The sequence below is a fragment of the Magallana gigas genome, chromosome 10 (assembly GCF_963853765.1).
Source record: "Magallana gigas chromosome 10, xbMagGiga1.1, whole genome shotgun sequence".
NCBI lineage: Eukaryota > Metazoa > Mollusca > Bivalvia > Ostreida > Ostreidae > Magallana > Magallana gigas.
The window spans coordinates 4,745,830-4,870,857 of record NC_088862.1 but is presented as its reverse complement, the minus strand read 5'-3'; the positions used below and the strand labels follow the sequence as shown (position 1 = coordinate 4,870,857).

The 125,028-nt window shown below is 33.0% G+C and overlaps 4 protein-coding genes and 2 long non-coding RNA genes across 8 annotated transcripts; 2 read left to right on the top strand and 4 right to left on the bottom strand.

Annotated features, from left to right (window-relative positions):
- Positions 1 to 7,326: 7,326 nt before the first annotated feature.
- LOC105322320 (protein disulfide-isomerase A4) lies at positions 7,327 to 15,369 on the bottom strand. Its single transcript, XM_034454297.2, has 11 exons — positions 15,216 to 15,369; positions 13,935 to 14,061; positions 13,569 to 13,691; positions 12,896 to 12,978; positions 11,273 to 11,408; positions 10,575 to 10,780; positions 10,138 to 10,293; positions 9,813 to 9,961; positions 9,380 to 9,539; positions 8,347 to 8,583; positions 7,327 to 7,878 (listed from the first exon to the last, which is right to left on the bottom strand). The coding sequence occupies exons 1-11, from the start codon at positions 15,292 to 15,294 to the stop codon at positions 7,469 to 7,471; spliced, it is 1,866 nt and encodes a 621-aa protein (XP_034310188.2). The 5' UTR covers positions 15,295 to 15,369; the 3' UTR covers positions 7,327 to 7,468.
- Positions 15,370 to 16,389: 1,020 nt separating this feature from the next.
- Positions 16,390 to 21,806, top strand: LOC105322319 (cation-dependent mannose-6-phosphate receptor). Its single transcript, XM_011420958.4, has 7 exons — positions 16,390 to 16,749; positions 17,076 to 17,175; positions 17,481 to 17,602; positions 18,481 to 18,562; positions 18,990 to 19,066; positions 19,415 to 19,541; positions 21,189 to 21,806. Exons 1-7 carry the CDS (start codon positions 16,583 to 16,585, stop codon positions 21,246 to 21,248), a joined length of 735 nt encoding a protein of 244 aa, XP_011419260.3. The 5' UTR covers positions 16,390 to 16,582; the 3' UTR covers positions 21,249 to 21,806.
- A 272-nt stretch (positions 21,807 to 22,078) lies between these two features.
- On the bottom strand, positions 22,079 to 25,432 carry LOC105322345 (uncharacterized). The gene is made up of 4 exons (XM_020064870.3): positions 25,260 to 25,432; positions 24,470 to 24,699; positions 23,353 to 23,907; positions 22,079 to 22,566 (listed from the first exon to the last, which is right to left on the bottom strand). The coding sequence occupies exons 2-4, from the start codon at positions 24,660 to 24,662 to the stop codon at positions 22,079 to 22,081; spliced, it is 1,236 nt and encodes a 411-aa protein (XP_019920429.3). The 5' UTR covers positions 24,663 to 24,699; positions 25,260 to 25,432.
- A 2,660-nt stretch (positions 25,433 to 28,092) lies between these two features.
- LOC136272078 (uncharacterized) lies at positions 28,093 to 30,955 on the bottom strand. Its single transcript, XR_010709969.1, has 4 exons — positions 30,781 to 30,955; positions 29,962 to 30,110; positions 28,954 to 29,007; positions 28,093 to 28,650 (listed from the first exon to the last, which is right to left on the bottom strand). It is a non-coding gene; the product is annotated as an uncharacterized lncRNA (long non-coding RNA).
- Positions 30,956 to 34,324: 3,369 nt separating this feature from the next.
- On the bottom strand, positions 34,325 to 40,723 carry LOC105322318 (uncharacterized). The gene is made up of 3 exons (XR_010709968.1): positions 40,427 to 40,723; positions 36,281 to 36,382; positions 34,325 to 34,977 (listed from the first exon to the last, which is right to left on the bottom strand). It is a non-coding gene; the product is annotated as an uncharacterized lncRNA (long non-coding RNA).
- Positions 34,848 to 121,112, top strand: LOC105322316 (uncharacterized). Of its 3 annotated transcripts, XM_066072989.1 has the most exons (6): positions 34,872 to 34,956; positions 115,397 to 115,457; positions 118,293 to 118,400; positions 118,564 to 118,701; positions 120,206 to 120,375; positions 120,519 to 121,112. In XM_066072989.1, exons 3-6 carry the CDS (start codon positions 118,295 to 118,297, stop codon positions 120,549 to 120,551), a joined length of 447 nt encoding a protein of 148 aa, XP_065929061.1. In that variant the 5' UTR covers positions 34,872 to 34,956; positions 115,397 to 115,457; positions 118,293 to 118,294; the 3' UTR covers positions 120,552 to 121,112. The 3 variants fall into 3 exon arrangements, with proteins under 3 accessions (XP_065929060.1, XP_065929061.1, XP_011419258.2); XM_066072988.1 differs by lacking the exon at positions 115,397 to 115,457 and having other exon boundaries at positions 34,848 to 34,956; XM_011420956.4 differs by lacking the exon at positions 34,872 to 34,956 and having other exon boundaries at positions 115,233 to 115,457.
- The last annotated feature ends 3,916 nt before the right edge of the window (positions 121,113 to 125,028 follow it).

Genomic DNA, 125,028 nt, shown 5'->3' with positions numbered 1-125,028 from the left:
TATATTTTATCGACTCTTATCGACCTAATGTTGAATTAAAACCAACGCCTTTTCAAAAAGAGACTCGATCATTTAACCCCCATCATCTAACATTGCTGGCAAAACCAGGAGCAATAAAATGAGATTATTTATAACATTGAATTTTCTTTACATTACAGCTGACTTAAGCCACAAAGATGTTGTCAAGTGATGTCTACACACAAAGCCCATGGACGGTATAAATCACAGTAATTAATAAAGCAGAGAAATTTCCCTCCTGATTTCGGATGTGGATACAGTTTTTATCAAAGTCGAAAGTTAGGATTCAACATTGTCTGTCAGAAGCGATACCAATGGGATCAAATTTCCCTTGCGTGAAGATAACGTACCAATGAAACTAAATATAAGTTTTCCGGCCTTAGTAACCACTACTACTGCTCGGGATCCATTGTCACCTACACAGTCATTGTACAGTTTGTTTCTCTGTGGAACCACGATAATGCAAAATATTTGTTCTATTTTAAAATGGCACAGTACATAGTAACAAGTAAATCGTCAAAAGAAGTACTACAAAAAGAGGTACATATACCTATCTCTGTAATTCGATCAACTGATGAACCTCCTTCTCTGAAACTATTATACTCTTCTCTTTATACATGAATTGTGATGAAGAAGATCACCACCCTTTGTTACTGTTATGTCCCATACTTGTCAGGATCGAATCCATTGTTTTTTTCCATAGATATTATAAAGTGTCATATTGGTCTGACCATCAGTCAATGTTTCCATATCACATACATCAGTTTTGTATAAAGGTTCATTAACTTTTTTATAAAGGTTCATTAACTGTGTTTAAAGCAGAGATAAGTTTTGTTGAATTAAGAATTTTTCTGTCTGGAGAGAAGGATTTCATTTGAAGAGACTCTTTTTTCTTGTTTGTGTTAAAAATTCATTTTGAAAGACTCTTTTTCTCTTCCTTTTTAATGGAATATTCTGATAACGTACCAAATTGTTTTCGGAATTGTTCTGTGTCAATCTTCTGCGAAGGGAAAGTTGATATCCTTATAATGACTTCGGGGGGAATTTTCTGAGCTCTGCATTCATAGATTTGTATGAAGAGATCATGTAGACATCGTTGTTGTTAAGTAATAACTCAAGATCTGACATGTGTTGTCTAATTTGAGAAAGCTGTTGGTTGATTTCACCTTCCTGTTTATCTAGGGCATGCATGCATTTAGTTTTCATGGTATTAACTTTTGTTTTTTCCCTCTTTGTTACTGTGTCTATTTCCTTGTGCCAGTCTTCTCCAAGTTTGCTGATTATTTTCAATAACTTATCAGATTTTTCATCAAGCGAAGTTTTCTGAGCTTTGATGCTATCTGCCATTTCCTGATATTTACAGAAAATGGATTTCTCTAATTCCTGGATATCACTTTGTAAAGTTTCTTTTTTGCTTTGGAACGTTTTCATTATATCTTCGGCCTTGTGTTCAGAATGTTCTTCCGAATATACACACCGTGTACAAATTGGAATGTCACATTTTTCACAGTGGATTTCACATTGTTTTGAGCTGTGTTTTGGACATGTGGGATAATGAAAAGTGGATCGTCGATGTTTGATTGGTATCACTGTGTGTATTTTCGATTCGTCCAAGAGATGTTCCCCAGCACAAGTTTTACATAGATCAATGTGGCAGAGAGCACAATACAGTTCCGGATTAGGATTCTCGCACAACTTACATCGTACGACATCCTGAGGATTGAGAAGATTCGCCATGATCAGAGGCCTTCTTCGTGAAACTGAAATAGATTGACAAATCATCTTAGGTTATCTTTCTTCAAACATCTTTCTATGCGCTCAATCAATTATTATCTTTAGAAATTATTTTAGGAAAACAAATGCATAATTAGCATACGAATGATTCTATATCAAACTAACCTTAACAATCCAATATTGCGATTCCAAATACTAGGTCCTTGTCTGTCATCTCGTGAGTTAACTTACTTTAAATATTAGGAATACTTGTGTTAATGTAAATAACTACTGCATATACATTAAAGTGACATGGATTAGATATAAAGAACTGGGTTTTTTTTTTTACCTTCTTAAAATTTACTTAACGAATTTTGTGTAAACGCTACCAAATTTTAAATGTTAGTCTAGACAAAGAGCTAATTTTTTCTATTCATATGTAAACCTGGTTTATGTCATTATTTAAAATGCATGGGTTGAATCAAATTATAAGATAAACTTCTGTTTCAAACACATCTTTCCTATTTTCTTATCTTATATTGCATATAGGGTACCCCTCTTGTATGGATAACTTCTACAGTTTTTAAGATATGAAGTTAAATAAATAAAAAATATATATAAGAAATGTTTACATTACCTGGATTTTGATTTTTGATAGTTCATGGGAAAATGCCAGCTGTTGAACTTGGTTATTTTTTCGCATACTATTTTATTTAGAATTCCCCTATTGTACGGATAAATCCTCATACAGTTTTCAATATATGGAGTTGTTGTTTTGCAAATTTATAGCACATACATAAGATATGTGCATATATCTTGGATTTTGATTTCAATAATTTAAGAAGAAAATACCAGCTGTTGAATTTACATTATGGGTACTGTTCACAAAAACGGTTTGTTGTCACAATGACAGCTTTTCTTTTGTTTTGCTTTAAACCCAGTAAACCCAGTAAAAAATAAACAACAACATAATATGAGGTTTATAAGTATCACAAGTAATTGTGAGCTCTGTAACTTTCACTCGATTGTTAACTATGGCTGACATTCAAATTCATGTTGACCATTGAAAATATCTTGGAGCTTTGTGACAGTGAAAAATTGAAAAAATAATATTTCAGAATTTTCAGACGAAAGCCTGATGTGCATGTCTCTTTACTTAATAATGGCGATATCAAACTACTTATTTTAGCATTGACAAAAGTTCATCGTAACTATGCATCTGTTTAATCATTTGAATTACTGTCGTTAGGAATCTAGACATTAAGTACACATAACTCAAGATTTCATTTCGCATTCAAAGTTCATATTTCAGATATTTGTTATGCAAAACTACTGACTACAGGTAAACTTAGCTGTGCAGAATTTTCCAACCCAGCTTATATTTGATAAACCATTTGTAGCTATCAAAACTACTCCCTAAAAATAACCGTTCTTAGTAAATACATCTAGAGATACGATAAAACAAGTTCATTACATTTAAATGTGCAAGTTATTTCCATTTACAAAAGATGAAATAATTCAAATATTAGTTTTATATCAGCTATGGAATAAAATATGCAAAAACCTTAAAAAGTACTTTGTATTTGTTATTGTAGTGAGTTAATATAATAGCAATTTCTGGAATTTTTATAATCGTATGTAATAAACAAAATCAGACTGTATTTACTAAACGCATGAAAATTAAGTGCGTGCGAGACAATTGAATGAACGTTCAACGATGCCTACATAATGTGTGTTACAAATTTGGAAGCTATACATGGCAATTTAAAGCAAGGAAAATAGTTACTGTATGATATACACTAGAGACGGAAAATAAGAGTTACATTTATATTGCAATAAATGATAAAACTTACAGGAGAGAGATAACTTTTTCCAGTGCTTTATTTTTTTTTTTATAAAATAACATATATATGTTCAAAACAAACAACCAACATTTTTATCAAAAGCAACCTACTTTATACATCTTCTGGCATTGTATTAATTACACTTTGTATTAATGACACCAGAGTGAGGTGCCCGTGATTTTATGCTATATCTTAAAATATCCCTTGCAAATATATACCTGTTGTCAATGAATAGCCTAGCATGAATTAACACTATTTAACTTCACCAATTCACTTGTCTCAGTTTATCAACATATTTTCCCTTATATGCAGTTTCTCTTGACTTGTGCATACGTATTACGTATTTGTTATCGTAAAATTCATTAGTCAGTCAAAGTACTGAAGTACTGACAGGAGTTGATTTTATCGATTATTATTAATTTTAAAATCAACGATTTATATTATTTTGCATGGCAAGTAGTTTTTAATCTGTATTTGAATTACCCACATTTTTATAATATAAATTCTTGAACTTTTCCGACAAGAATTTCGAGAAAACCCCATTTGAATCATGTTGTGTCAAATTTAAAGATAGAAATAATTCCATCAAACTATGTATCAGTAATCGAAATATTTCTAAAGATTGTACACATGTCTGGTTCCAAGCAATATTGAACTCAAGTCTCGTTCAACCAGACGCTCGACTGTTTCCGTTAATCTCCGACTACCAAGAGAGACTCTGTTTGTCTGAGATTTCCGGATACAGCCGAACGTCTGGTTGAACGAGACTAAATTGAAGTCTGGCGTAGGACTACATACGACTACAAAAACTATCTAAATTGTTCGTACTATTTAAAATCTGACTATTTTCAAGGTATTTATAAATACGTTTCCTTGAAAATTAATGGTTCAGCATACAGTAAACCGAATTTATCTGTTATTTTCAAGATCTTAGTCTTGTCAGCGGTAATGATTTGTGCTTAGGTCCAAACACTGTTTCACTTTCGGTTTGCCAGAGTAACTGCATAGGAGAGTTGATTAAAATCAACTCCCAGAAAAGGTTACCAATGGGTATTCTTTTAGGATGCATGAAACTTCTTTCTTCCTATAGATATTCATTGTTTACTACATGTTCTTCCTTTCAATGAAGTTGGATATCAACAAAATAACCATTAGATCTTTAAGCCATAACCTAATTAGCAAGAAAAATTCAAGATCATTTTAGCATATTGATTTAAAATGAGTTCCTATATCTTTTAAATTATGCAAAACTCTTTTTTAAGATACCAATATAGTATAGTCTGAAGATGACCACGAATATCCAGCCCACTTTAAGAATGAGAAAATGTTTTGATAGGGCAGGATAATAAAAATTTATTGACAAGATGGATCAAATCGTCCAAAATCTGAATAGTTGATTAAGTGTGTATGATTAAAAATTTACTTTAACATTAAATTAATTCAACTAATTCATGAATATGGTTATCATAAAGGATCTTATATGCAAAAAATGAAGCTTTTCTTACATAACTTCAAACAAACAAATTCTATTATACTTTTGATAGAATTTTTTTTTATTACAAATATATTCAATTCATATGATGAGTAAGCTTTATGATATTGCATACATTAAAACTTTTATCCACAGACATTTCATTTCAAATGAACAATTACACAATTGTACCCATGAATTTCTCCTTTATTTTATCAAAAAATGTTTCATCATAAAAAAAAGTAATCAAACAGAAAATATTGAGAAAGATTCCACCCTCTCTTCTTTCAGTGATATAAAGTTAACAATTCACAAAATATGTTATATGTCTACAACTCTGGCAAACATCTAAGTACAGCATAAGAGATATATGTTCACATTGCCATTTTCCTAGATTTTGTTGGTTACATATATCATGTATATCAACCCAATTAATTCATTTTAACAACTGGATCTTTTAAAAGTACAAACAAAAACATACATACGTTTGACTCCAATAAATGTGCAAAACATTTGCAAACCTAATAAGATTCTGGCAAATAAAACCTTGAATGTTACCACAAATGTTTGGTCAATTGCAATGGCCTTACGGTAAATAATGAAACATTAACAATAAAGAAAACCCTTACCAAGGATTTCAACACCCTTTTATCTACTGGATTTATAAACAACCAATGTAATATGTTTTACGGTGCGACCGTTGGGGCGAGCGCAGCAGGTGATCAAAAATGAATTATGAAAAATCAATAAAAATAAAAGTAGTGACGGAAAGTAAATGAATTTGAATGCAAAATAGAATAAATATACATATTTTTCCAGTAAATTTTCATTATGCATGTCATAATTCATAAGAACTTTTATTTATATATATACCAATCTGATTAAAATCAGATCTTTGTAACGCTCCGAAATTCTGATAGTCGCTGAACAAAGTGTAGCGACATCAGAATTAGTTGGAGCGGATCAAAGATCTGATTTTAACAGATTGTTTATATACCGTGGTACTGGTCGCACCCCATCGTCGGAACCCACGGGTTTTCTATCCGTTACACTCCTTAGCAGTGTAACGGATAGAAAACCTGTGGGTTCCGACGATGGTCGCACGCCAGTATAGAATTTATCTCAGAAAAATGTTGTTGAATGATAGAGATTTTAATATAATGTACATTGCAGTTTATTTCCTCTTTTCTTGCAGCAGACATTTTTCTAAAACTTACAAATAAAAATTGACTTATCACAGACCCCCCCCCCTCCCCCCCCCCCTGATGTGTTGCCACGCCCCATTTAAAAAACGTTCCTGGAAATTATCGTAAATATAGTGAATAAAATAAATGTGAGCATTCATCCAAATGAGAGCGAGTTCAAGTTGTTTCCTGTCTCTGAAGAAATGTCCCGATTCGTTAGCTCTGTAAGATTTTGAGAAGATTTTGGTAGGCTTATTTGTATTTCTGCAGATTTACAACAACTACTTAGAGTAATTTCCCCTTATTGTGACGTCAAAGTTCACGTCGGTCAAGTGTCGTCTGTCTCTTTGAAAACACACTAGAAATAAGTCCGCGAAATATACTGTTTTGTTTACTTAAAAGCATTATGTTCTTAAAATTACATAATTTATCTGTTTCTCAAAAGTTTTACTTTGATTCTCGCGAGATGGTATCCTTTCTAGTGAGATCGTCCGACATTGAGGAATTGCATTGTGGGTCGAAATTTACTGACTCCAAAAAATTCTGTCGAATCAATGGGTAAGAAATCCATTGTGACGTCACTCGAAAGGACGATAACTCCGTTAGTCTTATGAAATGGAATTTGCGTTGTGTCGGCAGTATATTTACAATATGCATGTACACAGTCTTTTATCTTGTTCTCGTGAGAGTGTGTAATGGGAAACCATAATTACAGGGAACTACTGGGACGATTAAAACAATGCATTACTGGTCCGATTTACCGACGCCAAAAAAATCCGTTGAATGAATGTGCAAATAGTCCGAATTTTCTATTCACACACGCCTTGCTGGTAGAGCTCGCTTCGCGCCGGCGCTGTGCGCCGGCGAGCTGCGCTCGCTATAAACAAATTTCAGATTGAAAGAAATCTCGTTTGATTAATTTTGTAAAGTAAACTACAAAAATTATAACAAAAGTCTAACAAAATCCCTTTATACGCTGTAAAAAAAAAAATCAACTTTTGAGCAATAGATTACATGTACCTTATATTTCATCCTGCAAAACTATAGTCTATTACCTATTGCATTTCATCCTTTCCCTTATCTTTGTATATTATTATATTTTTGCTAATATTGGTGTATATAAATAAAGGTTTTTTTCTAACAATTTGGTAAAGATTAGCTTTGCAAATTTCATTCTGTAACAAAAGTACCTCTACATAAACACATCCATTTACTCTATAACCTATCACACAACAGTATTATAACTCATCTTTTCCTTTAAAGGCTACAGTAGCATGCTCCTTCAGATATTTCATAAAATCGTCTACCGTCCTTCCACCGCTATATTTCACAGGATTTTCTTTATTGTCAGAAGGCGCAAAATATATCGTGGGGAATCCCTCAGCTTTAAACGCCTCAGGTACATCGTTAGCAGTGGCGTCCATTTTGGCTATCACTAGATTTTTCTCCTTTTTGACTTTGGTTGCCAGTTCTTTATAGATAGGCTCCAGTTGTTTGCAATGGCCACACCAAGGTGCATACAACTCAATTAATACGTCCTTTGACTTGTCTTTAACAATTTTGTCGAAAGATTTGCCGACCACGGTTTTCACTGGGCTGTCCTGTCGTTTTGGGATAGGCTGGGACTTCAGGTGAGGGGTCAGTTTACCTTAACAAACAAATAAAAAGAAATTATAAATAAATGTACAATTACAGTGGTGTGGAATTCTAATCCTAGGCATGATTTGAGCTCAAAATTTTTATAATTTATTTTTCAATTTTTCCATATTTAATGTCTAGATTGGTTTATATTGGTATTTTTTTTATTTCATAATTTTTATCACTTTTATCAGTAAACTTTTCTAAAACCAACCATAATGAATGTATCAGAGATCGCGTAATGGTGGACATCATACACTCTTTTTTCATTAACTCAGAATCTTTCAATTCTTTTGCATATCATACAAATGGAATACTGAAATTTATCTATATTTGATCTCAATGAATATCCTCATAATATACGTGTAATGTTCATTTTTATGCAAAGTATACCTTAGTCCAACTGTAGATCTACCTCACTAAAACATATAATGCATCAACATCCACATACAGACACCCTACTTCATCTCTTTACTACCTTTCTTCATTTTGGTGATGTATTCCTCCACCTCATCATCCTCCCATTCTTCCATAGGCTCCATTGGATATTTCTTTCCGTCAGGGCCATAACAGGCGATGTTGATTTCCTCTCCAGAATCGTCCAATCCAAACTCAGCTAACAAGTGACTGTGTTCATCTTCGTCGGCGATGGCAAATTTAACCTCTTTGTGATTGTTGGCAATTTTGGCAACCTTATTCCTCCATAACTGGGTAGCTGTAAAAAGAAAATAAACTTTTCATAACGCTTTCATTACATATTTTATTTTAAAAAGTTTTTGGATTGACCTTGACCTTGGCAAATAATTGTAAAGTAGAGAAGTAATTCTGCATTTAAAGAACTACTGCTTAAAACCTTTCTGATGGATATTAAACAGAGAGGGATAAATTGCTATGAACTACGCTGTCTAAACAATTAAATGTCTGTACATTATTTAAGTTAAATCAAATAAATGTCTATAAATTTGAGACATGATACATGTATGTTTCTTCTTTTTCAATGCCAAAATAAATATTGTGAAGAAAAGTTTACAAAGGATCAGTTGAATAACTTAAGTGACTGTAAAAAATCTGTATCTCTATCTAAAGTTTGAGTATAGGAAATACTTCTCTCAAGCTAAATGACTTAAATAAATTAGGGTATATATTAAAATAATTAAATGTAAGGCAACCTGTCAGCCCTTGAATAAATTGGTTAAAAATCAGAAGAGGAAAAAGTATGCACAAATTACATTTATATATTATCAAACTGGGTAACAAAGGAGGGGGTCTCCCTCGCTTTCTAACAAACAATATCTCTTCACTTTGATTTATACAGTATTTATCCCTCATTTTCTAAACTTACAAATCAAGCAGACCTACTCAATAATAAACATGTACAATACAGCAAGATAACTACCACAGTCCTTCATGTTGAATACCAGTAACACCCCTCCCCTCACCCATGATCCCTGCTCTACCCCCCCCCCCCCCCCCCCCCTCCCCAACTCCTCACCCCTAACACACAACCTTACCGTCTCTGTGGTCAAAGCTCCAGTCCACGGTGTAGAAGACGAAGCAGAGTGGGCGGTACTTCTGGTACAGCTTGATGTTGTTAGCCTTGTACTGACCGACCAATGGAACCTCTCGCTTACGGACAAACTCCACAATGTCTCCGTCATCTTTAATATCGTCCTGTAGATGATATTAAGATAGATGTAAAGATCCACTCAGAATTATTACTAACCAATCATAATCAATATCAGAAAAACCACCAGTTATATGGAATAAAGATTATCTGTTCAAAATTATTTTCATGTATTTTGAATTGTTTCAGCTCTAACCAATCAAAATCACTTAAAAATTAAATCTAATCTGAATTAGATGACAGTTCTTATTTTACAAAATACTGAATCAGGTTGGCATTTCAAAACCCTTTTTAATGATTACCTATTTCAATTCCCTTACCAGTTTCATAACATGCCACTTAGGTTCATATTTGGTATAATATCTCTCGGGTGTGAAAACTAGGAGGGTCTGGGGATTGGTTTTGTAGGCATCAAGGATCTTTGGATCCAAGGTGTGGCCAAAGGAAAACTCTTCACGCATTGCGTTTGCTGGGGGAAAAAAGCACCATTTAAACTTTGCTGCTCAAAGGACAAGAGTTTTTCTTCCCCTGTATTAACTCATCACAAAGAGGAGTTGATTTTTGAAACACTGCATAGATTAAGCGATTTATTCAAATTTTTTTCTGAATGAGGACAAAATTATCCACTTCCCACTCTCCACATACCTGCATCCATGTACATCCTGAGTTTGGGATCATTGAGGTTGTCAAAGAACCCCATGACATAGATTTCATCCTGTTTCATGGATGACTTCACATCCTTCACACTCAGTTTCAGTTTTGAGGCCTCTCCCTGTTGCATGATCATATAGTTCACAATACCTGAAAATGACAAAACAGTGAGCATATGGCATATATGTGTAATGCAACTGAAAATATTAGATTTTTAGTTTTAGGTTTTTTTTTTTTTAATTGATTTTAAGGATTATTTATGATTGAAATAAGAGTAAGTCAAAATTAAATGAAAAATGTTAGAGAACATAAAAAATATTCATAATTTTACATGCAGACCCCCCCCCCCCCAAAAAAATAAATAAATAAGAATATGCTGGTCCTTTGACCAGCCCTTCCCAGTAATTCATTGATTTTATTCCTTTAGTTACCAGTTTCATCCCTGGGTCCATTGTATTCATATTTCTTCCCTTTCCTGAACAGGAAGAGGGTGGGGTACCCCGAGACCTCATACTCTGAGGCTAGCTCCGTTTCCACCGTGGCATCTACTTTTCCCAGGGGTATAGGCTCTGACTGGATGTTCAGCTGTTTGGCTGCTTTCTCATAGGAAGGCGCCAGAGCCTTGCAGTGACCACACCTGTTTTATAAAACATGGAACTACAAGGTGAGCTAATTTTCAGACAATCAGTTTGTTTGAGAAAGTTATTTCCCTTTGGGAAACAATCTAGCAATATATGGAAACAATCTATTATGGCATTTCATCTCCAAATAAAATTGTGAAATACAAAGCTGACCAATTTTTCGACAAACTTTACGTTTACAAAGGTTATTTCCCTTTCTGAAACAATCTAGCTACAGATTCATATGGTGTTTTATCACATTTAAAAGTACAGAGTATATGCATAAAAATTCAAGACAGGAAGTGCTCATCAAATGTCTACACTGATAAACAATGTATTCTGTTATAATAAAATGGCATTTTAATATTCATATACATTTCATAGATTCATACTGGTATAATAATAATACATGTATATCTTTAAAAAAAAAATGAATTCTAAAAAAAGGGAGACAGTCATTAAAATACTGATTGGCTGTACCAAACATAAGTGATGAAGCCAATACTAACCATGGGGCATAGAACTCGACTAAGCTCAGGTCATTGTTGATAAAGTCCTTGAAGTTGTCCTTGGTCAAGGTCACAACGGCCTCTGGAGGGGGTTTCCAATCGGGGTCTGATCTTTCCTTGACATACCGTATCAGACCTAAAAAACATTTATAAAACTCAGGGTCACAAATAACTAGTCTAGGTCACCCTTAACTCTTCTCCCAAAATGGTGGCTTACAATAACCACAGTGCACACTATAGCGTATTATCTCAAGGCTGTATTCAATGTAAAATGACCATTTGCCATTTGAAATGAATAAACTTGTTTTGTTATTTGTATCTTGAAAATGGTTTACAATTGGTATTTGTTTTGAAGTTTGTTTTGAAGTTAAGAAATCAATGTTCTTTACAAAAATCTTCAATTAATTTTTCAACATTCCACACTTTACTCATTGTGAAAAGGTTATAAGAATTTTTATTTATCTGTTAAAGCAAAAAAAAATACATATTTTGAGGTTTCTTTACAGAATAACATATAAAATCTTGCAAGAAAAAAGGTTACTGGTATGTTTTATTACCACATATTTTTTTTACAAGCTATTTCACTCTTTAAAAAAAAATTACAAGCCATATATATAACTAACGCAATCCCTTAAAAAATGTTTTTTATCCGATTGGTACAGAAATATATCCCACAATATGTCATGCCTATACAAATAGTGTGTTAAAATTTCAAGCAACTGCGATAAATAGCTGCTGAGAAATCTTTCATGAAAATTTGTTTGAAAATTTTGGCTAAAAATAAACAATGTCATTATTTAACAGGAAGTTGACGTCCGATTGATACAAAAATATATCCCTCCATATGGCATGCCAAAGCAGATAGTGTGTTAAAATTGCAAGCACCTGCGATAAATAGTTGCTGAGAAATTTTTGACGGAAATTTGTTTGAAAATTTTGGCTAAAAATAAACAAAGTACTCATTAAACAGGAAGTTGACGTCCGATTGATACAAAAATACATCCAACGATATAGCATGCCTATACAAATACTGTGTAAAAATTTCAAGCATCTGCGATAAACAGTTGCTGAAAATTCTATGACTAAAATATGTTTGAAAATTTTGGCTAAAAATAAACAAAGTCGTCATTTAACAGGAAGTTGACGTCTGATTGGTACAAAAATATATCCCACGATATGGCATGCCTATACAAATATTGTGTAAAAATTTCAAGCATCTGCGATAAATAGTTGCTGAGAATTTTGTTTGAAAATTTGTTTGAAAATTTTGGTTAAAAATAAGCAAAGTTGTCATTTAACAGGAAGTTGACGTCCGATTGGTACAAAAATATATCCAACGATATGGCATGCCTTAACAAACACTGTGTAAAAATGTCAAGCATCTGTGATAAATAGTTGCTGAGATAAATGCGACAGAAATTTTTGTTATGGACGGACAGACAGACAGACACACAAGGGTAAAACAGTATACCCCCTCTCCTTCTGAGCAGGGGTATAATTCGGAGCGGGGTTATAACAATAATTTTATTTTACCAAACATTTTTACAGTATTTACCTCAAAACAAAAATCTATGGGTGGAAACTTGGTACTTCGGTAATAAGTACAAGATTATGATAATTTACCTTCAGTAGTTCTGGCATCATCATAATCATAAGGTACACCTTTCTTGAAGAACTTTAGAGTTGGGTAGCCACTCACATCAAATCTGAAACACAATAAAGTAGACCAATTTATAGCATGTAGGTCACTGAAAGTGATTTCATTTGACAGTGTTAACGATTAGATGGTACTATATACAGGGTTATTTTTGCCCCATCCTGAATTTACTCAGACATAGTTGCGTTTAAAGAAAGATAGTTTGAAAATTTAGAATTCATCCAGTCTTAAATTCAGCTGCTGACAATAAGGGCAATAGGAGTGATAATAAAACTAGGGCAAATATTTCTCTGTATAAAGTATATACACATGAGTTTATACAAAATGACTTTATGAAGGTATAAAATTTACTTCTCAAGACCCTATCGACACCCACTTATTTTATATTCAGTAACAATGATGTTAAAAAGGGAAATAAATCAAAATTTTAAGTTAACAAAGCATATGATACAAAAAATAACAAAAGTTTATCAACCTGGAAACCTTCAAAAGAAAGCATCAGACCATATCTTAGCAGATGAATGATTGAAAATAATTAATCTGGAAAATCATGTAATGTCATGTCAAATGAATCTCGGTCAACCAAATGCATTTTTAACATCTAATATAAGATAGCTAGGTTTTTACTCAACTACATACCTTGATGCCAAGTCAGATTCTATGGTAGCATCGACTTTAGCAAGGGGAACTGGGGGGTCCCAAGTCTTCAGGACCTGGGCTGCCTTGGCATAAAGTGGTTCTAAGGATTTACAATGTCCACACCTAAAATTAAAGATCATTCAGTAAATACATAAAAATCTTGATACCTGAGTAAAGCAAGAGCTTTAAAGAAATTCATTAAAAAAATAGCAAGAGCACATGATTGGGAGGAATCAGTTGATATTTATCATCATGTAAAATAGGATATAATCAGAGATTATGTGTGTTGAATTTTTCAAGCTTAATTAAAGGGTTGTAAGAATATTCAATCTGGTAATTGAACAATTCAAAATGTATTATCCTTACCAGGGGGCATAGAATTCCACCATTACATTGTCATTATCATTGATAACCTTGTCAAAGTTGTCTTTGGTTAAAACAAGAACGTCAGATTCCTCTTTCTCCTCATCTTTTTCCTCTACTGTATCGTCCTCTGAAAACATAGAAGGTCGGAGTGTTAGAATAAATAATCATCTCTACCACATGCATTTATTGATATACTGTAGATTCCTTATTATACGCGAGTACTTAATTCGACGATTCAACGATTTTCCATCAAATTGTGAGAACATAAAATCACGAAAACTGAAATTTTATCATATTTCATGTAGTTTACATGTGTCTGAAAATTAAAAGCAAGATTTTAGAATTTGCGAGACGGTCTTCTCACAATTTTATGCAGATAATAACTCCTCGTGTTTAATTAGGAATTTACAGTATGAAGTTCTCATATGATTTTACACTGAATGATGTTGTGTGAAAAGCTCTTTTCTTTTTACAATTAAGAAGTTACAGAAGTTCTTTGAAAAAAAAAGCACCGTGTCAGTGTGTTTTTTGTTTGTCTCGTTTAATCTGATGCTCAGCTGTCTTTGTAAATCTCTGACAAGCAAAGATCTCTGAACAGCTGAACAAGACTAGTTTCTGTCAACAGCTGACCTGGGTCCAGAATAAGAGAGTGAAGTTACTGTAATACTCCATTCTCTTCTCTAGCATGAATAAAGGGGACTTCTTACATTAGATGTACATATAACCTGAACCTTTACTATATTTATTTAACAATGATTGATAAACAAGTTCTAACATCTTGTATTAATATCTCTAATTTGCACAGATGTTAGCTGCAAGAGGGGGTCATTGATGTGGCAGGAAGCCAGAGTACCCAGAGAGAACCAGCATGTGTCCAAGCAGGCGACTGCCATACCCTTTCACAAACATCCACAGTCGATCATCGGAATTGAACTTGGGTAGTAGCGGTGATAAGCGGTACATCGAGGGCATTGTGATGTGCATTTATTACAAACCCGAACAGCAGAAAGAACAGATCGACAAATGCAAACTGGTAATTAACTTATCTCTTCAATCGTATGATTTGAGAAATATGAGTTAAACTTTTCACTTATTTATTCAATTATATGATTTTGGAAAATACGAGCAAATATAGATTAAGTGTCAGCGAAAGAATGTAAGAGGAAGACGTTATCAGTGTATCACTGCATCGGTGACCAAATCCTAACGAGGAAATTCGAACCGTCATGCACCGGATATTGATTTCATCCTATAAGTATGCATAAGTAAAAATATACCTACCATCATCCTCTGCTTTCACAGAACTGACTGTCAGCAGTGCAATAACTGTCAACAGCCAAAGATATTTCTTCCAGGCCATGGCTAGTCCTTGTTGTTTTCCTACTACTGCCTGTTCACCGCCTCGAGCAATGTGAAAGTGGAAATAAATGCACGACAAAATATAAATCAAGCACGAAATAGCATCTTAAACTTCAATTTCTGAAAAAGAAAAAATAATACTACGAATTTAAAAATTAAGTTGTAAAAATAGTCGGATTTTTAATTCATAAAATTACTTTATAAGAAAGATTACTAACAGAGCGTGGCATTATTTCTGCGTAGTAATACAAAACTTTTCTAAATAAAAACCAATCAGATTTTGACAAGTTCGACTTTACCAAATGTTACGTACGTGGCCCGGAGACTTTTTTCTTATCAAAAGAAAAGTACACCAAATTCATTAAAATCTATAGGGCCCATCGAACTGTATATAAATACACATATCAATTGAATATACAAATGTGTGAGTGAATATCATTTTGTCTACATTATATCAGTAAAAATGAATTCGAAATAAAATAAATAAATAAATTTTCTTACCCATAGTATAATATTTAATATTTTCCCCTAACGGAGAAGGATTATCAAGTGTACAACACCACCCCCCCCCCCCAAAAAAAAAGAAAAAAAATCAATAAATTTTATTTCAGTCTATTCGTGTGACCTGCGTTAATATGTACATTCCTATAATGTTCGACGTTAACTGAAAATTTAGGATGTAATACGGACACAAACATGTGCGGATCCATTTATTTATTTATTTATTTATTTTTTGTTGGGGGGGGGGTTGTCCGAGGGATAAATTCCTATTCCGGGAGGGGGGGGGGGCGTCGATGCCAATTTTCAATAATTCATCTATTTGATTTTGATAAGTTTGAATTTTCGGGGGGGGGGGGGGGGGGGGGGACTTCCAACCCCGACCCTTAAATAGATGACATGACAAGCTAGTGCAGTTGTTTTGTCGTTAAAATGAACGTTAACTCTAATTTATTTTCATTTGGTTTATTTGTTTTGTTTCTTTTCATTTTGTTAATTGTTTGTTTGTGATTTTTTTCCATTTTGTCTGTTTGTTTGCATGTATTCTTGGCATTTAATTTTGAAATCTTTAAAATAATATTCATACATATATCTACATATAATGAAGATAGATATATACGGTTATACCCATGACTTTATCAAGTAGATGTTATCAGTAATATATAAATACCCATTCACCTGCACACGGATTCACTCCATCTGTGAGGGTGATATATCATGTGCTATCATCTGAGCGAGTTAAAACTCCCCCCTCGATCGCCATCTCCATCGTATACTATAGACATCAAAGGATGTCGGGCCAGTGCAAGAATCTCGTCCATATTTCATTGATCGCGATGACCATTGTAAATTCTGTGACCGCCGAGTCATGTCAACAGCTGAGTCCATGTTCCTGTAAGATGTCCGACGGTTTCGTGGTGGATCTCTCTTCTATATCCAACACGGATCAGACACCATAGTAAGTCAAATCTCTCTCTCTCTCTCTCTCTCTCTCTCTCTCTCTCTCTCTCTCTCTCTCTCTCTCTCTCTCTCTCAGGCGTATTGTAAAAAAAACCCATCTTTGTAATAAAGTTATTCATAGCTTTTAATATTTTATATGTCTCTATATCTTCTCCAGACCCACACTCTGTCAAATAATTGTTTATTATGAAAGGGGAACATTTACACTAATTGCTAGTGATCCAATGATAAAACTTATAAATATATTGATTTTATTTTATTCTTACTTTATTGGTAATTAGTGTTTAATTAATGGCATTGTTGTTAAATGTGATCGTTTTTAAGTTTTCAGGATGTGCTAAGACAAGGTTCCAGTAATGAGCTGTATTCCTTCAATGCTTGTAGTGGATTTACAGAGGGAACAGGGTCATGTAGTAATGTGGCGGTAAGTTAGAAAACAAACAAACAAACAAAACAAAGACAGGGAAAAACAAACAGACAAACAGATTGAACGAAAGAATACTTAGTCTAGTAGACTGTATCACACTAAACCTCCAAAAACAAATTAAAGAAACATAGAATGAAACTAATAACTGAAAATACATTCAACATGTTCAAGATAGATAGATAGAAAGATAGATAGTCAGACAGACAGACAGACAGATAGATAGATAGATAGATAGATAGATAGATAGATAGATAGATAGATAGATAGATAGATAGATAGATATTATCGTTTTTATTTTACAGTTATGTATGGTATCCATCAGTGGGCCGATAGAGCAATATAAATCTCTGGGATCTCAGACATCAGCCTCGTTCTCGGTTAACGGTGACGTCATTGACCTACATTATGATGACGGTGACAGTGGGTGAGTACAAGGTCGACACCAATAGAGTGACGTAACATCCTTTGAATTTGATCGTTTTTAGTGTTAAAGGGGCATGGTCACAATTTTGGTCAAAAATTATTTCTCCGATTTCAATGTTTACAATGCTTCAGTAAGGCATTTTTAAAATGCAACCGAAAATTTAGGTGTCATTCGTTGAGTTATAAGCGAGTTACAGAGCTTACAATTCTGCGCTATGTAAAGAAAGCTATTGTTTACATTGTGAATGTTTTTAAAGTGACAATTCCAGTTTTAGACCAAAACAATGTGTTTAACGCTATAGTGAGGAACTGATTGTTTATGCTTACAATGAATAATAAGATAGACAAATCAGTTTGAAAAAGATTTTTTACAGGTATATTGAACCTAATATGTAAACAATAACAGGACACGAGCCTGTTTACATGACAAAATATCTTGCTTATAACTCTACGACTGACTCTCAATATTCATTTGATCATTATTAGAAATTCATTCATACAGCATTGTAAATAATAAAAACAGAAAAATTAGATTTGACTAAAATTGTGACCACGCCCCTTTAAAATCCTGAACATTGCATGTTACCTGTATATAACAAATATGTTGTACGAATAACTGAATGGTATATAAGAAATCTAAAGGGCTGCAAGCTATTAAGTAAACTATGTCCTGAATTAACTTGATAATGTTTAGTAATAATGATATATTTTCCGTATCCTAAATTTACTGTGTAGTTGATGTCAATTTAAAGGCGATTTTCTTTACTTTCTTTTTTTTTTCTCTCATAACATACATGTGTACTGCCTGCTGTTTAAATTATATAATCTTTTATGGGCGCATTGTTTAATTGATTTGTTGTTTTCTGATGTTTACAACAGGGCGATCTCCGTGGTACACCTGTCCTGTGACGAGGGCACTCTAGGAACCATGGACCCCAAAGGCAGTGCCGGGGGACCATACGTAAGTCATTAACGTCATTGGAAATGGCGCTTCATCTTTTTTTTTCCATGGAAAATAATTTATCAGATTTCTTTGTACGCAACGAGAAAATTTGTTTCTAACGATAAGCTATAACTTATTTGTGTAAATTCTAAAGGCTACCAAAAACTAGTGCTGTTGCTTTTAAAAAGTTTTGAAGTTGAACATTCCCGCCCCAAACTGCTCTGCTCCATATTTAAGCATAGTATCTTACGTTTCAAGAAATTGATGACTTAATTTGGCTTACATCAAAGGTCAATTTGCATGTGATGAAAAAGATATATACGGATATGAAGTTAATACATACAGTTTTTATTCAAGACGATACAAAATCATTTCCAAACAACAATTTTGATAAACTGTTAATAAGCCATGCAAATTTCACGACCGCTTATACTTCTTTTTTCAGGAGATAAATATTTCAACCAAACTAGTTTGCAGAAACAACAGTTCCAAAATATCTGCAGGATCAATAATTCTCATTGGGTAAGCCTGTTAAATATAAAAGTATAATTTGAGTAGATATTTTTCTAGTTTGCTCTTGATTTGAACCAAAGAATCAAATCGAAATCCATCAACCTAGCAATGAGATATTTTGCTATTGCTGTTGATATTCAGCACTGTGTTGACTTGACATAAAAAGCATGTAAAAGTATTGTTTTCCTGTACTTAGCAATCGGATTGTCTGAACTTATCTGCGTTTACAAAGCTTGCTCTCGTCCCTATGCACATTAAAGTCCTTATACACATTAAAACAATTTTAAAATATCTTTAATAAGCATCAAAACATGCAACACTTGAGAGTAATTACATCGATTTTCTTGACATTTTTAGATTTGCGTCCATTGTGTTCTTCTACATTGTGTTGGGTGTAGTTATACAGAAAGTAGTACGGAAGCAGAGCGGTGTTCACTTGATACCTAACTACGAACTCTGGAGCTCAGTACCGGGAAATATCAAGGTATTTCTTTGTGTCAATATTCATTGTTTTGAATTGGCTTTAGACATAAGATTTAAATATTGTGAATGAAGTCAGCGGAATGATAATTAATCAAGCCATCGTTTCCTTTAGAAAGGAAAAACTGAGAATACCCTTCAATCTTGCAATTTATAACGTATTTGTAAACTTTTCGGGTTTTATTCATAATCCTTTAAATAAGTAAACGAAATCCATATTTAGTGAGAAAAAGATAGAGATTTTTTTTATATATTGATGTTTTGTTTGCAATAAAGTGAAGATTTTACCCGACTTTGGAGAAATGAAGTAAATATATTTTTTACCAAAACCACCTTTATATACTCATATTGTTTAGCAAAAAAACTTTCGTTATCATATAATCCGAACATTTATATGTGCAGTATTAATGGTAACCACATTTTTAAAGGGGCATGGTGACAATTTTGGTAAAATTTTATTTAACTTTTTTCATTGTATAAAATGATTAAGTCACATAATTTTAATGATCAACCAAAATTTAAGTGTCTGTCTTAGTTATATAAAGCAAGATACAGAGTTCACAAATATTTTTTATGTAACAAGGATTATATCTTCTTCTTTTTTTTGTTTACAATGGTACAATATACCGGTAAAAGTTATTTTCAAGCTGATTTTTCTTTCTGCAAATTCGCTTTAAATATAAATAAAAGTTCCTTGTTTTTCCACATTCATTTAAGTCTAATCCAGAAATTTTCTTTAAAAAAAAAGGAAACATAGCATGAACTTTGTTTTTTAAGAATTGTGCTCTTTATAACTTGCTAACGCAGGACGACTTTAACTCCCAATTGTCGGTTGATTCTTTACTGAAGCATTGTAAACATTAATCAAAGTACTGAAGTACTGACGGGAGTTGATTTTATCGATTATCATTTATTTAGAAATCAACTTATCTTGCATGGAAATTAGTTTCTAGTCGGTATTTGAAATACGCACTTTTTTATAATATGAATTATTAAACTTTTCCGGCAAGAATTTCGAGAAACCTCATATGAATCATGTGTAATATTTAAGGATAGATTTCAAACTATGTATTAGTAATCGAAACAATTCTAAAAATTGTATAGATCTAAACACTATTGACATCAAACTCTAAATATAGTCTCGTTTAACTATACGTTCGGCTGTCTCCGTTAATCTCAGACAAGCAAGAGAGCCTTTCTGCTTGTCGGAGATTTACGAAGACAGCCGAGCGTTTGGTTGAACGAGACTGTATTAAACTCTGGCGTAGGGATACATGAGACTACAAAAATATCTAAATTGTTCGTATTATATAAAATCTGACTATTTTTAAAGTGTTTATAGATAAGTTTCCTTGAAGAACAATGCTCCAGCATACATTACATCGAATTTTTCTATTATTTTCAAGAACTACGTCTTGTCAGCGGTGATGTTTTGTGCTTAGGTCCAAACACTGTTTCACTTTCGGTTTGCCAGAGTAACTGCATAGGAGAGTTGATTAAAATCAACTCCCAAAAACGGAAAAATAGATTTTAACCAAAATCGTAGCCATGCCACTTTGAAACACTTAGAAGATTAAATGGAATAGTTGGAATAAAACATTTAATGCTAAAAATCATTTATTTAACGTAAGCGTTATCATTGTCATTTCAGGTCGGCATAATGTACACAGTGAAATGCGGAAAAACTGGACACCATTTTGATAAAATATGAACAATGAACAATGAAAGTATGATTCGAAATATTTATCATGCTTGTATATCATTTCAAATATATGTTATATATAAGGAGAGAAATGGCAAACAAAGCACAATCTTATTTAGATTAGACTATAGTATAGTATAGAGGAGCGGTTTAACAAGTCTAATTTTAATTAATAACGTAGCATAGTTACAGTCTTGAAAACCATGATACGTTAAATTCATATAGGAGACATTGACCCATCATCAAAATATATGTATTCGGAGACGGTGATATATTAAAATTCTATTTCAAACATCGCACGTAAATATGATAGACAAAGTTAAACCTTTTGAATGTACATTACATACCTGTCCGTATTGTATTACGTTGCTGCATCATGCTATTTCATACATTAAGACAACAAAGTGAAAATAATTAATGCTTTTCTCATTTGAAGATTTTGTTTATGTGATGTACATGTAGATTTGTAAAAACATAATACGTGTTTTATGTCTAGTAATGTTTTCCTTCTGGTTAGAGTGGTGAGAGAAAAATTCAATGAGAAATAAATACATTGAAAGATACAAAGCTTTATTTTTAAACAAAGAACAAGAAAACGTCTACAATATTTCTTGTAATTTATAAATTCATTATGTACTAGTAAATAGCTCTATATTTGAAATGAAATTCCTATATTTTATTTTTACACACACTGTGATGTATATGGAGAAAATAACGAGAACAATGGGGGGGGGGGGGGGGGGAGGGGGGGGGGGGGGTTGCATAAATGTTAGAAACATCAAATTCTAAATCTCGCAGACAGAACTATATAATTCATAAGTTGAAAATAATGCAAAGTTTCACTTGTTACAGAAGACAAAGCTTTTGATACTCGTGTAATCGTGCCGAGGAATTTTTGGTCCACTCCTCTTGTCAAAAGCCAGGTGTTTTCGGTCAGGTCCGCTGTTTTCTGGGGAGCGGGTTTGACCGGAAAAGTCTTGACTAGCAAAGATGGTTCTGTTTTTAACATTGCCCACGTGATTTTTGAGGAACAACAATGCTCGTCGAGTATTTATTAATCCATGCCGAATGTCCGTGACAAGGTGATGAAAATCGCTCACAAAAATCAAAACCAACACCAGCGTTAGCAAGGAGATCCCTAAAGTGGAACCAATCACAATGGAGGAAGGTCGCGAGTCCGAGACCGAAATCTTTCTTCGAATGGAGCTGGACAGTAGTGGCTTATTCACAGCAAGGTCTTTTCTCATCATGTCTATTTTTGCTTTTAACTGCGCTTCGTTTTTAATGATAAGTAGGTTCTTGGTACGTTCACAAGGACAGAAACAGTCTAAAACAACCAAAATGTTTTTTTTAATTTTTAATAGGCAACCAAAATTTGAGTGTTATTCGTTGAGTTATAAGCAAGTTACAGAGCTTGCAATTCTTTGCTATGAAAACAAAGCCTCTGTTTACATTTTAAATGTTGAAGTGAAAATTCCAATTTAAGACCTAAAATGTATGTGTTAAACGTAAGAAACTATTTATTTATGCTTAAAATGGATAAGAAGGTAAACAAATCAGCTTGAAAAAGATTTTTTACTGGTATATTGAACCTATGTAAACAAAAAAGAGCACGAGCGTTGTTTACATGACAAAGAATTGTGAGCCCTGTGTCTTGCTTATAACTTTACGACTGACTCTCAAATTTCATTTGATCATTAGAAATGCTTCCCTAAAGCATTTTAAATAATGAAAACAGAAAAATAGAATTTGACCGAAATCGTGACCATGCCACTTTAATAGGGTCAGTTTAGATTATCCAGTCAGTTGTAGTTTATATACATGTATTGTCATGTTGTAAACTTTGAATTTACCGGGTGACAGTAATACAATATTTATAATTGTGTTGTAAATTTTGTATTTACTGCCACCCGGTAAATTCAAAATTTACAGCATGACAATATTGTAACATGAAATTCAAAATTTGCAAAAGACGCAAAACAACGTATATATCGGTACTTGTTAAAGGATCTTTGCGTTTAGACATGGTGGAATGGTAAAACATGGAAATGATTTCATAAAAAATAAAATCGTACATGTAAGGTAGAAAGAAGAGTTCAGACAGAATACAGACCTCTTGTAGGTTTTGTTGATGGCGTTGTTTGGGATTCAGTTGACGATTTCGATGTCGTTGATTGCTCATCTGAATTTGTCATTGATTGTGAGGTGTGAGTGAGTTCTGAGTGTGTGGCTGAAGAATATGGTTCTGTTGTCTTCGTTATTTGTGGAGAAGATGGGAGTTCTGAGGTCGGACCTGTAGAGTCCAAAGTTACAGATGCTGATTCAACCGTTTGTGATGATTGCTGCGTCGCATTTGTAACCGTTGATAATTGTGACCCTGAAGTCAGAATATCGTCTGCTGTCGAACTTCCATCAGCCAGCGTAGTTGATATTTGTACTGTTAAAGATGATGCTAAATTTAAGTTTGATTTCGTTGATTGTGACGTAGTTTGTTGTTCTGTCCATTGTGTTGGTTGTGATGCAGTTTGTTGTTCAGTCGGTTTTGTTGAATATTGACCCATAGTTGTCCACTGTGTTGATTGTGACATAGTTTGTTGCTTTGTCAATTGTGTTGATTGTGATGCCGATGTTTGTTTAGATATTTTCGTAACATCTGACGTATTGAATTCTGAAAAAAAGCACTGCGACTGTTTTAAACGCGGATCGAGATTATCAAAACCTTAATACATGTATCATAAACAACAAGTAAACAATCTTACTTTTCTCATTAAATTACCAGTATTTGCTAACTAGATTTATTTAATTTTTCATCTTCAAGTTTATTAGATATTAATTCAGTATATTGAAGCTCAACCTCCGCCCCGACCGGCACTTAATCTCAAGACCTATGGAACCTCTTCAAGCCCGCTCTGCCATCTAAGCAAGACAAAAATCTTGCTTTCGATGACGACCGGACCCTATAGAGCGCTGGTGGCGCACTATACACGGTCGTTTGAGATACAGATGGAATACAGTTAAACGTCAATTCGAAAGGATCGGAACGATGCACACTGCATAGATATATACATATATAATAAGCAAATAGAAATATTTTTAAATAATGATAATGATAAGATTCTAGAAAATGCTTTTTTTTTAACTTTTCAGAACGGAAATATGAAATTTTGATCAAAACATTATCATAGAGCATTCCTGCGTATGTACTTGTACATATATTTGTAGAAACTTACGTAATAATTGTTTGGAACAAATTGCAGGAAGACTGTTTGAACAACAAACATCCATCCATTTGCCGACCGTGTCCATCTGAACACATTCAACTTTGATGCATTGTTTGTCCTTTTCGTCTAGTTCAATATCCGTCCAGTTTGAAAACTGAATTGTCTGATTAAACATATTTGTATATCGAGATGTTTCCGTCATGTCATGTACTCCTATCCATGCCCCATGATTAAAATTTCTAAAATATAGAATGAATCATTTAGTTTTGGTGAGATCACTGAACATTTTTGCGCAAATTCTTTGCTAACATTCACAAAAAAAAATTAGCGTCGCCATGAAAATTAATACATGTAAAATATCTAACTAATTCTAAATCTTGATTTCACATTATTAAGAAGCAGCATAAACAAACGAAACACATATATTTGTAAAACAACAAAGTTTATCCGTGAATTAAGTAAAACTGGAACAAATATTCATAGGTTCAAACCCGACCAACCCGTATTTAATCTTGCTGACTGATATAATTATGTTTTCCAAAGTGTATCGAATTTTTTATCTTTTCTTATTTTTTCTGAATTCATCTAGCCTAGCGTTTACAATATCTAACTAACTCTACAATATCTTACTTAATCTGTATTTTTTTAATTACGTCGGCTTTTAGTTCAACTCTGATTTCCGGTTGGAAATAAAACTTACTTAAACCAGACTCCATGTACGTACCAAGCTATAAAATAGATTCGCAATTTTGGAAACGCAAAGGTAATTTTATGATAATATAAAATATATTGATTTTACTTCTCCTTGATGATGCTTTTGACAGCTTCATTTGTTTCTTGGTCCTGAACATCGACCAGTACCCCACCAGATAAGCCACACTCCTCCTGCGCTGCGGAGAAGTTTTCTCTGTTGTTTACAGGCCATAGACACTTGCCAGCAATGTAAAACTCAGTGCCTGCTGGACAGCTTTCAGGAATAGCTAAACGAAATCGATTCTACTGACATGAGTTTCGGAATCAGACGCCAATATGCATTATATATATATATATATATATATATATATATATATATATATATATATATATATATATATATATATATATATATATATATCTCGTTTTACCCAAATAACCATGCTGACTTAATTTAAGTGTGATGAGATCTGTAGGTGATTCCGAGGTACTGTGTATTTTTCCAGACTTATTTTAGCGCGCGCCATGCATTTTTTTCCCATGCATCTTCACTTACAAACAGTTTTGTTCCAACATGAATTCACCCAGACACAGTTATGAATTAATACTTTTTTTTTCAAATTAATCTTCAGTCTTAAAAGTGCCCCTTGGAAACGAGAGCGAAAGAATCGAAGAAAACAGGTACAAATATTTCTATGTTTACGGTATAAACGATACTAACTGTTTCTACAAAGTTGTCGTTTATTTCGAAGAGAACATTTTACTTGAAATTGGAGCTAACAGCATTATAAATAAACAAATACAACATTTAAATAAAACAATGTATTTAAAGAATTATCACATACCTGAATAAAGTATCACAATGCGCATACATGTATTCTTATTTCGGATGATGGCAATTCTTATGAAACAACTTTCAAATTTTTCTACTGTGCAGAATATTACAACAAATTATCACAGATTAAGGTGATTGTGTTATATGTACATTATTAAAACGAATATTTAATTTATACCTTGATCGATCGAAGCATTATGCTCAATGACAATTGTAACTCATATATGTTAGTATGAAACCATAGAACGTTCCAAAACCTGTGTTTATCCTCATATATTTTATTCTATATTATATATTCATATCGAAGCAATGTGGTTTTGTAATACTAGGACCAAAAGCACATTAGGCACACATAATTCTATAAAATATAATTAAAAGAAAAAAAAACTATGGTTTATATTGAGAAATATTTGCATTCTACATATTTTTGCATGTATCATGTCTGGAAAGCTGCTGTAGTTATAGCAACATAATACAGACAGGGTGCTTAAAGATAAAAATGACGAATTTTGTTATTGGGTCACAAATCTTGAACGTTGTAAAATTCAATGTCACAAGCTTAAATCAAAGTTTACGCTATTGGCTGTTAAAGTGGCTCTTCTATTAATGTGAACCTACTCTTAAGATAATATAGGATTTTAAAGGTTTAAATTACATTGCAGGTAAGGAAAGAAGTTAAAAATGTAATAAAATGTAAGCATTAAATCATTTGTTTTTAAAGATATTGTCTCATAACTGCAAACATGTTTGCATATTTCTTTTCATAATGCAGGCCAGAGGTTTACTGAATTTGTATGTGCACATTGCTGCAGTTATGAGACTTAAAATAATTAGTGATTCAATGCTTAAGGTCAAGATCTAGTATATGATTCCAGAGTGTCTTTTTGGTGCTTGAACCATTACCATGTCATAATTGATTTGAAGAATCTTTTTCCCGTACTTTACGTCATTAATGTAGAAAATTAAAGAATTTCTTGGCATACGTTAAATCATGGTAATGAAAAGTAATCCCGGTACCGATATTCAATTTGACACCATTTTAAAGAGGAGGTCAAGAGTTTGTTTTATGTCGTCATTTTTGGAGAGACTGTAGGCATTCTAGATATATTTTATTAGTCAAAAAATGGACAAAAACTCCAAGATTTGTTACCTTTATCCTTCCCATTTCATAGAAAATGATTGTTTAAATCATGATTTTTCATTGTGTTTAGCAAAAATTAGGACCCGGTACATCCTATGAACAAACAAAGTTATTATTATAAAGCATCATTGAAAGAATTCATATCTTGAATTTCATAAACACGAAGGCACCTTTCATTTACTAGATCTTGACCTTAAATGTATACTGACATTGCAATACAATAAGCTGTTATTTCATATAAATTTCACGTTAAGATACAAATTCAAACTTGAATGATATGAATAACAAATAAATGAACACATTACCATCGTATTCTGAAGATAGGAAGTACGGTAAATCGCAAACAATAATCAGAATTAGGACATTCATATTAACATCAGTTGTTCTTCTTCCATTAGGATTTATAAATTCTGAGAAAAACTGAAGACTAAAGTTGTATGCCATACAGTCTGAGAAAGACAATGATTTAAAAAGCTACATAAAACATCAAAGCAAAGCATTTATCAATTTTATATTCAATATTTATGTTGAAAGGAAAAAATGATGAATGTTTTTTGTGAGAAAGGATTTATGTCCATAAAATCAATGAAGACTTATTGCCATTCAAATCTGTTTAGCCAAAAACATATGCAATTAGAAACAATTAACATTTGTTGTTGATAAATGCTTTAAACTAATTATTTTGAAAAACAATAAATTGTTTTCCTCACATTTTTTTTAAAACGACTTATGCATAATTAACAACTTACAATTACTCACAAACAGAGAGAGAGAGAGAGAGAGAGAGAGAGAGAGAGAGAGAGTTTATTAAGATATAAAATTGAAATGAAAACATTAAAAAGAATTGTAATTGATTTTAACAGGAGTACATAACAATAATTAAATATTACATAAAAAGATATTCAACTCCACAGCTCTATTTTGTATCAACAGTGTAGCATTTTATTATATACATGTACCAGATATATATAGTGCAACTATTAAATGAATGCAAGAAAACAGAAAAAGAGATTTTGTGTGGGTTCAAAAAACTGTTCCTAAAGATGCGTATGCCCCTTTAAAAGGTGTTTTAAAATCCCTGATTCAGCTTACAAATTTTGAATAATTTTAAAATATAAAGACTAAGAATGACTCAAATGAAAGGAATTTTAATTTTCATATAAAATGATGAAAAGAAATTCATTTCTATTGAAACAGCACAAGATCTATCAAACCCAAACCGCTCTTATATTCATATCTAAAATTAGTGTAATGCACAGTTGACACAGCGCCAGTTTTTCTGACACATATCAAAAAGAATCGCCAGACTCAGAATGGCTGTGAACAATATCAAACCGGAGGATGATCCGATTAAAACGGAGGAAATTCGGGCGTCGGTGGCGGAAGTCTTTTTACGTAACGTTCTGGATAGTTTTCTTGTTTTGACGCTAAGATCCTGTTTCATGGCTTTAATCTTTGCTTGCAACACAGAATTGTTGACCACGACTTGGTCTCTGGTTCTTTCACAGGGGCACGTACATACTGCAAATAATAACGATAGCCATTAAGTTTTAATTTTCAAGTAACTGTCTTTCTTGTATATTCACATTGATTACGTAATATTACCCATTAAGTTTTATTTACATGTAGAATGATAATTTTAAAAGAAAAACAAAACCCAAAACGTTTTTAATAAAATGGAAATAAAAAAACTAAAACCCTTGAAGACATTCCTTTTTAAGAACGGTCTTACTAATAAAATAAGAAATATCATCAAGCTACATGTAGAATGATTCTACACTTTTAAGTGTAAAAACGTTGAGAAAAATCCTTGAAAACATATACCTTTTTTAGAACAGACTGCTTTTGCCACAAAGTTTTTCGGTATCAGTCGCCAACCTGCTTATATAAATCAAAAGTATCAGAGAAAATTGCTATAACATTCAAAAAATTAACAATCAATCTTATCGATTGCTTTATGCAGCCTATCACAACTGCCTGTTGGAATTTGTTGCATTCAACTAAAAAGATCAACTTCAATGGATTAAAATCAAGTTGTAGATTATCAATTGTTTCTTCTTTAAACCTTTACAATCTTACAATCTTAATATCTTTAGTGTAGGCATTTCCTTAATTGCAAGCAACTGCTTAAAAGCATGGGGGTTGGCATCTTAAACTTTATAATGTAAAAATATATTTAAAAAACAAATGAGTAGAGTTTACTTATATATTAAATTACATGTATTTATTTAAATATTTATATACATTCCAAAGTCTTCTTCGGTGGTAAAAGAACAAATTAAATTTCGATCGTTTCGAAATACATGTATGTTCACCCTTATTCAAGTTATTGTATATTGCTTTCAGTGTAAAAAGAAAAACCCGGTTTTGGGGTGATGCATGCATGATATGTATGAGTAAAATGCACGAAACGTTTAATTAGCTAATTTCAAGCTTTAAGTAGTATGATAAAATGTTCGACCATTATTGTATTTTTCTGAATGTCGAAGAGCAGTTCTTATTCTGGCCAATATGTATCTGTTTTAAAAATCAGAAGGTGCATTTAATGTAGAGTTAGCGAGATAATCAGAAGGTGCATTTAATGTAGAGTTAGCGAGATAATCAGAAGGTGCATTTAATGTAGAGTTAGCGAGATAATCAGAAGGTGCATTGAATGTAGAGTTAGCGAGATAATCAGAAGGTGCATTTAATGTAGAGTTAGCGAGATTATCAGAAGGTGCATTGAATGTAGAGTTAGCGAGATAATCAGAAGGTGCATTTAATGTAGAGTTAGCGAGAAAATAACTGTAATAGTTTTTAAGATACAACAGATCATTTACGCCGGAACATTACCTTGCTTCGTGAGTACAACACTGTCCTCATAGACATAAGTACTTGGCTGCCCGACCTCCCAATGAGTGTATACTTGGGTCTTATTCAGCATATTTATCAATGTGTTATTATTCTTAGTCCTATAAACTCCAATCCGTCGCCAGCTATCTCTGAATATGAAATTATGTTTAGTATACAAGTATTCTTCCAAGTTATTAACGCTTTATTATTAAAAACTGTTTGAAGAGACATATGTTTTCTGTTGGACATTTTTAGTATTTTCTTGCAATTAGCAGTATCAGGTAGGGTAAGTTTGTTCATATATGCTCGCATTTATCATTTGAAGCGTATGAATATATACATTTTTTTTAATACTTTCCTCTAAAATATGGCTAGATTTTCAGTATATCAAATTGGATATTTAATAAAGTAAAACAAATCCGACAGAAATTAATAATACAAAAATATTTGCAAAAATTTTGAAGTCTTAGCACCATACTGTGTCCATCATGTAAATTCACGGAAAGGTGCATTCAAAGATCCTTCAGTAAATTCCAGAATAAATGTTTGAAGTTGGCAAATGTTTCTGTGCAATGAGCGGCACACATGGAGGATTAACATAATTAGAACTTACTTTTACGAAACAAAAAGGAACACACACATTGTTTATGCAATGTAACATGTACTTATTGAATACATAGTCATTTATCTGAACTTACCTTTATTGAATTAAAACTTAATATGTTTTCTATAACATTTTCATCAACGAAATCCTTTGAAATGAGTATTGGTATGTATAATTTTAAGATATCTAAATATTATTTTAAAAGAAGCACCTACCCAAACTTTTTGATAACTACATCCTCTACTGACCGATCGGGAATTTCTGCTAGCCCCCCTCCATTCTGGCGACAGACTGCATGCGAGTCCTCAAAAATAAGTGTTTCATTCAACACCCAGTAACACCTATTTCTAATGTATAACGTAGTAACACTCGGACAAGCAAGGGGAATGTCTTCTGCAATAGATAGAATCTAATGTGAACCATTATGCATTAAGTAATATGTCTATTAAAACATTTTTTTTCTGTACCTGTTTTGATAAATGTTTGGTCATATTTGACCAACAAAAATAGAATATTTAATTATACATCAATATGATTATTCTTAAAAATGCGATATCTGATTAGTTCTAGAAAGTCACGTGTCATGGCCAAAACACTTTATATTTTCATGTCATCGTTATATTTTCCATCATATCCTACCCTTTCGAATATTCATTCCATGCTTATGAAAGATTCCGAGGATAAGCATACGATGTAATTTCTACTAATACTAAAATCGTTTCAAATCCTTTTTATATATAAAAATAACTGATACAGAAAGAAACTGGTAAACATTCACTATATAAAATATTGATTTACTAGTATTGAAAAACAATTAGAACAAACTGTATTCTTAACATCACATATCGCTCGCTATAATAAATAATTAATTGCATGGTTGTGAGGGAAATACCCCGGGGAATATTACGATTTTTCTGGGAGAATAAATCTTCATATTTCCCCCACAATCTTACAATGATTATATAATATTACCATTTTTGTTTTCGGTATAATACAAATTCATGAGAAAGAATATACTAAGGGAGATAAATAAGTTTTTAATCGTGGTAGAGATTCGCCTTGGCCTGATATTTGAACAGAAGACTTTGCAGAATCTCGGGACAGTCTTCAGATTGCCGTTCAAAATTTCTATACCATTTTCGGTCGCTTGTTGCATTTAAAACCTGGATATTCAAAATCGCTCGTTTTGCAAATAAAACACCCTACTTATTATTTATCCAAGCGTTTCTTAGGCTAGCTGGTATTTTTTTATATTGATTTATCGCTAATCATTCAAGGGAAGCTTAATGCTTGTGCGCAGAAATGCTCGTTGATTAGAACTAATAAAGGACTATTAGGAGAGCCTTTTTGTTTTATAAGATATTAAGAACGAAGGTACATTATATAAATAGAAACAAACAAATAAGCTTGATAATAAGTTATAACCTAATGTCAAAGAGGGAAATGCATCTGAAATCGTAATTACTTACCGTATTAGAAGTGTGTTTATATATTTATATCTATTTGATAGTGCCATTAGCAACTTTAGTAATGAATGTGATATATATATGCATCTGTTTTAAATATGTGCCCTTTTAATATGCTTTGTATTATGTTTGTTAATAGTTTTGTAGGGAGAGGGCTTAATAAATTATTGAACTTGTGCCCAATCCCATTGTGTAGATATACAATAAAATATGTTCAAACCAGAATTGTGTTTAAGCTTCAAAATAAAAGCGGGCGCGACACACACAACCGAGACCAAATAGTTTGTGTATTACGATTTATTCATGATGTTCTAAAATATAATATTTAAACAATATTTTGATAAACCTATCAATATATTTTGGCATATTTAGCTTATATATCATAGAAGTTAAGATAAATAAACTCCAATTTTGGCCTAAAATTAGCTTATTTCACGCTATATCTCAAATTTTTGAAATGTGACCCCTTATTGTTTTAGTTTTAAATGAGACATTAAATTTATGTATTTTTGTACATGCATGCAAAATTTTGGAAAGATGACATTGATACAATTTTTATAATTTGCGTTTTAATTTGATTATTCCAAAAGTTTGTAACATCTGTTGTTGTGTTCATTATGTACTGGCTTTGAAGCAACCAGTAAAGCAAGAATTTTTAAACTTAGACTTAGATTTTACTTTGATAGTCACTACATGTGTTCAACTTCATACTTTATTTAAATCATAACTATATAATAGTTCAAACTTTAAATATGTGTTTGATTTCTTCAAATTATCAATTTCCATGCGTGTCAAATTTTAGCAAAAATTTCAGGAAAATTATCATTTCTGTTTGGGGCCCTATATTTAAAAATAATTGCATGTAACATGGGTCACAAATAAAATAAATGAACATTTTAGGTTCCCATCTTTGTATCCAAGTTGTTTTCGGATGATTGACATTACTATTATTTCAGTTGCTGACCTCTTTAACCAAGAAAAGATAACAAAATTTGGATAGAACGCCCAGGTGTGAATTCTTAACAGTGTACCGAGGTTCAATAAAAGCGTCAGTCAAAACATGAAACTGAACCGAGCCAAATATTAACACCATCATCATCATCATCGTCATCATCATCATCATCATCATCACCTGCTTATGGGATTGATGTCTCTCAGCTTATTCGTTATGCCGGAGAACGCTTTACATACGGACAATTCCTTATACGAGGCAAGCTACTAACAAACATGTTGGAACAAGAATATCAAGAACCTCGATTAAAATCATCTCTACGCAAGTTCTATGGTCGATATCAGACCTTGAAAGCAAGTACAATGTTTCATTAAGACACACGCTGATATTGACAACGAACACACGGCGGGTGTGACCGGTCGGCAGGGGATGCTTATCTTCCTGGGTACCTGATCCCACTTCTATTTTTAGAGGTCCATGTTGCTTTGTATTTTGCTTAATGTATTTTTTTAATGGTTGACAGTTTGTTCTGCATATATCTGTATTTTTAATTATTAGCACCGATACAGTTAAAAAACAACAACAGTGATGACCACCGTAATGTTAATGACATTTAACTCATATTCGATTTTTATGTAACTCTTTCATCAGTGCATGTGCAATTTAAGTTTTGTAGAACAGTCAATATCGCTCTTTAAACTGCAAATAAATACTATACACAGGGATATTTTGCCCCGTGTTCTTTTCGCACTTCTTTCCTTGCAAACGGTTTTGCCCAAACTTGAATTTTCCCGGACATAGTTGTTTTTTAAAAGAAATAATTTGAGACGCCCATTCTTAAATTTGCTCGCTGACAGTGAGGGCAAAAGGGGCGAAAACTGGGACGAATATTTCCCTGTATACAGTAGCAATCATTGACTGCGAGGAACAAATTAAGGTGGCTCATTACACCTTGAAATATTTTCTAAAATCAACAGAGAATTACTTGATTATGAGAGATATTATGATGGATAGGAAGTATATAAGTTAAATGCGTGCATAATACAAGCAAACAATATAATTTTTTAGAAGAAAAAAAAAATACCAATATTTGAATTACAAAGAAAATAATACAATTTTTTAGGAAATAAAAAATGTTACGAGAAGGTATTCTAACGACTTAAAACACATTTATTTTAAGCTCTCCCCTAAAAAAAACCCCTTAAAACACAACTGAAAACCAAATCAAAATATATCTGAACAAATTAATACATGTTCCCGAAGAAAAGCTTACCTGAATGTATTTGAATTATTTGTACTAATTGAATAACAAACATGCACTGAAGAAAAACACGAATCCGCTTGAGCAAAAACATTGTTTTAATGTCTGAAATTCAGTATAATGCCATTTCAGCAAAGTTATTCCTCCATTAAGCCCATTTAAGATTAAGCAACAGTTATGTCAATTCAATTTGAACTATTCAACTCTTAACTTAACATAATGCTGTCGATATCAATTTTGACATCCGTGTTATGAGTCTAATCGAATTAAAATTGTTGTTATAATCATTTATTGCTTTCATTAAAGCAAACACGGGCCTGGGTTACAGATTTAGTATGTTTCCGTTTCCGTAAAGCCCGTCGATTTTCCCTCCTAATATTGAAATCTATAAAAATAAGCTACTGATAAAACCTGGTCTAAGGCCAAACGGTATAGAGGTTATCAAAATTCTCAATTTGATAAAAAGTATTCATTTATCGTTTTTCTTGAATAAAAAAAAAAACAAATAAAAATTATAAATACAAAGCCATCAAAACGTTTCATGACTGGAATCTATGCGCTTTGTTTTTGAATATTTCAGACTTTCTTTACGAATTCTATTTCAGTATTGATCCCTGGATGTTGAATGCTCTTTTGTCGACTGCCACATCTAATTGTCGTGTGACGTCGTATTCCCTTGGTCGAAGGACTTTTTCTATAACAAACAAAGCAGGTTGGTCTTTTTGTTTCATATCTGCAAAGAAAATTATTTCGATCATTCAATTGTCTACAATTAAGTTATCTTTTAAAGGAGAAGCATCACCAGGTATTCTCATGTACTATCTTTTGATAATCATTGTTATTTCATTATCAATTAATGATTTAATTAAGACTAAATTAATTTAAATGAATAAAGAGGTTGATATATAAGTTAATCATAATTTTCAAAAAAATGAAAAATAACTGATTTTTTTTAAATTTTCACATTTAGACCTGCTAGAAAAGACATGTTCTCTGTAGAAAAATCAGACAGAGCAAAAACAAAGAATAAAAATTCAATATTGCGGAGCTTGGTGGCGAATTTAAGACCAGGTATATTTCATTTGCTCAAATCATCTCTAATGAAAAACAACTTTGCAAGTGAAGAAGGGTGAAAATAACACTTGGCGAAATTAACCATGTGTACAGTGTCGTTTAATAATAAATATTTCACATATTTTAGCTGTAAAATGGAAATATTTTTCTACATTTTTAAGACGGATCTCTTCTTTTTCAGTGGATTAGGAAGGCTAGATGGTAAAAAATTAACCACAATGTCTTCCTTTATTTTTTTTATATATGATATCTCTAAATTATAAACCATCATAAATAATAAACTTTTTATATATTTCAGCTTTGAAATTTGAATAGTTCGCTACATATTAGTGTATTATATAAAGCTCTGATGAAGGAGAATATTTGAGCATACAATGGTCACAATCATCTAGCCCTCTTCTTAAGGATCATTGACACACTCGGACTTCTACTTTTTATGACGTACGTCACAACATGGCGATTTCAGAGCATTGTAAAACAGTTTATAACGCTAAATTTTGTTGTTTATCTCTTGGTGCAATGGGTGTTGCTTTGGTCTACCAACCCGCAGATCCAAAGTTCGAATACTGCAGGGACTTTTATTTTCATGAAAATCGGTAAAATTAAAAGGAAACATATTCCCCCAAATTGATGGGTAATTTTCAAGTCGAACACATGCTAAAAATCTATACTTTTAAGTAATTTAGAGGTTCAGGCTTGTATGCAGAACTTTTTCCAGGTGTGTGGAGGACCGTTTAAGTTATTATGCCAACGACTATCCCCTTTAACTTTAAGTATTGAATTTGTGGAACATTTTTTCCTAAGCAATAGCTTTTAGCTCTTATTTTCGTATTTCAAATCTTTTAGTACTACTTTTTTGCAAACTACCAGAAAGCCTCCTTAGTTTACTGCAATGATTAGTAAATTATTATAGCAGCACTGTATCTTTGACAGTATTAGAGAATTGAAAGAATCTAAAATACCATTTGAATATTCGTACGGTATATCCTCTTCATTGGTTTGGAATCTCCTTAAAATATAGTCCTTCAGAAACATTTTCTGTGAATCGTCTATTGATCCAGACACTGCAAAAAGGCATAATTATGTTACATAGCAACGATTACAAATGTGTATCCAAACTAATCGTGCATTTGAATTTGTGCGTCATCGAGTGTGCATATATATAGTGCATTGTTTGATGAATTCCAATGTTATTATTCAGACAATAATAAACCTGTAATGAAATTCACTTAATATCATTATAGTTTCAATGATATTTAATGAAATCTTAAATTTTGATTATACCTATTTATTTAGTTGACCCCTCTTTTTAGAAAGTATATATTTCACCTTCCCGTTAAAAAAGCTTGGGTACCCAATGTACGAATTAAGCAAAATAGCTGGTTAAGTTTCAGTATATTTTAGAAACTAAACTCAATCTTAATCTGAGAACAAAAAATAGATCCAATCAGCTTAATCTGTTTTTGAGACAGTTTGTAATTCCCATGACTACTCGTACACTGCCATGCTCTGCATCATGCTTTCAACTTGTTAAAAAGCAATCCTAAAATCTTTTTTCTAATTTTGGAATTTTTTTTCTAGGCGATAATGTTCATATACCCAAACGGTTCCTCTCTATTAGGAGGAATCCCAAATGATACACACATGAAATATTGGTGATTTTAAGTTTATAAACTATTGGAAGTTGTACTACAGAGATTTTAAATCAATCAAAGTAATATCTATAATTTTCATTCTCATATAGTTTCAAGATTAAGAAAAACTACTTACAATTTCTATTGATCATCATTAATACTATCATTTCGTATAAAGGAATGAGTTATTAATTCATCATCAGTCCCTATGAGGCAAAAATGGTCATGTTATTCTTTTAAAAAGTAAAATAAAGTTAAAAATTAAAAAAAAAGATAGTAGTTTTATCGAGTGGCGACTTCCAGATTTGCACGTGGCGTTCGAATATTCTGAAACAAAGAATGCATTTAAGGAGGGTTTTTAAGAAATTATAGGAGTCTTATTCAGACTCTCATAAAGAAATGTTCAAAGAAGTAAGTGTTATTATAAATTGAACGATAAACATTATTTTTTCATGTCAGCATCATAAGTTACGTAAAAATCACAATTAAATAAACAAAATAAACCACCATTTCGGATTTTCCCACCACAGGATTAAAGAAGATTTCTAATCAAACACGTTAAATATTATCTCACTTTTTTTGACAGATTTTAACTAAATGAAACTTCGAACTTTTGCTTGGCGAAAGCCTTGTTTAAGGATTGTGTCCCTTGTCTCTCGGGGACGTTGACAAAGACGGGTTGCGTCTGAATTTCCTCGAATGACATACTGACATTCGAAACGATATGATATGATTAGGCATAAAACATTATTGTTCAAATATCACCCACATATGTTGTTACTTGAAATAACTTAAAAATTGGAGATTTTTTTTTAAAAATCTGCGTTCTGTACGTGATATTCCCTCGATGAGATGCAAAACGGTTGAATTGCGATACTAAGTACTTGCAAAAAGTAAAGAATCTATAGTAGTTTATGAAAGAGAAGCAAATTGTTTTAAAACTCGATCAAATGAATAACAGCATTATTGCATACACCTTAAAGGGACATGGTCACGATTTTGGTCAAAAATTATTTTTACGATTTTAATGTTTGTATAAACAATGCTTAAGTAAAGCATTTTTAATAAGCAACCAAACTTTGACTGTCATTCGTTGAGTTATAAGCAAGTTACAGAGCTTACAGTTCTTTGCTATGTAAACAAAGCTTTTGTTTAGATTTTGATAGTTAAAGTGAAAATTTCCGTTTTAGAATTGTATGTATGCTTAAATTGAATAAGAAGATACAAAATCAGCATGAAAAGGATTTTTACAGGTATAATGAACCTATTTTAACAAAAACAGGGCACGAACCTTGTTTACATTTCAAAGAATTGTGAGCTCTGTATCTTGCTTATAACTCTACGACTGACTCTCAAATGCCATTTAACTATTAAAAATGCACTCCTAAAGCATTGTAAATAATAAAAACAGAAAAAATGACCAAAATTATAACCATGCCCCTTTAAAACAAATTCCAATATTTGAGAATATAAACAATTGTCCACTGTCTTTTCGTTCAAGATCACGTTTGATTTTCAAAAATCATACATAAATACTTCAATAATGAATAAATCAGCATATCTTCCTTTAAAAAATAATATACGATCGCGATTTGTCGCTTTAATTTCGTCAATATCTTTTTTTGAATGTATATATCGGTCTATCGACCAACAATCAACAACATCATCCCTTATTGATCACTAGACTTTCATCAGTACATATAATCCATTTGTTTAAGGAGAAATATTTCACTGACTTGCTTCATTTTTCAACTTTTGAACATTTTAAATTGCCACTTTTCTGGAGGTTTTCTCCAGCAACTATAAAAAGGCATTTTAAGCAAGTTGCTCTATGGAATCAAGTTTTACATTCAGAGAAAACGATTCAATTTGCTATGTCGTTGTGCGGTACCGCACAACGAATTCTAAGTAAATATCATCAAAACAGTTATCAACCTATGATATTCTAAAGTTATCTTTAGCACAGAAAGAGAAACCAATATAGATGCGAATTTTGAGCTTGTAAAAGATTAAGGAGAGAAACCGTGTCAGACTATGGGTAAACGTTTAATCGGTTAGCAAACCATGCTTTTCCAAATTCTGTAAACGTATTATATTTGGCGTGTATGATATCTGGCGGAAATTAGTTTTTGAACAAGTTGTCGTGGATTTGAATTAGTGTATTCCTGAATTTGTCTATTCTTATACATATATGCATGGCATTTAGCGATGTACTTGAATTTGCGGAAGCCATATTTCGCCAAAAGCGCTAAATAGAATACAGCAAAATATTTTACGTTTACAGTATACCAACCATGTCATGAAATCAGAAGCAGCCCTGTATAACGATATCCCGAAGTATATAAGAGAAGAACGGGTTTCTTTGGTTAACTTATCCCTTTAAAGCGTTATGTGTATACAATTGTTTTTATTTTCTGTTTTTGTTTATATCCTAGTGCAATTTTAATGATTACCATTCTGTACCCTTGTAAATAATTAGATAATGAAATATAGTGAGTCATAATAAATTATGTTGGACATGTACATGAATCTCTCTATTCTAAAACGTGAAATCCGGGTTAAGTTGGGAATTTATAATTCTGATATGTGACGGTTTGGCACGATTTCCTATTTCAAGTAAGAAGGTTGTCCCAATTTAACATCAAGGGGTAATGACAGATTAACTGCTGCTTCAATTTCTTTTTATGATTTTCATAGGTCAACATAATATACTGCATCATACACATGTAGTGCAATTTGTTCATTGTAGTCTATGAGTCAAGAATTCGTTGTTTCGCCTTCACTACTAATATATGCCTAAAGGCAGAATATTGATAAATCATCACAATAGAACCTTGCTAAATCCAATGGTTGTGCAAATATGAAATGAGAAAAAATGACGTCTTTCTTTAACCCCCCCCCCCCCAATCAACATACTAAATAATCTTTTATATATATATATATATATATATATATATATATATATATATATATATATATATATATATATATATATATATATATATATATATATATATATATTAATTTCAATTTACCAACCTCAAAAAACTCAAACAATATATGTTTTAAAAAGAGTTATAGTTATACATCAGAATTTTGGCATAGGGACAACAATACGGGATAAAACAATAACCCTCTCATCTTATTCACCTATCCGTAGTTTTGTTCTTAAATGCATTACAGCATTACATTGATAAGTGTAATGGTAAATGTATTTTTTTCGGAGAGAGGGGTCATTTTTGTTTTGATTTACCTATGTATTTTGAAAACTGTTCCATACTATATTTAATGAAGTGTTCATGCAAAGTTTTAAGCTTTAAAATTTAAATATTTCCCTATATCTTTTTAATAAAGCTCCCTTTTTTGAAGAGATTAAAAACGCCCGAAGAAAAAGGCCACAATTATCCAACTCTCTGCATTTTAAATATCATTTATCACTTTGTAAAATATATAGATAAAAAAATACTATCTTACCTTGAATAAAATTTGTTAAAACCATTACTATTATACATTTAACGATGGTGAAGGAACTCATTTCCCTGTAATGTCGGTCCATCATTGAAAGTGTCGTCTTGATCACTATTATAGTCCATCAAATTCATTAATTCCCTCTTTCAATTCTTCAGGTGCACGATAGCTTCGTAATTTATCCTGAGTGTTTCTTTCCACTAGGAATTCAAATTCAATATCATAGTTTGTTCGTTGATTAGTCTAATCCCAAAAGGTTCTCCTAATTAACAGAATAAGATGCCCAGAGCTATATATTCCTAAAAACGTGTATTCTTTTTTATGATAATAATAATGCCAACTTCAAGCAAAATTAAAAAAAAATGGAATTGCACAATATAATAGATACGCTGAGAAAACTAAGAGAATTGGAGACAAACCATTTTCATTTGACATGTGTCAATGCAAAAAAGTGGGAGAAGAGTGAAATTAGAATAAAATGTATTGAGAATACTTGTCAGTTCTGTGTTAGGCGAGGATGGTGACTGTTAATGTATACGAAACTCTGTGGTAACCCACACCCACTGGGTAAACAATCCAAATTACGAATGTGAAGATAATTGTATTCACACTATAATTCCTTGTCAGAAATGACAATGTGATTACTAGAAACAACAAAGGATCGGAATCAGAATTCTTGCGTCATGGTTTATGATAGATTTAATTTCAACACGCCATTTATTCAAACATAGTAAAAGTCTTTTGAAACAACGTTATTGATATACACTTTTTATTAAATCAAAATTATAACACAAGTCTTGGCTACTTCTATGCTGCTTTTATTCTGGGTTTATTTTTTCTCAGAAGGACAAAACAGCATTGTAAATTCAAGCTAGGATAAAAAGAGTCAAGAAAAAAAAACAACAACAACACCTATGAATTAAGAAAATAAAACACCCACAAATTTACTTGATATTATGCCTTACCTAAAATGTTACTTTTTATTTGGTTTGGTTGCTAAGACGAGTCGATGAATTTCTCTTGGGAATGAACATGGCTTGTTCCTAATACCGTCTAAGAAAAAAGCTGGACGTTAACCGGAAATTAAGTTATATCTGGGATTTGTCTTAAACCATTATTTACTGCACCACAAATTAAATTAACGCCATCTTTCTCTTGCTATGGAAATTACATGTCGCTGCAGATCATTTTCAAATTAAAATTGGAATACATTTATTTTACCAAGAATCTGCTATAACATATGATAAACCGTCATGCAAAATATGTTGCGTATCAAAAAGCAACACTGTTGTGGTAGAAATTAATGTATGTCATTACGACTATTGAATTTTATAAAATTAATGTCTATACACCTGAATGTAATTTTTCAGTGGCATTCTTTTTTAGATACTACTTGTCAACATATCAATTTAAAATCTGATGAAATTAAATTTCTTGGTAAGTATGAATGATTAATATTTTTTAAAACAACGAGTACTGGGCAAAGGGTTCTATTTTGGTATTTAGCACTATTAATTAAGGTCTTCCGTTTCCAACGGAAGACCTTATTGTTTTTCTTAGGTTTCTTTTTCCCTATTATTAAGGTCTTCCGTTTCCAACGGAAGACCTTATTGTTATTGCTTTGTTTCTTTTTCCCTATTCTTATTAAGGTCTTCCGTTTTCCAACGGAAGACCTTATTGTTTTCGTACGGTTTCTTTTTAGGGTCTTCCGTTTCCAACGGAAGACCCTCTTGTTATTCTACGGTTTCTTTTTCTTTATTAGGGTCTTCCGTTTCCAACGGAAGACCCTCTTGTTATTCTTCGGTTTCTTTTTATTATTATTTTTTTTCTTTTTCTTTTTTTTCTGACTCCTTTTCGGCTTCATAACTCAAAAAGTTTTTAACTTATCTAAAAGAAACTTTCAGGGATTATGTGCAATTATAATGCCTCAAAGATGTTAAAGTTTCCATCACAACGTCACTTCCGTTTTGACGTTACGTCATTTTTAAACTTTAAAAAAAGTCATTTTGTCCGCGACATTTCTCAAAAACGCTTTAAGATAGAGTCTTGAAATTTTCTGTGGTTATGAATTTTGCAATTTACATGTGCAATAAGGCTGGAAATAAAAATCCGTCACTTTCGGTCGAAACCGGAAGTGAAACAAATTTTTCGAAAAAATGAATTTTCTGATCAAATCAAAAATGAATATGTGTTTTATAAAGCTTATCAAGCTGAATCTAACACTGAAATCCGTTTTAAAATCGGACAATGCATTAAAGAGATATCGGGGTTTAAAAATTGATTTTTCCGGAAATTTTGATTCCGCGTCCTTGGTTTAAAAAATAGTGTAATGTTCAAAGTAAAGTTAACTCGTACCAAAAAAAATTGTTAAGTCGTACTTGAACACATTCAGATTTTTTTTTGTTATGTCGTTCTTAAAATCAGGAAGGTTTTTGTTAAGTCGTACTTAAAATCATTCGGATTATGTTAAGTCGTACCAGGAATAATTCGATTGTTTCATCTTTTTATTTTAGTTACTCTTGTTATTGGTTCAAGAGCTCTGCTTCTTACAGGAACTTCCAGCTTTACTTCCGACATTAACGGAAGACCCACTCGTTGCTTTGCAACGAGCTTTGCTCTAGTTCTTATTATTCTTTTTTTTCTTTTTCTGACTTTTTTGGAGCGTTATTTCTCAAAAACTACCCAACCGATTTGCACGAAATTTTGTGGAGTGATAGAACAACACCGTCGCTACATATTTTTAAATTTTTGCATGATGACGTCACTTCCGGTTTCAGATATAGACGATTTTGTAAATTTTTAAGGGTCATTTTGTCCACGCATCTCCTCCGAAATTATTGAAGATAGAAGCTTGAAATTTTCAGGGGTTGTAGATGAATGTATGTAGATGTACCCCCATGCTTCCAATTATGAAAATTGCTCAAGGCCTCGAAGCTCGCCTGAACCTGAAAATTAGCACCAAATTTTTCCACGAAATTTTTGCACGTTTTCTGTAATACCTTTTGATGTGCACATAATTTGTTAAAACATGTAATGCAAAAGATGTTTTAATTTTCACGGGCTTTCCTTTGGTATCAAGAAAAAGGGGCTGACCCCTCAAATTAGGGGCCAAGGGGGCTCTAAAGTCTTCTTACAATAACTCTTTACTGAACAATAATTTGTAATTAATTATATAAGCAAAAATGTTCATTGTACAGCTGTTTATCAATACAGTATCATACTTAAGTCATATGTTACGTAATTAGGGGTTTCAAGGGACCAGAAGTTCAAAACTTTGATCATTAATATCTGAAAAAGGAGAAATATTTTTTAAAGCAATGTAGAACAAAAGTTGCTTAAAATGGTGTTCTTGTCAATATGCTACCTTGAATGTTTTTGTTTATGACCCCATTTAGGAGTTAGAGGGTCGGCCCCTAAAACACATTCGTACAGATATCTCAAGAACGGTTAACATTTCATGAACACTTGTTGAACAAAATATGTTTATATTAGCGAGACCTTTTATTTGATATCAAGAAAAAAAGGCTGGCCCCACACATTAGGGGCCAAAAGGGCTCTAATGTCTTTTTACAATAACTCTTTATTGAACAATATTTTGTTATTAATTATAGAAGCAAAAATGTTCATTGTTCAGCTGTTTATCTATACAGTACCATACCTAAGTCATATATTACGTAATTAGGGGTTCCAAGGGGCCAGAACTCAAAACTATGATCATTAATATCTGAAAAAGGATGAATATTTTAAAAAGCAATGTAGAACAAAAGTTGTTCAAAATAATGTTCTGAACAATATTAAACCAAAGATTTTGTTGTTAGTGGCCCCGGTAAGGGGTTAAAGGATCGGCCCCTAAAACACATTTGTACAGATATCTCGAGAACGGTTAACAATTCATGAACACTTGTAGAACAAAATACGTTTATATTAGCGAGACCTTTTATTTGATATCAAGAAAAAGGGGCTGGCCCCACAAATTAGGGGGTACAAGGGCTACTAAGTCTTTTTATGATAACTGTTTTCTGACCAATAATTTGATATTTATTATTAAGCAACAAAGCAGCCTTTATTAAGCTTAATTAAAAACTGAAATCCGTTTTAAAATCAGACAATGCATTACAGAGATATCGGGGTTTAAAAATTGATTTTTCCGGAAATTTAGTTTCCGCGTCCTTGGTTTAAAAAATAGCGTAATGTTTATAGTAAAATTAACTCGTACCAAAAATAATTGTTAAGTCGTACTTAAACACATTCGGATTTTTTTTTTGTTAAGTCGTTCTTGAAATCAAAAAGGTTTTTGTTAAATCATACTTAAAATCATTCGGGTTTTGTTAGGTCGTACCAGGAATAATTCGATTTTTTTCATCTTTTTATTTTAGTTACTCTTGTTATTGGTTTAAGAGCTCTGCTTCTTACAGGAACTTCGAGCTTTACTTCCGACATTAACGGAAGACCCACTCGTTGCTTTGCAACGAGCTTTGCTCTAGTTCCCTATTATTATTTTTTTTTTCTTACAAAATTTGTGCAGGCGATTTCTCAGAAATGGCTCAGCCGATTTTCGTGAAACTTTCAGATCTAATAGATATTAATCCGAACTTAATATACATTTTTTTATTTTGATGACGTCATTTCCGTTCTTGAGAAAATGACGTTTTAACGATTTTCAGAGGGTCGGCTTGTCCAGGGATCTCCTCCTAAACGGTAAAAGATATTGAGTTCAAACTTTCAGGGATTGTAGACAAGAGATTGTAGATGTGCTATTTGGCATTCATATTTGTCATGCTCAAAAGGCGTTTAAGCTCGTCTGGTCCCGAAAATTGAGACTAAAAAAACGTCGTTATTTTTAACGGTTTTCTTAGTTTATCTCTTTTCTGAAAAATATTTTGTTAACACATGTATTGCAAAAAAAGTTCATATTTACAAGACTTTTCATTTGATATCAAGAAAAAGGGGCTGGCCCCTCAAATTAAGGGACCAAAGGGCTCTAAAGTCTTTCATCTGTAGCCCTTTACTGAGGGATATTTTGTGAAACGTTATAGAAGCAAATATGTTTATCTTACAGTTATTTATCCAAGCAATGTAATGATTTTATCATGTGTTACGTAATTAGTGGTTTTTAGGGGCCAAAAGTCTAGAATTTTGACCACCCATATCTCAGAAAGAAAAAATATTTTGACATGCAGTATAGAAGTAAAAATAGTCAAAATGATGTACTAAATAATATGCAATTTTCAAAATTTCGTTAAATAGCCCCTATAAGGAGTTAAGGGATCGGCCCCTAAAACGTTCTTTCCCATATATCTCAAGAACGGTAACGAATCTCTTAACACGTATTGAACAAAATGTGTTGAAATTTAGATGACCTTTAATTTAATATCAACAAAACGGGGTTGACCCCTAAAATTTCGGGGCCAAAGGGCTCTAAAGTCTTTCATCTGTATGCCTTTACTGAGGGATATTTTGTGAAAGGTTATAGAAGCAAATATGTTAATCTTATAGTTATGTATCCAAGCAACGTAATGATTTTATCATGTGTTACGTAATTAGGGGTTTTTAGGGGCCAAAAGTTCAAAATTTTGACCACCCATATCTCAGAAAGGAAAAATATTTTGAAATGCATTGTAGAAGAAAAGATGCTCAAAATGATGTACTTAACAATATGCAGTATTCAAATTTTCCTAAAACGGTCCCTATAAGGAGATAAGGGATCGGCCCCTAAAACGTTCTTTCCCATACATCTCAAGAACAATAACGAATTTTTAACACCCGTTGAACAATGTGTTTTTAGAATTAAATGACCCTCAAACAATGTAATGATTTTATCATGTGTTACGTAATAAGGGTTTTTTAGGGGTCACAATATCAAAAAGTTATATCACTTGTATCTTGTAAAGGTGGCAGGGGATAGTTTTTTGGTCGAGGAAATTTGAGACAGATAGTGCTCATATATGTGATTTAATTTTTCAGTGGATTTTTAAATTTGCCAAAATTGATTTGCATGCAGGGGCCACATGGTCCCGAATCTTGAGAATTTTTAAACATTTCAGAATAAAACAAGTACAACTTACATATAGCACTATATAGAATAGCCGGGGACGGTCTCAAAATCTTCTGAAAAATTGTTCTTTCTTCACATTTTCACGGGTCCAGCACCACCCTCCAGTCCCGAGCACCTGCCATAAACTACCATAGGATTGGTAGCTCAATGTACTATGTATACCCATGCAAATAATCACCAATTGATGGGGGGTCAATCACCTTCTTTTCGAGTTACATTTCGTGTTCTGAACCTACCCTACTTTTCAAGCACTAAACCGAAAGTAAAAATTTTGGCCACAGTATCGCATTTTCATTCCATATCTGACCAGTATTAAAGTGTCATATATCAATGAAATTGAAATGAGCTCCTCTATCCACAACATGAATGCAATAAATATTCTAGCAATTTAAACCTCTCATACATGTATAACCAGCGAAACCTCAAAAAAAATATTTTGACAAGTAATATACAGAAGAAAATATGCTCATAATGATATGTATAAATTAATAATAGTTTTTTTAATTGATTTGTCAGTGTCTAGGCAGATTACATCTGAAAATACATCAAAAAGAAAAAAATCACGGAACACACAAACCGAAATAGTATCGAGTGGTTTAATTTGATGGATTAAATTTTTCGTAAGAGTTATCTAATAAAGTTGATGTCATATTCGAATACACTTGGCGTCGTCTGAGAAGAAACTGCGCAAATACAAGATATTGTGGGACATCGTTGAAATTTGAAGACATTGATCAAGATACATATATCATTAGATATTTAACAGCACAGGAAATATAAGCATTGATCTGAAGTGTGTGTAGTCGATTATTTGACCGATTATTTGATCAGTGCATTGAGCATCGTAAGTATTTATGCCCGAATTATTGTCGAACAAAGTAATCTTTGACAGTTTGTAGTTATACCATTGACGGAATGAAAATTTACTTCGCTCGACGATTGAGTTTATTTAACACGTTACCGTTTATGTGTTTGTATACTGTGATAGATAGAACTGCCAAGTTCAAACTCCTATGACAAAACAGCTGTTTAACAGGTCCAGCACAATCTCTTGATTAACTATACATGTATAGCTTGGACAAAAAACAAACTATATAACTTATTAAGCTATTCAGAGTATCTTGATTTATCAATTTTGTCATACATTTTTCTTAAAATGTTTATATTTTAAGCATGTATAAAAATTCGCACTTTGGTGCAGTGATAGTTTTCAACTTTGAACTGTTCTGTAAATGAAATTGTATCTCCTTTTGGGGTAATTGATTCATGACCACACGTTACTTCTTGAATGAAATATAAAGGAAGTCAGTTATGGTAAACAAGACAACTGATTGGCATAGTAATTCAGCACATCAGAAGAATTCTTATCCACACCTCAATGTACAAAAAGTGGAGGACAGGGAGTCAAGTGAAGTTGTACCCAAAGCGACTCATACCCAAACAAACTAAGTATCGATTGGTTTGGTGGTAAACATGTTTAATTGGGTTGTAAATGTAAAATATATAATCTGTTAAGGTTAGGTTTTTATATAATTGCAATACTAAATTTAGAAATAAATGTAGAATTTTTTATAATATAATGTCATGTCCTTTAAGTAGTGCTGAAACGAATACCATAAATCAGTATTCGAATATTCGTGAGTGCTATTCAATTCATATTCAAATATTTGTAGATGTCAAAGACAAGGTATTAAGTTTGTATTACTAAGTGGGTGTATGTGTAGACTGCTTAAACACGTCAGTTCGAAGTTGACACTTAACGCATGAGTATTCATTGAATTGGGTGTACATTTATCTTTTAAGCAAATAATATACTGATAATTTTTTAAAAATGTCCTTTAAATAGAATCACAAGTTTGATTACTTCTTTAATAATATACTACAGTCCAAACTCCTGTGTGAGACCGATACGTAGCTTCGTAAGTCATTCCAAATATTTCCGCCATGTTTGATATAGTATTAAAAAGAAAACTGATAGCGCTCATAGTTCTAGAAATGTTCTGTTTATTTGAGAGAGAAAAAACAAATTATATCAAGGTATCTTTTTAAAAAAAACTTTCGATGTACCTTTCGATATTAACTCTCCGTAGCTCGCACTCGATCAAACATTTAAGCAAATTATTTCTTCAGGGTCTATTATGAATTGATAAATCCAGAATGTTTGTCTCCGTTCGATGTCAACCATGCTTTTACTTTCAAGGTAAACAAGCATGGCAGAAGAGTCTATATTACTGGGTTAAGTAATAGATTCTACCAAGCATGGCATTCATAGATGGCTTGTCTTTTCTTTCGTTCAAAGTAAAATTGTCCAGCTTCTCCTTTCCATTGTAACGAAATAACATGATGCTGCTTAGTTTACAATGCTTAATATGGGTGTTAGACATGTGATCGAATATTCGAATGCTAAATATACATTCGAATATTAGAAATTTGCTATTCATTCGCGAATATTCATACATTCGTTTCAGCACTACCTTTAAGTTAGCCTAAGATTGAGGTTCTTATATCAACATTTGATAGAAAATTCTGTTTAAATACAATCTTTTCTTTAAAATACTGATTAATTAGATTCACAAATTTAAAAATTCTTCACACTCTTTGAAGGCAGACATAGCATTATAATTAATGTCATTTTTTACTCGACAATTTGATTACAAGTCTGTTTGGGTATGAGTCAGTTTAGTTAAGAGTTGACTGTAATTCATGGACAGTTACCAAAACAATGGAATATATTTTAAACCTAAAATTGTTCAAAAGCTGCAATGTTAAAACTCTCTAATAAGGGTTACTTTTTTAATGGTCAATGATGCAAATATGAGTAGTTAGTTAATTGGGATTTTTCGTTTATTACTTAAAATAAATGAAAAAAATGCTTATATATAGCTTTATCAAGCTATTTTGAATACCTTAATGAAGAAATTGTGGTGGACCTGTCTAACAAAAAGTAGGATACATTGAATACGTTATACGATAATTTAAAGTGTGGATGCTGCATCTTACATTTAGGAAATAGGCTTGCTGATATTGCACGAGAAATCTAGAGAATTACCCCAGTGTGCTAAGATGTTTTTAAATATGGCTAAGTCACAGACCTCTTAATATCTGTGTAGGTAATAGAAGTACATGAACTTTCTTTTTATAAATTATGTATACTTTGATTGTCAGACCGGATCAAATATCGGTGCCAAATAACTCAGTTGGTAGAGCACCGGACTGGAGATTTAGGGGGCCCAGGTTCAAATCCTTGACTGTTCCGTCATTATTTCTCCCATCCTGTCACAATACTATAGTTTGTTTAAAAATATTTATGCAGCATGTTAGGACGACTTTTAATAAAAATAGACATACCTGCGAAAGAACTGCAATTGAAATAGATGTCAAAGGGAAATTTTTCAAGATACTTTCATTTACACAGTCATTATCATTTTTCCCTTGAAAAATATCTTGCGGAAATTTATCATGCAGAATTTTGACATATTTTCTCCATTTGAAAGTCAGTCTGAATAGCTTGCACAGTTTCTCAACATAATCATCCAGGTCTGTTGCTATACAAAATCCTCAAACGTAAGATTTTTTAGCCATGTATAAAACCTGATAAGCTTTGAGTGGCTTTTCACGGGAGAAATCTTAAAAAATGTTCATACTCTTGAATGAACAATGAAGTCTGAGGTATTTATAAATATCCATTGATAAAGCAAAATGTGAATGATAAGAAGTCACTGTAATGAGTTGAAGTCGACTTGAAGATACTTCCTGTCCAAGACTGACCAAAAGTGATATTTTCGATGTATTTACAGAATTGAAAAATCCACCCACTCTTTCCAATTGTCTCATTTAACATTACATATCGTTAATGTTCATTTGACCTTGAAATAACATCTGTTATGATAATTGCTCTGAAAATGAAAAAGAATCAACATATTTTTACCCTATTATTGTAAATATGCATCATAAATGTAGAAAACATGTAGAATTTGAACATTTTTCGTGGATTAATCATGCGTCCCCAGCTACCTGGTTGTGTTTGAATTTCATTTTAATTAAAAGCAGGTATCACACTTGTAGGTCTTACCAGCAAAGTTAAAAGGAGACTAGAAACCAGAATAAATGAAATATACACAAAATATGATAAATATAAGCTTACTTTCTATGAAAACAAGAAATCACATTAAGGGTGGCATGTCTTTTTGTGAATAAAAATGCTACAGATCATCCATTTACCAAAAAAAAAGATCAATTAATATCAGTGATGGTTGTTTTCAAATATGTGTGAGAAATGACTCAAGGAAATTTCTTCAAGTTTCATAATATTAGGTTAAAGTGTTTAAACTAATGCTTCTTATGAAAATCAAAAGATAGGGGGAGGGTATACATATAAGGGCATTTCTAAGTGATGTGATGCTTTTATCATAATACTATCATGTAGGTGTATATAGAATTGAATAAGGTTTCTTATTTAAGGAGGTTGAACAACAATTGACCTCTAAAAGATTAGGTATAGATGCTTTACTTATGAAGAACCCTATGAATCTGTGTTAAATAGTTGAAAGTGGAAATGGTGGGTTCACTTAAATGGCCATAATTTTCTAAATCTTCTATGGAATTGGCAAAATGTGGTATACTCTTTCTCAGAATAGCATAAGCTTTTTATTTTCTAAGACAAAATTACTTTTCAGAGAATGTTAGTGTAAGTTAAAAGTAGCAAGGGACAGTTTCTGATAAAGTACCTGTCAATATTTTTGAGAATTGCTGTACTTAAAGGATTATGAGTGTTGCTAAAATTCATGAAATGATTTTTAATGATTATCATTAGTTAGAGGGATGTCTCTTGTTGAAATTAATATGCAATATGTAGGCCCCATATGTTAGGTACATGGAAATTAGAAGTAAATTGCAAAACCTGCGGCTATGACTGTTGTGTTGACTTTCCACAGTGAAATTGCAAGTTACAGACGGGAGGTAAAATAACACGAAAAGTAGGTGGATGGGACATTGTGAACTTTACACCCATAAGTTTAGGACATGTGATGGTGCAACATGCACACAGTACGAAAGGTCAACCCTTTGCAAGGAATTAGCTGGGGAAGGTCTATAAAGCTGAAAAATCATGAAAAATTAGCAAAATATGAAAGGGTCAAAATCTCATAAAAACCAGTATGTAGAAAATTTTACAGGTTATAACTTTCTTCAGAAATTGGTGATTGGTTTAAAAAGTATGATTTAAGGGATTTATGCTAAATGGGAACTGAGGAAATTCTATTTACAGAGTTCCAAAGACACACATCCCTTGGCTACAGTAAATTGTATAAAAAAAAAACTATCCTGTGCCACCTTAAAAGCTGTTTAAAAGAGTATCATTTTGATGTTAAGAGGTAAATAAAAATTGATGAAATAACCATATCACTGCATATCATGCATATAGAGTATTAAGAGGGAGTGATAGTTGTCACCATATTTAGACTGTATCAGTCTCCTTATAAAGAAGTGTTTATGTAAAAATAAAGGAAAGTCCCCAATTTTTAAATATTAAATGTATGACATTTTTAATCGAGTGTTCCAAAGCAAACATCTTGTTATTGGAAAAGTGAGCGGGCGGCTGCCAAAACGATACCCTTTTAATACAGATAACTCTTCCAAAAGATAGGAAGTTGTTGTTTTGCAGATCAAATGTACATACTGTAGACGTACTTTTGTCCGCGTGGTATAAATTTACGCTATGATCGCGGCCACAAATTTTCCGCGGAATTTTTTCCCAGTGTACTTAAAGTGCATTTTGGAATGAAATTTTGAAATTGCATTACATGAATAAGGATAATCGGAAGTTACTTCGTTATATTAAACTTGCATATACGTGTACCCAATGTATATCATTTTTATCTATGCAAGCTGTCAAACAAATTTGTATTGAGAATTCACATAATAAATAATTTAATCTCCTAAAGATTTGAATTTTCTGTAAATTTACTTGCATGAAATTTAAACTTTTACCAGCTTGAGATAACGGCACGTGTCAGACGACAAATAGCCTCAAGCGGTTCTGTCTTTCAATGACCCAATTAACTAAACGCTAGACCCGTGTTTTTAATGCAATTTTTAGATCCCTTTGTGCTCTGACTTATAATTGATAAAACTGATCAACTCATAATTTAAACGACATGTGAACCACTAAATTGACAGTTAATAAAGATAACGAGACGATTTTAGCCAGCGTCGGAACATCTTGACGGCTAACTAATGACTACCGACCAGTGCACAACCGATAATTACTGTTCTCTGTGAACAGTTCTTACAATTTAAGTCCAAAGTTGGACAAATTCTAGGTAATGAAAATCGCTCAGAACTAAATTTAATAATAATTATTCAAATGATTTTTTTTTCATTCAAAGAATCCGCGTAAATTTTTACCCGCGGATTAAATTGATATTGTGATTCCGCGGAATTATGACCCCGTGGAAAAAAATACGTCTACAGTATATCAGAGCTGTGCTTTTTACTTGAAATTTTATTTATGATATTTTTGTTATAAAAATACCAGCTGCTGAACTTGGGTAATTCTCTCACAGAATATTGCATGTAGGGTACCCCATTTCTCTGGATGTGTTGTGTTTTATCAATTCAGGGTTAACATACTGTTCACACAAAAGAAAAACCCGGTTTGCTGTAACATTAACAGCTTTTCTCTTGTTACTAAATTATAGTATATAGTTAAACAAAATCATATCTTAAAATTTAATGGTATATCTGATGTTTACATTGTTGCCCACCCAGCCCCCTTACTGTAAATGAAATCCTCATTAAAGAAAATTTTAGTCCTATGGGATCAATTTTTAAACGGGTTTTTAAAAAAATAATTGAAAACAATGATTGAAATAGTAAAAAATTGGTAGGCAGACAGCTGCCAAATGGTTACCCTACCCCTATGGTACAAATAACACTTTCAGCTGTTGAACTTTTTAGTTCAATTTAAAGTTCTTTATTCCAAGAGATAACTATTTTATTATTAGATAGATATTATATAAATAGTGCCTGTTTAAGAGGGCAACAGTTGAAATTGACACCCCGATAAAACTATTTTCAACCGACGGGAAGAGGAGGTTGACAATGGTTTTGGAGGGGTGTCAATTTCAACTGTTATCCTCCCAAACAGGCACTATTTATTTTATTATACTGAATGTCTTATTATTAAAGAAAATTTTACTGCTTTGACATAGAAATGACGTGAATTCTATGGCGAACCGAACAGGTTTTATACAGAGAGGAGCTTTATCTGGCTATTTTTATTTGATGCAAAGGGAGCTATGTTTAATTTCACTATGTGGTTATTTCTCTATAACAAATGAAAAAAGGGATACACAAATTTCTTTACGCATTACGTTTACTGTAAGTTACATTAATGAGCTTAAATCTGACATCTTTGATTTTTAGCTCACCGAGACGAAGTAAAGGGGAGCTCATGCTATAACCCCGGCGTCAACGTCGGCATCCGGACCTGGTTAAAGTTTTTGTTGCAGGTCCTGTATCTAAGATATTACTTGTCCTATCTTCACCAAACTTGCATGGATCATGCATCTGGGCCTACTTGTGTGGAGGCATCCTTAGATAGTGTAGATTCAAATTGGCTCGAATCATGGTCCCTTGGGGTAAGGTGGAGCCACAATCAGGAGTCAAATTTTTGCACAGGAATATAAAGAGAAATTTTATTTTAAATCTTTTACTTCGAACACGACTGGCCAGAAAAGCTCTAACTTGTGTGAAGTATCATCAGGTAGGGTAGATTCATATTGGTCAAATTATGATCCCCGGGGGTAGGGTAGGGGCACAATTGGGACTGGTTAAATCTTTACAAAGGAATATATTAAGAAAAATCTTTTTCTTTAAAAAAAAATTCTTAGAAAAGGTGCAACATTAGTGAAAGCAACCTTGGAATAGTGTAGACTCAAATTTGACAAAATCATATTTTTCAGGAGTAGGATGGAGCCACATGGGGTGGGAGTCCAATTTTACAAAAGAAAACAGTTTAAATTCAGCAAAATTCAAATGTTATAATATATGGTTTAACTTATATGCAAGCATTTTGACATATTTTTTAATCTTTAAAATTGTTTAGAGGTTGGCCTCTGGACAATTCTTGGGGTTCACATGTTTGATGTAGGTTTATATCCCATTTGATTTAGATCTTCTTGAGAATTGTAATGTTCAATATGTGAAATTACTATACTGTGACAAAAAGGGATCTATGATAAACAGAATATCCAGGGATATTTTTATATACAGGATCTGTTGAATAACATTGTCCATATTTTTTTTGGGTATATTGCTCCGTAAAGCTGATTTTATAATGTCTATTGTTGCTCAGGTGAGCAACGTGGCCTGTGGGTCTCTTGTTAGAGCTGGTTAAAGTTTTGTTGCAGGTGCCCTCTGATGATTATATCTTAGTTACTACTGGTTTTAACTTCACTAAACTTGCATGAATGGTGCGTCTTATGATACTGATGCTCCAGACAGGCTTGACTGCTGAATCTTAGCCATAGGTTTCAGATGCTGGAGAAAGTTTAGGTTTTTAGAGCTGTTTAAAATTTTTGTTGCAGGTGCTCTCTGATGATTATATCTTAGTTACTTCTGGTCCTAACTTCATCAAACTTGCACGGATGGTGTGTCTTATGATACTGATGCATCTGACAGGCAATAATGCTGAATCTGAGCCATAGCTTGCAGATGCTGGATGAGGTTAAGGTTTTTAGAGCTCGTTAAAGTTTTTGAAACAGGTGCCCTCCGATGGTGATATCTTAGTTATTACTTGTCTTAACTTCACCAAACTTGCATGGATGATGCGTCTTATGATACTGATGCACCTGACAGGCTTGAATGCTGAATCTGCATTGATGCTTGATAAAGTAAAGTTTTTTGGAACAGATCACATGTTTAATAGATAATAGTACATGTACTATTTCAAACTTGCATAGTTGATTAAACTCTAATATGAATGAATCGCAGAGGTAGCTTCAGATGCAGTGCTTGTTATCCATAATCAAGGATGCTAAAAAATATATCATAGTTATTACTTGTCTTAACTTCACCAAACTTGAATGGATGGTGTGTCTTAAGATACTGATGATGTTGGAGGAGGTTAAGATTTTAATAGCTCGTTAAAGTTTTGAAACAGGTGCCATCTGATAATGATATCTTAGTTATTACTGGTCCTAACTTTACCAAACTTGCATGGATAATGTGTCTTATGATACTGATGCACCTAACAGGCTTGAATGCTGAATCTGAGCCATAGGTTTCAGATGCTGGATGAGGTTTAGTTTTTTGGAACAGGTCACGTGTTTAATAGATAAAAGCATGCATAGTTGATATAACTATATTATAAATGAGGTAGCTTCAGATGCAGAGCCTGATCTCAATAATCAAGGATGCTTAAAAAATCTCCTACCTCACTCAAACCTGGTTGATAGATAGATGTGTTTGTTGTGTAATGATATAACATGATTTCTATGATAAAGTATTGTAAAATATGATACACAGTTGTTTAATATGATACAATATAATATCATATGTTATATTGTAAAAAGTTAAAAGATACGAGATGATATTGTATCAATTTTTTTTATATTTTATAATATGATATTGTATCATGATATTGTTATGAATAGTATTGTATATTATGATACAGTATAATATAATGATTGTATTAATGATATTGTATTATTTATTATGCCCCCCTTCGAAGAAGAGAGGGCATATTGCTTTGCTGCTGTCTGTTGGTCGGTCGGTCCACCAAAAGTTTCCGTTCATTTTCTTTGCAATGGATGAATATATTGAAATGAAATTTGGTAAACAGGTTTATCATGATAATATCTAGGTTAATTTCGATATTGGTTATGATAGAGTAATTTTCGACAGAGTTATGGCCCTTTGACTTAGAAAAATTCAACTTATTTGCAGCTTCCGCTCATTTTCTTCGCATAGGATGAACATATTGAAATAAAATTTGGTATACAGGTTTATCATGATAATGTTTCCAAGGTGGGGAGGGGCATAAGTGTTTCACAAACATCTCTTGTTTATTATATTATCACATGATACTGTTACATATGATATTGCTATATATGATATTGTATGATATAATATTGTTTATTATAGAATATTGTATCATACAATATTGTATTTTGTTTTCCCTTGCACTGAAATGTCACATTTCCATTGGATTTAACATGGCACGTGATTACCTCATATATCTCTATGTAGGTTGTTTGAGGATTACTGACTCACTACGGAAATAAATTGGGTTGATCAATCTCATAGACGGCTCGGCTTCGCCTAGCCATCTATGAGATTGATCAACCCAATATATATCCGTAGCGAGTCAGTAACTAATATGATATTTATTCTATAATATTGTATTATAAGATATTGTTATGTTATATTATATCATATCATACGATATTGTATAACATGATATTGTTTTATATTATATATGATTACATCACATGATATTGTATTTTATGATATTGTAATATATATTTTTGTATTATATGATACAATATGTATAATATTGTATTATATTTTATTTTATTATATCAAATGATATTGTACCAATTCATATGATACACTTTTGTATCAAATTATATTGCATCATATGATACATCATATTATGTATCAAATATGATACAGTATCATACAATTCAATATCATACTATATTATACTATATAATACCATATGTTGCAATATTATGATGTATTATGTGATATGATATTGTATTATGTAATAAAATACAAATATTTATAACACAATACAATATCATATCATTTGTTAAAATATCATATCTCATTATTGTTTATTACAGTATTTAATATATTATATGATATATATTGTAAGTATGATAGGATGCAATATTGTATATTATATTATGATGATGATAATAAACATTGTATCATATAAAACGGTATGAAATGAACATATGATTATCATACAACTTTTTAACAGATGAAATACCATATTGTGTCAAAACAGTGTCCATGAATATCCAACTTCATAAAGTATGATTTTCATATAATATGAAAAGGGTGGTCTCATAAAGGTGATGCCTCATTAAGGTTTTGCCTCGTCTCGGTGAGCTAAGTAATCTTTGATTACCTTTGTTTATCTCAAGTGAGCTTTCTGATAAAAATTTGTCCACTGTCTGTCGTATTTGATGTCAGGTTTTCACATTTTTATCTTCTACTCCAAAACAACCAGGCAAATAAAACTATTCTATTAAGAGATAAAACATGTGTGCAAGCATCCTTAAGTAGTGTAAATTCAAGTTTGTCCAAATGATGATCCCTAGATGCAGCTACTCATAGGTGATTCAATGTTTATGAAGGAATATTTTTTAGAAATCTTTATAGAACTTCTTCTCAAAATCCTTGTGGTCAGAAAAGCTGTTACTTATATAGAAACATATTCATGTTGTGTGTATTCAAATCATTGTCCACCGGAGATAGAGTTGGGCAACATTAAGGAGTCAAATTAATCTTACACAGGAACTCAAAATATAGAGGAGAAAATTTTTTAAGATTGTCTTCACAAAAACCATTTTGCAGGAAATACTGTAGCTTGAATGGGAGCACAGTCAGGTAGTGTTTATTCAAGTTTGCTAATGAAATCACATCTCGGGGTAGAAAAAGGCCACAAAATATGTTGGGATCAAATTTTTACAAAAGAAAACATCAAGAAAATATTTAAGAGTGTTCTTCTCAAAGACCATTTTGCCAGAAGAGTTTAAACGTATGAAAGCATCGTAGGTTAATGTTTGTCAAGTTTGATTAAATAATAGTTTTTTAAATTAGGAGAGTACAATAGAGGTGGGGGTTTAAAGTTTTCATTCAAATATAGAGAAAATATTTGAAAATTATATTCTTAAATAACCATTTGGTAAGGAAATATCTCCAGAGAACAATAGGACATAGCTGTCAAGAGTCAATTTGTTGAAACAACATGTGATTGCTTGACTGTTGAATTTAACACCTACAATAATTAAAACAGGATTTAGTTTATTTTGTCTTTTGAATGATTATAAATATCTTGGGGTGGAAAAAGCAACATAGACTGAAACTTGTATTTTTATAAAATGTGATGGGGGAATGAAGTATCTTAATGATACTGACATTGAAATGGCTAAACATGTAGAATTGTGTTTTTATGTTGTTATCTTATTTCCTTAACTTATGATTTACATTGAATAAAGCAAACAAATACAAAAAAATTGTACTTCCCAGTATATCTGAGTTGAATGAAAATAAATAGTATTTACCGGGACGGGTATTGCCGTTATTTACCACTTGTATTTCCCAGCAAATCTTGCCCCTGGGGTCATCCCCAGTCACCACGAATTAGAAATTACCATGTATCTCAAATGCGGTTAGGATCATGAACCCTGAATTATATATATTCTTGTTCCTAATGACAAAGGCCATCAAATAGTGTGAAGGTCATGTGCCCCAGGGGTGGTCCTGACCTCCCTTGATCAGGAAGTGCCCAATTATTGTGAAAACACTTTGGATCCTGAACCCTATACCAGATATATTTTTGTTCATTGTGTAAAGGAGCATCAAATGGTATTTAGGTGAGAGGCCCTTGGATTGGTCATTACCTCCTTTGAACAAAAAATCAACCAAATATATTCTAAGTGGTTGAGATCCCCACCCCTGAACCATATATTCTTTTTTTTTTTGTCAACGGGTATCAATTGGTATCTAAGTCATAGGCCCCACAGTTGATCCTGACGCCCCCACCCCAAAGAACAGGAAGTGCCTGTTATCTTGAAAATATCTTGAAAAGGCTTAATATTTCTTCCCCTAATCCGAAACCATATATAGCCTTGTTCCTTGTTTAAAGGTGCATCAAATGGTATGTAGGCCATAGGGCCTGGGGATATTACTGACCCACCTTGAAAAGAAAATGTTAAAATATCTTCAAAATGGTTTTAATCCTACCCCTAAATCCCAATATTTACTTGTTTTTTTAAGTCATAGGCCCCATGGTTGATCCAGAACCCCCCCCCCCCCCCCCCCCCCAAAAAAAAAAAAAAAAACCACAAAAAAACAGGAAGTGCCTGTTATCTTGAAAATATCTTGAAAATGCTTAATATTCCTACCTCTAATCCTAAACTATATATATCCTTGTTCCTTGTTTAAAGGGATATCAAATGGTATGAAGGCCATAGGCCCTGGGCACAATACCTTGAACAGAAAGTGCTTAAATATCTTCAAAATGGTTTCAATTCTACCCTTAAATCCATATATGTTTCCTTGTTTTTTGTGTCAAGGAGCATCAAATCGTATCTACATGTAGGTCATAGGCCCCAAGGTTGGTTCTTAGCCTTCTAGAACAGGAAGTGGCCAACTATCTTTGGGCACTTTACAAACAATTGAGATCCCCCTAAACTACTGTAGAAACAGAAATATTCGATAAGGATTTAATTTCGTTATATTCGATGGCAGTAAAAATCAACGAAATTAAATTAATAACGAGTTTTTCACCAAATTATTAATGAATACAAAGAGATTATGATATGAGGAAATTAAATGCCAACAGAATTTTATTTGGTTAAAAAACACCGAAAGTTTGACCCAACGAAAATATGTGCTTCTACAGTGTGCGTATATATATATATATATATATATATATAGCATTGAATACTTTTTTTGACGTCATCGTCTCAATCACTGACGTCAAGTGAGCAGACAAATTAAATAATGCGCATTAGCGCATTATGATAATTTGTCTGCTCATCTGACGGCAGTTATTGACACCGCGACGTCAAAAATAAATCATTTAATGCTTATGTTTACATTCCCTGACTGATGAAATCAATTAATTACTTAAATAAATCGATATAAATTGCAGATCACGGAGGGAGTAAATTAATAACAGCAAAAACAGCTGTTTTATAAAACTGGTTTAAACTGGTTATCACATAGAATGTTGAGTTGAGATCGACGAGCATGAAAATATAATCCATGAAAAATGACTCTTGAAATTTTGCTTTTAACAATAAAGTCAACTTTTTTGTTGAATAATTTTTAAACATGGCGTTTTGACAACATTTATGAAATTTTTTTTTTACCGATAACATAGAAATCACCGTTTGAGAACTACTTATGTAAATCACATGTAAATTCTTACGCAGTGATTAGGTGTTGCATTTAGAGGCATTTAAAGATCACATATTTGAATGGAAAATAATAGTAGAATGTAAATATATATATATTTGTTGTGCTAAGGGGTATTGAATGGTATGTAGCTCATGAGACTCGGGAGTGGTCATGGCCCCCCATTGAACAGGAAGTGCCCAAATAACTTGAAAATGATTGAGATCCTAACCTATAAACCATATATTTTCTTGTTCTTTGTGTAAAGGGGCATCAAATGTATGAAGGTCACAAGAATTGGGGGTGGTTATGATCCTTCTTGAACAAGAAGTGCCCAAATCTTCGTGAGCTCATGTTGGTTATGCTGATGCACAGTAAATGACCCCTGCTGAACGTCATGAATCTCTTAAAAAAGAAATAATCAAGAATTAAATCTCATTGTCTGTAAAGTTTGACCATTGTGTGTTTTCCTGACCCCTCACATTCTTGGGAGATTATCTTCGACCTAATTATATTTTGCATCTGTTAATAACAAAGTATATCCCTGTATTAAAAAATATAAAATTAATTTATAAAAAAAAAAAGTACATAAAAATGCCTTTTTTCCAACCAACTTAAATTGACGAGTTGTTTTTCAGATGCCAAAAAGAAAAAGAGCTGTTAACAGTAGACAAAAGCGAGAGAATGACAAAAAGAGAAAAAGGCAGCAGAGACAAAAAACTGCACCTGGAGATGTCCCAGCAGATCAGACTCTAACAGACTCTTCTGTTCCTTGTCGGACAGAGGAGGAAGCTGTTTCAGCTTCTCCCGGTAATTTTCCGGGGCTTGGTTTTATGGGGTTCCCACCTAAAGAGGAAAAACCCCTGGCCAGGGTGCAGGCCTCGCCTCGAGTGAAAATGCATTCACCTGCCCCGAGGTTGCCATCTCCTCGGGGAAGTCTGTTTGTCCGTGAACAGGACAAGGCACCGTCCCCTGACTCCCTAGAAAGGGTTTGTGCTCCACCGAGGGCATCTGGACCGGACACCGTGCACGTGTCTGGACCAGCAGGTCAGGCGCAGTTGGAAACCTCCATGTATGGAGGGACCAGCAGGAAAATAAAAGATGAGGGCAACTTGACGGTAAACAAAAAGGAAACTAAAAGGAAATCAAATAGAAATGAGAACGGAAACAATGAGAAACATACTTTTTCAGATAGATATAATGATGGAAAGACTGAGAAAACTAGTGCAGATTTGTGGCGGCAGAAATCATCTAAAGAAGGTAATTTTGAAATATCAGTGCAGGGTTCATTTCATCAAGCTGACCCTTTCTTTGAAGATAATGCTGGAACACAATGTGTAGCAATTTGTTTATCAGGATTGGCTTATCACAAACTTAAAAGTGCATTAAACTGGACAACATCGGATATAGACCAAGTTTTAATGACAGGCGATGAGTTGTACACGTATTTGCAAAGGAGCTCCTCAATTAATGATAGGTACCTGCTGGTTGAAGAATTACCACAACTCTTTGAATGTTATAATCAATCATATACATTTCATGCAAACGAATCACTAGCAAGTGTTATTTTGGCTAATGATAGCTTAAATTATGCTGAATTTAATGCATTGCCACTAGATGAAGCATTTCAAGTTGCTCTAGCAGACAATGATGGGTGTTTTGTTTGCTTTGGAGGAAACACTTTTTTGATAGGAAAAACAGAATGTGGTTTCTTTGCCTTCGATTCGCATTCTAGGTCCTCTGATGGAATGTTAAGTATGTATGGAAAAAGCACAAGAGTTTTATTTCGAAATGTCTATGAAATATATTCACATATTCAAAATCTAGCTCTGTCAATGGGATATTCAAAAAGCACTGAGTGTAATTTGACAGGTGTGACCTGCTCAATGAATTGCATTGAAAATGACAGGAACAAAGATGAGGAAGAACAAGATGCTGTTGTGCTATTTGAAAAGTCTGTGTTATCAGAAGAAAGAATTGACAAAACATGTGATCAAAATGATGATGTAATATTTATTAGTCAAGAGCAATTTCAGTTTAGTTTTTGTCCATTGAATTCGGAAATTAAACAGAATCTTTGTCAATTATTGAATGTTCCTTACATATGCAATGAAAATTCTGCGTACATGCAACATTCGGAAACAAATATGACAACACCAAGATTAGAAAAAGAAATTGTAGCAGACGGAAACTGCTTCTTCAGAGCTGTTTCATTCAGTCTTACAAACTCAGAAGATTTTCACAATGTTATGCGCAATGCTGTCTGTGAGCATATGATAGAACACAAGGAATTATTTCAACCATTATTGAACAATGAGCCATCTGTTGACAGTCACATTTCATCTACACAAATGTACCAAGATGGTAAATGGGCTACTGATGTTGAAATATTTGCTACAGCCCACTTACTGCACACTGATATCTATACATTTTCAAGAGGATGCTGGCTAAGATTTTCAATTAAAGATGTTGAACCTTCTGAACGAAACAGAACTGAAGCAATTTATTTAAATCATCAACATCAAAATCACTACAATGTAGTTCTGTCTGTGAATGCAGATCACACAGACTTGACTCAAATTCCAAATGAATATGAGAAGCGATGCCGAAATCGAAAACGAATGCAAGAAATAAGACAAACACCATCAGGTAATGCAAAGAAACAGTGTTATGCAGAGAAAAGAAGACAGTCTTTAAGAAAAAGATACAAGTCTGATTTACAATTTAGGGAAAAGAAACTGAAAGCCGCTTCTAAGAGATATTTATGCGATGAAGAATTTCAAGCAAATGTAAAAAATATTAGGAAGCAAAGGTATCATGCTGATGTTGAGTACAGCACCAAAACAAAAGAAAGAAGCAAAATTAAGTACGCAACTGACCCAGAACATAGACAGAAAGTAAAAGAAAGAATTGTTGTAAAGTATGCAACAGACCAAGATCATAAAAACGCTTTGAAACAAAGAAGTATTGAAAAATATGAATTAAATGCTGAACACAGAGAAACTGTAAAGGCAAGGAGCAAACTGAAGTACAAGTTTGATGAAGCACACAGGATACAAGTCAATGAAGCAAGTACAAAACGATACAGGGAAAATAAAACCTACCGGGATGCAAAACTTAATGCAGCGGCTGAGAAATACGAGTCTGATGTTTCGTTCAGGTCAAAAAGAAAAGCCTCGAGTAAAAATCAGTATGATTCCAGTCCAGCTAAAAAAGCACGAATCAAGGAGAGAATAACAAATCAGAAATCTGTTAAGCGAGCTAAACTTGAAAACCAGGATGAGATAGTGAAATTATTTAAAGAGAAAGCTGTGCAGGGCATAGATTATTCATGTTGCTGCGTGATCGACTCTTGTTCAAAAATCAAGTTCAGAAGTGTGAACAACACAACTATGCTAAAAATGAGCATGCAGCAAATGTTGCAGACTTGTGCATTCAAGACAAGTATTGCCACCATTGTTCAAAAGCATGTCCAAAAAATTGTGTTAAGTCCAACTTATGGATTTGTTTTACATGTCATAGAAAAATCTTGAGTGGAAATATTCCAGCAGAAGCCGCAGCTAACAAAATGACACTTGAAGATATTCCAAAGGAATTCCAAGAATTAAACAGTCTTGAAAAACACTTGATTGCAATACACATTCCATTCATGAAAGTTATGGCACTTCCACACGGTGGTCAGCAAAATATTCATGGACCAGTTGTGTGTGTCCCATCTGATCTGAAGAAAGTAACAAGTTTACCAATGAAAACTGATGAAGACCTGTTACTTAGAGTAAAACTTAAGAGAAAGCTAAATTATAAAGGTTATATCGAATACCAGTTCGTGAACCCCAAGCATATATTTGAGGCATTAGAATATTTGAAACAAAACAATCAATGGTATCAAGATGTAACAATAGATACAAACTGGAAACCAACTGTCGAAAGCTGCCAAATAACTGAGCATAATGAACAATTACCAAACGATGATGATCAACAGCAGATAGCGACTGATACTTGTTTACAACCAGTTGATATTGCTCAAGACGTTCTCGACCATTACTTTGATGATATTTACGATATTGCTCCTGGTGAAGGAAATAATCCGATAAGAATGTTACAGGAACCAGGCAACGAGGCAAAATCATTTCCGTACCTCTTTCCTACTGGAAAATTTTCATGGAATGAGAAGAGAGAAACACGAATTACGTTGTCAAGATACTTCAACAACCGTCTTATGAATACTGATAACAGATTCGCAAAAGACAGCAACTATGTTTTCTTCAGCCAGTTCATGTCTGATTTAAATCAAGTTATAGAAAAGACACAGATATCCATCAGAAAATCGGTTAGAAGAATAGAAGGGGAGCGTAAAATGACTGCTAATATGGTACAAAACCCAGAAATTTTATCAAAGATGATGAAAAATGACGAGGCTTTGCGATTCATGCAACCCATACGTGGAACACCAGCATATTGGTCAGCCGCACAAAAAGATCTGTTTGCTATGCTTCGTCAATTAGGAATTCCTACATGGTGTTGCTCATTCTCTGCTGCAGAACATAGATGGAGTGATGCAATTGCAACAATACTAAGACAGCAAAATGATAGCAGAGATCCAAGTAAGATGGACTGGGCTGAAAAAAATGAAGTCCTCAGAAGTAATCCTGTCACAGTTGCTAGAATGTTTGAACACAGATTTCATGTTTTTCAGACGGAAGTTATATTTTCACCATCACAACCGATTGGAAAAGTTTCAGATTATTTCCAGAGAGTCGAATTTCAGCAAAGAGGATCACCCCACATGCATTGTTTATATTGGATAGAAAATGCACCAAAACTTGATGAAAACGGAGAGGAGGAAGTATGCAATTTTATTGACAAGTATGTAAGTTGTGCAATACCATCTGACAATGAAGACTTGGAGCTCAAGAATATTATTTTGTCTGTACAACAACACAGCAAAAAACATTCGAAGTCATGTAGAAAAAAGGGCACAGAATGTAGGTTTAATTTTCCTAGACCACCATCTACTTGTACGTTTATAAACTCTCCAAACGAGCAGGACACACTTGAAGATGATGCTGATGCAATTCAGTTAAAAGTGGAACATGCAAAAGCTAAACAAATCCTATTACAAGTTTGGAATGAAGTACAAGATGAAGAAAATGGACTGGAAAACACAGAACAGATTTTCGAAAAATTGGGCTTGACACAGTCTCAGTACATAGAAGCACACAGAAGATTAGCAAAGAAAACATCAGTAGTTCTAAGAAGAAACCCATCAGAACTGTGGACCAATCAATATAATCCGTGTCTTTTGAAATGCTGGGATGCTAATATGGATATTCAGTTTGTTTTGGATCCATTCAGTTGTATTGTCTACATAATTTCTTACATTTCAAAGTCTGAGAGAGAAATGGGAATGGTGTTAAAGCAAACGAAAATAGAGGCAGAAGAGGGTAATGAGAGTGCCCGTACAACCTTAAAGAAAATCGGTTCTGCATATTTAAATCATAGGGAAGTGAGTGCTCAAGAAGCTGTCTATCGTGTATGTAACCTGAAAATGAAGGAATGTTCAAGAAAGGTTGTATTTGTACCAGTGGGTGAAAATCCGACAAGACTGACAAAACCGTTGTCCCAAATCAAAAGAAAACGCACAACAAAAGACGATGACGAAGATGAAGAAGACGATGAAGACATTTGGATGACAAACATAGTAGAAAGATACGAAAATCGGCCAAACGAACCATTTTTTCAAAATATGTGTCTTGCAGAGTTTTGCTCAGAATTTAGAGTGCTTGCTAAATCACAGGTTCCCAAGACTCATAATGAAAATGTGTATGAACTGCAAAACTCAAAGGGATTCATTCAAAAGAGAACACGCACACAACCAGCAATTATACGATACCCAAGATTTGATGCTGAGAAAATGTCAGAGAAGTATTACCAAAGCCTGTTACAACTATTTTTGCCTTACTGGGGAATTAATCAGTTAAAACCACCAGGTTTTGATCAATATGATACATTTTACGAAAACGGATACATACGAATCACAGCAAAGCAGAAGTTGAAATCAGTCAAATCAATTGTGGACGAAAACAAAGCAAGGTATTCTCAAAATGAAGATGTAATCGCACAGGCACAGGAAAACTTTGAAAACATCGGGGTACCAGAAGATGCTTGGGCAAATCTCTGTCCAGAGACAGAATTAATGAGACATGAATTGTCTGCAGAAAGAAATGTTGATCTTGATTTGAATGCTACTGAAGAATTGCCAGATATGCAGTCACAAAAGACTAATAGTGATGTTCTTTACAAGGTTCAACAAAATACACAGTCAAAAGAAGAAATAACAATTGTTCTTCAAAATTTGAATGAGACTCAAATGAAAGTATTTTATATGGTGCGGGAGTGGTGTTTGAAAAAAAGTTTTGGCGAAAAACTTGAACCAATGCACATATTCATAACTGGTGGAGCAGGAACAGGCAAAAGTCATCTTATTAAAGCCATACATTATGAAGCTTCACGTTTACTTGGAAAACAATTGACAACTCCCGACAGTGTTTCAGTACTACTTACTGCTTTCACTGGAACAGCCGCATTTAACATCGGAGGAAATACTATTCACCATTTATTTTCGCTGCCGAAACATATGCCTTTACCATATGAACCATTGCGAGAACAGAGTCTAAGTGAAATGAGAGTTCAACTTGCAGATCTGCATATTCTCGTTATCGATGAAATTTCAATGGTGTATAAAAGATTATTATACTATATCCATGAAAGACTAGTACAGATTAAGAAATGTAAAGAACCTTTTGGAGGAGTCTCGGTAATTGCCGTGGGAGATTTCTACCAGCTTCCTCCTGTTAAACAGCGCAAAGATGAACGTCTCTATAAAGAAAATCCACTTTATCCTTTTGATTATTGGGTAGATCTATTCAAAGAAGTGGAATTAACAGAAATTATGAGACAACGGGAAGATATCCCATTTGCAGAGGCACTGAATACACTTCGGACTAGAGAAATAAAACAATCACTGGAAGAACAAACCAACTCCATCCTAAGAGAATGTATACGAGAGGGGCCAGACGATGTCCTTCATGTTTATGCAACAAACGATGAGGTCAATGCCTATAATTTGACAATGCTCAAGAAGAAATGTGAAGAATTTGTTGAAATTAATGCTCAAGACTTCACAAAAGATAAAAGTACGGGAAAACTCAACATGAGAAGCAAGCCTTTCACAAGGTCTAAAACAGACAGTCTTCCAAGCTCTTTGTTATTGGGACTTGGTGCAAAAGTTATGCTCACTAGAAACTGCAATGTAGGTGATGGTCTTGTTAATGGAGTTATGGGAGTTGTATCAAAATTTGTATATGGCCAGAGACATGCAGAAAAAAGTGTTGTTGCAGTAGAAGTACTATTTCATAATATGAATGTTGGGAAGAAAACCGGAAAGAGAAGTAGAAATGGAAATCTCGTTATGATAGAAAGAATTCAAGAGGATATGAAAGATCAGAAAACAAACAATGTTGTTCGGCATCAGTTTCCATTACGATTGTCATGGGCCTGCACAGCGCACAAAGTACAGGGACTGACAGTTGACAAAGTAGTTGTTAATTTGGACCGATCATTTTCACCTGGACAAGGTTATGTTGCGTTGAGCAGAGTTACATCAAAAGAAGGTTTATTCATTGACTCAGACAAACCTGAATTGATACAGAAAAAGATATACGCAGACCCAGAAGTCAATTCAGCTTTGCAGAACATGCCGAAAATAACATTTCCAAACTCCCAAACATCAGAGAATGGTATCAAGATTTATCTTCATAATATTCAAAGTCTCGGTAAACATTTCAATGATCTGCTGAAAGATATTCGATGTAAGAATGCAGACATTATCTGCTTGACAGAAACTTGGCTGACATCTCGACAAAATGTCAATTTATTTGAAATGAATGGTTTCAAATTTCATCAAATAAGTAGGGAAGATTCATATGATTGCACCAATCCTCAAGTTTCACAATTACGAGCCTCAAAAGGTGGTGGTGTAGCTGTTTATATTAAAGAAACTGCATTAAACAAAATTGTCAGCTCACTTCCTGTAACGAATGTGGAAGGAATCTCTGTATATTGTTTGCAAGAAGATATAGTAGTTGTCACTGTATATCGCCCAAATTCTCAGAATGTTACACAGTTTTTAATGCAACTCGAAAAGCTGATTAAAAATTACAGATCTCAAAATAAATTCCTTGTTTTTCTTGGAGACTTCAATGAAGATGCAACATCTGCAGGTCCTATTCAGACTTTTATGATTGATCAAGGTTTTAAGCAGATTGTTGATTTCAAAACAACAGAAGGAGCCACTATTCTAGACCATGTTTATTTGTCAAAATCTTTAAAAGGAAAAGTGGAAAAACTTTCAACCTACTACAGTTACCACGATGCGTTAATTTTGACCATTATATCAAGCACGTAGATGTTTTTGAAGTATTCATTCTGATCCTGGCCATATAAATACATGACTGTTATCTTGGCTTCTTTGATAGTAAGTATTCTCAATACGCAATATATTTATAAATATCTTTTATTGTCTGAACAAGATTAAAAAATATTTACTTTTATGGTAATGATGAATACTTATGAGGTAGATCAGTTTCGACGGTGATCATGGGTAGAGTTTACCCGAGTAGTATTCATTCTGATGATTCCGAGTCTTCCATTGCCGATGTCATCACGGAATTTACAACTCAGAACGAATACATGAAACTAGGAGTATTAAATAACAAATAATCTACCATAAGACAAAAAATTGAAGTTAGTTTAGAATTCAAGAAATTCAAGGACAAGAGGGAAATTACTTCGAAATCTCAGAGAAACTGTAAATCAATATGTTTCAAACACAATCGGAATTGATTCGGAAAATGAAAGTAAAAACTACAAAGTGGAACGTTATGCCATTTAGAAAAGAAAGATGTCGATTAAAACGAGAGAAAACCGGGACCAAGAGAAAAACTAGCCTTCTTCTGCCGCACCAAATCCGTTCCAAATGTGCCTTATCCTACTCGTGTTTTGCACAGCAAAATTTTTATGCATAAACAGCAGTTTGGAACTACGCTTTTTCATGTCGGTGGGAGACTTCACTTATTTTCAAAGATACTTCTTGTCTATAGCAGACCGCATGGGATAAATCAAGACAAAGAACAGAGCACACCCTAAGGCATCCGAGTTTGTGAAGTAATTATTTGAACACTTCAAACATTATGAATATTAGATTTAAAATTCTTGTTCTGTTACTGTAAAATCTATATTAAAATCACATTAACAACTTTGCGAAACGTGTGTACATGTATATGATAACATTTTAGAAATAATTATGAATGTGTATAAAATCCCTTTGTGTTGAGATTTAAATGACCTTTTATTTGATATCAAGAAAAAGGGGCTGACCCTGCAAATTAGGGAACTAAATTGCACTAAAATCTTTCATATGTAGCTCTTTGCTGAGGGAAATTTAATGAAAGGCTATAGAAGCATATATGTTTATCTTATAGTTATGTATCCAAGTAATGTAATTACTTATTCATGTGTTATGTAATAAGGATTTTTTAGGGGTCAAGAGTCCATAAACTATGACCACCTATATCTCAAAAAGAAAAATATTTTGAAATGCAGTATAAAAGAAAAGATGATGAAAATGATGTACTTTACAAAATGCAACCCTCAAAATTTGGTTCAGCGGCTCCAATAACGAGATAAGGGACTGGCCCCTAAAACGTTTTTTTTCCTCAGATATCTCAAGAACGATGACGAATTTCTAAACACTTGTTGAACAAAGCTCTTATCCCTGAAACAAAATAGTATCCGGCGCTTAGAATGTAGACCCTGTTTTTTTCTATTTTAAATCATGTTTAGCTGTTAAATAGCATAATCAAGATCGAACATATATATCAAATTCTAAAATCAGACGGAAGACCTCCTCGTTGCTCGCAACGAGATCGTGTCTAGTTATTATTATTTTTTTTCTTCCTATTTTTGTGCACGCGATTTCTCAGAAACGGCTCAGCCGATCTCAATGAAAGTTTTAGATATGATAGATATTGGTCTGAACCTGATTAAAAAAAATTTGTGTTGATGACGTCACATCCGTTTTTGAGATATTGAGATTTTTTTAATTTTTATATGGGTATTTTGTCTTCTGTTGTTCTCCTAAACTATAAGAGATATTAAGCTCAAATTTCTACGGTAGGTAAAGGAAAGATTAAAGTTTTGCATGATTGTTGTTTTGTATGTTTAGCACTACTGGCGCCAAAGCTCGCTACGGCTCGAAAATTGACATTAAAAAAGCGTCGTGAATTTTTGTGCTTTTTCCTCTTTATCTCTTTTCTGAAAAATATTTTGTTAAAACATGTAATGTAAAAAAAGTTTATATTTACAAGACCTTTCAGCTGATATCAAGAAAATGGGGCTGGCCCCTCCAATAAGGGACCTAGAGGGCTCTAAAGTCTTTTAACCATAACTCTTTACCGAGGGATATTTTGTAATAAATTATAGAAGCAAATATGTTTATTATACAGTTATGAAGCCAAGCAGTATAAGGATTTTCTCATATGTTACGTAATTAGGGGTTTTTAGGGGCCAAAAGTCCAAAATTTCGATCACCCATGTCTCACAAAGGAAAAATATTTTGTAATGCAGTACAGAAGAAAAGTTGTTCAAAATTATGTTCCTAACAAAATGCAACCGTCAAAATTTCGTTAAACGGCCCCTAAAAGGAGAAAAGGGACCGGCCCCTAAAACTTTCTTTCTCATATATCTCCAAAACGGTAACGAAATTCTAAACACTTGTTGAACAAAATTTGTGTAGAATTAAATGACCTTTTAATTGAAATCAAGAAAAAGGGGCTGGTCCCTCAAATTAGGGGACCAAAGGGCTCTAAAATCTTTAATCTGTAGTCCTTTACTGAGAGATATTTTGTGAAATATTATAGAAGCAAATGTATTTATCTTATAGTTCTGTATTCAAGCAATGTAATCATTTATCATGTGTAACGTAATTAAGGGTTTTTAGGGGCCAAAAGTCAAAATATTTGATCACCCTTATCTCAGAAAGGAAAAATATTTTGTAATGCAGTATAAAAGAAAAGTTGTTCAAAATGATGTTCTCAACAAATTGCAACCGTCAAAATTTCGTTGAACGGCCCGAAAAGGAGATAAGGGACCGGCCCCTAAAACCTTCTTTCTCATCTATCTCCAAAACGGTAACGAATTACTAAACATGTGTTGAACAAAATTTGTTTAGAATTTAATGACCTCTCATTCCATGTCAAGAAAAAGGGGCTGGCCCCTAATAAAAGGGGACCAAAGGGCTCTAAAGTCTTTAATCTGTAGCCCTTTACTGAGAAATATTTTGTGAAATGTTATAGAAGCAAATGTGTTTATCTTATAGTTATATATTCAAGCAATGTAATGATTTTATCATGTGTTACGTAATTAAGGGTTTTTAGGGGCCAACAATTTTCTAAACACTTGCTGACAAAATGTGTTCAGAATTAAATGTCCTTTCATTTGAATCCAAGAAAAAGGGACTTGCCCCTTAAATTAGGGGATCAAAGAGCTCTAAAATCTTTTATCTATAGCCCTATAATGAGAGCCTTTTTGTGAAAGGTTATTAAAGCTAGATTTGGTTAAAAAAGCAAGAGAACTTATACAAAAACAATACAATAAAGCATTAGTTCTTCACTCCTTTTCCATAACATGTTTGCTGTCGAAAATCAAACTCGATGTTGTCATATTTCATTCTAAAAATCGAACGGAAGACCTCCTCGTTGCTCGCACCGAGATCGTGTCTAGTTATTAAGGTCTTCCGTTTCCAGCGGAAGACCTTATTGTTTTCGTACTGTTTCTTATTATTAAGGTCTTCCGTTTCCAACGGAAGACCTTATAGTTTTCGTACTGTTTCTTATTAAGGTCTTCCGTTTCCAACGGAAGACCTTATAGTTTTCGTACTGTTTCTTATTATTATTATTATTTTTTTTTTTTCCAAATTTTGTGCACGCGATTTCTCGAAAACTATTCAGCCGATTTCAGTTATTTTTTCAGAGATGATGAGTCATGATCTAAATTTTATATGTTTTTGAAATTTTTGTTGTCGTCACTTCCGGTACTGATTTATCGGCCATTTTGTAGTTTTTTACGACCTATTTTGTGCAGAGCTGATCTCAGAAACTATCAGAGATATGACTATGAAATTTTCAGGATAGGTAGTCTATAGTCTGAAGTTGTGCACTATTATTTTGTTTTACGCCAGTGGCGCCATTTCTTGGAGCTCGCCTGGGCACGAAAATTGAATACGAATTTTTATCCAAAATTTTTATACGTTTTGATCTGTATCTTTTTATCAGTTGGTATTTTGTTAAGACATATATAACAAAAGTGGTAGAAAATCAAAAGTTCTTTTCAAAGAAATCAAGAAAAAGGGGCTGGCTCCTTCAATTAGGGGCCAAGACACTCGTAAACTCTATTAGAAATAACTTAGAAATGATAAAGATTTTGTAATGCATTATAGAAGCAAAGTTGTTGATCGTTACAATATCTATCAGAAAAAATCATTGCCACGCCCATTTATGACGTAATTAGGGTTTTTTAGGGGACAGAGTACTTAAACTTTGTCACGATATATCTAGAGAAGGAGACATATTTTCTTAAGTATTGTAGAAGAGAAAATGTCTGTCTTAATAATAATAATCAATTCCACTAATCAAAACACCAATCTCTGTCCCCATTAAGGATCTATAGGGCTGGCCCCTAAAATATTCAGTCATTTGTATCTCAAAAATGAAAAACAATTTTAGATAGGTGTTAGAACAAAAATGTTATTATTCGTGAGACCTTGCGAATGAACTTAAGAAAAAGGGGCTGGCCCCTTAAATTAGGGGCCAAGAAACTCGTAAACTCTATCACAGATAACGAAAAAACGATAAAGATTTTGTAATGCATTATAGAAGCAAAGTTGTTGATCGTTACAATATATATCAGAAAAAATCATTACCACGTCCATTTATTACGTAATTAGGGATTTTTAGGGGCCAAAGTGCTAAAGCTTTGACGCAATATATCTAGAGAAGAAGACATATTTTGTTAAGCATTGTAGAAGAGAAAATATCTGTATTGATGATTCTAATCGATTCCATTAATCAAAACACCAATGTCTGTCCCCATTAAGGATCTAGAGGACTGGCCCCTAAAATATTCTATCATTTGTAATTATAAAATGAACAACAATTCTAGATAAGTGTAAGAACAAAAAATGTTATAATTCGTGAGACCTTTCGAATGAACTCAAGAAAAAGGGGCTGGCCCCTTTATTTAGGGGCCAAGACTGTCGTAAACTCTATTACAGATAACTTAAAAACGATACAGATTTTGTAATGCATTGTAGGAACAAAGTTATTGATCGTAACAATATCAGTTTGTAGAACTCCTTTCCAAAGCCATTGATGACGTAATTAGGGATTTTAGGGGACAAAAATCTTACATCTTTAATGTTCTGTATGAGAAAAAGCAAAACTTTTTGTTAAGCATTTTAAAGGATAATGACAATCGTTTACATTTTCTGAAAGGGAGTGGTTGAGGGGAATTCTGAAATTTCATTGATATTTTAATGCTATCGTTTAAAAATTGAACGGAAGACCTACTCGTTACTCGTAACGAGATCGTATCTAGTTATTATTATTTTTTTTCTCCAAATTTTGTGCACGCGATTTCTCGAAAACTATTCGGCCGATTTCAGCCATTTTTTCACAGATGATGAGTCATGATCTGAATTTTATATGTTTTTGAAATTTTTGTTGTCGTCACTTCCGGTACCGATTTATCGGCCATTTTGTAGTTTTTTTACAACCTATTTTGTGCAGAGCTGATCTCAGAAACTATCAGAGATATGACTATGAAATTTTCAGGATAGGTAGTCTATAGTCTGAAGTTGTGCACTATTATTTTGTTTTACGCCAGCGGCGCCATTTCTTGGAGCTCGCTTAGGCACGAAAATTGGGTACGAATTTTTATCCCAAATTTTCATACGTTTTGATCTGTATCTTTTTATCAGTTGATATTTTGATAAGACATATATAACACAAGTGGTAGAGAATCAAAAGTTCTTTTCAGCGAAATCAAGAAAAAGGGGCTGGCCCTTTAAATAAGGGGCCAATACACTCGTGAACTCTATTACAAATAACTTAAAAATGATAAAGATTTTGTAATGCATTATAGAAGCAAAGTTGTTGATCGTAACAATATCTATAAGAAAAAATTATTGCCACCCCCATTTATGACAAAATGAGGGTTTTTTAGGGGCCAAAGAACTTAAACTTTGATACGATATATCTAAAGAAGGAGACATATTTTCTTAAGTATTGTAGAAGAGAAAATGTCTGTATTAATGATTATAATCAATTCCACTAATTTAAACACGAATGTCTGTCCCCATTAAGGATTTAGAGGGCTGGCCCCTAAACTATTCAATCAATTGTATCTAAAAAATGAACAACAATTTAAGATAGGTGTAAGAACAAAAAATGTTAGTATTTGTAAGACCTTTCGAATGAACTCAAGAAATAAGGGCTGGCCCCTTTTTTTGGTGGCCAAGACACTCGTAAACTCTATTACAGATAACTTTAAAATGATAAAGATTTTGTAATGCAATATAGAAGCAAAGTTGTTGATCGTAACAATATCAGATTGTAAAACTCATTGCCACGCTCATTATTACGTTATAATGGATTTTTGTGGGCCAAAGTCTTATACTTTAACGCAATATACCTAGAGAGGGAAACCTATTTTGTTAGCATTTTTTAAGAGAAAATGTCTGTATTGATGATACTAGTCGATTCCATTAATCAAAACACAAATGTATGAATTCTAGAAGGCTGGCCCCTAAATTATTCAATCATTTGTATGTCAAAAGATGATCAACAGTTTTAGACGGTTGTAAGAACAAAAAATGTTAGCATTTGTGAGACCTTTCGAATGAACTCAAGAAAAAGGGGCTGGCCCCTGTATTTAGGGACAAATACACTCGTGAATCCATAATAAATAACTTAAAAAAACGATCAAGATGATGACAAACTCTTTTAGTGAATGCGTGAAAGCTTATTTCTTCATAAAATACATAAAATATGCGTATGTGACGTCTCGCAAAGGATATTTAATCCTGTTTTACCTTAATTTACATGAGTTAGAGTTACTAAAGGTATATCAAAATCAATGAACAGATGATATCAAAATCAAATTGGATTTTAAGTTGGGACATTTAAAAAAATGTTTGTATTATTTTTCTTCTTCAATTAAAAATGATGGGGAAAAGCGATCTTGAGAGAAGAAAATTGTTTTGAATATTCCTGCAATAGCTTTTCTAAATAAATTGAAAACCTCACTATATGATGAATTTGAATTGATATCTTATAAAAAAAAAACCAACAATTATCTATACCGGAGCAAATGCCATAGCGTGGCATGTCGTTATTTTTCTTTAATTTTTTTATTAAAAGTACAGCGCAAACTGTAATAAAAGGTTTGTACATCATTTCGAAGTTGATGATTTCGATGATCAAATAAATCAAAACTTATAGCTGATATAAATTCATTAAAGCATTTGGTCGCCATATTAGTTTCGATCGTTCTTCAACTGTCACTAGGATATATATACCGTCGAGAAAGTTACAGTTGGTTACTTTTCGATCGAGGCATTTAGGTTGCACGGACTTGTAAGTGCATGATCTACACATTGTAGTATAATGTTTGTAAAAAAGAATTTAAAGAACTACAATCAATAAACATAAAATATGATATAGATTATTCTTTGAAAGAATTTTCAAGGTATCCTTATTATTTTACACTGATTGTGGTGCCCTATTCTCATGCACATCAAACAAGAGTGTCGTTCAGAGTGCATAACGTCACAATGATTTTAAAGACCCCATCGGTACTACATTCATCACACTAGACAAAGGATAGTAAATCCAAGAAAGTAACAACGTAACATTGTTTTCATCAGTCTCTACAAAAATACTCCGTTTTTTACATTCAGGCGGTCATTCAGCATTGCCACGATTTGCCACAGTGTGTGGCTTGCGCATTTGCGATGTTATAATAAACACAGAGAAAACGTTCTACAATTATCAAGGATTATTGAAATATATGTGCCTGGATTTCAGTCCGTTTTGTTTTGTCGTTTTATGGATATTCCTTACCAGTGTATTGGTTGTTATATATGTCATAAAATTATGTAAAGAAATTTTGTTTTTTAATCTGATCAAATAAAATTGGAAAAAAATTTGAATGTAAAAAAAATATCTTCTTCATTATATAGAGCAACAATTGACTGTTCTTTTACTTAGTCTTTATTTAGTCGATTACCGCTGAATATTTTGCAAGTACACCTTGATAGCATCGTGATAACTGAAGTAAACAGGAACTTTCACAACCTTAACGGACAATCCTTCAGTAACATAAATATGATCTAGGATAGTTCCACTTTCAGTTGTCGAAAAGTCAACTCTTTGATTAAACCCCATTGACTGAAGAAAACTCGTAATTGGTCCATTCGTCCTTGCATCTTCGTTGAAATCTCCAATTACAACACACTGAAATCCACGTTCTTGGTAAACTATTACAACTTTCTGAAGGACATCTAGAAAAAAACTGACGTTAATGATGCCTGGTCGGTAGATCACTATTATGATGATGTTCTCTTTGCAAAGCTCTAACGTCATTCCTTCAATATTCTTAAGAGGAAGTTCATGAACTCTGATATTTTCCTCTTTCCTTTGAAACACACCTACTCCCCCGCCTCTGGCTTGGCTTAATTTACAAAAAGTGTTTGATGAATCATCATAACACATTCCTCTTGAAATGCTGTAAAAATTAAAGCCCGGAATTTCATATTCTGACAAATCATCCTGGTCTTTGAGCCACGTCTCTGTTAAACATATAAAATCTGCTTTGCTGAGTCTGTTGTCTGATTTGATGTCCTGTATATGTGCCCTTAGACTTTGTACATTTAGAAGAATAATTGTCTTGCATTCCTCAGTCTGTATTTGTCCAATTTCACCTACTGCGTTTGGTACAAATTTTTCCATGATGCTCAATGATGCTTTAACATCTGGATCAGCGTAGATTTTCTTCTTAAGTTTATCCTCATCTGCTGTCTCTATAAATAACCCATCCTTTGAGGTTACTCTACTAATAGCTACATAAGCCTGACCAGCAGCAAAAGTACGATCCAAATTGACCACTACCTTTTCTGTCGTCATTCCTTGCACTTTGTGTGCTGTGCATGCCCAAGATAGTTTAAGAGGAAATTGCTGTCGAACTACATTTTTAGTATTCTTTTCCTTGATTTCTTCCTGCATTCTTTGAATCACGATCTGATTTCCGTATAATGTCGTTGTTCCATGTAGTTTACCGATTTGTTTACTGTCAAATATTACTCCAACTCCTTGAATGCTTTTTCTCTGATGATCTCTTGCAAACTCAAAATGAGATATGTAACCCATTGCACCATTCACAAGTCCATCTTCGACATTAACATTTCTTGTAAGCATAACCCTTGCATTCACGGCTAAAAGCAGTGAAGATGACAGTCCATCTGTTTTGGCTGTAATCAGTGGTTTCTCACGTAATTTTAACCTTCCTGTTGTCTTGTCTTTCTGGTAATCCTCTGCATCTACCTCTATCAAATCTGCACAGCATGTTTGCAACTTTACAAGATTGAAATCGTTCACCTCTTCGTTTGTAGAATAAACGTGCAACACGTCATCTGGGCCTTCTCTGATGCAATCTCTCAGTAACGTCAAAGCTTCATTCGATATTTGTTCATCAATTGTTCTAACACGCAAAGAATTCAAAACGGCAGCAAATTCAACATCCTCCTTCTGACGCATTATTTCGTCTAGCTCGATAATTTTGAAGAAATCTAACCAATAGTCAACAGGGTATGCGTCATTTACCTTATACAACCTCTCGTCTTTTCGTTGTTTTACAGGCGGAAGTTGGTAGAAATCACCTACAGCAATGACTGAGATACCACCAAATGGTTCCTTGCATTTTTTAATTTGGACGAGTCGTTCATGTATGTAATACATCAGACGTTTAAAGACCATTGATACTTCATCTATGATCAAGATTTGCACGTTTTCTAATTTGGACCTAATTGCATTTAAAGTTTGCTCCTTCAAAGGCTCATATGGAATGGGAAGTGCTTTTGTCAATGAGAAGACATGGTGTATTGTGCTTCCTCCAATGTTAAAGGCAGCCGTTCCCGTGAAAGCAGTTAGCAGAATTGATATGGCGTTGGGTGTGGGCAAAGTCTTTCCAAGAAGTCTTGAGGCTTCGAAATGAATGGCTTTGATCAAGTGACTTTTTCCTGTTCCTGCTCCGCCCGTAATAAAAATATGAAAAGGTTCTGGTTTTCCTTGTGATATTTTCTTCAGACACCATTCGCGCACTGAATAAAAGACCTCTTTCTGTTTATCGTTTAAGCTTTGCAGTAAAGGTAGAATCTCTTGCCTTGAATTCGAAGCTTCCCTGATATGATATATAAAATCTGAAGGAGTTTCTTCTTCAACTTCTTCAGTTACTTCCTTTATTGTATTGTCTTCTGTGTCTAATTTTGATTTCTGAATTAAACACTCTTCCCGCTTCATTTCGGTATCGGGACAAAGACTTGCCCATGCATCTTCAGGGTCGCCGATCATATCAAAAATCTCTACGGCATTTTCAATTGCTTCCTCGTCTTTTGAAAATTGATTTCGATGCTCATTGACTACATTCTTCACTGCTTGCAAATCGCCACCTACTCTGACAAACCCATTGCTATAGAATGACTCATAGAGATCAAAACCTGGTGGTTTTAGTTGATTTTGATTAATATAGGGCAGAAACAGCTGAAGTATTGATTGAAAATACTTCTCTGGTGCACTTTCAGCATTGAATCTTGGGTATCTTATGACAGCTGGTTTACCCCTTGTTCTTTTCTGGATGTAACCTTTTCCATTTCGCAATTCGTATACTCCTTCCTTTTCATTCTGTGGAATTTGAGATTTTGCAAGTACCCTAAACTCGGAGCAGAACTCTGCAAGGCACATCTGAATGAAATAGTCAGTCTGTGGGCGATTTTCATATCTTTCTACAATATTAGTCATCCAAATGTCTTCCTCGTCTTCATCGCCTTCACATTCGTCCGACTGTGATCTTCGTTTTCTTTTCAACTGTGAAAGAGGTTTGCTTAAACGTGTTGGATTTTCCCCAACAGGAATAAACATTACTTTCCTTGAGCACTCTTTCATTTTTAAATTGCATACTCTGTACACTGCCTCTTGTGCACTGACTTCTCTATGGTTTAAATACGCCGATCCTATTTTCTTAATAGTTTGTTTAGCACTAAGATTCCCTTCAGTTGCCTCGATTTTTGTTTGTTTTAATAACATGCCCATTTCCCGTTCTGATTTTGAGATGTACGAAATAATGTACACAATGCAGCTAAATGGGTCAAGAACATACTGAATGTCCATGTTGGCATCCCAGCATTTGAGGAGACATTCGTTGTATTGATTTGTCCACATTTCCTCTGGGTCCCTCTTCAAAATTGTTGTTGTTCTTGATGCCAGTGCTCTATGTGCGATCTCGTACTCTTCTTGCGACAGAGATAAATTTGTGAATATCTCCTCAGTTGTCTGATTTTCGCTGTTATCGTCAAGAACTTTATTCCAAACTTTCAGTAAAGTATCCTTAGCTTGTGATGTATTCATTTGCGTGTTGGTGTGAAGATTCTCTGGATCTTCCTCACGTCGTTCAGCGATAAAAGTTCTTTCTGATGGCGGTCTTGGGAAGTTGAACCTGCATTCTGTTCCCTTTTTTCTACACGATTTAGAGTGAGTTTTGCTATGTTGTTGTACACTTAACACAGACTGTCTTAAGTCTTTTTCATCATATTCGGATGGTACGGAACATGTCACATACTTGTCAATGAATTCACATACACGTTCGTCACTATCTTTCCCAAATTTTGGTGCGTCATCAACCCAATATAAGCAATGCATATGTGGGGAACCTCTTTGTTGGAATTCAACTCTTACAAAGTAGTCAACAACATTACCTATAGGATTAGCTGGTGCCATAATGACTTCTTTTTGGAATACATGAAATCTGTGTTCAAACATTCTGGCAACAGTGACTGGATTTCTTCTAAGAATATCACTTTTTTCAGACCAGTCTAATTCAGAAGGATTTCTATTGTCATCCTCATGATGCAAAATGCAACCCACTATTTCATTCCATCTGAATTCCGCAGCCGAAAACGAACAAAACCAAGTAGGGATCCCTAATTGTCGGAGCATTGCAAAAAGATCTTTCTGTGTTGTAGACCAATACGCAGGTGTTCCTCTTATTGGTTGCATGAATCGCAAAGCTTCATCATTTCTGAGAAGTTTTGAGAGTACGTCTGGGTCTTGTAGCATTTCTGATGTCACCACCTTTCCATCGTTAGTTTTAGACAAAGACTTCCGAATTGAGATCTGTGTTTTATCTATCACCTGTTTCAATTCTGACATAAATTGCGCAAAAAATATGTAATTTGTATCCTTTGCGAATCTATTGTCTGTATTCATAAGTCTGTTGTTGAAATATCTGGAAAGTGTGATCCTTTCATCCCTCTCCTCATTCCATGAGAATCTGCCAGATGGGAATAAATGTGGGAATGACTTCGCTTCATTTCCTTCATCTTGTAACATTCTAACAGGATTTTTTCCTTCACCTGGTGCAATGTTATAGACGTCGTCAAAGTAATGATCAAGGACTTCTTGCGCTATGTCGACAGGTTGTAGACATGTATCTGTTGCGACTTCCTGGTCATGATTTTTCTCCATTTCTGACTTTTCTTGATTGCTTTCACTAATTTCAATAGTATCGGTTAACAAACAATGATCGTCATTGTCAGTCCAATTACTGTTAATAGAAACGTCTTGGTACCATTTATTGTTATCTTTCAAAAAGTCAAGAGCAGCCTTAATGTGTCGTGGAGTTACGAATTGGTATTCGAAGTATCCTTTGTATGATAGCTTGCGTTTGAGTTTCACCCTCAGTAAAAGATTGTCATCAACATTCAGTGGTAAACTGGTTGTTTTCTTTAAGTTTGACGGCACGCAAACTACAGGTCCGTGTACATTTCTTTGTCCGCCTTGTGGAAGAGCCATGACTTTCATAAAAGGAATGTGTAGAGCAATGAGGTGTTGTTCTAAGGAATTCAAATCACTGAGCTCTGGTGGAATTTCCTCAAGTGACATTTTATTAATTGCAGCTTCTTGTGGGATTTTTCCACTCATGATTTTTCTGTGACATGTAAAACATACCCACATAGAAGATCTGGGACAATAGGTTGTACACGACACGCCACACTGGTGAACATATTTGTCATTTATACACTGATCAGCCACATCTTTTGCTTGCTGGTTTATTGTATACATTTCATGTGTACATCCACGAACTTGGTTTTCGAAAAGCAAACGATGACAACAACAACATGTGTACTCTGGTCCTTGTTTTACGATATCTTTAAACAAGTTCACTACTTCACGTTCACCTTTCAATTTCTCTATCCGTTCTTGTCTTTTTTTCAAAACGTTTTCTTTTTTTTTTCTTTTTGCCTCTGAACTCAAATGATAGCTCGCTTTGCTTGCAGATTTCACTTTTTCTCTATGGTTTTCATCCAATTTGTACTTTTCTGTACTTCTTCTTTTAACCTTTTCTTTGTGCATGTCATCTAATTTGTATTTCTGTGTACTCATACGTTTCACGTTCTCTTTGTGTACGATATCTGTTTTATACTTAATTTTGCTTCTGCTTATCACGTCCTGTCTGTGTGACTCATCTGTCTTGTACTTCGTAATGCTTTTTTGCTTCATCGTCACTCTATGTTCAGCATCCAGTGCATATTTCTGCACACCTTTCTCTATCAAATTTTCCCTGTAATGTTCGTCACTCAGATACTTTTCTTTAATCCTTGACCTAAACGCCTCGTCATTCATGTACCGCATTTTTTTCTTAGCAAGTAAATCTCCACTTTGCATTTTAAAGAACTGTTTGCGCTTCGATCTCATTCTTTCTCGATTGTTTAATCTTTTGTTATATTCAGTCATGCCCTCACCACTTGCAACTGGTTGGTGTTGTGAAATGGTTGACCTACTCGACACCATTGTAACAACATCATAATGAGTCTGATCTTTATGGTGCAAATAAATTGACCCTGATTGATCAATAGCTAAATCTGGATCTACCATTCGACCAGAAAAAAGAACCCATCGATTGTCTGAATATGTATAGATATCGGTCTTAAGCAAATGAGAAAGTCCCAAAATTTCTATTTCAGTTGCCCATGTTCCATTTTCAACCATACGAGTGTTTGAAATATGGTTCTCAACTGAGTCTTCTCCATGTCTTAAAAAACGTTTAAAACGCAATTGGTTCTGAAGTAAATGATGACAAACCGCTAAACGAATTTTCTCATGAAAGTCTTGTGCTTCCGTCAAACTAAATGAAATTGCCTTAAATAAACAATTTCCATCCTGATCTATGCGTTTTATCCCAACTGGCTTTTCCATGTTTGATATCTTGTCTTTTGAATTGTCAACACATAAACAAAAAATTCCAAATGACTCACACAACTGTCGTTTCTTCACACCTGATAATGGCATAAAATCAAAACCAACATTTTCACTGCAAACATACTCAACGTCATCATGTCTAAATGAGGGACTGTTTGATGTGTCATTGCAACTTTCTTCCACATGTCCTTCTGTGATATTTTCATTTTCCACAACATTTACTGACTCTGTGCTTTGCTGTATTTGAACAGATATTTCCCTACACTGAAATTGCTTTAATGAGCAGTGCACTCCAGTAATTTCACATTGTACAGTATCAGAATACCCCATTGACCTGGCTAAAGTCACAATATGATTGAATAATTCATGGATTGTAATGTACAGAACCCGTGTACTCTTTCCACTTTCACTCAGAAACCCCTCCATAGATCTAGAATGGGAATCAAAAGTAAAATACCCTTTCATTCTTCTTCCTATCAAAAACGTATTTCCACCAAAGCAAACAAAGCATCCATCTGTGTCATCAAGAGCAATCTGAAGAGCCTCTAGAAGTGGAAATGCATTAAAGTCCTCATATTGAAGTTCAACTCCAGATAGATTGATTAAACTTGGTAACGATTCATTTGCTTTGAACTCAAATGTCTGACTGAAACACTCAAAAAACTGAGGCAATTCATGTACCAACAGATATCTATTAGCAATTGTTGAACTGTGTTGCAAGTAAGTATAGAGCTCATTTCCTGTAAACAAAACAGTGTTCATGTCTCTTCTATCCCATTGACTAGCATTCTTGATCCTTTGAAATGCTACTGCAGCAAGACAGTTTGCTACACATTGTGTTCCTGCATTATCACCAAAAATGATGTCAGCTTGATGATATGATCCTTGAACAGAAAAACATACCTTATCTGTTGTAAATTTGCTATCGTCATTGGTTTCATCATGATCATCACCACCATTTTCATCATCATCAATATAATCTCTAACATCATCAATATCATCATCATCATTCTTCATATATACAGTGTTTTCATATGATTTCCTTTCAGTATACTTTTTAGTTCTTGTCAAGTTTCTGGGTGCATCAATTGATATCCTGCTGGACTCATCCCCACTACAGGAGGATGACATATCCAGCTGCGCCTGTCCTGCTGAGCCAGACACGTGCACGGTGTCCGGCTCAGGTACCCTCGGTGAGGTACAAACCCACGGTGGGGAGTCAGGGGACGGTGCCATGCCGCCGTTTTGGGCACACAGACGACTTCCCTGAGAAGATGCAGAACTCAGGGCATTTGGATGCATTTTCTCACGAAGAGAGGCCTGCATCCTGGCCAGGGGTTTTTCTTCCTTCAGAGGAAACCCCATGGAAACCTGCCCCAGAACACAACCGAGGGGAGCTGAAACAGCTCCTTCTACTTCCCGGCGTGAGGTAGCAGAATTTTCAAAACGCTGATCTGATTCATCTGAAGAGATCTGCTCCTGCTGCCTTGTGTTTCTCATTCTCTGCCTGTTCTTAAGGCGTCTGACCCTTTCACTCATGCCCTTACGTTTTCTTTTAGGCATCTAAAAAACACAAACAATAAACATTTTCATACCCTGCAATAGCTAATGAAATGTTTATTTTTGTACACAATTTTAAACATAACATTATTGAGATATTACAATCTGAAAAGGCCCATTCTAACAATGAACAATAGGATGAAAAGAATTTCAGAAAAATGTTCCTTTACCTTAACGAACATCATTACCATACTAATTTAGCTTTTAAAAAAATAGATATCGGAGTAGAGAAGAAGATCTAATTTATTTTTAATTTACTATATGGACATCTTGGTTCCATCCTAAGGCCTGAACCCCTGTCCATGGGGTCATGAATTAAACAATCTAGATAGAAGGCTTCATGGACATCATAACCATGCATATAGCTTTTCTCAAATTAATATGGGAGTAGAAAAGAAGATTTTTTAAAATCAAAAACACTTTTACAAGGCCCCAACCAATAGCTTGAATCTCTGACCCAAGGGCCATGAATTTCACAATTTTAGAAGAGGAGATCGTTACAATGCATTTTGTTTTTTTCAAAACGTGTCTTGGAGTAGAGAAAAAGAGCTTTTTTTTGTATATTTGGACCATCTATGGCACCGCGGGGGTGATAGAGCCATAATTTTCACAATTTTATTCCTTAAAATACCATTGAGATGCTTCATAACAAAAATGGTAACGATGGGCCTTGAAGTTTTTAAGGAGAAGTTAACAAGAAGCCAATAGGCCTTAACAGTCCATGAGTACCATAGCCCATACACAAACTTGTCGAGCACTCTCATATATGCATTTAATGAAATTTCATTCTGGAGATTAAAAAATTATAATATTGTTATGACAACCACCTTCCTGCCTGAAATCTTTCAAAAAGGACTATGAAACCTATAATTTTAGCGAAAAGCTTATAAAGATCATTATAGAGTGCATGACCTGATATTGAAAAGGTACAAGAAAATTGTCAAAAATGATTTTCCCATATTTGTTAATTTTCAAGATAGGTTTAATGTGAACATGTTTTTTTTTTGATAAACTAAAACAAAGTGGCAAGTAGAAGATTTTTTAACATTATATACATTAACACTATATGGCCAAATTGCCCATCCCCTATAGCCTGAACCCCTGATCCAGGGGCCATGAATTTCACAACTTAGGTAGAAGAGTTTGTGGACATCATAACCATGCATTCAGTTTTTTTCCCAAATGTGTAGAAGTAAAGAAGATTATCTAAAATTTAATAAATTTCACCATATGGGTATATTATCCCTGCCCTGAGCCAAAACCCCTGCCCCAGAGGTAATGATTTCACAATTTAGATAGAAGACTTCATGGACATCAAAACCATGCATTTTGTTTTTAACAAATATATATGAGAGTAGAGAAGAGGATTTTCTAACAAAAAAAAACTCCATAGGCAAAATTGTCGAAGCGCAGGTTGAGCATTGCCCCATTTGTGGCATAACCTTACCTCCATTGAACTCTGATTTGAACAAACTTGAATCCACACTACCTAAGAATGCGTCCACACAAATTAAGCTTTTTTGGCCAAATATTTTTTAGCAAAATTTTAAAAATGTCTCCTAATATTTCCTCGATATATTACTATGTTAAAATTTGTACCCCCATTGTGGTCCCTCTGTACCCCTGGGGTTTATTATTTGAACAAAATTTATTCTAAACTACCTATAAATGCTTACACATAAATTTGACCATTATGAGCAACATTGATTTTGAGTCAGAGATGAAGAGTTTTAAAGATTTCCTTCAATAAATTTCTCTGTACACAATCGTACACTATTGTAAACCCCCCCCCCCCCCTCCATCAAGGGACCATGATTTAAACAAACTTATATCTAAAATACCTGAGGATGCTTCCTCATTAGTTTGAGAATTTCTGGCTGAATGGATTTTGAGAACATTTTTAAAGATTTATTTTCTCTATATTTTCCTTTGTAAAACTGCATTCCCCCCTCTCCATTGCAACCCCACCCTTATCCTGGGGACCATGATTTAGACAATCTTGAATCTACACTACTTGACATTCCTTCCACACAAATTTGAGCTTTTCCAGCCAAATGGGTTTTGAGACTTCATAAAAAAAACAAATTTTCAACAATTCTAAATTATCTATCCTTTAAAGTGGGCGTGGCCCTTCATTTAAATGAACTTGAATCCTCCCCATCCAGTGATGCTTAATACAAAGTTTGATTAAAACTGGCCCTGTGGTTTTGGAGAAGATGAAAATGTGAAAAGTTTATGACAACTACAACAGCAACAACAATGACAGACAAGATCAAAAAGCTCACTTGCGCCCTTGGCTCAGGTGAGTTAATAAGCAACAAGAGATGTTTGAAAAACAGTTACAGTGGTAACAATGTTATTGTTGACAAGCCAATCATGTTAAATAGTTCGTGTAACGTGGGTGATCGTTCGTGTAACGTGCGGGATCGTGCGTGTTTCAGGAAAATTGGTTTGCGTTATCTACATTTTCATGCGTGATCGTGCGTTTTTTTGGTTTTGTTACTTTTTTCACAGAATGCCAGGATTAATTCTTAAAACAACTACAAAAAGTTTTTGTAAAACAATGTGAATTTTAAACTTTTTTTTTATAGAAGAACATTGACAGTTGTTAACGGTCATTCTCTCTTTCGTCGTTAAATACATTTAGTAAGGATTTCCATAGCTCATTCAATCCTTCGTTTGGTCGAGTTAGTTTTGCATAATTTTATAATCAGCCTATATCAAGCAACTATGTGTCTTGACACATAATTTTAATCATATTAGCAAGAGCGACTCATTGAATGATAGCGGTCAAGCTTACACATTCCCGATTTTAAACTAAACAAATATTCTCAACGTTTTTCTTTTAAATGAGAATACGATACGCATTCCTATCTGATACATTGTATAAACATTTGTTTGAAATAAGATTTATTAAGATGCTTTAAAATTTAGAATATATAGAAATAAATCAATTATATACTGTAAATTATGAAAATATTGTATGTGAAAAATCGAAATTCTATGAAACAAGGTAACAAATTTACCTGTATTCTGAATAATTAAATTGTACGTAAGGAAATTGGATTACATAAACAGTCAACTCGTTTGTAAATCATTTCATATAGTTAATGCATTATCTTCATTTCTTTTACACTTAATTTTCTTTTACTTATGACAGAAGTTAATATTCGTTATGGAGACAAAAAAATTAATGTATGTGTGAATCCTATATATTTGTGTATGAATGTGTAAAATTGTTAACTCATAAAATATAAAACAGACTGAGTGCATGAATTAAGTACATCAGGGTTGGAAATAAGAGCCCGCCCGACCGCCCGAGACGGTCTGTTTCTTAGGCGGGCGGGGGCGAAACTTCAAAAGACAGCCCGGCGGTCGGGCTAATTTTAATAGCCAGTTCCTCCAGTTCCTAGTTTTAAACCGACAATTTCTATTTTTAAGTTATTTACCTCATTCACAAAAAGTACAGACAATGTCGGTTGTTAGGTTTCATTGAGAATTAGGTAAGCTCTACAAGTTGTAATCTATTCGCTCATTGGTCTGAATGATTGTTATAGCCAACCAGTATTCGCAATACAATTTTGTTCGGCACTATTGCAATAGAAGCAACATGCTAGATGATGCGCAAGTTTTTGGGTCTGTTGATTCCCAAAAAGCGTTCCTTGATTAACGCTAAGGGAAAAAAAGTAAACAACCAAAACAAAAGACGCCGATGTACAGTTGAAACACATGGGAAGCTCTATTGTAAACAATGTCGAGGGTGGATAGGTTGTACACCACTATCATTTTTTACGATATATTCTGACCAAAATTACGCATATTTAGATGTGGGTAGTTGATTTTAAACAATCTTCTGGCGAAATCTCCCTTTACAACTTTTAAAACAATAATTCATAAACGATTTAGTAGCTGCAAATAAACACAAAGACACAAGTTTACTCGGAGACATCGAATTTACTCATGTGGTTGAAAATCAAGTACAAGCATTTTCATTCCCTGTGCAAGTAATTGGCATAAGAATATCAAGTTACCTCGTATTTTTACAAAAGCGGAAAAAATATGCGTTTTAACCGTTTTTATCTCATTGAAAATAGAGCCTTGTCACTGGCAGAAAACACCTCAAAACAAAAGAGAAATCTGGAATTATTTTGCTTTGACCGTGATATTTTAAACCTACAGAAAAATAGTGTTGTGAGACCAAAACACAATTAGAAGTTAAAAGGAGTGCATCTGACCGAATAAATAAATTTTTATCACATTTATTTACAGTTGTTTTAATTCAATCCCTTTCAATATTTGATATCATATTATTGTCAATCTTTGAAATTGTTTAGAAAGTTCATGATCATGACATTGTTAGCAGGCTTCTAAAAGAGGGTTTATAATTAAATAGTACATGTAGATAAATAGTTTAATTTTTTTAAGCATGTTAAACTTAATAATAAGCAATCTTTGGGTTATGTTTAGATATGGTTTTAAACACTTGTAAAAGTTAAAGATTTCGAGGGGCCTGTGTTACAGATGTAAATATTAAGCTTTATGTATAGTTCATTCATTATAATGAACTTTTTTATCAGGACTGGCAGATTTTGGGCAGGGCTGGTAACTTTTTAAAGTAGCCAGCCCTGTGGCTGGCTGCTATTTTTGGTGAATTTCCAACCCTGAGTACATGCTGCTTTTCAATAAAACGCAAACACAAAAGAATACAAATTAAAGCAATAATTTTCCTTAATCCTAATCTTAAAAATTAATTTTGATTTTGTGTGTTTAATGGTGTAGAATCGTTCGGTTGCGTGTTTTATCGTTTTCTTTCCTGTATCATAAAAATTCAGTAAGTTAGTGATCGTCCGCGTAACGTGCGTGATCGTTCGTGTATCGTGCGTGATCGTTCGTGTATCGTGCGTGATCGTTCGTGTATCAGAATCGTGCGTGTCTTTTGTCAACAATAACGTTGCTGCCACTGTATGCCCCCCCCCCCCACACATTAAAACATCTGCAAAGAAAATGAACCATAACTGCAAATAATTAAAAGTTCTGCATAGAAGATGTAGAAACTACAAATGCTTGATATTTTTCTAAGTCCAAGACACATAACTCTGTCAAAAAATGCTTGATTGTACCCAAAATTAAAGTGGAGCTAAATATTATTTTGAATAATCTGTATTCTAAATTCTATTTCAGTAAGTTCAACATCTGCAAACAAAATAAATGGATATTGCAAATAATTGGATTTTTCTATTTCCAACGGGCATATCTCTCTCGAAAGTTGCTTGATCATACCAAAAACCGCACTTAACCTAGATATTATTATGAAAAACCTGTATACGAAAATTCATATCAATAAAAGCAACCTCTGCAAAGAAAAAGAACAGAAACTTCAAATAATTGGAATTTTTCTACATCCAAGGGGCATAACTGTCAAAAATTGATCGATGGTACCAAAAAATCGAACTTGACTTAAACATTATTCTAAACCTGTACACCAAATTTCATTTCAATATGTGCATCCTCTGCAAAGAAAATGAACAGAAACTGTTGGTGGACCGGCTGACAGCAGCAAAGCAATATTACTGCCCTATTCCAAAGCAGGGAATTATAAAAGATTGTAAGTAAACAAGGGTGCAACAAAGATTTTCACAAAAATTTTGAAAGGCGAGAATGAGAATTTAAAATAGTTTGACTGTGTTAAATGGGACGAAATATAACGTCACTCTTACATGGATTTTTTAAGACCATTGATACTTATAAGAAACAAGAGAAAAGCTGTCAATGTGACAGCAAACCAGGTTTTCTTTTGTGTGAACAGTATCTATAATCCATATCCTGAATTGATGAACACTACCTATCACGAGAAATGGGGTACTCTATATCCAACATGTGTCCAATACTTTGCCAAAAAATGACTAAGTTCAACAGCTGCTATTTTTTTTTACATAAATCCAAAGAAATCAAAATCCTAGCAATATGCACACCTTTAAAATATGTCCAATTGATCTCCTAAAGTTCAACTTTCTATCTTAAAAACTGTATGAGGACTTATCTGTACAATAGGGGTACCCTATATGCAATATTTTGAAAAAAAATGACTAAGTACAAAAGCTGGTATATTTTTGAGAAATCAATCAGAAAAAAAAAACCTTAGCAATATGCACACATCTGATACATGTCCAAGTGATCTGCTAAAGAACAACTTCCTATCTTGAAAACTGCAGGAGCAGTTATCCGCACTGTACAATAGGGGTACCATGTATGCAACAATTTTATGCAAAATGACGAAGTTCAACAGCTGGTCCTTTTTAAATAAATCATCAGAAACAATTCCTATCAATATGCACATCTCAGATATAAGTCCAATCCAACTGATTTGCAAAAGAACAACTTCCGATCTTGAAAACTGTAGGAGGAGTTATCCGTACATTAAGGGTACCCTTTTGGCAGCCACCCGCTCGCCTGCCATTTTCACCATTTTCATAACCGTTTTTTTTCTTTGAAAAACCTGGATAAAAATTTCTCTCTTTATAGTTTTTTGGAAAACAAAACACTTGTTAAGATTGTTAATGAATGACTATGGAAATATATCGCGTTGATCAATCTCATAGATGGCTCAGCTTTGCCTCATCATTTATCAGATTGATCAACTCGATATATTTCTGTAGTCATCAGTCAATAACAAACCTAACAAGGGCACCGCAAAGCAGAGCATCCCCTCACGACATGACTGTAGGGGGAAATGCATTATTCGTAAAAATCCATGTAAATATTGCAGATCAAAATTTATCAGATCAAAATAAATATGACAGAAGTATTTCTAAAAACCACTTTGAATTCATAATTTCTATTTTATCCTAATCCCGAAGCTTTGTGGTGTATAAATTTGAGGGGGGTTGGGGGGGGGGGGGTTTACATGTATGTGGCTGCACAGTTTTCCTATTCCTAGCAGAAACTCAAAACATGTACACATATGCTTCAATTTAAATAATATAGATTCATTAAGTGGTAAAAGCATACATAAACGATCCGTATACATGTATATTATGAAACATAGCTGAAGATCTAGCGATTTGAAGTCTACTCTGATGGACAAAATTTTAGTTGCTTTTGGTATGTCAACCCATAGTAGTACCGGTAGATATGCAGTTATTATTGATATGAAACAATCTTCGCATGATTAATGTGCGATATCTGTCAAAGTATCCTCTGAATTTTGGACTAGTTTTATTGTAAGTAATAAGGGAAAATTGGTCTAAAGTAGACTGTTTGTTTCGATATCAATCGAATGACTTTAATTTCTTGCCCGCTTCAATTTTTACCAATGGGCAATCTTCTAACCCTCCAATACTACAAAACGTTTGTTTTTGTATTTTACCTTTACTAGATTAAAATCTAAAATATATCAAGTTGTTGATTTGAACTGCACACAGTAGCGATTTACTTAAAGTCGTACAAAAAATTACCGGAAATGTCTATTGTCAAATCGTACAAAGAAATCATGTTTTAACTTTGCTTTTTTATGATAATTAAAAAAATATTGAATCAATTTACTTGAAAATCAATAGGGTTTGTCCTGTTACCATGCCAAAGAAGTGTACAAAGTTCGATGAATATTCATTGGAGGGTTTTCTGGGAATTTTGCTAAAGAGCTGACAAAGGACACACACAAACACATACACACACACAGTAGCAATGCTATATCCCCCTTGCAACAAGTTGCGCAAGGGGATAACAAGTAATAATATAGAAACAAAAAATGCACATGAAACAAGGAACAGACGTACAAAATTCAAGGTGGAACGCTACACCAAAATTTTATTTTATGGATCCTTAGAGTATCATTTCTGTAGCAAGATTGTGTTATTCAAAGAAGGATATATCCGCTTTATTTCTTTATTGTCACCTCCAGGTGGCAATTCCAAACATACAAATTTTTAAGGATGGCCTAGTCAATATCTTAAACTATTGCTCATATATAGATAAACCTACTGTGGAATCATTTTTATTCATGGGGGTCAATGTTGTTGGGTAACTAAAATTTTCCAGGTTCCAGGGGATGTAATTCCGTGGGAAGCAAGTTTGGATAATTTTGATAAATATTAAACTAATGCTTATATATACGTTCCCGTGGATGTAAAGTGGGCTATACTTAGCATAACCATTGTTTAAAAGCCTGCATAAAATTTGATATAAAATCGGACCAAGCAGCTTTAAGATCATTATCTCAGTCTACTAATATATAATTCTCAAAGGAAGGTTGGTCCAGTAACATTTTCCAACAACAAAACACGCTAATTGCAGAGTTGGCAATCTGTTATTTACCTTTCTGGTTTGTTGCTAGAATTATTCATATCCAGATGGAGGAAAATATAGAACAAAATTATAAAAGCATGAGATGTTTCGGGATTGTATATGTATGAGACATCTCAGTGGTGCAATTCATCCCAAATTCTTAATCCACAGCCACCTCAAAATCCATTGAATTACTATAATCAGATATTAATACAGCTACAACGCAAATTAATAAAACATAACAGTTTAAAAAAAAAAATGAATTCTCTATTCAGAATCGCCGTTCCCGGGAAACATAGTGGAAACGAGACCTCTTCACAGGATCGGCGATTCCTGTGACAATGTAAAACACCAACCCCCTTCGGCGCCTCCCAAATTTTGTTACAAACAAGTACGCGGACGTGATGTACTAAAATATGCCTCTGCTATTCAATTATAACAAACATAAAAGCAATAAATAATAATAACATAACACAATACCCAACCTCTCCGATTTTGATTGCGTATTAATATATCTTTAATGTAATTGTATTGATCACACATAACTGATCCTCTGAAGCCCTTGCAGACAAAATGGCACATGCAAACGATACACCGTTTCCCTGTATGCATCCAAATTCATGTACTATACTTACACTGAGTTCTTGTACTGCACTGATACTTTGTACTTGATGGGTGATTCTTTTATTTCACACTTTGATAGCGTTGAAAAGGACTTTATTAATTACAGACTCACGCAGCTTTCGATCTGTAGATCACAGCGTTCTTCTTTGTAAACAAATCCAAATATAGATAAATGACGCTGATTGGCTAATTCTCCGATGAGCCACTTTACCCAAATGAACTCCTATAGTGATGTATTTACATTTACCACAATAAAAAATAATAATAATGGATTATGTTTTGAAATTCAGGCTAAAAATTGAAAAAATCACAAATTATCAGTAGAAACCAATGGTACGTTGTTTATTTGTTTATGAATCAATAACAAATTGTAATGTAGGCAGGACGTAAAGCGAAATAATATATTTAACGCAAATAAAATAACATGTTATTGATATATGATATTATATAGTTCACCAACGACTTAAACATGCTAGAAATGGTATATTTGACGTGATTTTTAAATATCTATTGATGGATAATAATTTGAATATTAGTATAAAAAAAATCAAAGTACTGAAAGTACCGATACACGCATCAATTTGGAGGAAATTGAACTAATAAAAATATATCATGTTTTTTTTCTTATTTTTATGTTAAGGAGTATGACAACTTTGCAGTACCAAATACTACATTATTGAAACTACACTGAGAATCTTTAAAATTTTGTATTCGTGCTCACGTGCTTTCATGTACATATATACATGTGTACATATGATCATAATCACATTTGCATATCCATTGTTCTTTCCCACTGTAAGTCCATACGGAGGAACTGCAATTATTTTTCTAATATGTAAACGGTGTGACCGTTGGACCGAGCGCAGATTTAACACAGTGTAGTTTGAATTTTGTATGATAAAACGCACACAGTAGGATCCGCCTTTCTACTCATACCATTCGTCAAAGTTAAACTAAACGTCGCGTGCTCAGTCTGCATTATGACGTCATATTTCAGACGTAAAACGTTCAAGTTTTGTCTTCGGAAATAGCCGAAGAGAGTTGCGTGATTCCGATTTTTTTTAAATTTCTTCTTTTATTGTTCATCAATTTAATTCATATGAATGCCAATGTAATAAAATTGAATACTTTGTTCAGTATCAAAAAGATCAGTTCCTTGACGTTAATGTTTTTATTTTCCATCTGATATTTTGATAAAACATACATAGAACAAGTCGTGTTTCTTGATTGAAGCGCTATTGAAACTTATCTGGTTTCCTTTTTACATGTAATTTCTTTTAATTCAAATTACCTTCTATTGAAACACTGGAACTTATTTAATCGAGTTTAGGGGCAATAAACATCGATAAGTGCCAGTCAATCAATGATCGAACTAACATTTTAAAAACAAAATGGCTGCCAATATGGCGGCGCCCAGGGCTGGAAGAAAATTTTTTTGGCCTTAGTACCCCTGATTTAACTTTCATTTTTCACTGATTTTCTTATATACACGTGTTACCATTAATCCTCGCTTCGCGAGGCGGGCTTCGCCCGTCTCTCGCTGCGCTCGGTATAATTGCAATTGCTCTGTCTGTATACTATGACGTCATAAAGGTGTGACATCATATACTTTTCCTTGACATTATTGATTTAAGGAGGCCGACTTTAGTTTGCATTGCGCATGTTTTTGCGCATTCTAATAAAATACAGTTGATTTATACTTCTTATGAATTTTTTTCGATATTATTTATAAAATCAAACACAATAAACAAAATACAGATAAAAATATTAAGATTTTTACAGGAAATTTTTATTTTTAACACGATTTTTACGTTGTGCGGTAGGGGAGCATTGCCATTGCGCTTTTATGACGTTATGATAAAATGAAGCTTTGTAGGAGTACGTTATAAGAAATTACATAAAAGAAAAACTAAAAATTGTACGCTGTTGAAATTTTATATACAGAATGATGCTATCCTCAAGGACATTTTCCTCATTTTTGGAATGAATCCATTATACCAATCATCATTCGTGATGATCCAAATATATAGCAAAATTTGGTGCATTTTAATATTTTGAGATGGCCCCCACTAAAAACCAGACGGTAGAATTTTGTGTTTTTTACATATAATGTAGGAAATGATATTGCGAATCATATATAACAATTTGAGAAAAAAAGCTATTGTAGTATTTTTTTAAACTGCTTTGATGTGCGGAAAATGACAGTTTCCTATATATTCTTATAGTAAATGTACCTCTATTTTGAGATGATCCCTAAAAAGAACCAGACGGTCGATTTTCATGAACCTTCGCAAATAAACTAGAGTTGGTTTAAATAACATATGGTTAAAAAATAAAGAGTTTTGCTATTGTAGTTTTTTTGCAAAAAAACCCAAATCGTCCTCCTTAAACTACAATACGATACATCATGTGTTTTTTTTCTCCAACTCCATAAAATTGATGTATTTAATTTAAACATGTCTTAAAATAACATTTTAAAGGAATTACTGTTATAACATATCATTGATTCTGTTAACAAATCTATGTGAATTAAAAAGATACATTACAGTCTGAATGTCTATTTTTCATACAATGCTAAATGTCAAGGTCTAGGCTAATACAGGGTATTTGCAAGTGGTAAAATGCAAATATAAGTAATAAACAACGATTATTTAGTGAACATGGCGTGATGAATAGCAACTGCTCTGCTGGCATATTTTCAATGATGCGCTAGCGCGCATCATGGAATATGCCAGCAGAGCAATTGCTATTCATAACGCCATGTTCACTAAATAACGTTGTTTATTTCTTAAATGTGTGTGGCATACACAGCAACAAATATTTTACAAAACAAAAATATTTAATCAGTTACGATTATAATTAATAACTCACAATAAATCCTTAAGTATACTAAAACGTATGCTAAAATTTTAAATATAAACTCTTTAACAACAAACTTTTCATATTCGCCCCTATTTGAAAATCCCTACTGCAGTAATGTTATACAAATGCTGACTGGGTTTGATGGCAACATTGATTATATTAACCCCGAGGGACGAAAATATGGCTCGACACGAAGCGAAGGTCAACATTTTCGTCAAGGGGACTAATTAATAAATCAATGTTGCTTTTCAAATCGTCATTTCCGGTTCCGATTTACGGCCGATTTTGTAAATTTTTATGACCATTTTGTGCAGACCTAAACTCAGAGACTATCAGAGATATGAATATGAAATTTTCAGGATTGGTAGACCATAGTTTGAAGGTGTGCAGAATGTAGTTTTTTGTCACGAGTGGCACCATTTCTTTGAGCACGAATTTTCAGGATAGGTAGAGCATATTTTGAAGGTGTGCAGAATGTACTTTTTTGGCGCCTATGGCGCCATTTCTTTGACCTCGCTTAGGCTCGAAAATTGGGTACGAATTTCGAATCAAAATTTTCATACATTTTGATCTGTATCTTTTTATGAGTTGATATTTTATTAAAACATATATAATAAAAGTTGTAGATAATAAAAACATCTTTCCACGGAAATCATGAAATAAGGGCTGGCCCCTTAAATTAGGGACCAAGACACTCGTAAACTCTATTACAAATAATTTAAAAACGATCAAGATTTTGTAATGCATTAAAGAAGCAAAGTTGTTGATTGTAACAATATCTATCAGGTAAAATCATTGCCACGCCCATTTATTACGTAACTAGTGATTTTAGCGGCCAAAGTACTTAAATTTTGACGCAATATATCTAGAGAAGTAGACATATTTTGTTAGGCATTGTAGAATAGAAAATGTTTGCATTGATGATTCTAATCGATTCCACTAATCAAAACACCAATGGCTGTCCCCATTAGGGATCTAGAGGGTTGGCCCCTGAAATATTCAATCATTTGTATCAAAAAAATGATCAATAATTTTATATGGGTGTAAGAACAAAAAATGTTAGTATTCTTAAAAACTTTTGAACAAAATCAAGAAAAAGGGACTGGCCCAATTAATTAGGGGCAAAGGGACTCGTAGAGTCTCTTACACATACCTTAAACATGATTAAAAAAAAAACTCATTGTCACACCCATTCATGACGTAATTAGGGATTTTTGTGGACTAAAATCTTTAATGTGCTGTTTCTTAAAACGCAAAACACTTTGTTAAGCATTTTAAAGGATATTGACAATCGTATATATTATCTGAAAGGAAAGGGTTGAGGGGAAATTCTGAAATTTCATTTCATTAATCGTATCATTTAAAAAATTGAACGGAAGACCTACTCGTTACTCGTAACGAGATCGTATCTAGTTATTATTATTTTTTTCCCCAAATTTTGTGCACGCGATATCTCGAAAACTATTCGGCCGATTTCAACCATTTTTTCACAGATGATTGCCAGTGGTCATAATTCTAGAAGTTTTTTGAAATTTTGAAATCGTCACTTCCGGTTCCGATTTACGACCGATTTTGTAAATTTTTACGACCAATTTTGTGCAGACATAAACTCAGAGACTATCAGAGATATGAATATAAAATTTTCAGGATAGGTAGACCATAGATTGAAGTTGTGCACAATGCAGTTTTTTTATGCCAGTGGCGCAAACTTTAGGAGCTCACCAGGGTTCGAAAATTGGATACGAATTTTGAATCAAAATTTTCATACGCTTTGATCTGTATCTTTTTATCAGTTAATATTTTGTTAAAATATATATATAACAAAAGTGGTAGATAATCAAAAGTTCTTTCCAACAAATTCAACAAAAAGGGGCTGGCCCCTTTTTTTAGGGACCAAGACACTTGTAAACTATAATACAAATAACTTAAAGACGATAAAGATTTTGTAATGCATTATAGAAGCAAAGTTGTTGATCGTAACAATCAGGTCAATCGAATCAGGTAAAATCATTGTCACGCCCATTTATCACGTAATTATGGAGTTTAGGGGCCAAAGTTCTTAAAGTTTGACGCAATATATCTAGAAAAGGAGACATATTTTGTAAAGCATTATAGAAGAGAAAATGTTTGCATTGATGATTCTAATCAGTTCCATTAATCAAAACACAAAAGTATGTCCCCATTAAGGATCTAGAAGCTGGCCCCTAAAATATTCAATCATTTGTATCTAAAATATGAACAACAATTCTACATAAGTGTAAGAACAAAAATTGTTAGTATTAGTGAAACCTTTCGAATGAACTCAAGAAAAAAGGGGTTGGCCCCTTAAATAAGGGGTTAATACACTCGTAAACTCTATTACAAATACCTTAAAAACTATCAAGATTTTGTAATGCATTATAGAAGCAACGTTGTTGATCGTAACAATATATATCAGGTAAAATCATTGCCACGCCCATTTATTACGTAATTAGGGATTTTTAGGGGCCAAGGTACTTAAACATTGACGCAATATATCTAGAAAAGGAGACATATTTTGTTAAGTATTGTAGAAGAGAAAATGTTTGCATTGATGATTCTAACCAATTCCATTAATCAAAACACCAAAGTCTGTTTCCATTAAGGATCTAGAGGGCTTGCCCCTTAAATATTCAATCATTTGTATCTAAAATATGAACAACAATTCTACATAAGTGTAAGAACAAAAATTGTTAGTATTAGTTAGACTTCTTGAATGAACTCAAGAAAAAGGGGCTGGCCCCTTAAATTAGGGGTCAAGACACTCGAAAACTCTATTACAAATAACTTAAAAACTATCAAAATTTTGTAATGCATTATAGAAACAAAGTTGTTGATCGTAACAATATAAGTTTGTAAAACTCATTTCCAAACCCATTGATGACGTAATCTTGGATTCTAGGGGACCAAAACTTAAATCTTAAATGTGCTGTATGTGATAAAGCAAAACTCTTTGTCAAGCATTTTAAAGGATATTGACGATCGTATACAATATCTGAAATGGAGTGGTTATCTGAAATTACATTGATATTTTAATCATATCGTTTAAAAATTGAACGGAAGACCTACTCGTTACTCGTAACGAGATCGTATCTAGTTATTATTATTATTTTTTTCCACAAATTTTGTGCACGAGATTTCTCGAAAACTATTCGACCGATTTCGACCATTTTTTCAGAGAAGATGAGTCTTGATGTAAACTTCATACGTTTTTGAGATTTTTCCTGTCGGCACTTCCGGTACCGATTTATCGGCCATTTTGTACATTTTTACGACCTATTTTGTGCAGAGCTGATCTCAGAAACTATCAGAGATATGACTATGAAATTTTCAGGATAGGTAGTCTATAGTCTGAAGTTGTGCACTATTATTTTGTTTTACGCCAGTGGCGCCATTTTTTGGAGCTCGCCGAGGCACGAAAATTGGGTACGAATTTTCATTCAAATTCTTCATACGTTTTCATCTGTATCTTTTTATCAGTTGATATTTTGTTAAGACATATATAACAAAAATAGTAGATAATTAAACGTTCTTTCCAACAAAATCAAGAAAAAGGGGCTGGCCCCTTAAATTAGGGGCCAAGACACTCGTAAACTCTATTGCAAATAACTTAAAAACGATCAAAATTTTGTAATGCAATATAGAAGCAAAGTTGTTGATTGTAGCAATATTTATCAGGTAAAATCATTTTCACACCCATTTATGACGTAATTAGGGATTTTAAGGGGCCAAAGTACTTAAACTTTGATGCAATATATCTAGAGAAGGAGACATATTTTGTTAGGCAATGTAGAAAAGAAAATGTTTGCATTGATGATTCTAATCAATTCCACTAATCAAAACTCCAAAGTCTGTCCCCATTAAGGATCTATAGGGCTGGCCCCTAAAATATTCAATCATTTGTATCTCAAAAATGAACAACAATTTTAGATGGGTGTAAGAACATAAAATGTTAGTATTCGTGAGAACTTTCGATTGAATTCAAGAAAAAGGGGCTGGCCCCTTAAATGAGGAGCCAAGACACTCGTAAACTATATTACAGATAACTTGAAAACAAGCAAGATTTCAAATATCTTTGGTACTTAGCCTATTTTACAAAATTGATACCAGCGAGATTTTAGTCACTGTAAGTGATTGAGACACAAACTTTTATAAATGATAGACAATCGATTGAAGATATATTTAACGAGTTTTCTTTTGTCAACCGTCACTTCCGGTACTCACCAGAAGAGTTCAAACAATTCATTTTTTTCACAAGTTTAACTGATAATCTTTGGTGTTTCATCTGCTATGATTAACAGTAGTGTACACTAAACATATGTATAAAAAACCCTAGCTTTTATTTTCATAAACCTCTTTTGTTCGTCCGTTTTCGGTCTCGAGACAAAAAACCTAGATTCACCAAGATCGCAGATTTGGCAGAGAATATCGATATTTCATCGTATCATATGAAAACAAAATCGGACGGAAGACCTACTCGTTACTCGTAACGAGATCTAGTTATTATTATTTTTTTTTTCCAAATTTTGTGCACGAGATTTCTCGAAATCTATTCGACCGATCTCAACCATTTTTTCACAGATTGTTGGACGTGATCTAAACTTCATACGTTTTTCTTAATTTTTTCGTAGTCACTTCCGGTACCGAATTGTCGGCCATTTTGTAATTTTTGACGACCCATTTTGTGCAGCTATAAACTCGGAAACCATAAGAGATATGAATATGAAATTTTCAGGATAGGTAGACTATAGTTTGAAGTTGTGCAGCATGTAGTTGTTTAATGCCTGTTGCGCCATTTATTGGAGCTCGCCTGGGCACGAAAATTGGGCACGAATTTTCATTCAAAATTTTCACACGTTTTGATTTATATCTTTTTATCAGTTGATATTTTGTTTAGACATATATAACAAAAGTGGTAGAGAATCAAAAGTTCTTTCCAACAAAATCAATAAAAAGGGGCTGGCCCCTTTATTAAGGGGCCAAGGCACTCTTAAACTCTATTACAAATAACTTAAAAACGCTAAAGATTTTGTAATGCAATATAGAAGCAAAGTTGTTGATCGTACCAATATCTATTAGAAAAAATTATTGGCACGCCCATTTATTACGTAATTAGGGATTTTTAGGGGCCAAAGTACTTAAACTTTGACGCAATATAACTAGAGAAGTAGACATTTTTTGTTAGACATGATAGAAGAGAAAATGTTTAAATTTATGATTTAAATCGATTCCACTTATCAAAACACGAATTGATGTCCCCATTAAGGATCTAGAGGGCCGGCCCCTAAAATATTCATACATTTGTATCTCAAAAATGATCAACAATTCTAGATAGATGTAAGAACAAAAATTGTTAGTATTCTTAAGACCTTTTCAAAGAAATCAAGAAAAAGGGGCTGGCCCCCTTTTTTTGGGGGGGGGGAAGAAACTCGTAAAGTATATTACAAATTACATAAAAACGATTTTGTAATTTCGTAATGCATTATAAAAGCAAAGTTGTTAATTGTAGCAATATCTATCTGGAAAACTCATTGCAACACCCATTTATTACGTAATTAGGGATTTGTATACATTATCTGAAAGTGTGTGTGTGTGTGTGGGGGGGGGGGGGGGGTAATTCTAAAATTATATCGATTATTCATGGTATGATTAAAAACAGAAATCGCAAGGAAGGCCTACTCGTTATCTAGTTATTTATTATTAAGGTCTTCCGTTTCCAACGGAAGACCTTATTGTTTTCGTACTGTTTCTTATTATTATTAAGGTCTTCCGTTTCCAACGGAAGACCTTATTGTTTTCGTACTGTTTCTTATTATTATTATTATTATTTATTATTATTATTATTTTTTTCCAAATTTTGTGCACGCGATTTCTCGGAATCTATTCGACCGATCTCAACCATTTTTTCACAGATGTTAGGGCGTGATCTAAACTTAATACATTTTTCTTAATTTTTTCGTAGTCACTTCCGGTACCGAATTGTACCGAATTGTCGGCCATTTTGTAATTTTTGACGACCCATTTTGTGCAGCTATAAACTCGGAAACCATAAGAGATATGAATATGAAATTTTCAGGATAGGTAGACGATAGTTTGGAGTTGTGCAGCATGTAGTTGTTTAATGCCTGTTGCGCCATTTCTTGGAGCTCGCCTGGGCACGAAAATTGGGTACGAATTTTTATTCAAAATTTTCACACGTTTTGATTTATATCTTTTTATGAGTTGATATTTTGTTAAGACATATATAACAAAAGAGGTAGAGAATCAAAAGTTCTTTCCAACAAAATCAAGAAAAAGGGGCTGGCCCCTTTTATTAGGGGCCAAAACACTGGTAAACTCTATTACAAATAACTTAAAAACGATAAAGATTTTTTAATGTATTATAGAAGCAAAGTTGTTGATCGTACCAATATCTATAAGAAAAAATCCTTGCCACGCCTATTTCTTACGAAATGAGGGATTTTTAGGGGCCAAAGTACTTAAACTTTGACGCAATATAACTAGAGAAGTAGACATATTTTGTTAGACATCATAGAAGAAAAAATGTTTGAATTATTGATTTAAATCGATTCCACTTATCAAAACACAAATTTCTGCCCCTATTAAGGATCTAGAGGGCTGGCCCCTAAAATATTCAAACATTTGTATCTCAAAAATGATCAACAATTTTAAATAGGTGTAAGAACAAAAATTGTCAGTATTCTTAATACCTTTTCAAAGAAATCAAGAAAAAGGGGCTGGCCCCTTTAATCAGGGGCCAGGGCACTCTTAAACTCTATTACAAATAACTTAAAAACGATAAAGATTTTGTAATGCTTTATAGAAGCAAAGTTGTTGATCGTACCAATATCTATTAGAAAAAAATATTGCCACACCCATTTATTACGTAATTAGGGATTTTTAGGGGCCAAAATACTTAAACTTTGACGCAATATAACTATAGAAGTAGAAATATTTTGTTAGACATCATAGAAGAGAAAATGTTTGAAATAATGATTTAAATCGATTCCACTTATCAAAACACGAATTTCTGTCCCCATTAAGGATTTAGAGGGCTGGCCCCTAAGATATTCAAACATTTGTATCTCAAAAATGATCATCAATTTTAAATAGGTGTAAGAACAAAAATTGTCAGTATTCTTAAGACTTTTTCAAAGAAATCAAGAAAAAGGGGCTGACCCTTTAATCAGGGGCCAGGGCACTCTTCAACTCTATTACAAATAACTTAAAAACGATAAAGATTTTGTAATGCTTTATAGAAGCAAAGTTGTTGATCGTACCAATATCTATTAGAAAAAAAATTTTGCCACACCCATTTATTACGTAATTAGGGATTTTTAGGGGCCAAAATACTTAAACTTTGACGCAATATAACTATAGAAGTAGAAATATTTTGTTAGACATCATAGAAGAGAAAATGTTTGAATTAATTATTTAAATCGATTCCACTTATCAAAACACGAATTTCTGTCCCCATTAAGGATCTAGAGTGCTGGCCCCTAAAATATTCAAACATTTGTATCTCAAAAATGATCAACAATTTTAAATAGGTGTAAGAACAAAAATTGTCAGTATTCTTAAGACCTTTTCAAAGAAATCAAGAAAAAGGGGCTTGCCCCTTAAATTAGGGGCCAGAGCACTCTTAAACTCTATTACAAATACCTTAAAAACGATAAAGATTTATTAATGCATTATAGAAGCAAAGTTGTTGATCGTACCAATATCTATTAGAAAAAAATATTGCCACGCCCAGTTATTACGTAATTAGGGATTTTTAAGGGCCAAAGAACTTAAACTTTGACGCAATATAACTAGAGAAGTAGAAATATTTTGTAAGACATCATAGAAGAGAAAATGTTTGAATTAATTATTTAAATCGATTCCACATATCAAAACACGAATTTCTGTTCCCATTAAGGATCTATAGGGCTGGCCCCTAAAATATTCAATCATTTGTGTCTCAAAATGATCAACAATTTTAGATGGGTGTAAGAACAATAAATGTTAGTATTCTTAAGACCTTTTCAAAGAAATCAAGAAAAAGGGGCTGACCCCTAAATAAGGGGCCAAGACACTCGTAAACTCTATTACAAATAACTTTAAAACAATAAAGATTTTGTAATGCATTATAGAAGCAAAGTTGTTGATCGTAACAATATCAGTTTGTAAAACTCATAGCCACACCATTGATGACGTAATTAGGAATTTTTAGGGGATTAAAACATTAAATCTTTAATGTGGTGTATGTGAAAGTGAGTGGAAATTCTGAAATTTCATTGATATTTTAATGGTATCGTTTGAAAAATTGAACGGAAGACCTCCTCGTTACTTGTAACGAGATCGTATCTAGTTTATTATTATTATTATTTTTTTCCAAATTTTGTGCACGCGATTTCTCGGAATCTATTCGACCGATCTCAACCATTTTTTCACAGATGTTAGGGCGTGATCTAAACTTAATACATTTTTCTTAATTTTTTTGTATTCACTTCCGGTACCAAATTGTCGGCCATTTTGTAATTTTTGACGACCCATTTTGTGCAGCTATAAACTCGAAAACCATAAGAGATATGAATATCAAATTTTCAGGATAGGTAGACGATAGTTTGGAGTTGTGCAGCATGTAGTTGTTTAATGCCTGTTGCGCCATTTCTTGGAGCTCGCCTGGGCACGAAAATTGGGTACGAATTTTCATTCAAAATTTTCACACGTTTTGATTTATATCCTTTTATCAGTTGATATTTTGTTAAGACATATATAACAAAAGTGGTAGATAATCAAGAGTTCTTTCCAACAAAATCAAAAAAAAGGGGCTGGCCCCTTAAATTAGGGGCCAAGACACTCGTAAACTCTATTACAAATAACTTTAAAACGATAAAGATTTTGTAATGCATTATAGAAGCAAAGTTGTTGATCGTACCAATATCTATTAGAAAAAATTATTGCCATGCCCATTTATTACGTAATTAGGGATTTTTAGGGGCCAGAGTACTTAAACTTTGACGCAATATAACTAGAGAAGTAGAAATATTTTGTTAGACATCATAGAAGAGAAAATGTTTGCATTGATAATTTAAATCGATTCCACTTATCAAAACACAAATTTCCGTCCCCATTAAGGATCGACAGGACTGGCCCCTAAAATATTTAAACATTTGTATCTAAAAATGATCAACAATTTTAAACGGGTGCAAGAACAAAAAATGTTCGTATTCTTAAGACCTTTTCAAAGAAATCAAGAAAAAGGGGCTGGCCCCTAAAATTAGGGGCCAAGGCACTCTTATACTCTATTACAAATAACTTAAAAACGATAAAGATTTTGTAATACATTATAGAAGCAAAGTTGTTGATCGTACCAATATCTATTAGAAAAAAATCATTGCCACGCCCATTTATGACGTAATTAGGGATTTTTAGGGGCCAAAGTACTTAAACTTTGACGCAATATAACTAGAGCAGTAGACATATTATGTTAGACATCATAGAAGAGAAAATGTTTGAATTAATGATTTAAATCGATTCCACATATCAAAACACGAATTTCTGTCCCCATTAAGGATCTACAGGGCTGGCCCCTAAAATATTCAAACATTTGTATCTCAAAAGTGATCAACAATTTTAGATGGATGTAAGAACAAAAAATGTTAGTATTCTGAAGACCTTTTCAAAGAAATCAAGAAAAAGGGACTGACCCCTAAATAAGGGGCCAAGACACTTGTAAACTCTATTACAAATAACTTAAAAACGATAAAGATTTTGTAATGCATTATAGAAGCAAAGTTGTTGATCGTAACACTATCAGTTTGTAAAACTCATTGCCACACCCATTGATGACGTAATTAGGAATTTTAAGGGGAGTTAAAACCTTAAATCTTTAATGTGCTGTATGTGAAATGTGAGTGGAAATTCTGAAATTTTATTGATATTTTAATGGTATCGTTTGAAAAATTGAACGGAAGACCTCCTCGTTACTCGTAACGAGATCGTATCTAGTTATTATTATTTTTTTCCAAATTTTGTGCACGCGATTTCTCGGAATCTATTCGACCGATCTCAACCATTTTTTCACAGATGTTAGGGCGTGATCTAAACTTAATACATTTTTCTTAATTTTTTCGTAGTCACTTCCGGTACCGAATTGTCGGCCATTTTGTAATTTTTGACGACCCATTTTGTGCAGCTATAAACTCGGAAACCATAAGAGATATGAATATCAAATTTTCAGGAAAGGTAGAAGATAGTTTGGAGTTGTGCAGCATATAGTTGTTTAATGCCTGTTGCGCCATTTCTTGGAGCTCGCCTGGGCAGGAAAATTGGGTACGAATTTTCATTCAAAATTTTCACACGTTTTGATTTATATCTTTTTATCAGTTGATATTTTGTTAAGACATATATAACAAAAGAGGTAGAGAATCAATAGTTCTTTTCAACAAAATCAAGAAATAGGGGCTGGCCTCTTAAATTAGGGGCCAAGACAGTCATAAACTCTATTACGAATAACTTAAAAACGATAAAGATTTTGTAACGCATTATAGAAGCAAAGTTGTTGATCGTACCAATATCTATTTGAAAAAATCATTGCCACGCCCATTTATTACGTAATTAGGGATTTTTAGGGGCCAAAGTACGTAAACTTTGACGAAAAATAACTAGAGAAGTATACATATTTTGTTAAACATCATAGAAGAGAAAATGTTTGAATAAATGATTTAAATTGATTCCACTTATCAAAACACGATTTTCTGTCCCCATTAAGGATCTAGAGGGCTGGCCCCTAAAATATTCAATCATTTGTATCTCAAAAATGATCAACAATTTCACATGGGTGTAAGAACAAAAAATATTTGTATTCTTAAGACCTTTCCACACAAATCAAGAAAAAGGGGCTGGCCCCTTTTTTTAGGGGCCAAGGCCTTTGTAAACTCTATTACAAGTAACTTAAAAACGATTAAGATTTTGTAATGCATTATAGAAGCAAAGTTGTTGATCGTACCAATATCTATTTGAAAAAATCATTGCCACGCCCATTTATTACGTAATTAGGGATTTTTAGGGGCCAAAGTACTTAAACTTTGACGAAAAATAACTAGAGAAGTATACATATTTTGTTAGACATCATAGAAGAGAAAATGTTTGAAAAAATGATTTAAATTGATTCCACTTATCAAAAAACGAATTTCTGTCCCCATTAAGGATCTAGAGGGCTGGCTCCTAAAATATTCAATCATTTGTATCTCAAAAGTGATCAACAATTTTAGATGGATGGAAGAACAAAAAATGTTAGTATTCATGAGACCTTTCGTATAAAATCAAGAAAAGGGGGCTGGCCCCTTAAATTAGGGGCCAATAGACTCCTAAACTCTATTACTCATACTTTAAAAATGTTCAAGATTTTGTAATGCATTATAGAAGCAAAGTTGTTGATAGCAGCAATATCTGTTTGTAAAACTCATTTCCAAACCCATTGATGACGTAATTAGAGATTTTAGGGGACTAAAATATTAAATCTTTAATGTGCTGTATGTAAAAAAGCAAAACTCTTTGTTAAGCATTTTAAAGGATATTGACAATCGTATACATTATCTAAAAGGAGGTGGTTGAGGGAGAATTCTGAAATTTCATTGATATTTTAATCGAATCGTTTAAAAAATTAAACGGAAGACCTACTCGTTACTCGTAACGAGATCGTATCTAGTTATTATTATTTTTTTCCAAATTTTGTGCACGCGATTTCTCGGAATCTATTCGACCGATCTCAACCATTTTTTCACAGATGTTAGGGCGTGATCTAATCTTAATACATTTTTCTTAATTTTTTCGTAGTCACTTCCGGTACCGAATTGTCGGCCATTTTGTAATTTTTGACGACCCATTTTGTGCAGCTATAAACTCGGAAACCATAAGAGATATGAATATCAAATTTTCAGGATAGGTAGACGATAGTTTGGAGTTGTGCAGCATGTAGTTGTTTAATGCCTGTTGCGCCATTTCTTGGAGCTCGCCTGGGCACGAAAATTGGGTACGAATTTTCATTCAAAATTTTCACACGTTTTGATTTATATCTTTTTATCAGTTGATATTTTGTTAAGACATATATAACAAAAGTGGTTGATAATCAAGAGTTCTTTCCAACAAAATCAAGAAAAAGGGGCTGGTCCCTTAAATTAGGGGCCAAGACACTCGTAAACTCTATTACAAATAACTTTAAAACGATAAAGATTTTGTAATGCATTATAGAAGCAAAGTTGTTGATCGTACCAATATCTATTAGAAAAAATCATTGCCACGCCCATTTATTACGTAATTAGGGATTTTTAGGGGCCACGCAATATAACTAGAGAAGTAGAAATATTTTGTTAGACATCATAGAAGAGAAAATGTTTGCATTTATGATTTAAATCGATTCCACTTATCAAAACACGGATTTCCGTCCCCATTAAGGATCGACAGGGCTGGCCCCTAAAATATTCAAACATTTGTATCTAAAAAATGATCAACAATTTTAAACGGGTGAAAAAACGAAATATGTTCATATTCTTATAACCTTTTCAAAGAAATCAAGAAAAAGGGTTGGCCCCTAAAATTAGGGGCCAAGGCACTCTTAAACTCTATTACAAATAACTTAAAAACGATAAAGATTTTGTAATACATTATAGAAGCAAAGTTGTTGATCGTACCAATATCTATTAGAAAAAATTATTGCCACGCCCATTTATGACGTAATTAGGGATCTTTAGGGGCAAAAGTACTTAAACTTTGACGCAATATAACTAGAGCAGTAGACATATTATGTTAGACATCATAGAAGAGAAAATGTTTGAATTAATGATTTAAATCGATTCCACATATCAAAACACGAATTTCTGTCCCCATTAAGGAATTACAGGGCTGGCCCCTAAAATATTCAAACATTTGTATCTCAAAAATGATCAACAATTTTAGATAGGTGTAAGAATAATAAATGTTCGTATTCTTAAGACCTTTTCAAAGAAATCAAGAAAAAGGGACTGGCCCCTTAAATAAGGGGCCAAGGCACTCTTAAACTCTATTACAAATAACTTAAAAACGATAAAGATTTTGTAATGCATTATAGAAGCAAAGTTGTTGATCGTACCAATATCTATTAGAAAAAATCATTGCCACGTCCATTTATGACGTAATTAGGGATTTTTTGGGGGCCAAAGTACTTAAACTTTGACGCAATATAACTAGAGAAGTAGACGTATTTTGTTAGACATCATAGAAGAGAAAATGGTTGAATTAATGATTTTAATCGATTCCAGTTATCAAAAAACGAATTTCTGTCCTCATTAGGAATCTAAAGGGCTGGCCCCTAAAATATTCAATCATTTGTATCTCAAAAATGATCAACAATTTTAGATGGGTGTAAGAACAAAAAATGTTAGTATTCTGAAGACCTTTTCAAAGAAATCAAGAAAAAGGGACTGACCCCTAAATAAGGGGCCAAGACACTCGTAAACTCTATTACAAATAACTTAAAAACGATAAAGATTTTGTAATGCATTATTGAAGCAAAGTTGTTGATCGTAACACTATCAGTTTGTAAAACTCATTGCCACACCCATTAATGACGTAATTAGGAATTTTAAGGGGAGTAAAACCTTAAATCTTTAATGTGCTGTATGTGAAATGTGAGTGGAAATTCTGAAATTTTATTGATATTTTAATGGTATCGTTTGAAAAATTGAACGGAAGACCTCCTCGTTACTCGTAACGAGATCGTATCTAGTTATTATTATTTTTTTTTTTCTTACCGATTTTGTGCACGCGATTTCTCGGAAACGGCTCAACCGATTTACGTCAATTTTTCAGTTCTGATAGGTATTGATCTGAACCTTGTTGAAAATTTTTTGTGTTGATGACGTCACTTCCTGTCTTGAGATATCGTGGATTTATCGGTTTTTATAGGGGTATTTTGTCACGAGAACTCCTCTTTTACCATTTAAGATATGATGTTGAACTTTTCAGGGCTGATAGACGAAAGACTGAAATAGTGTCTAATGGTCATTAATCATCTTTATCTCAAAGAGCGCCGAAGCTCGCCCGAGCTTGAAAATTAGGATAAAAAAGGCGTCATGATTTTTCTTGGTTTTCTTTGAACACTCTTTTCTTGAAAGCATTTTGATACAACATGTAGAACAAAAAAACTTAATTAAATCAAGAGCTTTCATTTGAGATCATGAAAAAGGGGCTGGCCCTTCAAATAAGGGGCTGAGGGGGCTCTAAAGTCTTTTAAAGATAACTTTTTACCGTGAAATATTTTGTGATGCGTTATAGAAGCAATTATATTTATTCTTATGTTATTTACCTATACATGGCAATCATTTACTCCTATGTTACGTAATTAGGGATTCTAAGGGGCCAGAAGTCCAAAACGTTGATGCTCAATATCTCAAAATGAAGAAACATTTGGATAAGCAATATTTAACAAAAGATGCTGAAAATATTGAGCTTAACAACCTGAAACCATAATTTCTTTGTTATGCTGTCCCTAAAAGGAGTTACAGGGTCGGCCCCTAAAACGACCCTCTCCAGATATCTCGAGAACGGTACAAAATTTGTAAACACTTTTTGAACAAAATGTGTTTGAATTGACAAGAGCTTTCATTTGAAATCATGAAAAAGGGGCTGGCCCTTCAAGTAAGGGGCTGAGGGGGCTCTGACGTCTTTTAATGATAACCTTTTACCGTGAAATATTTTGTGATGCGTTATAGAAGCAATTATGTTCATTCTAAGGTTATTTACCTATACATGTCAATCATTTACTCCTATGTTACGTAATTAGTAATTTTTAGGGGCCAGAAATCCAAAACTTTAATGCGTAATATTTCATAATGAAGAAACATTTCGATAAGCAATATTGAACAAAAGATGCTCAAAATATTGAGCTTAACAACAATCAACTATAATTTCTTTGTTATGCGGTCCCTAAAAGGAGATACAGGGTTGGCCCCTAACACGACCCTCTCAAGATATCTCGAGAACAGTACAAAATTTGTAATTACTTGTTGAACAAAAAGTGTTTGAATTGACAATAGCTTTCATTTGAAATCATGAAAAAGGGGCTGGCCCTTCTAATAAGGGGCTGAGGGGGCTCTTAAGTCTATTAATGACAACTTTTTACTGTTAAATATTTTGTGATACGTTATAGAAGCAATTATGTTCATTCTAATGCTATGTACCTGTACATGGAAATCATTTACACTTATGTTACGTAATTAGGGATTTTAAGGGACCAGAAATCTAAAGCTTTGATGTTCAATATCTCAAAATGGAGGAAAACTTTGGAAAGCAATATTTATCAAAAGATGCTCAAAATATTGAGCTTAACAATGTACAACCATATATATTGTTTTTATCTGAACCCTAAAAGGAGTTTTAGGACCGGATATCCAAACGATTTTTCCCAGATATCTCAAAAACGGTAACCAAATTCTAAATACTTATTAGTGGTACACAAAAATACCTTTTGACTTAACTGAATGAAAAGGAGCTGATCCCTCAAATAAGGGACACCAAAGGGATAGATAGTCTTTCACTCATTACTCATAGATCCCGCCTCCTTTTCCGGATACGTTTCGTTAATGAAGGTCAAGAGTAAGGTCATTCAATATTCTAAATATCGGACGGAAGACCTCCTCGTTGCTCGCAACGAGATCGTGTCTAGTTGTAGAAGCAATTGATCATAGAAAATGCGTTGTAAAAGTCAGCATATTGTTTTCCTTGCTGTTCATCTTTTTTTTCGTCAGTGTCAAAATAGGAAGACATCTATAAATGACATTTTTGTCATACCGTTCCTGAAATAAAAAAAAATTATGTTTTACATACCAATAATAAATTCTTATCTAACTATAAATTTCATCTTGACGTGACCTTCAAATTTGAGTTTCAATTAAAATTTTTTTATTACCTGTTCAACAAAATAATACATACAAATATTAGTAGTAAAAGGACATAATTTGACTAGCTTAAAAAAAAGCACAATCAAGGTTCATACATGTAAACATTTAAAAGTACGCCAAACGATTATATTGTGATATTTTTGCAATGGTAAGGCAAATCGATTTTATCTATCTGCAATTGCATGTTGCCGAAGTATTTGAGCTTAGTAATAACCGCCAATTCTTATATCAAAAGTAGTTTAAATGTACATGCATACAAGATAACGCCAAAAGTAATACTGTGATTAGTAAACTTAATAAATGCGCATAAGATAACGTTAAAAGCCATGCTGTGGGTAGTAAATTTAACTACAAGACTACACTTCAAATGCTACATCTACTGCATTCCTTACTGGATTAATATTGATAGCATTCATCTCTGGTAATTAAGATTATGAATCTGTTTCCTACTGAAGACTTTAAAAAGATATATACATCACGGAATTGTCTCTTTCCTGTATGAATATTGAGTGTATTATATGATAACTTGTAATTTTCTTCATTGTTCCGAGATGTTTGGTTGTGTGTACTGGGTATCTATCTATATCTGTAGGTGTATATATGTATATGTATACTCATTCTAAATGAAACATTAACTTTAAGCATGATTTTAAATTTCTGTGTGTGAGAGTCTGTGAGAGTTTGGCGCTCTGTCTGTCTGTCTACTTAAACATGTTATAAATACTAGTTAATAATTTAAAAAAGTTAATGAATCTAAGTACAATATACCCTGATCGATGTTACTAGCGGCTGGAAATATACAACACTACACTTAAGTTTATTCTTTCCCTTTTTTAAAAAATTGTTTGAGATGTTGTAAACTAACGAGTTATAAATTGATATTCTTTTTCCTTTTGTAATCAGTAATTAAATGAGAGTCTACATAGAAGACCCAAAGTGATTACTTTATAGCACACATAATATACCGAAATATTCAGGCAAAACATCTGAATCGAGGCCTTTGATTTACCCTTGTGAAAAAAAAAATAAACCAAAAAAAAAGGCATTGGAGGTTAAAGACATCAACATGAACAGGGTTTTGTTTTTTTTACGTTTCTTCGTTCACATATATACAAAAAGAATCAAAGACTAAAACTCCCTCTGTACAAATGGTTGTAAGCTTTATTTACGAAGTATATATAGGTTTTAAACTAGAAAAAAACCATAGGATAACACACGCAGTATTGTCCTAATGTCACCTGCATTAACAAATCAATATTTAAACAAAAGGCGTAGATGCCACATCGCTCACCTGAGAAACAATAGCCATAACTCTGATCAAATAAGCATAATGGTATCAAATTCAAATACCTAGACAATTAAGGGTCCTCCACACACCTCAAATAAGTTCTCCATACAAACCTAAACTTCTAAATTACTTTAAAATATAGATTTCTAGCATGTGTTCGACTTGATAAAGACCGGAAAAAAATGGGGGGGGGGGGCAATTCTTAAATTGTATTACATGTATTTATCATGAAAATAAAAGTCCCTCTGGTATTCGAACTCAGATTGAAGATACACTCATTGCGACACAGAGATATTCAACAAATTTTGGCGATATAAACTGTTTCAAAATGAGTTCAAATCGCCATGTTGTGACGTACTGTCATAAAACGTAGAAGTCACGAAATGTCGAGGGTCCTTAAGTACACTATTTTTTTTTTTGAAAATCTGTCGATTTTTGTCCACATATTACCAAACCCCTTTTGTTGTTTTAAAATTTGCTTCATCCCTATTTAAACCCCCTCCCCCTCTCTGTGGCCCCACTTTTCTCCATTTCTAGAATATTTTTTTACAGATTTTTTTCCAATATCTTCCCATGTTAAACTTAACGCTTCACCTATTACTTAAACAAACTTGAATCTACGCTATCTGAAGGTGCTTTCACACAATTTGAGGTTTTCTGGCTTAATATTTTTTTAAGAAGATTTTTAAAGATTTTCTCCATGCTTTCCTATGTAAAACTTGATCGCCCAATGTGGCCCTATCCTATCCCCGGGGACCATATTTCAGACAAATTTGAATCTTAACTACCGGAAGATGCTTCCATTTCCTGGCTAAGTTGTTATTGAGAAGATTTTTGAAAAATACCAAAACAATTTTCAATAACTCTTATCTACCCTTTTAAGAAGATGTGACCTTTTATTTGAACTGGAATCCCTGTCATCCAGTGATCCGTTGTGCCAAGTTTCGTTAAAAGTGGTTCTGGAAAACTGTGAAAAGTTTACGACAATAACAATGCCAACGACGACAGACAAGACACATTTTGATCAGAAAAACTCACGGGCTTTCAGCTCAAGTGAACTAAAAATTCAATTTGTCAAATTTCTTTCACAGACCTCAGACTAACGCGGGGAATATTTTTGTTTAACAAAACCTAATTTGTTAAATTTAATGATCAGAATTATAAATAACACGCCTTTTTGTGGAATGTATTTCTGCTTAAATGTTTAATTCACGATAAAAAAAAACAATCTATCAATGAAAAGCCTCAAAACACATTTGTCAATGGTTAAATAAAGTGAATTGATAGCGTTCGGATATGGAAAAAATAATCAGATTAGTTCTGTGATATATTATGATTACCATAAACAACCTCAGGTGATTAATTTCACAGGTACAGCGAAAACAGGTAAAACCAAAGGTCAGTGTGTTTCCTTTCATCAGATATAAAATAGAAACAATTGTCCCGCCATCGTTATATACAACACTCGCACACCTTTCTGAACACCTGCCGGTAACAGAATCGGGTTTTAACAGTAAAAATTCATTATTTTTCTTTTTCTTTTAATTGGCTGTGATTTGCACCTTGGATGCGTAAAAGTGTGTAATATTAGCGCCTAAGGTCACATCATAACAAGAGCCGGATTGATAACAGGTCGAAGGTATTTATATTTCTTATACGTTTTAAAAATATGAATAAAAGAATATTTGAATGGCGTCAATGAATTTTTAAGTTAGCAATGGTGCATTTTTTAATTTATTTAAATTTACGGAGATATCTAATCTATCTAGTCTAGATTGACATTTTCTTTTATTCTTTTTCGTGTGTGTTTACTTTTCATCTGATCTTATGTTTTGAATGCATAATGTCAAAGTAAGAAAAAAAATATGTGTATACACTAAAAATTATTTAAATCAAAAGTGCATGTTTTAATTTTGAAATTTTATTTTAATATTGATTCATGTCATATATCACACAAGCCAGTATTTTTTAACATGCCTCAATATAACGACAAAAGTAACCATTAATTACTTCAACGGGATACCTTGTCTACAGCCAAAACCATGAGTAATTGTTAAATTTTTACAAATAATGATAAAAAACAACAACAAACGAATCTTCGTTGTGACGTGTCATTCTCTTGTAGACACCACTTTTATCACACGTGTAATAATAAATACCGGTCATGAGAATGCCCACATCTACATTCTCTTGTTCCAGTTGTACTACGTCAAATGCTATATTTGACGTTTTGTTAATAAGAGTGTCAGAAGTAACAGCTCATTAATAACCAACGGCCATCCCCTGACACCTAGAGCGTCCTGGCACTGTCTATCAAGGTCGTTAACTGACATGCTGTGTCCGAATAGACGCTTTCACAGCCTTATACGTCCACTCGCTTCCTTTTCTTATCCTCATCTTATGACATTGTAACATCGCCACCCCCACACTGTATCTCTCCGACAAAACAAAATATTAATATCTAAGTTCAAGTATTGTGAATATGTTCGTCATGAAAGCGATTTTATAAGCACAACAATTTCAAATTGTCTATAAAAATGACTTCCTTTTATCTATTTTTATACATTTAATTGTTTAATTATTGTGCGGTGAAGCTTTTTATGCTATCACGTTGTTAACAAAATGATTGTGAGTAACCAACCATAATTTTCAATGATTAATGCCGTATTTACGACTAGGTTAGTTAGTTTTCTTTTTAAATGTAAAGAGTAAGAAAAGTACAAATGTTTTTCAAACTGGAATAATTTTCGTTTCTGGGGATGTTGGTTTCTTGTTTTATCAAACCTCTATGTGTACAATAGTTATCTCAATGGCAACAATGCAGAATCCTTCCAATTTTTGAACCTTTTAAATATTCTAGTCATTGAAGCTTAAGCAGATTTTGTTAAACCTGGTTAGGAAGTTAAATACCGTTGTGTGGCTTAACCACAAAAAACCCAACAACAACAACACGAAAAAAACGCCCACAGAAAAGGCAACCTAGAATCATTTACTATTACCTCCAGAAACAATTTAACGCGCATGAACAAGTTTTTCAATAATATTCTTTTGAAGCAAAATGATATCTGATTTATCAAATCGTAATTACAGCGATGCATTTGATTACAGATTACCTGAACAAGGTTTCATAAATTAAACCAGAATACTGCTATGCATTATACACTTATATAGTATAATACAATATATCTGCATATGAATTGTATGTGAAAATTGTATCTTTTTTATATTTTTGGATATTTTAGATGACTTCATATGTTCTTTAGAAATTTTAGTTATTTCAAAAAAAGAATAAGGAAAATGCATCTTGAAATTTAAAAATGAAGAAATAAAAAAAATATTTTAATGCCAACGCATGTTTACGCAGCGGTATACTGGTATGTCTACTTCCAAAAACTAGAATATCACCATAGTTTCAGTCAGTTTCTGTAATGTAAAGCTTTACCTTGACCTCGAAATGTAACTGCTATTTCATCTGCTGTTGACACATTAGTGATCAAAAGAACAAGTTTGACCCTTCACCAAGTAAAAAAGAGAAAGTTTAATGTTAACACGAATAACACGAAAAAAGATGCTTAAAAAACTAACGTAAGGACAAAGGCGATCGCATATTCATATGTCAGATTAGTAATAAAAAAATGGTGAGGTATTTTGTGAGGGCTAACGACAAGATTATTCTTGTTAGCTAAGCAATCTTTTTAATGAAGTATTATGATAAGTAGAAAGAAAATATTCCATTGAACGACTAATAACATTTCTTTGAGCATAATTTAATGCCTTGTTAACATAGGAAAATTAGATAGAATTATAAATTAGTTTTCTTGATTAAACACCATCATGGATCTGTTGAATATAACCTTGTCTTTACTAAACCCCCTTTCAAATAATGTTATCTTCCAGCAGAAACATCTTTTTTTCGAAATTTACCTTGTCAAACTGTTCTTAAACTAACTAGAATCCAGCAGAAAACTTACAAATAAATGCTAGTAGTACAATAACAGGTTGCAATCAGCCAAATAAATATCATTAAACACACGTATGTGAGATGTATGTGAAGAAGACTTAATATGTTATATAAAAAATAATAAGAAAAATGATCTTCTATATATTCATGTTTAAAAATTCAGCAATCTGTGATTATTTTCAAATTTATTAAAATCCACTTAGCTTTTAAACATAATGATTTGACAGTTGCAGATTCATTTATTTCTTTAGCCCGATTCTTACATTTTAACTTCTGAAAAATAGAAATAAAAATATATCCATTTGCTTAGCACTTTTGAAAAAAGTCTGAATTCTGATAGAAATATTATCATACTTATTGCTTCATTCTGCACATTTTCCATAAAAACTTTTTATTAGATGGTTCTTGTTGTTAGTTGGCACAGTGCACTTTATTTACATTAACAAAGTTATGTTGTCTTATGAAAAGTATATTAAGAACCAACTAAGCTTAGACCTCTTCTGCTAATTTCAGTGATGAAATCCTATATATTTGTGTCAACGTTATGCTTGTTGTGGACTACATTAGTCCTAGCAGATATCAACGACAGAAACGGAAGATATATTCCCCACTGGACAGAAGGTAAGGTCATTTAAGGTCAACCAAGGTCAGGGGTCAACAAAGTCTCTTATCTGCTCTATAATGTGTTACTTTAAAATAGATATTACATACAATATGCATACTGTTCTGCAATACACTTATATACACATTTTACACAATGTTATGTACTTCTATTTAATTTCAGTGTGTCCTCTAGCGGCACATCCTGACCCTAACCGTTTCATCCAATACAAACCAAACGGTGAACCTGTGGAGAAGAAATGCGACGAGGGTCTGATCTTTAGTGTAGGCCAATGCTCCTGTGCTTGGAGTAATAATTTAGGTACTTCTATTGCTTTTCTTTTTTCAGTATACAATTTAATACACATGTACCTATAAATGATGTAATATTATAGTCTTGTCTGATCATTGAGTCCTCTAAGATCATTCATATCACTTGTGAATATTTTACAAAAGGCCCATAATCGTTTTCAGCATAAAACAAACGTTGATCTTATAACTTTGAGTTTGTTCTCTTGTTTGTTCTGTGAATCAAAAACTTTATCTTTTTATTATGATTCATAGTCCTTAGTAAGAATACGTATTTTTAAAAATGATTTTCTAGTGTTCATTTTAATAAAGCACTGTACCTAATAATAAATATAATCTATTTTAATGCCTCGTTTTGTTCTCATACTCTCAAAACTTGATCATCAACAAAATCCCCAGTACGGTATCTGGAGGGAATAAAACAAGTAGTAAATTAAGAAAAGTAGTGCTTTTTTACCATTGATTTCTAAAATATTTTACCTACGAAATGAACATTTTATTGTAAAAGTTACTCCTCTTGAATAACCAAAGATTTAACGGATAAAGGAATTTTACTCTAGAGACTTCTGTAAGACCACAAAGACTAAGAATACCATCTTATCAATTTCTTCTGAACACTTTTTTCCATAGATGAAATGAAAGAATTGATGAAGAAATTGTCTTTTCTATAATTTGAAAATGACATTTTTTTTAAAAACAAAAGTGTAACCGAAATATTAAAAATCAAACATCCTTTCACACTTAACATTTAGAATATTAAAGCATTATATATATTGTACATAAATGTGATGTCCATATTGCTAGAAATGTAATTATGATATGTTACTTTATGAAAATATTTCTCTGCAGAATTTCAAAGGTTAAAAAAATCCATAAAATTATTCCAAGAAGATTTTCTCTCAAAGCAGAGTATCCATATGCAATTAAATTCAATTAAAAATACCATATTTCTAAATCCGATGCATTTGAGATTGTTTATCTTTCTTAAACTGATTTTTTGGGACTGTAAACATATATGAATAATCCTGACAAAAATGAACTTATTATAAATTACCTGATCTAAAATATACATCCTTTTACAAAATCTTTCAATTTTTTATTTAATTGAAATTCCCATAGAAATGTTTTTAAAAAAGATAACTGATGAAGCATATGTAAAATAAAATACACGAATAGGTTTTGACAATTTTAAAAGAAAGCTTATGAAAAGAGGAAACAGTCCTACTTTGCATTTATTAAGAACGACATTTTAGGGATAAGAGTATATCACGGCTTTTAAAAAGCAGAACACGATACGGTATCTGTGTCAATGTGAGGATACCTTAAACCACTCTATTATTTTCCTTTGAAAGACGAAATTGCATTTATTTAAAACATACAAGTTTAAAAGCAAATTTAAAAATCAATTGCATCTTCTTTGCTTGCTTTACATTCAAACGATGATTTTATTCTTATGCATTTTGATTTTGTTAATATACACAACAAAATTTGAATTCAGAAAACGTTTTTGATTTTAGAATGTGACAAGCGGCCCTCGAAGCTAGGTATCACTTACTACGAACAGAACTCTAATAACTATTGGTTGACGATGGTGTGTGCCCTAGGAACAGCCTTCAGCCCCGCCACCTGTGATTGTTCAATGCATCTTAAAATAAACCATGTTAATGATAACCCTCTAGGACAACCGGTAAGTTATAGGTATAATTATCTCTATTTGACAGCATGTCAACGCTGATGTAATTATAATTATACTATTTGCGTTTCAAGAATTCTGTTTATAAATTCATTTTTTTTTATTTGATTCGTTTTTTGTTTCTACTTTGTTTACAGAGATCCATGTTGATGAGGAGATTAAGACCATAACAGTCAATATAACGTCTTTAGCCTTTATTTTTATCTTCAACGAGTATTGACTACGACTATTGTTATTTGTTCCATTGCAAAGGATTGTTTGGGTTTATCTATAGTTTGAATTAAGGATGCCTCACTAATACTTATAATGCAATGTAACTAAGGCTGTAATATTAACTATAGACAAAGATGACACAATTGTAATTTTCAAAATAACAAGGTTAGAAAATGTGTATAAACAATTAGTCCAAAGTCAATATTATACGTTTTCTTTAACTAGATATGATATCAAAAACATTTTCTTTAGATACAACATATTGATATATTTATGCTTTTCATTTAGTTGAAGCAACGTTTGTTAGATTTTTGAGTTGTTTATCAATTAAATCGTAACATTTTCAGTTTTTGGTTACCGTTAAAAAGAAAGTTTATTCACGTTAATATTTTGGTGATAATCTTATTGGTGTCAAATTCACGTTTACTATAAACCTTGAGTTAGTGAAATTAGTATAACAATTATGTCTGTCATTGGGGAAAAAGTGTATACATGTATTTCAATAAAAACGAAACATTGTTTTACTTTTTCTACTTTTAATAGAATAGGGATTAGTGTTTAGGGTCCTCGGATTGTTAGCTTCAAAGTATTTTTCATCATAAAAATGTTATTTGTCTTCCAAAATTTATAAATGAAATCTAATTTTTTTCATTGGTATCCGTGCATTTTACAAATTTGCTCTAAGTGGAAATGAAGGGATAAATATGCAAGTTGAGATCAAATAAAAAAAAAAAAGGTTTTATCGGTATATCGTTTACTCTAACCCCTTTACCTGTGGAATATATAGAGGGTTCTCCCTGGAACCACTAAGCCAAGTATTTTGTTGAATAACTGATTTTAACGATAAAACACTAATTAAATCTATCTATGTTAAAGAAAGATTTTTGGTAGTAATTTTAAAAAATCGGATAATTCAGAGTCATGGAACTTGGATGAGGATCGGAGATCGTTAAATAAAAGTTTTATCAAACATTCATCATTTTATAGCAACATGTGTTTTTCTCAATAGATACGTTGGTAAAATGATTTCATTCTATTCCATCAATAAAAGACAGATGAGTGAACAAGTAAATTGTATTTAGGAGTTGATTTCAATCAACTTACTCTCGCAAAACAAGTTTTAAAACCTTACCACAGATCTTGAAATGTAATCATTGCTGACAAAATATTGTACTTGAAAATAATTGACAAATTCGAGGTTGTTTTTCGAAGCATTGATATTGATTTAAATTTGACGAACAATTAAGATATTTTTCTGATGTCTATATATGCATACGACAGAGTTCTCGATGCTAAAAACAATGCAAAAAAAACTATTTCGCTGTTAATGATTACAAATGTGCCACTTCTACCTCAGCGAAGATTAAAATCAAGAGCAGTCTCAAGATTCAATTTTGTAGATGTTACACAGAACCTATAGAATATGTTCTAAACCAATCAAATTTTTAAAATGTACGTTATAAATAAAGTAAAACGTATATTGATATTAAACAAAATTGCTTCATTTCTATCATTTTTATCCAAAAAACCTTCTGCGCGAAGAAAATTTGCCACCCAAAACTCAAGCATATTGTATATACAGTATGATTTGGACAGGTAAACTTATACCTTATTCTTCTTGCGTTCACTGCGGCCGGTATTTTTTGACAGGATTTGGGTTTTACACAACAAGATTGAATAACTCGGGGGGGGGGGGGGGGTATTTTATCGCTGTCAGGCTTCAATGACTTTTAAGAATTTAAGGAAAAACGTGTGTAAAACGTCTCTGCATATCGTCACCGGAAATAAGAGTCAATAGTCATTGAATATATCCCGCTCTTTCCTTAGCAAACAAAGATCATTACATAGGTAAGATACACGAATCCACCATTAATGATGAAGGATCTTTTGTATTATCAATGACAGTAAGTTTTCCTTTAAAGTATTAAATCTTATTAATCTTAGTTATTGCATATAAGCACTTTAAACGTAAAAGACGTATGTAGTTTATAACGAAAGTAGAATTTTAAAAATATCTTGATTGAATTATTTTTACCTGTAGAAGCAAAGCACATTGTTCTAATCATAATTGTATTAAACGTAGATTTCGTGTTTAAACATCTACTAATATCACAGGGCGAAAACAATCTTTAAGCAAGTCTTTAAAGGTGGCTTAAAGGTGGCGTAAAGGTGGCTTAAAGGATATACAATCTTTAAGCCACCTTTAAGTCACCATTAAGCTGAGCTTATAGGTCCTTAATGTCCAAACATCTTTAAGTCACCTTTAAGCCATCTTTAAGCCACCTTTAAGCATCTTTAAGTGGCATTTACGCTCCCTTGAAGTTGTCTTTAAACCATCTTTAAGTTCCCTTTAAGTCAAGTTTGATCAAACTGAACAATAAAAACATATATTAAATGCAAAAGCTATTTTTATAGGGATGGGAGAGGGTGATCCGCGTGATGATATAATTTCCAAGGAAGGGGGGGGGGTGTTCCAGGCGGTTTTAATTGTCGCTCCATTAAACACAGATCGCTATCATCAACACCGCTCCGATGGACAAAGATTGCCGTAATAAAATTATTTTTTTGGTATCAAAATTATTATAGGGGCGAGCTCAGTCTCTGTATCTAAATCTGTGCATGAAATTATATTAAAGTGTGTTTGTTTCCTATTATAAATTAATCGGTGAAATCTCTCTCTCTCTCTCTTTCTCTCTCTCTCTCTCTCTCTCAACTGCATTTGTTCACACTTAGAATGTGTCAACAAATATTAATTTTTAGGTATAATCATGTCCTCATGTGGCTCATTTAAAGACACAAGATCTGATCTATATAAAAAAGCTCTCAAGGCATCTTTCAAACTATTTAAATACCTAAACTCTACCCAACCCCCTATCAAGACATTTTAACATCCCTTTGATCATATGATAAAACCTATTGCATTATATGGCTGTGAAATTTAGGGAACCCTTACATCACGCATACAAGGAAAAGACAAACATTTATATGATACCTTTAAAACTTGGGAAATGGAAAACTTAAATATCAAATTTTGTAAATATCTATTAGGAGCTGGGATATTGCAAATATTGTAATTATCTCTGAATTAGGACTATATCCTCTGTTTTTTTCATTGATTAAAAGCATCTTATTATACTGGCATATATTAGAATTATGTGAAGAATCTTCCCTGCCTCACCATGCGTATAAAGAAACTACATGTATTAATCTTAGTCTATCCAATGTTAACTCTTAGTACAAAAGCTTAGTCTATTTTAGTAAGAAAATTGACATTTCACTCTCTATATGTAAAAAGTACAAAACCACATGTTTTAAACAACAAGTTAAGAAAAATTTAATAAAACTCTTTTTAAATTACTGGACATTAGAACGGGAATAGGGCTTAAACTCTGGAAAACTTGATACTTTTTTTTGTATAAAGAAAATTTTGGAATCATATTTGTTTATCCAACTCATAATATAAGAAAAATACTTTGTAGATTCAGAATAAGTGCACATGACTGACGAGTTGAAAGAGGTAGATATGAATTTGCAAAAAAATAATACTGGTCAAAGAATTCCTTTAGAAAGAAACAAAAGAACATGTTTATTATGTAACCAAAATTGTGTAGAAGATGAAACTTACTTTCTTACTGAATGTCCATTATGTAAAGAAGAAAGAAATTCATTTTTCCATTATGTCTCAATACTCAACAAAAACTTTATACTTTTAACAAAGAAAGATCAAGGACTATATATGATATGGGCCTAAAATGGCCCCCTAAAATGAACATCATCATTTTACTGTAATTCTTTGATTTTTTAGTTCAGATATATATGTGATGTGTTCAAATAATATTCATTTTGATTCAAGTGCCCACAATATAGAAATATGACATCGAAAAGACAACTTTTTCCCGCCATTTTTGCATTTTTAGCATAAAACAGCTTGTTTTAAAGCAGTTTTTCTTTCAGAAAACATAGAGCGCATGCTTGAACATACAAAATATTTTAATCAGAGATGTATCTAGCCAAGACTAATAAGTGACAAAATAAAATTATCTTGTTCAAGCATGCGCTCTATGTTTCCTATTCGTAAAAAGATAGGAAAAATGTCAATTTTTGACTGATTTTGATTGAATTCTAAAAATAGCGTCACTTCTGACGTCATATACTGCCAGTGAGTGCAAATAAATCAAATAAATATATGAAAAATATAATCTATAACAACTCTTCTAAAAAATAAGTTTACCTTTATTGTACCCGAAACACTTAATAATGGCGAATTATTGGGGACAAATTTAACTCATATCATATACAGTTCTTTATCTGGTTAATGTCGAATGAAGAAAAAACAATACTTACAAAGTTAAATGAATTTCTGATCAATGCTTTCAAAAAAGACAGAATACTTTGAGATCTAAATGACCGGTGAATTACTTATACAAATCATGA

What these genes read in the sequence shown, in the direction of transcription:
- LOC105322320 (XM_034454297.2), bottom strand. Translation starts at nt 15,294, where the DNA reads ATGGCCTGGAAGAAATATCTTTGGCTGTTGACAGTTATTGCACTGCTG. An exon ending in GTGGAATTCTATGCCCCCTG is followed by an intron (nt 13,692 to 13,934) that starts GTAAGGATAATA and finishes CTTTAATTTTAG; the next exon opens with GTGTGGACATTGTAAATCCT. An exon ending in TGATGCCAGAACTACTGAAG is followed by an intron (nt 11,409 to 12,895) that starts GTAAATTATCAT and finishes AATGTTTTTTAG; the next exon opens with GTCTGATACGGTATGTCAAG.
- LOC105322319 (XM_011420958.4), top strand. Translation starts at nt 16,583, where the DNA reads ATGTCGGGCCAGTGCAAGAATCTCGTCCATATTTCATTGATCGCGATG. An exon ending in AACACGGATCAGACACCATA is followed by an intron (nt 16,750 to 17,075) that starts GTAAGTCAAATC and finishes ATCGTTTTTAAG; the next exon opens with TTTTCAGGATGTGCTAAGAC. An exon ending in GGTCATGTAGTAATGTGGCG is followed by an intron (nt 17,176 to 17,480) that starts GTAAGTTAGAAA and finishes TTTATTTTACAG; the next exon opens with TTATGTATGGTATCCATCAG.
- LOC105322345 (XM_020064870.3), bottom strand. Translation starts at nt 24,662, where the DNA reads ATGACGGAAACATCTCGATATACAAATATGTTTAATCAGACAATTCAG. An exon ending in TTGTTCCAAACAATTATTAC is followed by an intron (nt 23,908 to 24,469) that starts GTAAGTTTCTAC and finishes GCTTTTTTTCAG; the next exon opens with AATTCAATACGTCAGATGTT. An exon ending in ATCAACAAAACCTACAAGAG is followed by an intron (nt 22,567 to 23,352) that starts GTCTGTATTCTG and finishes TGGTTGTTTTAG; the next exon opens with ACTGTTTCTGTCCTTGTGAA.
- LOC105322316 (XM_066072988.1), top strand. Translation starts at nt 34,863, where the DNA reads ATGTTGAATGCTCTTTTGTCGACTGCCACATCTAATTGTCGTGTGACG. An exon ending in TTCTATAACAAACAAAGCAG is followed by an intron (nt 34,957 to 118,292) that starts GTTGGTCTTTTT and finishes TGCTAATTTCAG; the next exon opens with TGATGAAATCCTATATATTT. An exon ending in TATTCCCCACTGGACAGAAG is followed by an intron (nt 118,401 to 118,563) that starts GTAAGGTCATTT and finishes ATTTAATTTCAG; the next exon opens with TGTGTCCTCTAGCGGCACAT.